This window comes from Eulemur rufifrons, chromosome 7 (genome assembly GCF_041146395.1).
Source record: "Eulemur rufifrons isolate Redbay chromosome 7, OSU_ERuf_1, whole genome shotgun sequence".
In the NCBI taxonomy this organism is placed as follows: Eukaryota; Metazoa; Chordata; class Mammalia; order Primates; family Lemuridae; genus Eulemur; species Eulemur rufifrons.
The window spans coordinates 198,347,002-198,491,180 of NC_090989.1; the positions used below are offsets into that span (position 1 = coordinate 198,347,002).

Genomic DNA, 144,179 nt, shown 5'->3' on the forward strand with positions numbered 1-144,179 from the left:
TGCGCTTCTTATGAAAATCTAATCCCTGATGATCTGAGGTGGAGCTGAGGCAATGATGCTAGTGCTGGGGAGTGACTGCAAATACAGATTATCATTAGCAGAGAGGTTTGCACAATAAATGTAATGTGCTTAAATCATCCCAAAACCAACCACCCCCCACCCCCGATCCATGGAAAAATTGTCTTCCATGAAACTAGTTCCTGGTGCCAACAAGGTTGAGGACTGCTGTAGTACAATATCACAACTAGGAAATTGACATTGATACAATCCTCCCTTATTTAGATTTCACAAGTTTTACATGCCCTCATTTGTGTGTGTGTGTGTATGTAGTTCTATGTGATTTTGTCATGTGTAGATTCATGTGACCAGCACCACAGTCAAGATATAAAACAGTTTCATCACGAGGACCATTTATACTAGCCTTTTATAGTCACAACTACCTTCCTTCCTCCCCCGTCCCTAATCCCTGGTAATTACTAATCTGATCTCCATCTCTGCAATGTTAGCATTTCAAGAATGTTATAGAAATGGAATCATAGGCCGGGCGCGGTGGCTCACGCCTGTAATCCTAGCACTCTGGGAGGCCGAGGCGGGTGGATTGCTCAAGGTCAGGAGTTCGATACCAGCCTGAGCGAGACCCCATCTCTACTAAAAAAAAATAGAAAGACATTATATGGACAACTAAAAATCTATATAGAAAAAATTAGCCGGGCATGGTGGCGCATGCCTGTAGTCCCAGCTACTCAGGAGGCTGAGGCAGTTGGATCGCTTAAGCCGAGGAGTCTGAGGTTGCTGTGAGCTAAGCTGACGCCACGGCACTCACTCTAGCCTGGGCAACAAAGTGAGACTCTGTCTCAACAAAAAAAAAAAAAAAAAAAAAAGAAATGGAATCATATAGTATTCTAACCTTTTCAGACTGGCTTTTTTCTACTGGCATAATTTCTCCCATCATCAAACCTCTCTTTTTGCTTAAGCTGGATAGAATCTGGTTTACCTCATTGCAACCCCAAGTGTCCTGACTGATACAGCAATAGGAAAAGCACTGGTAAACATTAATTATGCAGGAAATGGTACTGTCCTCTACCAGAAATGCCTTAGTTTCTTCACTTGCAAAATGGAGGCAAAATTCCCTGCCCTGTCTGCCTCATAGGTCTCTTGCGAGATTCTTCTGAAATAGATGTGAATGAGCTCTGTAAAATGCACATTGGCATGTACATGTTATTGCTAAGGATAAAGTCCTATTCTTTCTACTGCCTTAATACCTATGGAACCTAAGTCTTCTCTCCTTTGATACTTCTACTTTCTGGTTTTGACCCATCTTTTCTTACCCGGAACTTACTATGTACTAGATACCCTGACTGGGCACTTTAGGCATCTGTGTTATCCCTATCACAAATATGGTCTGTGGATTCCTGACTTCAGCTCTTTACTAGCTATGCAATGTTGGAAATATAATATTATATTCCCAAGCCTCAGTTTCTTTATTTGTAAATTGGAGATAAAAATAGCATATAAACCCCATATGCTGTTGTGAGAATTCAATGCCATGTTTGTGATGTGCTTGGCATACTGGAAGTGACTTGCCCAAGGCTACGTGGTCAGTATATGTCAGAGCTCAGATAGAGTCCAAATCTGTGATGCTAAAGGCTTCATTCAGAATTACTGAATTCTCTGGTCTCTGAATAGCTTACTTGGGCTTTATTCCTCCCCTTGGTTACATACTCCAAAAAGAAAGTTGTCTTTCTCTTGCCCCAAATTCTTTGCTTCTCAATGCCAGGGAATTTGTCCACTACTCCAGATTCCGTATCCTAACATTCAGGGTCCTAACAGTGCTGGACAAAACCTACCTGTCTGTCAAACATGCCTGCTTGTTATGTTTGGTCCAGCCGTGCTCTGGCTGTGCCTGGAATGACGGTAAAATAGACACATGCAAAGACAGGCTATTGATAGGTTGTGTGCAAGAGGGCATTCCCAGGGGGAAATAATGGGAGTAAAGACCAGGGGACAGGTAAGCATGATGGTGTGTATGAGAAATGGTGAGCAGTCGGTCTGGCAGGGTGTTGGGTATATGAAAGGTAGGAGTTGAAGATGAAACTGGAACTTCTTCTCCAACTGGACTGTGTGGCCCATGAGTGCAAGTCTAAGATGCCTACTTCCTGTTTAAGAGGCAATTGGGAATCCTCAGACAGGGCTTGAGAGGTGGGGATGTGGCCACCCGTGCCTCTGCAGAGCATCTTGCCTCAGTTTTCACACAGACTGTCTCAGAGGTCAGAGAGTCTGCGGTAGACTCTCAGCACTCCCATCCTACGTAGTCTCCCTCATGGCCTCTGGGAGACCCAGCCTCATTCACCATCAGAAAAGTACTGTCTGCAGCCTCAGACCACTGAGATGCTGCAGCCTGAAAACCTGAGAAAGGCACGTACAGGAAGCCCCTGGCATACAACATGACCGTAGTATCTCAGCCTTTCCTGCTTATCCACAAAGAAATCTAAGTATCAGTTTTCTCAATTGTAAAATGGGAGTAATAGCATCTGCTTTTGAGGAGTGCTATGTGGAATAAATGAAATAATGTAAGAAGAGTGTACAGCACAGGGCCTGGCATGAAACAAGCTCCCAACAAAGCCTTTGCCTTGGCCTTTGCTCCAGCACATTCCATACACAGGGTAGTCCGAGGATACAAACCATCTCCTTTCCACTTATCCAGTGTGTGGGCATTGCCTGAGAAGTAGCCACTCAGTTTATGCCTTCAAGAAAACAAACAATCTGTGGTCACAGAACAGAGATGATTGGTGATTCAAATTTCTAACACATTAGGAGACACACAGGAAGGTATTTCCTTTCCCCTTCCAGGAGCCCTCAGGGAACTCTCCAGGAGGGCAGTATGACGCAGAGGAAGAAACAAAGGAGATGCAGATAGTCATGTGATTCTAGTTACAGCTCTACTCTTCCCTCAGTGGGTGAACTTGGGCAGTCCTGCCCCCTCTCTGATCCTCAGTTTCTTCATTGAAACTGGGTTGATGTGAAGGGCCATTGAGAGAACACAGGTAGAGGCTGCATGATGGCAGGCACTACCAGCTCCCGGTGGGGGCTGCTTCTCTCACATGAATTCCTATAAGACCCAACCAAGAGGAAGAGGAGTCAGAGGCTCCCTTGTTGCTTTTAGGGTCTTGCTGTGACCTGTCCCCTTGAGACTGGCTCTGCTATGATGGTGGAGTTGTTCTGTGACATTCACATGCCATATGCCTCTCCATCTGGAAGCAGAGGCAGGAACATCAGCTTCTTGGCTCTGTGATGATTCTGCTGGGAGGTTTTACAGAGGGTCTAGTGCAGCACTGTCCAGTAGAAATATAATGTGAGCCACATGTATAAATTTAAATTTTCTGGTAGTCACATTAAAAAGAGTAAAAAGAAAGAAGGTGAAAATAATTTTAATATATATTATTTAATTCAGTACAGATTAAGCATCCCTAATCCGAAAATCCAACATCCAAAATGCTCCAAAATCCAAAATTTTTTGAGTGCCAATACGATGCTCAAAGGTCAGTCACACTCAAAGAAAATGTTCATTGGAGCGTTTTGAATTTCAGATTTTTGTATTAGGGATATTCAACTGGTAAGTATAATTTAAATATTCCACAATAAAAAAAGAATCCAAAATCTGAAACGCTTCTGGTCCCAAGCATTTTGGATAAGGGTTTCTCAACTTATATATCCAAAATATTATTGTTTCGATCTGTAACTAATATTAAAACATTATTAGTGAGGTATTTTGTGTTTTTTTTTCATGGAATTTCTTCAAAATTCCATGTGTATTTTGTGTGGAAAATAGTCTTAATTAGGACTAGCCACATTTCAAAATTCCATGGGTGTTTTGTGTGGAAAACAGTCTTAATTAGGACTAGCCACATTTCAAGTACTCAATAGCTAATAGCGTCCATATTAGACAGAGCTAGTGTCTCAGACTTGGCCTCCTGGAAAGAGTCATGCTGCCATCTGGTGGCTACTTAGTCAAATAGCACTCAGGCAAACACAGGTCACAGCCTTCCTGCCCTTGGGTGCCCTCAGCCTGGAGTTCAGAGCAAAGGGTACAAAGTCCCAAAAAGAAGGCTATCTAGAGTGCCCTGGAATTTTGAAGTCAGAAGGCTGTAGGAATGAGGAAGCATTTCACAGACGTGGAGATGAGAGGGGAAATGACTTCCTTGAGGCCATGTGATAAATAAGCAGCTGCCCTGAGGTGAGGATACCCTCGGCCAGGCCACCAGCATTTCCCACCTAGACTGTGGCAACCATCTAGAAAATACTTGGTGTTTTGGTTTTTTTTACTTAGTAATAATACATTCATATGATTCAAAATCCAAAAGTACAAAAGCAAAGAGTTTCCCATCCCTGCTCCCTAACTACCCAGTTCCCCTTTAGTGAGGCATCAGAAGCAATGCCAGGATACACCTGGACACATATTTTTACATGTGCAGGTATATCTGTAGAACAGTTTCTACAGATATAGAGAGAACAGTTTCTTGAAATGGAATTGTTGGACCCAAGGATATGTGCATCTGTAATTTTGATAGATGAGGAATATCTTTTTTTAAAAATCAGCCTTTAAAGATTTAATCTACATACAATAAATTCACTATTTTAAGTGTACAATTTGATGAATTTTGACAAATGTATACAGTTGTGTAACCACCACCACACTTATGATATAGAGCATTTGTCACTCCAGAAAGTTCTCTTGTGGCCCTTAGCAATTAATTTCCCCACTCCTACCCCAGCCTCTGACAACTACTGATCTGTCTTCTGCCCTTATAATGTGGCCTTTTCCAGAATATCATATACATGGAATAGTATGGAATGTTATCTTTGTTCTCTGGATATGTTCACTTAGCATGTAGATCATGCAATTCATCCACATTGCTGCATGCATCATACATCAAAGTGCAGCAGGTCCTAGAATGTTTTGTTCAATGTCATTTTGTTATGTTGATGAGGAAAAAAAATCAATTCCCGGTTGAGGCCACTGTCTGTATGGAGTTTGCATGTTCTCCCCATGTCTGCATAGGTTTTCTCCGGTATGTGCCCACATCCCAAAAGTATGCATGTGAAGTTAACTGGCATGTCTAAATGGTTCCAATGTGAGTGAGAGTGTGGGCGTCCTGTCTGGGGTGGCCTGCCTTGTTCCCTGAGCTGCTAGGACAGTGTCCTGCCACCCTCGACCCTGAAATGGAATAAGCAAGTTGGAAAATGAATAAAATACAAATTATTTTCAAATAAAAAATTTTAAAGTATGATAATCATACAAATACATGAAAATAAATGACATAGTACAAAAGCATTCAGTGAGCCCACCATATTTATGATTGTTTGTTTTAAATCCTGCTTCCTCCCCTTTCCTTTCCTACATTACTCTTTAATAATCCCTTTCACTCCTAACTCTTAGCATCTGCTTCCTGGAGGACTCAACTGACACACAACTTAAAAGAAAATTAGGAAAATTTATAAACAGGAAATTCACAGGAGGATAAGCATTAAAAAATGCTCAACACCATCATTGGTGAAATAATTAGGGAAATGAAAATTTAGAGAATAGTAAGATAGAATTTTTATCTATCACACTGGCAAAGTTTTAAAAAGTTGAATAATGTCTGTGTTGGCTAGCATGTGTTCAGAATGTATTAATAAATTGTGAAGTATATGGTAATGTAAATTGGTATAGTAATTTTGGAAAGCTGTTTTGCAAAATCTTTTAAAATTATGTGTAAATACCACATGATTCAGAAATCTAGCTTTTTGAAATGTACTTTAAGAATAGCCCTATTAAGCATCTACCCAAAGGAACAAAAGTCATTCTATAATAAAGACATCTGCACTTGAATGTTTATGGCAGCACAATTCACTATAGCAAGGATGTGGAAACAACCCAAGTGCCCGTCAATCCATGAGTGGATTAATAAAATATGGTATATGTATGCAATGGAATACTACTCAATTATAAAAAACGACAGTAATCTAGCACCTGTTATATTTTCCTAGATAGAGTTTGAGCCCATCCTCCAAAGTGAGGTATCACAAGAATGGAAGAATAGGCATCACATGTACTCGCCATCAAATTGGCACTGACTGATCAACACTAAGGTGCTCACACAATAGTAATATTCTTTGGGGGTTGGGAGATTGGGGGGGGCGTAAACTCACAATTAATGGATGCGGTGAGCGTTGTAGGGGGGAAGGGCACGCCTCAAATCATGGTTTGGGTGTGGCAAAGTCATAACATGTAACCAAAATGTTTGTACCCCAATAATATCCTGAAATAAAAAAAGAAAAAAGAAAAAAGAAAAAGGCAGGTTTGAGGAAGAGGATGATAAAATTGAACCTACTTCATGGCAGAAAGGATGCATGAACCAGTGACAAGAATCAACCTGGAAAGACCTAGAAAGAGATTCCTAAGAAGCTTTTATGCAAATGTTCACTTTTTCTTGACTTTCATTATCAGAAAATATTAGAGTGGGAGGATTAAGAGAGAATGAATTTTGTGTAGAAAATGTAAGTACCAAGTAAACAGTATAAGTGAAAAAAAAAGAGTACATGCTAATATGTATAAAATGAGGTATATTCAGAAAATACATTGTAACATGGTTTGTAATTGTTAAACAGTTCTGGAAAGAAAGACATTGAAACTGATAACAATTTATGCTCCTAAGGTAGTTTTGTAGAGCCAATTGAAATTAGGGATCCCTTTGCTCTTAGCCAAGCATATACTATTGTTTTTTTGTTTGTTTTTTAAGAGATAGGGTCTTGCTCTGTCACCTAGGCTAGAGTGTGGTGGCACAATCATAGCTCACTGTAACCTTGAATTCCTGAGCTCAAGTGATTCTCTTGCCTCAGCCTCCCAATTGTAGGCATGTGCTGCCATGCCCAGCTAATTTTTTTTTATATTTTTGTAGAGATGAGGTCTCGCTATATTGCCCAGGGTGGTCTCAAACTCCTGACCTCCCACCTCAGCTTTCCAAAGTGCTGGGATTACAGGTGTTAGCCACCACACCCAGCCAATTTTTTAAAACATCCTTTTATTGTGATAAAATATACATAACTTAATATTGATCATTTTAACTATTTGTAAATATACAATTCAATGACATAAAATATATTCACAATGTTGTATAACCATTACCACTACACATACCCCAAATTTTATCATCCCTAACATAAACTCTGTACCCATTAAACAATATTCTTCCTTTTCTCTTTCCCCCAGCCTCTGGTAATTGCTATCTCACTTTCTTCCTCTGTGAATTTGCCTATTCTAGGTACCTGATATGAGTGGACTTATACGATATTTGTCCTATTGTGTCTGGCTTATTTCCTTAAGCATAATGTTTTCAAGTGTCATCCATGTTGTAACATATATCAAAATGTCATTTGTTTTTATGAATGAATAATATTCCATTGTATGCATATAGCTAGCACATTTTGTTTATCCATTCAACAGCTGATGGACACTTGGGTTGTTTCCACCTTTTGGCTGTCATGAATAATGCTGCTATGACTATTAGTATACAAATATCTGTTTGAATTCTTGCTTTCAGTTCTTTTGAATATATACCTAAGAGTGGGATTGCTGGATCATATGGTAATTCTATATTTAGTATTTTGAGGAATCATCAAACTGTATTCCTTAGCAGCTACACTATTTAACATTCTCACCAGCAATGCTTGAGGATTCTTCACATACTTTTCAACACTTGTTATTTTGTTGTTTTTTTTAAAATTATAGACATCTGCTATAGTTTGGATGTTTGGAAATTAAATTGCAGCATGAGATTTGGAGGGGGCAACATGAGGTGGAGCCTGATGGGAGGTGTTTGAGTCATGGGGACAAATACCTCATGGATGACTTGGTACCATCCTTGCAGTAATGAGGTTGTTAAGAAGACCTGGTACCTACCCTCCCCTTGCTTCCTCTCTTGCCATGTGATCTCTGCACATACCAGCCATGAGTGGAAGCAGCCTGTGGCCCTCACCAGATGCAGATGCTGATTCTTGAACTTTTCCAGAAATCAGAATTGTGAGCCAAATAAATTTATTTTCCTTAAAAATTACCCAGTCACAGGTATTCCTTTATAGTAACACTAAATAAACTAAGACACCAGCCTAGTAGATTTGAAGTGGTATCTGATTGTGGTTTGGTTTCCATTTTTCTAATGGCTAATGATATTAACAGCAAACGATGCTGAGCATCTTTTCATGTGCTCACTGACTATGTAGATACTTTTTAAAGAGAAACGTCTATTCACATCCTTTGCCCATTTTTTTTTTTTGAATCGGGTTGTTTTCTTTTTTGTTTTAATTTATAGGAATAAAAAAGGGATTTAAAAAAATTTTTTTTTAATTTCAACATATTATGAGGGTACAAATGTTTAGGTTACGTATATTGCCCTTGCCCCACCCAAGTCAGAGCTTCAAGCGTGTCCATCCCCCAGATGGTGCACACCGCACCCATTAGGTGTGTATACACCCATCCCATCCTCCCCCCCCCCCAACCTGCCCAACACCCAATGAACATTACTACTATATGTGCACTTAAGTGCTGATCAGTTAAAAACAATTTGGTGGTGAGTACATGTGGTGCTTTTTCCATTCTTAGGATACTTCACTTAGTAGAATGGGTTCCAGCTCTATCCAGGATAATACAAGAGGTGCTATATCACCATTGGTTTTTTGTGGCTGAGTAGAACTCCATGGTATACACATTAAGGTATTGGCCTAAGGCCAGATGTGTAAACTACTGGAATAGAATAAAACCCAGAAATTATCCCTCACATTTATGTATATGATCAACTGATTTTCAACAAGGATGCCAAGACCATTCAAAAGGGAAAGGATAATTTTTTTTCACCAAATGGTGCTGGGAAAACTAAATGTCCACATGTAAAAGAATGAAGTTGAATCCTTATCTTAGACTATATAAAAATTACCTCAAGGCTGGCTGCAGTGGCTCATGCCTGTAATCCTAGCACTCTGGGAGGCCGAGGCAGGAGGATCGTTTGAGCTCGGGAGTTTGAGACCAGCCTGAGCAAGAGCTAGACCCCGTCTCTACTAAAAATAGAAAGACATTAACTGGACAACTGAAAATATATAGAAAAAATTAGCCAGGCATGGTGGTGCATGCCTATAGTCCCAGCTACTTGGGAGGATGAGGCAGAAGGATTGCTTAAGTCCAGGAGTTTGAGGTTGCTATGAGCTAGGCTGATACCATGGCACTCGAGCCCAGGCAACAGAGCGAGACTCTGTCTCAGAAAAAAAAAAAAGAGATTGTATATCTATACTCAGGTACATGAGTAATTATTTTAAATGTAAATGGTGGATAAACAGAAAAATTAAAGAGCAGAAATTGTCAGACTCAATAAAAAGGTAAGATCTAAATATAAGCTGTCTTTAAGAAATCCCCTTTAAATATAAAGATACCTACAGGTTAGAAGTAAAAGGTTGGAAAAAGATATGCTATGCAAACACTAGGCATAAAAAAGCTGAAGTCGCTGTATTAATACTAGACATGGTAGACTTCAGTGCATGAATAATACTAGCACTAAATAATATTTCATAGTAAAAAAAGGTTCAACTCATCAAGAAGACAATTCTAAACATTAAGTACCTGATAACAGAGTGTGAAAATAAATGAAATATAGCAAACAAATAGCAAAATTGCAAATGTAAATCCTATCTTATTAGCAATTACATTTATATTAAAGAGTCTAGTTCAACTTTATAATATTTGATGACAGATTTTAAACTTCATCACTCCCTCTTCTCCTTCCTCATATTTAGTCAAGTTGAGAGCTAAGCCTGGGTGCCCTACTTTGATGGTGGTGGGAAGTTGAAGCCACTCATGGAATCCTCACCCCAGACATACCATAAATACCCCAAGGCAGTCTCCTTTCCCAGCTACCTCAAGCCATTTTTGGATCTGCTTGGAAGTTACCCTGATCTTCATGGAAATTCTAATTATGTAATAAAATTTTTCATGCTCTTGGTGTGTGGATGTGTTGTCACTAATTTTGACATCGGAACCAAATTTGGGGTAAGGGTTCATCTTGCTTCTGCAGGGTGTCCACAGAATAATATTAAATGTAAATTTACTAAATACTCCAATTAAGAGACAGGGATTGACAAAATGGATTTTACAAAGATCCAACTATATGCTGTCTACAAGAGACACACTTTAAATTCAAAGACACAAAGAGGTTGAAAGTAAAAGGATGAAAAAGATAGTGCACGTAAAGAGTAACCTGAAAAGCGTGCCAATACTAATCTCACATAAAATAGACTTAAGAAAAAAAGTGATGATTAAAGGCAAAGAAGAACATTTGATAATGATATAAGAGTCAATCCCATCAGGAATACATAACAACTATAAACACATTAATAAGAGAGATGAAGCAAAAACTGAGAGCTCTAAAAGGAGAAATGGTAAAATTCATAATTATTAATAGGAGATTTCAATAATTGATAAAAAGTAGGCAGAAAATAAATAATAAAGGAGGCTTGTACAACACTATCAACCACATTGACTAACTTGACACTTATAAAACACTCTACCCTACAACAGCAGAATACATATTATAATACACATTATTTTCAAGTGCATTTAAACATTCACCCAGATTGACCCATATGCTTGGCCATAAAACAAGTCTCAATTTAAAAGGCTGGAAATTATATAGATTATATTCCCTGATTACAATGGAAATTAGAAATGAATAACAAAAAATATCTAGAATTGTCCCAAGAATGTAGACTGTAAACAATACTACTCTTCTTCTTCTCCTCCTCCTTCTCTTCCCCCTCCCCTTCCTCCTCCTACTCTTCTTCTCAACAGGGTCTTGCTATGTTGCCCTAGTTGGAGTGTAGTGGCTATTCACAGGTGTGATCATAGAACACTGCAGCCTCAAATTCCTGGCTTCAAGAGATCCTTCTGCCTCAGCTTCCCAAGTAGCTGAGACTATAGGCACACACCACCATGCCCTGCTAAATTATTATACTTCTTAATATTCTATAGGTCAAAGAAGAAATCTCAAGGTATAATAGAAAATATTTTGAACTAAATGATAACTAAAACACAACCCATCAAAATTTTTGGGTGTAGCTAAAGGAGTGCTTAAGAGAGAAGGAAGTGTATAGTTTTGAGTGTTCATATTAGAAAAGAAGAAAAGGTTGAAATCACTGGTTTAAACCTCTACCTTAAGTAGCTAGGAAAATAGAGCAAGTTAAATTCTAAGTCAGCAGAAGTAAAAAAAAAATAAAGATAAGGGCTTAAATCAATGAAATAGAGAAGAGACAAAATAGAATAATTTAATAGCATCAAAATTAAAACAAAAGATTAACACAATTGCTAGCGAGACTAATAAAGAAAAAGAGAAAACAAAAATTACCAGTATCTGGAATAATAGTGAGGCTACCACTACAAACTTTACAGATATTAAAAATGATAATAGAAGAATATTATGAACAACAACATTTTGTGAACAAATGCAACAACTTAGATGAAATGGACAAATTCCTTGAAAGACACAATTTAGCAAAATTGACTCAAGAAAAAATAGAAAATTTGTTAAATATATAATTAAAAATGTTTTTATTTAAATAAAACTCCAGGAATAGATGGCTTCACTGGTGAATTCTATCAAGCATTAGCAAAGAAATAATATGAATCCTACACAAATCCTTTAGAAAATAGAGACAGCACTTCTGAACATATTTTATGTAACCATCATAACTGCAATAGCAAAGCCTGACAAAGATATTACAAGAAAATTACAGACCATAAAATATTTCTGGACATAAATGCAAAAATTCTTAACAAAATAGTATTAATAGTAAATTGAATCCAGCTATATAAAAATGAATAATATGCATGAATAAATGATGTTTATTCCAGGAATCCAAGGTGAGTTTAATATTTTGAAATCAATCAATGTGCTCCTCTCTTTATTTTCCTTTCCTTTCTTTTCTGAAAATTTAGTCCTAAGTCTCAGCAGTGGAAGAGGACATTACCCTGGAAAATGTAGCACTAGATGAGGAGTTGAAATCCAAGTAGAGTTAGGAGAATTTCCATATATGGGGGCATCTGGGCACATGGTGTTAGAAGACAAGTTGAGTGAGGATAGTTTGTGGGTGGCGGCAGTGAACTAGTATGGGATTCAGAGCCTAAAGAGGATAAATAGAGTGCTACCAGGCTATGTGTGGGAGTGGAGAGGGCTGGTTTGGGAATTAGAGCCCAAGCATGGTGGGAGGAATTCTTGCAGAGGAGTAGCCTGGCATAGGGTACCAGAGCCCAAGAAGGGTGAAAAAGACATACACACAGGGAGATGATCCTGTGTGCATCTGAGTCAATTAAGGAGGATGTCCATGCATTACTGGTACAAGGTATCACAGTGCAGGCAGAATGACAAGATAACAATACAGGGGCAGAGGAAGGAAGCCTAGTGAGGGATCTCAGAACCTAAGCATGATGAGGGTGTTCCATGTTAGATAGGATGGTGGGAGACATGGGAGTTATATCCAAGAGGGTTAATATTAAGGATAATGTGGGAACCTGCTTTCTCAATGTTGGGAAAAAGGTTTCAAAACAGAAAGCAAGAAAACTAGAATTAGAAATATAGATAGATAGGTATGTAAATTGCATATGTATGTATATGCATGTATCTATGCACATATATTTTCTGGCTCTGTCCACTGAGAGCATCTGAGAGCAGCAATGCTTTGCCAAAAATGAGAACAACTGGCACCCAGATCTTGGCTTCTGGATACAATTCTTCACTAGAAAGAACCAGGGCTTCTTGAAGAAATAGCTGATTCCAGCCCTGGAACATGGAAAGTACATAAAGAAAACTACAACATCTTTTTTTGGTGCCAAAAGGCAAAGGAGTGCTTCAGGAATGATGAAAACATGTCAAAAGGACACAGAAGCCAGCTTGAAGAGGCTACCACTGACCAAATCAGGGATAATTTGAACATCAAAATAAATAATGGGAGTAATGGATTATTACCCATTTAATTAAAAACAGGCAACCATGCCTCCATATAGTTATTAGTCAACTAATTAATCAATCAAAAGTTTAACGGGGAATGGAATATTTACATAGTTTCAAAGCACCTATTCACAAAATACTTATTAATTACAAGAGCCAAAGAGTAACTTCATAGTAAAGAAGACTGGCAGGCACTACCATACCTAATAATCAATGTGAACAACACCAGTAATCAAAATCACACAGCAAATAATAAATGTAATGAAAACACAGCATTACTTTTATGTTTAAAGGTGTCTAACCTGCATATAATCGTGAAGAAGTTGCAGACCCACCTTGAGGGACAGTCTACAAAACTCTCAGCTTGTCATCCTCACAGGAAACAAAGTCATGAATTAAAAAAAAGACAAAGAAAAATGTTCTATACTGATGTGGACCAAGGGGATATGAAAACTACTTTCAATGCATGATTCTAAACATTATAGGTAAATTTGGTGAAACTTGAATATGACATAAGGATTGATGGTACTGATAATTTCTGATTGAGATGATTGTGATGATTATCGTTATTTGTAGAAAATTCATGGTAAAGTATTCCAATGTGATGGAGAATCAAGTCTTTGTTCTGTACTTGAAATCTCTCTGCAAGTTTGTGATTGTTTCAAAATATAAATGTATTGAAAATTAATAAAATCAGTCAATGTAATTAACCACATTAACAAATAAAGGAGATAAATCATATGATAATCTAAAAAAGTACAGCAAAAGCACTTGACAGAATTCAACATCCATTTTTGATTTAAAAAAATTCTCAGAAAATTAAGAATAGAAAGAAATGTCCTCAATCTGATAATTTGGCATATATATAAAACTCATGGGCAATATTACACTTAATAATTGTGAAATACCAATTCTACTCAAACTGATCTATAGATTCAATGTATTTCCAATCATGATCATAGCAGGTTTCTTAAAAAGGAATTGACAAATAGGTTGTATAATTTGTTTAGAAATAGAAAGAACTTAGATAGCCAAATCAATCTTAAAAAAGAAAAAGGTGGAGGATTTATACTACCTATTTCAAGAACTGCTTGATGCCATAATCAAGCTATGGGAATCAAGGCAGCATGGTTTGATTTTTGCAGAAGGATACAGAAAAAGATCAAATGAACAGAATAGCCTAGCCATTGACCATACACATATATGGTCAATTGATTTTTAACAAAGGTACCAAAGCAATTCAATGGGAGGAAAGAAAAGTCTTCAATAAATGTTGCTAGAGCAATTATTAATAGTTATACAAATGGAAAAAATGAACTCTGACCCCTTACCTCACACCATACACTAAAATTAATTCAAGATAGATCTTAGTTATAAAAGCTAAATATATAAGTTTCTGTGTAGTTAAGAATTAACTTTATCCAGCTGGGCAGGGTGGATCATGCCTGTAATCCCAGCTGAGTTACTCAGGAGGCTGAGATGGGAGGATCACTTGAGGCCAGAAGTTCCAGACTGGCCTGGGCAGCATAGTGAGACCCCAGTCTTTAAAAAATAAATAAATAATAATTAACTTTATCCAAAGAGAGGTTGGCCTTCATCCTGGCTCCTAGGAGATAATCTCTAACCCTTGGTTCCTGAGTGATAGGAGTGTCTTAATTATTAGTCACAGACCCTAGAATCACACCGGATAGTTTGTTAATGAGGTGACTCACAGTAGGCCCCTCAATAGTCTAAACTATTGAGAGATTCAGGATAGGGGCTGGCCAGGCTGGAAATCATGTAATTAGAGGGTTGGGGCTTTGCACTAAGTGGTACCACAGCTCTACCAGTGGGGAGGGAGGGAGGCTGGAGATTGAATTCAGTGATGTGGCCAATGATTTAATCAATCATTTAAAATCTTGGCTGTAGAAGCTTAGGGAAGCTTCCCTGGTTGGCAATACTCTATGAGTATTGATACACATCAGTGTGCCAGGAGGCACATGTAACACATTCTGATATGTAACACACTGCATTTGGAACCCTCCTGGACTCTGCCCTGTAGTCTCTCCCTTTGCCTGTTCTAACTGGTATCCTTTTACTATAGTAAAACTGTACTTATAAGCTTAGCATTTTCCTGAGTTCTTTGAGTCATTCCAGCATATTATAGAGCCTGAGGGAGTAAATTTGTAGCCAGCCGGTCAGAAGTGAAGATGGCCTGGAGACTCTTGAGCTTATGGCTGGCGTCTGAAGTGAGGCCAGTCTTGTGGAGGACAGTGCTCTTAACCTGCGAAGTTTGACTCAACTCTGGGTAGCTGGTATCAAAAGTCATTGCATCTTCTTTGGAGTAGGCAAAGATTTCTTAGATAAAACACAAAAAGCATTGACCATATAAGAAAAAGTACTGATAAATTAGACTTTGTCAAAACAAAAATCTCTGGCCCTTAAGAGAGTACCATCTAAAAAGAAATTGAGGCTGGGTGTGGTGGCTCATGCCTGCAATCTCAGTACTTTGTGAGGCCCTGTCAGGAGGATTGCTTGAGGCCAGGAGTTCAAGACCAGACTGGGCAACAGAGCAAGACCCTATCTCAATCAATAAATCAATTAATCAATAAACAAACAAACTGACAAATCAGAGGCTAGGAGAAAATACTTGCACAACATATATCTGATAATAAACTTAAATCTAGAATATATAAAACTCCTACAACTCAATGATAAAAAGACAAACAACCCAATTAACAGAGACATAAAGACTTGAACAGACAGTTCAAGAAAGAAAATTTATGAACGGACAATAAGAAAATGAGCACACAGTAATATGCCTTACCACTCACTGATGATGTTATGTTGGTCACCTAGCTGAGGTAGTGTTTGTCAGGTTTCTCCACTGTAAAGTCACTCCCCCGCCCCTTTCCACACTGTTCTTATTGGAAGCAAGTCATTGTGTGCACCCTACACTTAAGGTTAAGGAGTTATCCTTTACTTCCTTGAGTATCTACATAAATTATATGGAATTCTTCTGTTCAGGAGATTTGTCTGTTTTCCTGCATTTATTTATTTAGTCAATAATTTATATCACTGTGGACTCATGGATATAAGTACTTCCTAACTTTCTTGTACTATGAGATAATGTAGACACATCTTGTATATTCCCTGCATCAACCCTAGAACCAGCCATACCTCCAAAAGCTCTGGTTCCTACATTAAAGAAAAGTATTACAAACCAAGATCTGGGTGTTGGGTGTTCTCATTGCTAGGGGGGTATCATTGTTTCTAGGTCCTCTCAGATGACAGAGCTAGTAAATATATGTGCGTATACTAACCTATGTGTACACTAACCCTATATCTATAATTACATATGCATATATGTATGTGTATCCATGTGTGTATTAAGATAAACATGAACTCATACTGATGTGTCTAACTCTAATCCAGTACCACATTGTTGTCTGCAGCCTTCTCCCCTTGCTTATCTATAACCTCTCTATAACCTTCCAATAGTGAGAAATCTAGCCCCACCATTTGCCATCTATTTGCTTATTTTTCAATCCCAATATGCACATATAGGGGTTTCAAAATTGTGAACCCATACCTCTGCAAGGAACAACTTTGCCAACTAGAGGACATGTTCCTTTTGTCTTTATTCTTACAGTCTCCACTCATTTTCAAACATACTAAACTCAGTACCTCCCTCCCTCACTTCAGTGAGGTCCAGTTGTTCCAGCATCATTTGTTGAAAAAACTACTTTCTCCACAAATTGTCTTTGTGCCTTTGTAAAAACTGATTACTTTAGTGTGGGTATGATTCTGGGCTCTTTATTCTACTCCCCTGATTAATATGTGTATTTATTCACCAAAACCATGTTGTCTTGATTATAATAGCTTCATATTAAGCCTTCAAATAGGGAAATGTGAATCCTCCAACCTTGTTCTTTTCTAGAATTGTGTTGGTTGTTCTATTACCTTTGCCTTTCCATATAAATTTTAGAATCAGGTTGTTGAAATCTACAAAATGGCTTGTTGGGATTTTGATAGAGATTTCATGGAATCTATAGATCACTTTAGGTAATATTGCCATCTTTATATCTAGGTATTTTATTCTTTTGGATGCTTTTGTAAATTGAATCATTTTCTTAATTCCTCTAGAATTGCTCATTGCTAGTGTATATAAATACAATGGACTTTTGTGTGTGACCTTATGTCTTGCAAATTTATTGAATTCATTTATAAGCCTATTTGCCTTGTGATAAACTTATATAGAACTACTTAGCCTAGAAGTTAGCTGATGGTTAGCTAAATCAAGTTCTTCCTCAGGGTGGTCATTCTCCATTGGTATTACATCCAGAAGAGGCTTTAACTCAATCTCCCAATATATTTCCTAATCAGTATCTATGACATTTATGTAAGGTAGTTGAATTCTATCAACAATGATAGTGTTACGTTATATCATAGCATAGACATAGTACAATTTGGTTTCATTACAGAACAAAGAGAATTACAGACATAGTGCTATGCCTTCATAACATAATCAGATCTTGTCCACATACTAGATATTATTATGGACAGGCATTGTTACAACTGGCCATGATCTGGTTATTTCTGGGTTCCATGTCAGTTATGGACAAAGCTACTCTCGCTGCCTCTGTTCACAGGCTTGTGCTGAGACTTGCATGCTATTATGTAGCAGGGCTCATTTACCTCCTATGGGGAGAACACTGATGGTATTCAGAATAGGCCTATCTCTGCTAACTGTACTACAGGATATGTTTTATTCTGCTCTATTCTTGGCATGAGGACACTAATGGTGCAATGATGTAAATTACAAGCATGCTCAGTGAACCTCTATATTTTTGGAAGTTCAAAAGATTCGCATAGGTATGCCCCTTAAGCTTCAGCAGCTAGAATTGAGGACCATTGCCCTGGACTACTTTGGCCTCCTTTGTATTAAAGCATTATCCAGCATTATTTGTTGAGTTGCCTGACCCACTTCACTAACGTCTCACCATCTTTTCATGCTGACTCCCATCTCTTGCCTTCCTCCTGGAGGAAAATTTCCTCATCTCTGCTTATTCTAGTTAATGAATCATTTCCTGAATGCATTCCTCATTAAAATCAAATTCACCTTGTCTCCTGATACCTGGACTACCACTTATTTCTCATGAAGTCCTTTCTGTTTTGTGGGCCAAACAAGAGTCAGAGACACCATTCCATGAACTAAAGCCTGCTACAGAAGGCTAAGCAGGCATCATGCTTATCACATGCATCTCTGTCATAAGGAGGGTTATTTGACTAGGGGCTTTACCTGTGGGAGTGCAAGGGGGAGGGGAACTTGCAGTTAGGCCTTTTGAGAGCCTCCTGATTTTCCCTAGATGCCAGGGAATACATAATACTGGGCCTTAATTTTAGGCCTTATACCACAAGAACATTAGAATAAAATAAATACATTTCAAAATATTAAAATCTTATAGAATAAGAAAAATAAATTAGAAATCAATAACACTTGGATATTAAACAACACAATCACAAGATAAATTAGAAAATATCTTTGAAAGGGGCCGCCTTGCAAAATAACAGGAAATTACCTAATCCCACAATTTCCCCAGTAACAGTTAAAGATCAATCCTATGAGTTCCCTCACTCACAGGCACGCTGCAGGAGTTCTGTTTTGCACAACTTCTGAAAAGAGCTGAATGATGGAAAAGAGATGTAAATCTCTCTCTTTCAAAATTGTTTTTTTGAGAATATGCTTTTACAGAGTTCCTGAGTAAACAGCAGGAGAACGAGCTACAGCCTTAACCATAGCTTGAGGACAGAGTCACATCTCCTGTGATAGTCCCATCTCCAAGAAAACGTGGGGAAGCCAACTCTTGGACTTTGACATCCTTGCAGTTTTTGTTATCTACCTGCTGCCAAGAAGAAAGGAAGGAGCGAATGCAGGGTCCTTTTCCTCTTCCCCAGGGAAAAGTAAATAAAACTCTTCTTTTTATCCTAATCTCTGCATGAGAAATCTTTCTCTACCCATGCCATGAGCACCTTAGTAAGCTTTCCACCCTAATACCTTGAACAGATTTATAATGTTAATATTACAAAAGAAGAATGATTTGAAATCAGTGATAGGGGAAGCTAGATCTTGAAGAAGTGATCCAGGCTGTCTGTGCAACCACATAATGATGGTTTCAGGGGCTCCTGATGCCAAGACAAGAGCTGATAATTACACTCTGCTTAGGGACTCATTTGATGCAGATTTTGTCTGTCCCACCCAGGCAGTCCCAAGAGTCTGTGGTGTGATGCTGACCAGGCCAGCTACTACCTCAGCCTGCCAGTGCTGAGAAGGTTTACAGCTTTTTTTTTTTTTTTTTTTTTTTGAGACAAAGTCTCACTCTGGTGCCCAGGCTAGCATGCTGTGGCATCAGCCTAGCTCACAGCAACCTCAAACTCCTGGGCTCAAGTGATCCTCCTGCCTCAGCCTCCTGAGTAGCTGGGACTACAGGCATGCACCACCATGCCTGGCTAATTTTTCTATATGTATTTTAGTTGTCCATATACTTTCTTTCTATTTTTAGTAGAGACGGGATCTCACTCTTGCTCAGGCTGGTCTTGAACTCCTGAGCTCAAACAATCTGCCCACCTCGGCCTCCCAGAGTGCTAGGATTACAGGCGTGAGCCACCGCACCTGGCCGGTTTACAGCTTTAATGAGTCTTCTCTCTATTTTAAAAAATAAATTCTGGAAAAAGTAGGAGTGGGAGAAGTAACAGAAGTTATAAGCATTTTGGTACAGTTTGAGGCAATGATTAAAGAATAAAAATGTATTTAAAAAACCATTACTGGCCATGCATGGTGGCTCATGCCTGTAATCCTAGCACTCTGGGAGGCTGATGTGGGAGGATCATTTGAGCTCAAGAGTTCAAGACCAGCCTGAGCAAGAGCAAGACCCCGTCTCTATTAAAAATAGAAAAAATTAGCTGGGTGTGGTGGTGAGCACCTGTAGTCTCAGCTACTGGGGAGGCTGAGGCAGGAGGATTGCTTGAGCCCAGGAGTTTGAGGTTGCAGTGAGCTACGATGATGCCACTACACTCTAGCCAGGGTGACAGAGCGAGACTCTGTCCCCCCGCCCCCCCCAAAAAAAAAAAGAAAAAGAAAAAAAAATCATGGCCGGGTGCGGTGGCTCACACCTGTAATCCTAGCACTCTGGGAGGCCGAGGCAGGTGGATTGCTCGAGGTCAGGAGTTCGAGACCAGCCTGAGCAAGAGCGAGACCCCCATCTCTACTAAAAATAGAAAGAAATTATCTGGACAACTAAAAATATATATAGAAAAACTTAGCCGGGCATGGTAGTACATGCCTGTAGTCCCAGCTACTCAGGAGGCTGAGGCAGGAGGATGGCTTAAGCCGAGGAGTTTGAGGTTGCTGTGAGCTAGGCTGATGCCACGGCACTCACTCTAGCCTGGGCAACAAAGCGAGACTCTGTCTCAAAAAAAAAAAAAAAAAAAAAAAAAAAGAAAAAGAAAAAAAATCATTACTGATATTAATTCTTTAATATATGATTAAACTTGAATATTTTTAGTAGCTTTGTATGAAAATTTTATTTCACCTAGCCCTGATATTTTCTACTAGAGTGTTTCAGATTCACCTACTATTTTTGAACAAGTTTTATACATTCAAAAAGTCAACTAGTAGCCAGATATGTTACATAAGTTTTTCCTAGTTTGTAGTTTGTTTTCAAATTTGTGCATAGTATCCTTTGATGAAGAGGTACTTTTCTTTCTTAAAAGACTGTTATAATACATGTGTTTATTTTAAAGTTTTGTGATACTTGTAGATGCACATGCAGTTGTAAAAAATAATACAGAGATCCCGTGTACCCTTCACCCAGTTTTTCCCAATAGCAACATCTTGCAAAACTATAGTACATTATCACGACCAGGAAATTGACATTGATGTAATCCACCCACCCACCTAATTCAGATTTCACTAGTTTTACATGTACTCATTTGTGTATGTGTGTTTTTAGTTCCATGCAGTTTTATCATATGTATGCTTGAGTACCAACCACCACAGTCAAGATACAGAACAGTTCCATTATTACAAGGGTCCCTTGTGCTACTCTCTTAGAACCACATCCACCTATCTCCTGTACCCTGCACCCCCACATCCCTAGCCCCTGGCAACCACTAGTCTGTTTTTCATCTCTATAATTTTTAAAAATATTTAATTGTGGTAAAATACACATAACATAAAATTACCATCTTAATCATTTTTAACTACATAGTTCAGTAGTGTTAAGTATATTCACTTCATTGTGCAACCAATTTCCAGAATTCTTTTCATCTCCCAAAACTGAAACTCTATACATTTTGAACAACAGCTCCCCATTGCCTTCCCAGGCCCTGGCAACCACCATTCTACATTCTGTCTATAAATTTTACTACTCTGGGTGCCTTATATATGTGGAATCATAAAGTATTTGTCTTTTTTGTGATTGTCTTATTTCACTTAGCATAACATCCTCAAGGTTCATCCATGTTGTAGCATATGCCAGGATTTTCTTACTTTTTAAGGCTAAATAATATTACATTGTATAGATATGCCACATTTTGTTTATACATTCATCTGCTGATGGACACTTGGATTGCTTAGGCTTTTGGCTATTGTGAATAATGCTTCTATGAACATTGGAATACAAATCTCTCTCTGAGACCTTGCTTTCAATTCTTTTGGGTATATACCCAGAGTTTGAATTGTTGGATCATATGTTAATTCTACTTTTAATTTTTTTTAGGAACTGCCATACTGTTTTCCATAGCAGTTGCACCATTTTACAATTCTACCAACAGTATACTAGGTTTCCATTTTCTCCACTTCCTTGACAACACTTGTTATTTTCTGGGTTTTTTAAATAGTAGCCATTCTAATGGGTGTGAAGTGATCACTAATTGTGGTTTTGGTTTGAATTTCCCTGATGATTAGTGCTGTTGAACATCTTTTCATTTGCTTTTTGGCCATTTGTATATCATCTTTGGAAAAATATCTACTCAAGTAGTTTGCCCATTTTCTTCCATCTCTCCCTTTATTGGCTTAGTAACTATATACTTTTTTACAATTTGTTTAGTGGCAGAAATTACAAAATGTATCCATGACAACAAAAATCTAAGTTACTTATAACTTTTCCCTTTTTCCTGGACAATGTAAAAATCTTAGAATATTTTAAATCCATTTACTTCTCTCCTGGTTTACAGGCTATTGTTTCCATGTATTTTAATTCCCCCAGTATATTAAAACTCAGCAAGACATCATTTTAAAAAATTACCTCAAGCTATGTGTATATAGACATAATTTCTGATGCTTGGTAAAGTCAACATTTGCTTAGTTTTATCTATATTTTACCTTTTTTGCTGCACCCCTCTACTTCCTGCATCTTTCACCTTTTACTTGGGATAATTTACCTTCTCCCGAAGGAAAACTAGGGTGGATCTTCTCGTGGTGAATTCTTTCAATTTTTATTTGTCTGCAAATGCAAACAGATTTATTCTATCCCTGTCTTGATGAACTTTTTTTTTAAGAGACAGGATGTCGCTCTGTTGCCTAGCTGGAATGCAGTAATATGATCATAGCTCATTGTAGCCTAGAACTTCTGCTTTGCCCATTTTTTAATGTGGTTCTTTGATTTTTTGTTTTTGTATTGTAGGAGTTCTTTATATATTCTGAATATTAACACCTTATCATATATATGATTTGTAAATATTTTCTCCCATTCTGTAGGTTACCTTTTTGGTCTGTTAAGTCCTTTGATGCATGAAAGTTTTTAAATTTGATGTAGGCCCATTTATCTATTATATTTTTGCATTTGTTGCCTGTGTTTTTAGTGTCATAACCAAGAAATCACTGCCCATTCCAATTTCATTAAGCTTTTCCCTCATGATTTTTTTCTAGGAGTTTTATAGTTTTAGGTCTTACGTTTAGGTCTTCAATCCATTTTGAGTTAGTTTTTGTATATGGAATAAGATAAGGCTGTGGTCCCTAATACTTGAGCTGGAGCCCGGTACTGGTCTGTGGCCTGTTAGGAAAACAGAGCCCCGCATCACCACCTGAGCTCTGCCTCTCTGCCACTGCCACCATCCGTGGAAAGAATTGTCTTCCATGAAACCGGTGCCTGGTGACAAAAAGGTTGGGGACCACTGACTGATAAGGGGTGACTTCATTCTTTTGCATGTGGATATCCAGTTTTCCAAACACCATTTGTTGAAGAGACTGTCCTTTCTCCATTAAGTGGTCTTGGCACCTTTGTCAAAGATCATTTGTGCATATACTGGAGGATCTATTTCTGAGTTATATGTTCTATTCTGTTGTTCTATTTATCTGTCTTTATGCCAGTATTTTGTTTTGATTACTGTAGCCTTGTAATTAGGAAATGTGTGCCCTCCAAATTTGTTCTTTTTCAGAATTGTTTTGTCTATTTAGGGTCCCCTGAGGTTCTATATGAATTTTAGGATGAATTTTTCTATTTATGCAAAAAATGCCACTGGGATTTTGATAAGAATTTCATTGAATCTGTAGGTTGCTTTTAGTATGGACATATTAACAATAATAAGTATTCTAATCCATGAACACGGGATATCTTTTCATTTGTCTCTTCTTTAGTTTCTTTCAGTAAGGCTTTATAGTTTTCAGTGTACAAGTCTTTCACCTCCTTGATTAGATTTATTCCTAAGTATTTTATTCTTTTTGATGCTATTGTAAATGGGATTGTTTTCTTAATTTCCTTTCCACATAGCTCATTGTTAGTGCATAAGGAACACAGCCAATTTTTTTGTGTGTTGAATTTGTATCCTGCAACTTTGCTGAATTCATTTATTAGTTCTAACAGTATTTTGTGTGGAATTATTAGGGTTTGTATATATAATATCATGTCATGTGAAAAGATACAATTTTACTTCTTCCTTTCCAATTTGGGTGGCTTTTATTTCTTTTCCTTGCCAGTTTTGCTCTGGCTAGGACTTCCAATACTATGTTGAATAGAAATGGTGAGAGTGGGCATCCTTCCCTATCCTCCAGAGAATGTCTGGATTTTATGTGAGCATGTGTAGTGTGTGTGTGTGGTATCCAACACTGCATTTCTAGCACTCTTCTTCTAGGCTAGGCCCTTCCTCTAAAGTTATCTTGCTTCAAATGGGGGAATATTTTTATTTACTGATGCACAGGGTAGAATCAGTGTACTGTCTTTAGAGCCAGGGGTTCCTCCCTTATTCATCCTTCCTCAGCATTCAGACATCCTTTACCTCACCTCTGTGCTCCCCTACCACCTTCTGGGTTGACTGCATTCCCTGGGTTGGCCCTGAGTTCTGTGACAGCCTCTGAAACCACTAACCCAAGGTCACCTTGGTTTTTTTTCCTGTGAGTAGGAATTGCATTTTCCAAACCAAAACTCATCATACAACTGGAGCAAGGGGACGAGCCCTGGTGAGAGGAGAATGAATGTCTTCTGGACCTTTGTCCAGGTGAGTGGGAAGTCCTGGGCAGAGGAGGGTGCAGGGCATTGAGAAGCTCAGCAGTTAAGGAAGGAAGGGTGGACTCTGAGGTGCTTGGAGGAAGCTCTTTTCCAGGCCTTCCAAGCCACTAGTAAAGGCTGTGTGGTGCTGCCTTCTTTCCGTGCCACACACGTCCCTATGAGGGCACGTGTCTGGCCTCCCCCCTGTCTCCTCCCTCAGGGAGCCTCACTCCTCTCACTGGGGTTCCCTTCTCGAGTATGTCTAGTGTTTCCCTGTTCTTTGGCTCTGTAGTCAGCCTGATCTTCAAAATGGCACCTACCCTTTAGGACTAAGTCTCCTGCCCTTGCCAGGTACTTTCCAGTTTCTGTTCTTCACCTGATAACTTTTCTTGTGCATCAGTTTAATCCCATAAATTCCAGTAACATTGTTTCTTTTATGATGGATTATTTAAGATTACAGCAAAGTATGAAGAATTGTACAATGAGTAGTGTTGTAGCAGCCCTACAGCCTAAGAGCACTTTAGAAAATCAGGTGACAATGAGACTCCTGGAATTGATTAACGAATATAGCAAAGTCTCAGGCTACAAAATTAATATACACAAATCAGAGGCATTTATATATGCCAATAACAGTCAATTGGAAAACCAAATTAAAGACTCAATACCCTTCAAAATAGCAACAAAGAAAATAAAATATCTAGGTATATACCTAACTAAAGAGGTAAAGGACCTCTATAAGGAAAACTATGAAACACTGAGAAAAGAAATAGCAGAACTTGCAAATAGATGGAAAAATATACCATGCTCGTGGATTGGAAGAATCAACATTGTTAAAATGTCTATACTACCCAAAGTGATCTACAGATTCAATGCAATCCCTATTAAATTACCAACATCATTCTTCACAGACATAGAGAAAATAATTATACACTTTGTATGGAATCAGAGAAGACCCCGTATAGCAAAAGCAATTTTAAGCAACAAAAACAAAATGGGAGGTATTAATTTGCCAGACCTCAAACTATACTACAAGGCCGTGGTTCTTAAAACAGCCTGGTACTGGCACAAGTACAGGGACACAGACCAGTGGAACACAACAGAAAATCCAAATATAGAACCATCCTCATATAGTCACCTAATTTTTGACAAAGCAGGAAAGAATATACTCTGGGGACAAGAATCCCTATTCAATAAATGGTGCTGGGAGAATTGGTTAGCCACTTCGAGAAGACTGAAACGGGACCCACAGCTTTCACCTCTTACAAAAATCAAATCACGGTGGATAACAGACTTATACCTTAGGCGTGATGCAATCAGAATTCTAGAAGAAAATGTAGGAAAGACTGTTACAGACATTGGCCTAGGCAAAGAATTTATGAAGAAGACCCCCAAGGCAATCACAGCAGCAACAAAAATAAATGAATGGGACATGATTAAATTAAAAAGCTTCTGCACAGCCAAAGAAACAGTCCAGAGAATAAACAGACCACCTACAGAATGGGAAAAAATTTTTGCATACTACACATCAGATAAAGGACTGATAACAAGAATCTATTTAGAACTCAGGAAAATCAGCAAGAAAAAATCAAACAACCCTATCAAAAAGTGGGCAAATGACATGAATAGAAACTTCTCAAAAGAAGATATAAGAATGGCTAAGAAACATACGAAAAAATGCTCAACATCCCTAATCATCAGAGAAATGCAAATCAAAGCCACAATGAGATATCACTTAACCCCAATAAGAATGGCCTTTATAAAAAAAAACCCAAAACAACACATGTTGGCGTGGATGTGGAGAGACAGGAACACTCATACACTACTGGTGGGACTGCAAACTAGTGCAACCCCTGTGGAAAGCATTATGGAGGTATCTTAAACAGATTCAAGTAGACCTGCCATTCGATCCAGCAATCCCATTATTGGGCATATACCCAAAGCAAAAAAGGTCATTCTGTAACAAAGACACATGTACCCGAATGTTTATAGCAGCACAATTCACAATAGCAAAGATGTGGAAACAACCCAAATGCCCATCAATACATGATTGGATTAGTAAGCTGTGGTATATGTATACCATGGAATATTACTCAGCTATAAGGAATAATGAAGATACGACATCTCTATGGTTCTCCTGGAGAGAGTTGGAACCCATTATATTAAGTGAAGTATCCCAAGAATGGAAAAACAAGCATCACATGTACTCACCAGAAAATTGGTTTCCCTGATCATCACCTAAATACACACCTGGGAACGACACCAATCGGATATCAGACTGAGGTGGGGGGTGGGGGAGGGGATGGGGGTATGCCTACATGATGAGTGCATTGCGCACCGTTTGGGGAATGGTAACGCTTGAAGGTACTGGCTCGGGAAGGGGTTGGTGAGGAAGGGAGGGATATATACCTACATGATGGGTGCAACGCGCACTATCTGGGGAACAGACACGCCTGGAGCTCTGACTTGGGGGGAAAGGCGGTACATGGGCAACATATGTAACCTGCAATTCTGTATCCCCCATAACAATAAGATGAAATAAAAAAAAAAAAAAAGAAAATCAGGTGGCAGCCCTATACTTTACCTGTTTATGTCCTGCTCCTTCACTTCTGGTCTCTGAGCTAGCATTCCATGACAGCCTTTATCCTTCTGTTCCATCCCGTGGGTTCTTCCATCATATAAATCATTGTGTTGCATGTTCATAAACTCTGCACATAGTATTTTTGTTTCTGATTTTTGGCTATTAAACAATGTCGCTGTATATTTTTGTATACCTCTTTGGGAATATGTGCAAGAGTTTCTCATAAAATACATACCTGGGAGTGTGGTGGCTGGTTCCCAGGCAGGCAGAGCCTCAACTTGTTTAAATTATGCCAAATTGTGTTTTGAAGCAGTTACGCCGGTGTATGCTCCCAGCAGCAGTACATGAAACTTCTTGTTCATATCCTCACCAACATTTGGTTTTGTCAGACCTCATTTTTTGCTCTATTTGGTATGAGGTAAAAGAAATGTCCAGGGGGGTTTAAGTTGCTTACCAGTGAGCATGAGCATCATTTCATGTTGTTCGGCCCTTGATATTTCCGCTCCTGTGATTTGACTGTTCAGGGTGTTTGCCTACTTTTCAGGGGGGCTGTTTCTTTTTATTATTGGTTTGTAGAAATTCCATGTAAGTTCTGGAAACATTTAGGTCTTTAATCCAACTGGAATTAATTTTACATGAACTTGTAAGATAAGGATAAATTCTTACCTGATTTATCTTTTTAAATTTATTTTCAGCGTTCTGGCATTTTTATTTTTGTTTTATTATTTTTTGCTTCCAAATGTAACTATACAGTTGTTATAGTTTATAGCAAACTGAGTGCTTTTGTGCTTTTTAGAAATAATTTTATTATATAAGTTATAATGTAAAAATGTTATTAAAGTATAAGGTATTAAGGTATAATAAGGGATATTAATAGGTATCTTTTTAAGGTATAATAAACTACACATATTTAATGTGTGAAATTTGGTAAGTTTTGACATGCATGAAACCATTGCCACAACCAAAATAACGACCACATCTCTCATCCCCAAAAGTTCCTTGTGCCTCACTATAATCTCTACCTTCCACCCCTCCCTGCCCTCCTCTCCTCCCCTGTACCTAGGCAACCACTGAGCAGCTTTCTGTGATTAGATTTGTCTTTGTTTTCTAGAATTTATATAAATGGACTTAATACAGAATACAACTGGATCTTTCACTCAGCATAATTATTTTGAATTTTATCCATAATGTGTATATCAATAGTTCATTTATTTTTAATGCTGAGTAGTATTCCTTTATATGGCTGTATCACAATTTATTTAATCATTGACCTACTGAAAGACATTTAGGTTGTTTTCAGTTTTTGACAACTACAAATAAGCTGTTTTGAACATACAAGTTTTTGTGTGGGCATAATGATTTTTTTCTTTTGGATAAATACCTGGGAATGGAATGGCTGTATTGTATGATACAATGTATACTAAAGTTTTTAAGAAATTCACAACTTTTCTAAAAGTGTCTGCACCACATTCTCAACCAGCCAGTGTGTGAGAGTTCCAGGTGCTCCATGTCTTTGTCAGCACTTGGCTTGGTTATTATTTTAATTTTAGATGTTCTGATAGCTGTGTAGTGAGTGGCATCTTACTGTGGTTTTAAATGACATTTTCTTAATGACTGCTGATGGTGAGTATCTTCTTTAGATGTGTATCTTTTCACACATTTTGCCCATTTTAAAAACTAGTTTCTTATATTTTTATCATCGAGTTTTGAAAATTCTTCATAGATTCTATATAGAAGTCCATTATCAGATATATGATTTACAGATATTTTCTCTGTGGCTTGCTTTTTATTCTCTTGATGGTGTCTTTCAAAGAGAAATTTTTAATTTTGGTGAAGTCCAGTTTTCAATATTTTCTCCTATGAATTGTATTTTTGGTGGTATATTAAGAAATTTTAGTCTGAGCTAAGGTAAAAAAGATTTTCATTGTTTTTTCTTTTAGAAATTTTATAATTTTTAATTTACATTTAGATCTATGAACCTATTTTGAGTAAATTTTTATATTTGATGAAAGGTTTTGAATTTAAGTATTTGTTTGTTTGTTTGTTTGTTTTTGGCAAACAAATACCCAATTTTTTCAACACTATTTATTGAAAAGAATACCCTGTCTTTACTGAATTGCATATGTACCTTTGTGGAAAATCAGATGAACATATGTGTAAGGGTCTATATCTAGACTCTTTTTCCACTCTTCTTTTTGTGTCTCTCTTAATGCCAATAGTACATAGTTTTGATTACTGTAGCTTTATAACGGGTCTTAAACTCAATGTAATTCCTCCAACTTGCCCTTTTTTCCAGTTGTTTTAGTTATTTGTATTTTCATATAGATTTTAGAATCAGCTTGGCAATTTTTACAAAGAAAGCTTGCTGGGATCTTGATTTGGATGGAGTTTAATCAGTATTAATTTGTGGAGAATTTAAGTGTAAATAATACCATATCTTCCAATATAAGAATATAGTACATCTCTCCATTTGCGTGAGACTTCTTTAATTTTTGTCACCATTGTTTTGTAGTTTTTAGTGTACAGGTCTTAAACATCTCTTGTCAGATTTATCTCTAAGTATTTCATATTTTGATGCTATTTAAATGCTGTTTTTTAAATTTCAATTTTTAATTGTTTGTTGATGGTACATAGAAATACAATTGATTTATGTATAGTGATTTTGTATCCTATAATCTTACAAAACTCACTTCTTAGTGCTAGTAGCTTTAGTTTTACTTCTTTCTTTCCATTTAGTATGTCTTTAATTTCTTTTTCTTGCCTTATTACACAGCTGAAAGCAGCTAGTGCAATGTTTAATTTAAATGGTGAAAGTGGACATCCTTTCCTTGTTCTTGATCTTATGACAAATATGGTCCTCTTAAGTATGATTTAAGTTTTTTTTATAGCTGTCCTTTACCAGCTTGGCAGAGTTTTCTTCTATTCATTATTTCATGAGAGTTTTTATTGGGAATGGATGTTGGATTTTGTCAAATTCTTTTTTGGCACCTTTTGAGATCAGAGATTTTTTTTTCTATTTTAATCTTTTAATATGGTGAATTACATTTTGTTTTGTTTTGTTTTGTTTTTTATTGTTAAACCAGCATTGTATTTCTGGTAATATTGAACTTTTTCAGATTGCACCAGTGGTACATTCCCTCTTTGTTGTGTGTTTACATCTGTGCAGTTTTATCACATGTACATTCATGTAACCACCACCATACTCAAAGATACAGAACAGTGCCGTTACAAGGATGCCTTCTGCTACCTTTTTATAGCTACAGCCAACTGCCTCCCTCTTTTCCTCTGTTAACCTCTGACAATCACTAATCTGTTCTTTGTCCCTATAATTTTGTCATTTCAAGAATATTGTGTAAAAGATATCATGAGATTGCCGTTTTTTCAGTCAGCATAATTCCCTTGAGGCCCATCCAAGTTGTACGCATTAATACTACTTTTATTGATGCACGGTATTCCACGGTATGCATGTACCACAGTTTGTTAAACCGTTCACCCACTGGAGGACATTCGGGTTCTTTTCACTTTTTGGCTATTACAAATAAAGCTTCTAGGAGTATTTGTATACAGGTTTTTGTATGAACATAAACTTTTCATTTCTCTGGGATATGTGTGTAAGAGTGCAATTGCTGGGTCATATGGTAAACACATGTTTAGTTTTATAAACAAGTGTCAGACTCATTTCCAGAATGGCTATACTATTTTATATTCTCATTAGGAATGTTTGAGTAATCCAGGTTCTCCAGATCCTTGCCAGCATTTAGTATTACCACTATTTTTTATTTTGGCCATTGTAACAGGTTTCTAGTGATATTGCCTTTGTTGGTAAGAGTGAGTTTAGTGCAAGCAGTTCTTCTCTGGGAGATACGGATTTCTGGGCATATCTGAGTAAGTGTACTATATCGAGGCCATGTTCTTAGAAAAGACTAGAAGAAACTCATGTTCTGCCTGTAGGTAAGTAAAGAGCTTATGAGGCCCTACTCATGGGTAGCTATAGCTGTCATTTTGTGGGGGCTTCATGGTATATACACCCTTAGCTTCTGCTTAGTCTCATCCAGAGGATCTGGATCTATCAGTGTAGTTGGCAGGTGTGAATGTATGTCAAGGTCTGATGTGACCACTGAGTTGTCCTGGCAAAGATGACCTGACAGGTGGTAAAAGGAAAGGGATAGGTTCATGGGATGGTCTGGCAGGTAAGGACTCATGGACTCAGAGGTCCAGGTGTCCACTTGAGAATCTCCAGACACTGCAATTTAAGAGGGTCATTCCCTGGAAGTTCATGTCAGCAGGGTGGGCCCCAAGAGGAATGGGTAACATGCAATATCATTTATGCTTAGAGTTTATTTAATTTTTTTTAGGTAGAACTTATAGGAAATGCAAAATCTTAAATGTACTGATCTACAAGTTAAACAAATGCATATTACCTCTACCACCCAAATCTTACCAAGCTCATTACTCCCACCCAGATAGTTCCCTCATCCCCACTCAGTAAACTCTGCCCCCATTAATCAGAGGTAACCACTGTTCTGATTTTATTTTATCATAGATTAATTTTGCCTATTCTAGAATTATGCATAAATTGAATCACTCAGTATGTACTCTTTTTCATAAGGCTGCTTTCACTTGGCATAAAGTTTTTAAGCTTCATCCATGTTGTTGCACACATCAGCCTGTTCTTTTTAATGCTGAGTAGCATATTGTCGGATGAATGTATGACTGTTTGTACATTCTCCTTGATAAACACCTTGATGGTTTTAAGTTCTTAGCTATTTAAGGCTGCTATTAACATTCTTATACGAGTTCTTTTTTTTTTTTTTTAAACGTAAACTTACTTTTACTTTCTTTTGGATCCTAGGGCATATGCTGCTAGGTGTGTCATTTTCATAGGGCTGCTATGTAAAACAACAAATTGATTCTCTCACAGTTTTGGAGGCCAGAAGTCCAAGATCAAAGTGTCAGCAGGGTTGGTTTTTCCTGGAGGCTCTGAGGAGAATCTGTTCTGTGCCTCTTCTCTAGCTCCTGGTGGTTTCTGGCATTTCTCAAATTGTAGCTGTATAACTCCAGTCTCTGCCTCCATTGTTACATATTTTTTTTCTCTCTTTGTGTCTCTGTATCTAAATTTCTCCTTAATAGGACACCAGTCATTGGATTAAGGCTCACCCTAATCCAGCACGACCTCATGTTAACTTGATTATATCTGCATACATATTTTTAATAAGGCCACATTCACATTCATAGGTAGTCATGAATTTTGGGGGGAGACTAACCAAGTACACTGAGTCATAGGGTAATGGTATATGTAGTTTTATAAGACATGACCAGACCTTTTCCAAAATTGTTGTATTTAATAATATTTTTCACTTCCATGAACAATATATAAGAATTCCTCTTGCTTCACATCTTCCCTAACAATGTGTTCATTTTATCTGTTGTGATGGATATATAGTTGACCCTCCGTATCTGTGGGTTCTGCGTCCATGGATTGAACCAACTGTGGATCAAAAATATGTGGGGAAAAAAAAGCACCTGTACCAAGCATGTACAGACTTTTTTCCCCTTCTCTTTATTCACTAAACAATACAGAGTAACAACTATTTACATAGGATTTTACTTTGTATTAGGTATTATAAGTAATCCAGAGATGACTTAAAATATACTGGAGGATGTGCGTAGGTTACCTGCAAATACTGTGCCATATAAGGGACTTGAGCATCCATGGACCTAGGTATCTGAGGGGAGTCCTGGAACCAGTCCCCCATGGATACGAAGGAACAATTGTATAATGGTATCTCGTGGTTTTAATTTGCATTTCCTTGATGATAATGATGTGGATTACTTTTCAATGTGCTTTTTGATCATTCATACATAATATCTTCTTGTGTAAAGTTGGCATTCAAATCTTTTTCCAATTTTTTATTGCATTGTTTTTCTTTTTATTAATGTTCTATGAATTCTTTATTAGTCCTTGATACCAGTCTTTTGTCACATATATGTTTAGCACATATTTTCTTTTAATCTGAAACTTTTCTATTCATTTTTAAAATATCTTCTGATAAGCAGATGTTTGTAATTCTGAGAATGTCTAATTTTTCCCTTTTTAAAAACAACTTGTTGTCATGAAGATTTTCTTCTATGTTTTCTTCTAAATGCTGTATAGTTTTACCTTTTACATTTAGGTCTATGACCCACCTTGAAGTACAGTAAATCCTGACTTAATTTTGTCTATAGGTTCTTAGGAACTGCAACCTAAAGTGAAATGACATACAGCAGGCCCTCAAATAATGTCATTTCCTTCAACATTGTCTTGTTACGATGTTGATGAGAAAAAAATTGTTTTTGTTATACATGGTTTTGTTTAAAGTCACAGTTTTCAAGAACCTATCAACAAAGTTAAGTGAGGACCTACTGACTGTAATTTTGTATATGGTGTGAAGCAAAGATAAAAGTTATTTTTCTTTTCCATATGAATAGCCAGTGGCTCTAGCACCATTTTCTGAAAAGACTTGTCTTTCCCTTACTGGATTGCTTTGCACTTTTGTTGAAAACCCAATGACTGGCTAAGTATGGGTCTATTTGGGGCTCTCTATTCTAAGTTCCTTCAATTAATGTGCCATCAAACCATACTGTGTTACTGTAGGCTTATAGGAATTCTTGATATTAGGTAGTATCAGTCCTCAAACTTTGTTCTTCTTTTTCAGGATTGCTTGGGATAGTCTAAGACCTCTGCATTTCCACTTAAATTTTAGAATCAGCTTGTCAAAAAAAAAACAAACAAAAAAACCCCACAAAAAAAAACAAAACCAACAAACCCTTGGGTGGTATTTCTTATTGAGATTTTCATTGCAGTTATAGATAATTTTGGGGAGAAATTATATCTGACCAATATTCAGTCTTCTAAACCACTAATACCTATGTATTTAGTTCTTTTAAGATTCCTCTCAGCAAAATAAAAATTTGTGAGACACATTACAGCTAAAGCACTGCTTGGAGGAAAATTTATAGCCTTAAAATACTTATTTTAGAAAAGAAGAAAGGTCTAAGATCAGTAACTTAAGGTTTTACCTTAAGAAGCTAGTAAAAAGGGCAGGTAAAGTGGCTCATACCTGTAATCCTAGCACTTTGGAAGGCTGTGGCAGGAGGATCACTTAGGCCAGGAGTTCAAGACCAGCCTGGGCAACATAGCAAGACTCCATCTCTACAAAAAATAAAAAAAACTTAAATTAGCCAAACATGGTGGCACATGCCTATAGTCCCCGATACTCAGGAGGCTGAGGCAGGAAGATTGCTTGGGCCCAGATGTTCAAGGTTGCAATAAGCTATGATTGCACCACTGCACTCTAGCCCAGGCAACAGAGAGACTCTGTCTCTTTAAAAAAAAAAAAAAAAGGCTAGAAAAAGAAGATCAAAGGAAATACAAAGTAAAAGGAAGGAAATAATGAAACTAAGGGCAGAAATCAATGAAATATAACATAGGTAGGCAGTAGAAAAGTTAGCAAAGCCAAATGTTGATTATCTGAATAGATCAACAAAATTATATATTGCTAGGTAGACTAATCAAGGAAAAAGAAAGAAGATATGAATAATCAATACAGGAATGAAAGGGACATTCACACTGTATATCCTTTAGACCATAAGAGGATGATAAGGAGATATTATGAGCAAGTTTATACTAACAAGTTTAACAATTGTATGAAATGTACAAATTCTTTGAAAAATGCAATTGACACAGGATGGAACAAAATCTGAGTAATGAGTAGTGCCACATTTATTAAAGGAATTACATTTGTTATCAAAAAATAAATAACTTCACACAAAGAAAACTCCAGGCCCAGATGTTTTTACTTGTGGATTCTTTTAAACATTCAAGGAAAAAATATTATCAGTGTTTATCTTCCTGTCTTATTTAATGAGGCCAGTATAATCCCAGTACAATAGCCTGAAAAAGACATTACAAAATAATAAAATTATATAGCAATAATCCTATAAGCAAAAATCTTTAAAAAAATAGCAAATTAGCTGTATATTAAAAATATATATATCTTGATGAAGTACAGGTTACCCTGAAATGTAAAGTTGCTTTACCATTTGAAAATAATTCAGATTGATTTCTCTTTCTAGTATAATACTACATAGGAACAACAACAAAAAAAGAAGTAACTACTGCTACGTGGAGAAACGTGTAAATCTGAGAAACATAATGCTGAGTGACAGCAGACACAAATGACAAAATTATCTGATACTGTTCATATGAAATCTGTAGTGACAGAAGATAGATGAGTGATTGCCAATGGTCTGGGCCAGTGGGAAGTGATCTCAAAGGGACACACGGTAACTTTCTGAGGTGCTAGAAATGCTCTATATCTTGTGAGGTGGTGGTTACATGAGTCAAAATGCATGAAGTTGTATAGCTGTACATTTTAAGTGAGCGTTTTACTTTATATAAACATATAAATTATACTTCAAAGTTGCTTTAATTATAACCTAGAAATTTTATGTTTAGTATGCTAAGAAAAGGTCATGTTGAAATATAAATACAATTCCATTGCAGAAATGAATTCTATATTTTAATGGCACTGAAAATTTGTTATTTAGTAATGTGTGCCTTGATGTGCCAATAATGTGGCAAAAAAAAATATCTGATGTCCTCTCACCAGTAGCTTAAAAAACTTCTACTAGAGTAGAAATAGAAATAATATCCACCATAGCATAGTATATATTAAACTTTTACTTCAAAGTGCTTTTTCATAAATAGAAGTTTCCAGAGTTGTTCACTTGAAATGGACCTAATAAATGATACATGAGTTAAAACAGCAAAGAAAATAAAAAATGATCTTGTGTTTTTATAAATGCTATACCAGATAAATTTGAAACCTCTAATTTACATGAAAACAGTAATAAAAAAGAGAAAGAGAACCCTTTTGATTGGTTTAATAGAAAACCATACAGGCAATTAACATTAGTGTTTTATGGAAATAGGAAATCTATACCAAACTACCTGCTACACATTTAGCTATAGGTCCTTGGAAAAGAAAGAACAAACAAACCACCAGAGTACACCTTCTTTAGTGTTACTGTTTGAACTCTGGAAATACAATAGGTTTGACTGTTAAGAACTAAAAATAGCACAAAATGACAATTTTCACAAGGTAATACCATTATTGCCTTTTTCCTGTGGAATGAACTTAGTGACTCTACGTTTAATAACATTGGATTAAGATAAAATTTTTAGGAATAACATTAATTTAAAATGTTCCAAACCAATAAACACACTATAAAATTACTGAAAGACACAAAGTAGACTTTTACAAGTGGAAAGGCATCTTCTGTTCTTGGTTAGAACATCTCAACATAATGAAGATGTCACTTCTCACTAAGTTTATTTATAAATTGTGTAATGCCATTAAAAATTCCAATGAGTTTTCTTATGGAGCCAAAAACATTAATCTTAAAATTCATGTGGAAAAATTAACATAATAATTTCTACAAAAACCCCAAACAGGAAGAGCTCTGAGGGGACCAGCCCTTACAGATACAAAACCTCTATAATTTAAACAATGTGCTATTAACACATCAGTAGATTAATGGTAATATAATAGAAAGTGTAAAACTAGACCCAACTACATTTGAAAATGTAGTATTTTAGAATGGTAGACATTCAAATCAGTGGTACAAATATTATTTTAATAAATGGGGTATTGGTTACCCATTTAGAAAATAATAAAATTAATTCCATTCCTCACATCGTACTTGAGAATTAATTCCAAATGAGTCAGAGATCTAAGTGTAAAAATTAATATTAAAAATGCTAGAAGGAAACATGGATGAAATAATCTTCAACCTGGTGGAGGTAGAGTCTTTCTAACCCTGTCATAAAATCCAGAGGCAATAAAAGATTAATATATTTTTTACAGTATAAATATCAAAAACTTTTCCATGGAAAAGGCAATGTCAGAAAACAAATGACTTCAAGAAAATCAACATATGAATTGAAACCTTGCAGATAAAAAGTTAGTAACTCTAATTTATGGATTTTTTTAAGTGAGGGGCAAAGACTAGAAATCCTATAGAAAAGAAGGCAAGAGACATCAACAGACATTTTACCAAAACATGAAGTATTTTCAGCTGCACTCATGATAAGAGACATATAAATTACAGCTACAGTGAGATACCATTTTCTACACATCAGATTACAAAAAAATTCAAAAGCTTAACAGTACTCTACTGGAGAGGCTATGGAAAATGGACATTTTCATACATTGTTGGTGGGAATGCAAAATAGTATATGCCCTATATCGGGAAATAACAATACTTAATAAAATTACATATACACAGACCTACTGACACAGCAAGTGCACCTCTAAGCATTTGTCCTAAAGGTTCACCTCCAATTATATCAGTGTGCGCATGCACACAGTTATTGATGAGAGCATTATTTACAGCTGCAAAATATTGGAAACTGCTTGGACAGTCAAGCATAGGAAATTGATTGAATAACCCATGATGGAGTAAAACCCAGCTGTGAAAAGAATGAGGAAGGAGATAGCAACAAACTGTTATGGAATGATTTTTAGGAAATGTTAAGTGAAAAGTGCAAAAGGCATACATAGGGAAAATAATGAACATACCTCAGCGTCTGGCAGGGCTTGTTTTATTATGTGTGTGTATTAGAATTACAAACAATCCAAAACTCTCTAGTAGGTTTGTATATTGTAGCAGCCTGGGAGAAGCAATCCTGAAACTATTTTATGTGCGTTACATAGGATTGGGCACGTGAGTACGTGCGTCTGTGTTAGTAGGAGCCAGGGTTCTCACTGAGGAAGGAAAGTCCTACGAAGGAGGAATGGGGCAAAGCAAGAAAGCAGCTCGTGAGGATGGACTGTAATTGGAAGTACTGGTGTGAGCTTTTGATTCCTAAGATGTGTAGTTGTGTGTCCATGCATGTTTATGTGCACGTGCATGTTTGTGTGCATGTGCATGTGTATGTGTGTATATCTGTGTGTATGTGTATGTACACATACGTATTTTCTAGGTCTGTCCACTGAAAAAACAAAGAAGCAAGGATACTGCAGTAGCAGGTAGCACATACAGTGGCCAGATCTTAGAGTCTGACACCATTTTCCATGGATGGAAACCAGGATTTCTTGGAGAAGTGGCTGCTTCCAGGCCTAGAGTTTGATCCCGGAATATCTTGTCATGCCAGAAAGTAAGGAAGTGCTTAAGGAAAAAACCAAAAAACAAAACAATGGAACATGCCACTAGGATAGAGGAGCCAGTTTGAAGGACTCCCACCCATTGGCCAAATCTGGGATAGTGAGCAGCAAACTCACAGAGTAGACTAATGATTTATAAACCACTGAAAAAAAATAGATCATACACCAATAGTCTATGCCAATAGTAAATACATAAATACATGAAGTCTATTCTTACAGAAGGATGCCAGGGCCAACTGGTAACTTCACATTTCCCTCCTAATATTAACATCTTACACAACCATGGTACATTTCTCAAAGCTAAGAAATTAACACTGGGACACTATTAATTGAACTAAAGACCTCAGCTGAATTTTCTAGCAGTTTTTCCAATATTTTTACACTATTCCGCTTCTCCTGATCTAAGATCCAATCTAGGATCCCATGTTGAATTTAGTGGTCACATGTCTTTAGTCTCCTCCATTCTGTGACAGTTTCTCAGTCCTTCTTTGTCTTTTACGATCTGGACACTTGAAGAGAACTGGCCAGGAATTTTACAGAATGTCTCTCGATTTGGAATTGTCTGATGTTTTCTTAGATTGGTGTTACTGACCTTTTGGACAAGTACCACAGAGGTGAAGTATCCTCATTTTATCTTACTGGGGGTACCTGATGCCAACATGACTTTTCCTGGAGATGTTAACCTTGATCACTCGGTGAAGGTATTGTCTGCAAGTTTTCTCTACTACTTTTCTTTTTCTATACTCTATTCTTGAGAAGTAATCCTTCAATCCAGCCGCTAGGCCAAGAGAGAGAAATTAAGCTCTGTCTCTTGGAGATGGATTATCAAAAAGTTTGTGAATACAAACTTTAATCACCTTAGTGAATTAATAAATATTTATTTGGGGGAAGATACTTTGAGGATATATAAATGTCCTCTTTCTCTTTAATGTTTTGCCCACTAATTTCAGCATTCATTGGTGGCTCTTGCCTGCTGCAATTATTACTGTACTGTTCTAGTGGTGATTTATATTTCTTGTATTCTTTCTCTCTTTGTTATTTGGAATTCTATAATGAAGATATGTCCCCTTTCTGCTATTTCTGTATTTAGGCATTTATTTATATCAGTATGGACTCATGGCTACTTATTTTAGTCATTGGATTATAACCTAATACTGTCATTATTTTGTTACTCAGATGTTTCCAGTTTTAGTCATTGGGAGCTCTCCTTAATTTCTATACTTATAAGGTGCTCCAGGCTCATCTTGTATTTTCCTCATTTCAGCCCTTTAATCAGCCTTCCCTGGCTCCTTTTACTCAAGAATGGTATTTAAAATTTTAAGTTGTGGACTCTAGGTATGCTTGTTGTTACTGGGGTATCCATTCTCCTGGACCCTCTCAGGGACAGAGCTAGAAAGTAGGTGTATATTTACTGACCCATGTATGTACACACACACACATTATTTCTGTAAACATTTATCTTCATATGTATTAAAATAAATATGAATCCATACTAATATTTTCAGCTGCAGTATGAATTCATTCTGAAGGTGCATTCTAATTTCTCTCCTTTTCTATTTGTGGCTTCTTTCTCTGACAGTTCCCTTTTTCTTTCTTGCCTTGGCCATTCACTTTTTAAAAACATTTCCTGTGTAACAGCTTTATTGAAATGTAATATCCATACCATACATTCACCCATTTAAAATGTACTGTTCTATCATTTTTAGCATTTTCATAGAATTGGGTAACCATCATGAAATCAATCTCCCATTGCTTCTCGCCTTGCCAGTCTTCGGCAAGCACCTTTAATTTTCTCTCTCTATAGATTTACCTATTCTGGACATTTCATATAAATGGAATCTTATGATATATTTGACCATTCATTTTTGTTATTCACCACAAAAGTGCTGCTGTAAGTTGAAATGTCCCTTTTACAGTCCTTCCTGTTGTTTCTTCCTGAACCCAGAACAATAGGATATCTACATGAAAAATAGATATATGATCAGGTTTTCAGATATACACTACCAGCTTAGTTTCAGATATTTATCATGATTGAACACATCAAGTTACTTCAGGCTCATCTATGTAGAATCATGAACTTGTGGGGTCATGGCTTCATAGTAACATTTAAGACCCTATTAATAATGCATTTGACAACAATTTATAGTTATTGCAAAAGTGATATAATTTTGTTTGTAAGTGCTTATTCAGACAGCCTTCTTTTTTTTCAAGCCAAATCTTGAAAAAAATTTTTATATTACTCAGTTGGTTTGACCTTGGGCAATCAGTTGTCCAATTGTCTTTTTCTTGATTTCATAAGGTACCTCTCCAACTTATCCTAAAACACTTATCCAAATGCAAGAGGAGATATCAAACTGTACAAACTCTGATTTGTTCTATCGGTAAGTAATGTGAATCAATCTTGTCTGGCCTCACTGTAGTAAATAAGTTAATGCTTTTGTTCTTCATTGACTAAGAATCCTGTTGACAGGGCCAGCAATGAGAAAAACCTGCACACAAAGTAATGGAGCCCAGCATCTCTGATTGCTCTGGGGGGCTCTGCACATCAGCAGGCACATGGTTGAGAGAAGATGAGGTCATTTGAGATACTACTAGTGAGTATTGACTTTTAGAACAGAATATTTGCATAAGAATCATTTCTAGATGTCAGACTCTTTTCTGTAAGGCTCATGTGTGATAGTATTACCTTGGCACAAACACTGGAACCCAGGAGAGGCAGTACCAGAGTAAACTTGGTGAAACTAAATATATTTCTCAGTTGTGTTGGAATTGCTATAGAAAAATATGTTTAAGGTTACAACAGAAAAGTCCAACCCCCCCAAAACCCAAAACTTTTTCCTTCATCAATTACTTGATTATTATTAATTATATATTGAGGTCTAATATCACTAAGATGATTGTTTATATGTCTTTATGGAAGAGATACCATCTTTTATAGCTAAGCTGTTGTCATATTTCCAAAGATTGTGGTGATATTTGTGTAAATCTTAGTAAAAACTATTTGAACCAATTTTATTTTTCCCCAAAACCATTCCCCAAATATTATCATCCTTGAAGTTACTAGTGTGGGCCAATCAGGAAGAAATTAATTTATAGATGAATCTTGTCACAATTTCATCTGGTAATTTTTCTACTAGAATATTTTATTAGATTCCAGAAAAAATGTGGGTGACAATCCCTAAAGCTGCTTAAGTTCCCTGTTGCACATATGATTTTTTTTTTTTGCATTTCAGAATATTATGGGGGTACAAATGTTTTGGTTACATGGATTGCTTTTGTTCTGTTTGAGTCAAAGTGATAAGTATGCCCATCACCCATATAGTGTACATTATATCCATTAGGTATAATTTCATTCATCCCCTCCTCCTCGATCCCACCTGCATGATTTCTGTTGAGTTTTACTTCCATCTGTGCACCTGAATGCTGATTGGTTAATTCCAATTTAATAGTGAGTGGTGTTTGTTTTTCCATTCTTTAGATATTTCACTTAAGACATTGGTCTCTAGTTCCATCCATATTGTTGCAAAAGTTATTAATTCATTTTTTTTTTATGGCTGAGTAGTATGTTATGGTATACATATACCACATTTAATTAATCCACTCATGATTGATGGGCACTTGGGTTGATTTCACATCTCTGCAGTTGTGAATTGTGCTGCTATAAACATTCGAGTGCAGGTGTCTTTTTGAAAAAATGCCTTTTTTTCCTTTGGACAAATACCCAGTAGTGGGATTACTGGGTCAAATGGTAGGTCTACTTTTAGTTCTTTGAGGAATCTCCATACTATTTGCCATAGAGGTTGCACTAGTTTGCAGTCCTACCAACAGTGTAAAGGGTTCCTTTCTGCATTTACTCCAGCATCTGTTGTTTGGGGACTTTTTGATAAAAGCCATTCTCACTGGGGTTAGTTGATATCTCATTGTGGTTTTGATTTGCGTTTCACCATTAGTCTATCTTCTTTTGAAAAGCTTCTATTCATGTCTTTTGCCCACTTTTTAATGAGGTGGTTTGATTTTTTTCTTGCTGATTTGCTTGAGTTCTTTGTAGATTATGACTATTAGCCGTTTATCAGACGTATAGCATGCAAATATTTTCCCCCATTCTGTTGATTGTTTTCTTGGCTGTGCAGAAGGCTTTTAATTTAATCAAGTCCCATTTATTTAATTTTGTTGTTCCATGATTGCCCTTGGAGGAGTCTTCATAAATTCTTTGCCTAGGCTGATATCTAAAAGAGTTATCCAACATCTTCTTCTGGAATTCTTATGGTTTCATGTCTTAGATTTAAGTCTGTGATCCATCTTGAATTAATTTTTGTGAGTGGTGAGAGATATTCATCCTGTTTTAATCTTTTACATGTGGCTATCCAATTTTCCCAGCACCATTTGTTAAATAGGTATTCTTTTCCCTGGTATATATTGCTGTCTACTTTGTCAAAGATCAGATGGCAATATGTGGATGGTTTTATATCTGAGCTCTCTGTTCTGTTTGATTGGTCTATGTTCTTTTCTGGTTCCAAACGAAGTATAGATTTATTTTTTCTATGTCTGCAAAAAATGACGTGGGTATTTTGATGGGGATTGCACTGAATATGTAAATCACTTATAGTAGTATGGATATTTTAACAGTGCTGATTCTGCTAATCCATGAGCATGATATGTTTTTCTATTTGTTTACATCATGTTCAATTTCCTTCCTCAATGATTCATACTTTGTAGAGATCTTCAGCACTTGTCTTTTGAGACCACATCAGAAGAATGAGGACAAGTGGCTTAAGGAGAAGGAAAGAGGAGTTTATTAATTTTCCAGCAGATGAGGAGAATGGATACTACTGTCTAAAAATGCCATTGTCCTGATAATAAGCAGGAATACAGAGCTTTTAAAGGGAGGCCATTGAGCTCCAGGCAATTGCTGTTTGACTACAGTTGATGACTCTGATTGTCCCATCTCTACCAAAGACAATCTCATGACCTCTGCCCACCTGAGAAGTCCACTGGGACCTCCAGGACCTCTGTGGGCCAGGTCCGGGCAGCCCAGCAGTTACGCTGAGCCACCTCCTATAGACAAAGAACAAAAGACGTTCCCCTGCCCCTCCCGACCTCTGGCATGAGACAGGGATTGCAGGTACTAGTTCTCCAAAAGGAATGGGGGGTGGAAGATGTTTTAAAGAGACATAAAATACTTTTGCTGTTTTTTCAGGCCATTTCCTTTGTAACACTTTTACCTCATTGGTTAAATATATTCCTAGGTATTTTATTTTCTTTGTAGCTATTGTGAAAGGTATTGAGTCTTTGATTTGATTCACAGCTTGACAGTTGTTGGTACATAGGAATGCTACTGATTTGTGTACATTGATTTTGTAACCTCAGACTTTGCTGAATTTATTTATCAATTTTAGGAGTCTCTTGGCAGAATCTTTGGGTTTTCTAGATATAAGATCATATCATCAGCAAAGAGCAATAGTTTGATTGCTTTTTCCCCATTTGGATACTCCTGATTTCCTTCCCTTGCCTGATTGCTCTGGCTAGGACTTCCAGCACTATGTTGAATAGAAGTGGTAACAGTGGCCACCCTTGTCTTGTTCCAGTTCTGAGTGGGAATGCTTTCAGCTTTTCCCCATTCTGTATAATGTTGGCAGTGGGTTAGTCATATATGGCGTTTACAAATTTGAGGTATGTTCCATCTATGCCTATTTTGTTAGGAGTTTTTATCCTAAAAGGGTGCTGAATTTTGTCAAATGCTTTTTCTGCATCTATTGAGATGATCATATGATCTTTGTTTTTGTTTCTGTTTATGTGGTGAAAACACATTTGTGGATTTACATATGTTGAACCAATCTTGCATCCCTGGGATGAAGCCCACCTGGTCATGGTGGATTATTTTTTTGATATCCTGCTGAATTTGGTTTGCTAGAATTTTATTGAAGATTTTTGCATCCGTATTAATGAGGGATATTGGTTTATAGTTTTATTTTGTTGTTGTATCCTTTCCTGGCTTTGGTATTAAGATGATACTGGCTTCCTAGAATGAGTTGGGGAAGATTCCTTCATTCTCGATGTTATAAGGTAATTTCTGTAGTATGGGTACGAGTTTTTCTTTGTAGGTTTGATAAAATTTGGCTGTGAAACCATCTGGTCCAGAAATTTTTTTTTTTTGGAAGATTTTTTTATTGCCGCTTCAATTTCATTGCTTGCAATTGGTCTGTTCAGGAGTTGTATTTCTTCCTGATTAAGCCTTGGGATATTGTGTCTTTCCAGGAATTTGTCCATTTCCTCAATGTTTTCAAGTTTATGTGCATAGAGATTTTTATAGTATTCAGTGATGTTATTTTGTGTTTCTGTGGTATCAATTGTAGTATCTCCTTTTTCATTTCTCATTGAGCTTATTTGGGTCCTTTGTTTTCTATGTTTGTTTTCTATGTCTAGCAAGAAGTCTATCAATTTTGTTTATCTTTTCAAAGAACGAACTTTTTGTTTCAGTAATCTTCTGTATTATTTTTTTGTTTTACATTTCATTTAGTTCTGCTCTTACCTTAGTTATTTCTTTTCTTCTGCCGGGTTTGGGTTTCCTTTTCTGGTTCCTTGAGACAATTCATTAGATTGTTGATTTGTGATCTTTCTGTCTTTTTGATGTAGACATTTAAGGCTATGAATTTTTCCCTTAGGACTGCTTTTACTGGATCCCACAGATTTTGATAACTTGTGTCCCCTTTGTCATTTACTTCAAGTAATCTTTTGATTTCCATCTTAATTTCCTCCTTGATCCAATATTCATTCAGCAGCAGGTTGTTTAATTTCTATGACTTTGTGTCTAATTGAGTGTTTCTGTTAGAGTTGAATTCTAATTTTATTCCACTGTGGTCCAAGAAGATATGTGGTATAATTTCTACTTTTTTAAAAATTTGTTAAGATATATTTTGTAGCCTAAGAGGTGATCTATCTTTGAGAATGTTCCATGTGCTGATGAGAAGAATGTATATTCAGTAGTTTTGGGGTAGAATGTTCTGTAAATGTTTGTTAGGCCCATTCACTCTAAATTCTCATTAAAGTCCTGTGTTTCTTTATTTTCTGCTTGGAGGATCTGTCCAGTTCTGTCAGTAGAGTGTTGAAGTCCCTGGCAATTATGATGTTGCTGTTTATTTCTTTGTTTAGATCTAGTAGGGTTTGTTTTATGGATCTGGGAGCATCTGTGATAGGTACATAGATATTTAGGATTGTTATGTCTTCTTGATAAATTCCTCCCTTTACCATTATATAATGACCCTGTTTATCTTTCTTCACTATTGTTGATTTGAAGTGTATGTCATCTGATATGAGAATGCCTATACCTGCTTTCTTTTGATTTCCATCTGTATGGAATATTGTTTTTTCATCCCTTCACCTTGAGTCTGAATGAGCCCTTGTGCATTAGATGTGTTTCCTTGAGACAAAAAATACTTGGCTTGTATTTTTTTATCCAATTGGCCAGCCTATGTCTTTTGATTGGTGAATTCAAGCCGTTCACATTTATTGAAAGGATTGATAAGTGGGATGCATTTTTGTTCATCTTGTTGAGTAGAACCTTTTTTTTTATTTTTACTTCTTGAGCCATTATTTTATATGGGCTCTGAGCTTTAGCTTTTGGGTATTTTTACACTGGTGGGTTTCTATTGTGCTGACCAATATATAATATAGATCTGAGTACTTCCTGCAGGGCAGGTCTAGCCTTGACAAATTCCCTCAGTGTTTGCTTGTCTGAAAAAGCCTTTATTTCTCCCTCATATAAGAAACTTAGTTTTGCAGGATACAAAATTCTAGGCTGGCCATTATTCTGTTTAAGAAGACTGAAGATGGGTCCCCAATCCCTTCTGGCTTATGGGGTCTCAGTTGAGAAGTCTGCAGTTAGCCTGATGGGTTTTTCTTTGTATGTTACCTGATGTTTTTGCCTTACAGCTTGCAGGAGTTCCTCCTTTGTGTTATCTTTGGCCAGTCTGATGACTATGTGCTGTGGTGATTGCCTCTTTGCGAATATCCCAGGTGTTCATTGAGTTTCTTGTACCTAGATATCTAAATTTCTAGCAAGACCAGGGAAGTTTTCCTCAATTATTCCCTCAAATATTCCATACAAACGGACATCAAAAGAAAGCAGGTGTAGCCATTCTCATATAAGATAACATAGACTTCAAATCAACAATAGTAAAGAAAAATAAACAGGGTCATTAAATAATGGTAAAGGGAGGAATTTATCAAGAAGACATAACAATCCTAAATAGGTTTTCCAACTCTGTGTGTTTTCTGCTCCACCCTCAGGGATGCCCATAATTCTTATGTTTGGTCTCTTTACATAACCCCATATTGCTTGTAGGCTTTGTTCCTTTCTCTTAATTCTCTGTTTTGTCTTTGACTGACTTAATTCAAAGGTATTGTCTTCAAGCTCTGAGATTCTTTCCTCTGCCTGGTCTAGTCTATTCTTTGGACTTTCTACTGTGTTTTGCATTTCCTTAAATGAATTTTTTTTTTAATTTCCAGAAGTTCTATTTGATTTTTTTTCATAATTTGGTTTCTTTAGTGAAGTTTTCATTGATTTCCTGAATTTCTTTGTGGTTTCTTTGTGTAGGTTCTCCATTTTCTTTTGTATTTTTTTTGAGCTTATTAATATAATCCATCTGTAGAATTCTTTATTTGTCATTTCAATATTCTGATTTTGTTTGATATACATTGCTAGAGAGCTTGTGTTTCCTTTTGTGGGTGACCTGTCACTCTGATTCTTCATATTTCCAGAGTTTTTTCACTGATTCCTTCTCATCTGGAGCAGCCATTGCATCTTATTTTTGAATTTTCTTTTGTTTAGATAATGTCACACTCAGTTTAATCTCTGAGATAGTAGGTGGTGCTTGTGGGTAAGAATCAACCGCACTCTGTATGACTGAGTCATAAAATGAAAGAACAGGCTGCATTGTTGTTTTTGGGTCCTGTGACCGTGACCGGCTCTAGTCCCTCAGGGGAAACAGTTGAATGCCCCAGGTGGTGGGTGGGGTCCTGAAACTTCAGGTGAGTCCTAATTCTCTGCTATAGCACAGGTGGGTGGGGAATGGGCTCTGTAGTCTGGATTGGGTGAGCTTGCCCTCAGGTTCCACAAAAGCTGGCAAGGTATCTGTTTCAGTGGGGGTGAAAGGTCTGCTCCCAGTTTCTGGGCAAAGCTGCCAGGGAGGGGCTGAAGTGGCCCCACCCAACCATAAAGTCTGCTTGTGGAGGCAGGGCCATCTGAGATTCATGATCTGGCAGTTTGGAGTGGGTCTTACTCTTCTCCACCTTCCCCTACTCTGGATTTCCCCAGCTCCCCCACCCTGGGCATCTGCTGGCAGGCAGGAGCTCAAGCCTCCTGGGTGCTCCCATGACTGTGATGTGGGCCAGGAAGTTCCCTGCCCAGGATCCCGGCTTGAGCTGAGTGCAGCCCTTGGGAGAGGGGTGCCCTGTGAGCACACTGCAGCTAGACTCTACACTGCACTCACCCCCCTGATCTTCCCATGCAGGCTTCCTCGCCTCCCGAGACTAATTCACAAATATTCCCTCCCTACCCCTGAGCAACTTGATCAAGAACTAGGAGTACGTGATCTGGCCTGTGGGTCTGTCCTTGGGTCTCCGAAGGTCAGTCCCTGACCATGCCAGGGAGAATCGTGCTGGTCCTGAGTTGCCGGGTGCCCAAGCAGATTCAATGTCCCTCTGCCTTGGGGCAAGCAGCACCAGGAAGAGCTGGTGGGCAGGGAGCTCACAGTTTGAGCATCCCTCAGACCACTGCAGGACCGAAGAGAAAAGGTCTGAGCCCCACTCTCTGTGGAAGCCACTGTGTGGTTGGTCAGTTTGCTCTGTAGACAGCCATGTGTAGGGGAGAGTAGAGGGGAAAAGAGTCTGGATGGAGGAAAGCTAGCACTCTGGTCATGTCCATCCGTCCCTCCGGGAAGCTGCCCGCCTAGAATATCCAGACACCGGAGTCACACAGGTCACCTGAGATCCACTGAACCCCTGTGGCTCCTACAGTTTGAGCTGGAGTTGGAAAATATCTGTGTGGGAATGAGCAAGAGGAAACCTGAGGAATTGAAGCCCCCTGGGGAGGACAAAGGTGCACAGTGGGTAGAGAAGTAATACAGCACCTGCAGCCCCAGCTTGGGTCTGTGGGCTGGGAAGAGCCCCAGGGGGGCTGGGAGCCTGGTGCCCTGTCCACAAGAAGCTCCCAGCTCACTGGCGGCAGCAGCCCCGGGGCTTGTGTGGGCAGAAGGTCTCTCCAGCAGCTTGATAACTGCTGGAGACGCGAGGAAGGGAGAAACAAGCAGCTCCACCTACCTTTCTTGCTGGACTCCAAGGCTCTTGGGGGATGATCTCTGCTTACAACCATGCTCCTTCCTGTTCTGCTCCACAACTTCTTCCCATGGAGTCTCTGGTAGGTTCTGGCACGGTCCTCTCAGAATTATACCTGACCTTTGTTTGTTTTTTCTTTTTCATCTAAAACTTTTCCTTCTTTCTGAGACAATCTGGCAGCTGGTATCTCTGGTCCGCCATCTTGACTCCACTCCCTTGTCTCCGCATGTATGATCTTACTGACTCTAATTAATGAGATGTCTGTGTAAAGAGGTTTTTAAGAAGTAGAATGGTCAAAAATAAGACGTACATATTTTGTGATTAAAAATAGTTCAGTGAAATAAGATATAAATTGGTATTCTTATTTATAATTGTCTGTCTTGAACCTAGGATCTTATGTTAAATAGTCTAATTCCATAAAATTGTCTGTTTGTGTTCTGATAGGGCCCTTCAAGTCCTGATTTAGTTTCTTGCTATGGCCTGCTACTTATCTGGTACATTTCTCATCAATGCTTTTTAAAATTTGTTCCAGCAAACTCAATTCCTAATCTGTAGCTTATAACAGGGATCTATAGGCAAAAGTAAGATAAAAAAGAGAAACTAACTATGGTGAAGACTAAATGCCTTGTTTTGTTTATTACAGGAATCAACAATTTCAGAGTTGACAAAAGTAAATTTCTCCATTGAGGGATGTCCCATAAGATTTACAAGTACTATAAGTATAGTATTATAAGTACTATAAGATTTATAACTACCATAAGTATTAGTCTATAATTACCTAGGAGTTACGATATGAACTTTTGGACACTGAAAGCATTGCCCGTCTCCAGAGCTTTTAGTTTATACCATAGTGGGAATTATGATTATCTCCAGTTGGCAGCCTATTTAAACCTAGGAACAGAATCTTTTTTAAAAAGTCAATTTGTATAGTTTATACCAGTTTTTGTGCATGGATAAGAATATGCATCTTAAACCAAAATGTACATAATCTCTGAAATATCTTTATACTGATAACAAGTTATCTAGTATTAACCATCAAATGCTGAGCTTCTCTTTTTGATTGGCAAGATTTTTGAAAATCCCAGGTTGGGGAGCAAAACAGTGGCCACAATATTGTGTATAGCTGTTGGGGAACATACTTGGCAGCAGTTTGCCCAGAGGCTAGAGGACAGGATTTTTGATCTCCAGGAGGGCAGTGTCAAGGCTTCTTCTTCACGAGGACTTAAGCATCCACACAGCAGTTCAGATTGGGTATGAGAAGAAAAGCCACATCAGGGTGATGGGGAAGCCACCCTGGCCTAAAGCCACATTCCACAAAGGAACCAGTATCTCTTGCTATAGATTACAGGCTACCTCTTGGGTGCCCCTCACATGAGTTGCCACAATCACAGAAGCCCAAAGTGTGGTTCCTCTTCAGATGCTGATAGCTTACTTTTATAGTACCTTTAACATCAGTCAGTCTACCAACCAGGTGTCATTTTTGCCATTAGTAAGGTTGCCTAGTAACATAGTTGAGACATACCATCCTTATCTGCCTTGGGGAAAATAGGTAGGAGGTTAACTGAGTTAACATGGATTCAAGTCATGGAAAAAGGGAAAAATTATTGTTAAACTATTGCTCGCTAATGTTGATTTTATTAAAATCTGGGGAATGTCACATGAACCTAATTATTATCTATATTCCCTCTTTTATAAGGTGAAAAAGGAAATTTCTGTGGTTACTTAGCAGCCATGTCAGAAATCCCAAAGATAATTTGAGGTAGAAAAGATTATCATAAGGGTTAGATTATTCTCAATTTGAGCCTGAATTTGGGCAACAGTATTGAAAAGAGTCACCAAAATAGATGGGTTGGAAGAAGAAGGAATAGTTGTTTTAGCTATTTCATATATCAGAGCGTAAACACAATAGTGAAACATAACAGGAGTTAAGGTAATAATTAAAAAGCATTTTAGTTCTTCTAGAATTCAAGAATTCTTGTTGCTTTTTGAGAAGTAACTGGGATTCCTGATAGACAAGCTGTCCTCCTGTTTAGTACAACTATAAACCCTGGAAATAATGCACAAGACAGCCAAAGGAGAACTCTGAAAGGTAGATGAGTAATATGGGCTGTTTTGGCACTTTATGACTGGAGGAATAACATAGTGACAGGGCATCTTATGTCCCTGCCCAACAGAAGGAAGGGCACTGGCCTGTTGTTTCCCAGCATCCATACTGGCAACAGATGGCAGTCCCAGTAGGCTCATTCCTCCCCTGGATGGAATGGAATTTCTGACAATGCCGGGTGAACAGGCAGTAGGAGCACATGGGATCAATTAAAGCCTGCTGTCAGTAAGTGGTAAAGGGTGATATTCCAGTGTTTTGCTGGCCTGACAGTTCCTTCCCCTCACCTAGAGACCCCAGAAGGCTGAGGAGCACCATCCACAGGCATTCAACCACAGAAATATCTTCCTAGAAGTGCTGGTTTGTCTCCGTAGGCCTGAGACTCCCTTCCAAACTGCAAGACACCTGGAAGCCAGATGGCCACAGAAGGGGGATCCCCTCTAAACAACTGCCTAGCCTAAGAAACTCAGGAAGAGACTCTCCTCTTCCACCAGCACATACCTGGTGACCAGGAGGCACCAGGAAGGGGAATCCTAATACAACAGTGACTCAGCCTATGATGCCTCTTCCTGCCTTGGTGTTAGAGAATGCCTTCCTCATACAGGGACACTAGACAGTCTTTCCCAGGGAAGCTCCTTTAGGACCCTGAAGCAGCACCAGCAGCTTAATGTGGGAACAAAAGTGGTACCAGATGAACCAGACAGACTAACAGCATTACAGGTGCTTTGAAAAATAAATTTTCATTGGAACAAATAGCCATAAAACTAGGCTAGGATTTGGGTGCTACACCTAAATAGGTTGTGAACCTGCTAAAATGAGATTTAAATAGGACCAAAAGTCTCTTAGCATGGCACTCATATGTTCAGGATATAATAGAAAATCACCCATCATGCTAAGTACCAGCAAATTAAATGAGAAAAGACATTCAACTGACACAAACACTGAGAATCGGACATTAGAATTACCTGACAAGGATTTTAAAGAAGTTAATTGCTTCAAGTAATTACAGATTCTCTTGAAACAAATGAAAAAAAGTACAAAATCTCAGCAAAGAAATATGTTATACAAAAAATCAGTTTGAAATTATGCAACCGAAATGTTCAACAGAAATCTAAAAACTCATTATATAAGCTCTGGAATAGAGTTGATGTGACAGAGAGTGGCATCAGTGAACTTGAGGACAGAGCAATAAAACTGAACAAATCTGAACAACAGAAAGAAAACAGACTTAAAAAAAGTCTCAGAAACCTTTGACACAAAACCAAGAAGCTAACATTCATGTCATCAAATTCTCAGAAAGATATAAGAGGGTAGTATTGAAAAAATAGTGGTTGAAGACTTACCTAATTTTGGAAAAGACATAAACATGCAGATTCAAGAAGCCACGGGAACACTAAATAAAGTAAACCCCCAAAAATACATGCCAAGACACATTATAAGTAAATTCTGAAAACTAAAGACCAAAGAAAATATTGAAAACAGAGAGAAAAAGATGCATTACCCATAGAGGAATACCAATTCAAATGACAATAGATTTCTCATATGAAACCATGGGGCCCATGAAGAGATGGTGAAATATTTTTCTTCAAGTATTGAAAGAAAAGACTGTCAGCTGCAAATTCTATTTCTGGCACTACTATCCTTCAGGAATGAAGGGGCAATGAACACATTGTCAGACTAAAGAAAACAAAAAATTTGTCGCCAGCAGCCTACCCTTAAAGGACAGGTAAAGGACGTCCTTCAAACAGAAGAAAGTGGTAAAAAAAGGAATCCTGGAATATCACAAAGGAAGAAAAACTTAATGAGCACAAATGTGGGTACATACAATAGACTATCATTTTCCCCATGAATTTTTATAATCACATGTGATGATTAAAGCACAAATTTTTTTGGATAATCTTACAATCTGGACAATAATATTTAAAAGTGCAGAAGGTAAAGAGACCTATATGAAGATAAGGTCTCCATATTTCACTCAAAGTAGTAAAGTGTTGATATATACACTGTGATAAAAAGCACATATGATTATTGTAATACCTAGAGAAATTACTAAGAAAACTATAGAAAGAGATACACTCAAAAATGCCATGAATTAATAAAAATGGAACCCTAACAATAGTCAGAAAACCCAAAGTAACATAAGAAAAGAGAAATAGAAAAATGAGACCTAGAGGAAACAAATGGAAAACAAATAATAAAATGTCAGACCTTAACATAGCAATAATTACCTTAAAAGTAAATGTTCTAATTACATCAGTTGAAAGTGATTGTGATAGTGGATTAAAACAACGTGACCCAATTATATGCTGTTTATAAGAAAGTCATTTCAAATTCAGTGGCATAGATTCAAAGTTAAAAGTTTGGGAAAAGATATATAATGCAATCAGTAATTTAAGAAATTGATAAGTTGCTATGTTAATAGTAGATAAAGCAGACTTCAGAGCAAAGAAAGTTCCTAGACACAAAGAGGAACATTACATAATAATGCAGAAATCCATCCACCAGAAATACATAACAATGCTAAATATGTGTGCCCCAAATACTAAAATACATGAAGCAAAATCTCAGAGCTGAATGGAGACATTGAGAAAGTCAGTTATTCTTGGGGACTTCAACATTGCTCCCCAAGCAATGTTGCTCCCTAAGTTCTCCGTAAGGTAGAACTTCTAGAACAAAACTCAAGAATATAGGAGACCTGAACACCATAATCAACCAAGAGAATCTAATTGACATATATAGAACACTTCACCCAACAACAGCAGAATACATGTTTGTGTTTCAAGCATTCTTGAAACATTGATCAAGTTAGTCCATGTCCTTAGTCCATACAACAAACCTCAACAGATTTAAAGGAATTGAAATCATAAAGAGTATCTTTTCTATCCATAGTGGCATCAAACCAGAAATCAGTAATAGGGAGACAACAGGAAAATCTCTGAAGACTTCAACATTTAACAGTGTACTTCTAAATAAACTATGGATCAAATAGGAAGTCTCAAAGAATATAAAACAAATATGTATAGAACAGAATGAAAATGAAAATACAAAACATGAAAGTTGTGGGATGCAGCTTAAGCTATGTTGAGAGGGCAATTTATAGCACTAAATGCTCACGTTATAAATGAAGAAATCTCTCAAATCAATAATTTAAATTCCTAACTAAAGAAATGTCAAAAGGCAGAGTAAAAAATAAGCCCCAAAGAAGAGGGTGGATGGAAATAAAGATAAGAGTATTAGTAAATGTAATTCAAAATAGGAAAAAATACAGAAATCAAGGAACCAAAATTTGGTTCTTCAAAAAACAAAAAGGATTATAAGTGTGACAGAAGTAAAAAGAGAATGCAAATCATCAATGTCAGGGAATAAATGTTGTTACTACAGATGCTGCATCCATAAAAAAGGTAATAAGATAATAATACAAACAATTTTACTGTGTTCATGGATTCTGTATCTTCAAAGAAATGGACTAATTCCTCAAAAAGCACATAACTCAAGATAAAATGGATAATCTGAATAGTCATATCACCATTAAGGAAATTGTATTCATAATTTAAAATTTCTGTAAAGGACATCCCTAGGCTCAGATGATTTCACAGAGAATGCAACAAACATTTGAAAAAGGCATTTTTTTTTTTTTGAGACAGAGTCTCGCTCTGCCACCCTCGCTACAGTGCAATGTCATCATCATAGCTCACTGCAACTTCAAAGTCCAGGCTCGAGCGATCCTCCTGCCTCTCCCTCCCTAGTAGCTGTGACTATTGGTGCATGCCACCACACCCAGTTAATGTTTTTTATTTTTATTTTTGTAAAGATGGCAGGGTGGGAACTGTCTCAATATGTTGCTCAGGCTGGTCTAGAACTCCTCCTGGTCTCAAATGATCCTCCCACTTTGACCTCCCAAAGTGCTAGGATTATAAACATGAGCCACCGTGCCCAGCCTGAAAAATAATTAATACCAGTTTTACAGAATCTCTTCCTGAAAATAGAAGTGTACATTCCTACCTCATTTTGTGAGGCCAGAATTACTAATTACAAAACCAGAGAAATAAGATGCAAAAACATAAAACTACAGACCAATCTCTGATGAACCTAGATATAAAAGTCCTCCAAAACTATTTCAAATCGAATCCAACCATGTATAAAAAGAATTATACTCATGACCAAGTAGAATTTATGCCATGTATGCAAGGCTTAGTATTAGAAAATAAATACCATGGGATACAGCTCAGCAATAAAAAGGTATGGACTATTGATAGAAGCAACAACCCGGATGAATTTTCAGAGAATTATGCTGAGTGAAATAAGCCAATCTGAAGAGATTACATACTGTATGATCCCATTGATGTAATATGGAAATGAAAAAATTGTGGAGAACAGAATAGTGGTTTCCATGGATTAGGGAAGGGGGTAAGGGGTCATGAGGGAGATGAGTGTGAGTATAAAAGAGTAACATGAGGGATCCTCTTAGCAATGAAACTGTGTCTTCACTGGTGGTGGATCAATGAAATTACATATGTGATAACTGCGTGGATGTAAATACGCACAAAAGAGTGCAAGTAAAAGTGGGAAATCTGAGTAAGATTGGTGAATTGTATCAATATGACTATCCTGGGTATGATATTGTTCTTCAGTTTTGCAAGAGGTTGCCATTGGGAAAAATTGATAAGGATATATTGATCTCTCTGTATTATTTCTTCTAATAGTATGTGAATGTGCAATTATTTCAAAAGATTTAAAAAAATAAAAAGAGGTAACATGAGCAGGAGGAGAAGGGAAATTTTAAACCATGAAAGGTAATGCAGAGATTCCTGGTCTAATTCAGATGTCCCCAGTCCCATCAGGGTTGGAGTGGAATTTTTACCATACATGTTAGGGCCTTCTTAGTTTTGTAAGATATATGGCATTTGGATTGGTAGGAACTTGTTCTGGCTACTTGGAAGGGGTACATGATGGAACAGTGTAACCATAGATAAAATATTTTTCATGATGTCTCCCAGTGCATAGGCCTTTCTACCCCACTCCAATTCCCTTTGTATTTCTCTTCCTTTCCCTCTCCCTCTCCCTCTCCCTCTCCCTCTCCCTCTCCCTCTCCCTCTCTCTCCCCTTCCCCTTTCCCCTCCCTTCCTCCCCCCTCCCTCCCCTTCACTCACCCCTTTGCTCTTTTTTCCCCTCTGTCATCTGGAAGGCTGTATTGCTTATCTCTCTGCATGTGGATGCAGTGTGGCCTGCTTTTTCTCCCGGGTGATATTCTAGGGTCTTATGGATTTGTTTTTTCTCTCTTCACTGTGTTTCTATCCTCCCATGCTTGTCCCTTTATGAGAAAGTTCAGAAAAAGAAATGGAGGGGGGATTTTTGCTAAGTTTAAGAGTTTACCCATCCTTGAGGGCAAGAAAGAGCAAGGCTGTAGAGAGATGATAGGAGATAGAATTTGCTTTCCACGAATGAGCTGTCTCCAGAATACATGGGGTCCAGACTGGAATCTTAACTGGCATGACTGTGGAAATCTACAGAGAAGAATGTGGAGCTGGGACGGGAGCTTACAGACTTCTGGGAACAGGAAGCAGGGTGACCATCACCCAGAAGGATTGCAGAGGCGCATAGGGCCCCTTTGTAACTAAACAGTTGTGTGCCACAATGTTCTGACCCTTATCTTTTCATGACAGCATGCCTCAGTTGCGTCTCTTACACATGTGTATGATGGAAGGACCTCCAGTAGACTTCAGTTGATGCGACATTTTCTATCATTTTCTCATTGTTTCACTCCTGCTGTTCATCCTGCAAAACTAGCCAGTAGAGGAGTCCATCTCTGAAATTGTCTCTAACTTTATAGTTTGGGAACATAACTGTTCCAAGCAGAGTATAATAAAGACATGTTTTTCCCCAACGAAACAAAACAAAAAAAAACTTGATGAGTATGGTTTTAGGCAGCATCAAAGCATGAAAAGACTGCTGAAATTTGAAAGTGTTCCTATCAATGAGGCAAAATAAAGCTTATTTTCCCGAGTATACAAAAGACAGTATTTATTCACGTGGAGGATTGATAGTATAGATAAGGTTATAGTTTTTATGTCCTTTTTTCATATTTAAGAATTATTAATAACTTGTTATTTCAGTAGATGTATGGATGCATACATTCTTCTGTGATCATATTGTAAAATATTAGATATTATTTCAAGCTTTAATTTTCAATCATGAATAAACCTAAACAGTAACATACTAAAATAATGTAAATTGCACTTTGATAATATAAATTCACAATTTAAGCTTTTAAAGACCAAATGTGTTTATTACAACAGGGGTTGGCAAGGGACAGCCTGTGGGCCAGATCCGGCCTGCCACAGTTGATAAATAAAGTTTTGCTGGGAGAGAGAAGATGGTAGAGTGGTGGTGACTGCCTGGATCTGCGCTCCGGTGAGGAAGTCGTCGATCTGGACCTGCCACAACGCTAGAGGACCGCTCCCACACAGGAACAGTGGTGTGAATCCACGGAAAATCAATGTGGGACAAACAGAGCGAGTGAGGTCTGAGGTGAACGAAAATTAGGATTGCGGAACTCTGCGGAACGCGGAACAGACAGGAGCCAGTGGAGCGCGGGTCGGCTGCGCCCGCCCCCAGGTGGGGTGGGGGCAGCCTTTTGGGAAAGCGGCTTGCTCTCCTCACTGTCCTCCAATCCCAATTGTTTGGAGACCTCCCGCAAGCCAGCGCAGAATCACCGAGGGAGACGTGGGGCATTGCAGACAGGAGGCTTTTTCGGGAGAATAGCTTGGAACCTGGGGAGTCTCGGCTGAGACAGTGCTTGGCGAGGAGGGACGGACCTGCGCCAGGGCGGAGGGGCACAAAGGATCCTCGAACAGCGAATTGCGTTGTGCCTCCGTGCTGCTTTTTTCGGCAGTTCTCCAGCCGGTGGCCCCCGGCGGCTTTGCTCGCCAGCCCCCCCTCCGGCAGTGGCGGTCTCTGCCTGCCAGGGAGCAGGTCCCCCTCCCACCCCGGAGCGCTGCGGGCGCCATCTTGAAAGCAAAGGCGGAACCGCTCGGGAGCCATAAGGTGCCAAGTGGCTCTCTCCTCCCGGCGCCCTCCGCTGGTCTCTGGGCCCACGCCGGGAGCACGGGATATGCATGGGCACACTGGGCAGGAGACAATAAAGGGTGAACAACTTGGACCCTGGGGGAATCTCCACCAGGGCTGTGCTCGGCATGAAGGGGCGGAGCTGCGTTAAGACGAAAAAAAAAAAAAAAATTGAGTCGCCGCTGGGGACCCAACCAAGCGGGCATGAAGGGGCAGAGCTGCTCTAAGACGGGAAAAAAACAAAAAAACAAAAAAACAAAAAAAGCCAACAACATTGAGTCCCGCTCGGGACCCAACCGAGCGGGCGTGTAGTGGCGGAGCTGCGCTAAGGCGTAAAAACACAATCATTGAGTCGCCGAACTATATACTTTAGATTTGTGTATCTTTTCGTTTAGCGATGTGGTGTGGTGCTGTGTAGTTTTGTTTTTGTTCTTTTGTGTTTGTGTTTTTGGTGTTTTTGGTTAGGTTTTTTTTGTGGTTTTTTTGTTTTGTTTTGTTTTGTTTTTTCTCTTTTTTCTTTTTTTCTCTTCTCTTCTCTTTTTCTTTTCTCTTTCTTTTTCTTCTCTTTCTTTTCTTTTTTTTTCTTTCTTCTCTCTTTTTGCCTTCTAACTGGGGAGCCACGGTGAGCTTCCGAACGGGCCAGGCCCCTGGCTCTGGTACATACCAGAACCTGAGTAGTCACCCCCAGTGCCGGCGATCTGCAGGCACGCAATCGCCATCTTGGGACCCACAGCCAAGTCACTGCAGAGCAATAGTGTGCCAAGAGGCTCCCTGGACGGCCCCCTCCCCTGGTCCATGGTCCTTATATAGGGGCCCCGCCCATGTGTAAATACTGAATACTTCTCCAGAAGCGAGAGTGTGGAGCCTGGTCCCTGGGGACATTGGGCCAAGGCAGACTTTTGCCCGTGGGAGCTGCAGCAACTGGGGCGCTGAGCGAGCAAGGGCACTGTCCACTCCCCATAGCTAGTATCTTTCCTGCGGATAGAGACAGAAACCACCCCTATAGAGGAAGAACCAAAGGGAAACAAACAAACAAACAAAGAGAATTTCGGTCTACTACTAGTGTGGACCCTGCCTGCCTTCTGAAAGACCACAACACAGTGTCCTAACTCGCCAAAGCGGTCTTGGATCACTCCAATCCTCTAGGATTGGACCCATCAGAAGCAGTCCCCCAACTGAAATAGAAAAATCTCTAAACAATTCACAACAGTCTCCCCCTCTTGCCAAAGGAAGCAATATACCTAGACTGCTTCACAGCCTAAGAATAGAGCACAAAGAGTGCTGTTAACCAGACTAAATCTATAAGAAAAGATCCAATGATAAATCTAGATGGGAAGGGCCCAGCGAAAAAACACAGGGAGCACAAAGAATCAAACGGAAATCTCACCCCCAAAGAGAAATACCAGCTCTCAACCATTTGACACAAACCAGACTCAAAACACCAACATGTCACAGGAAGAATTCCAATTATGGATTATAAACAAGCTGAATAATATACAAGAATCAATGGATAACCAACACAAAGAAACCACAAAAAAAAAATACAGGATTTAGAGGAAAAATTCACTAAAGAAATTGAAATATTGAAGAAAAACCAAACTGAACTCCTAGAAATGAAAAATTCACTCAGAGAGCTACAAAACACTGTGGAAAGTCTCAAGAGCAGGGTAGACCAAATAGAGGAAAGAATCACAGAGATTGAAGATAACTCTTTCCAACTAAATAAGTCATCACAGAGATAGATCAAAGAAGTAAGAGAAATGATCAGAGTCTTCAAGAAATGTGGGATTATGTGAAGAAACCTAACTTGAGAGTTATTGGCATTCCTGAGGGCGAAGAAGACAATAAGCAAGGGTTGGACAAGCTATTTGAAGACATAATCGAGGAAAATTTTCCAGGCCTTGCTAATACTCTAGAGATACAGATTCAAGAAGCTCAAAGGACCCCTGGGAGATTCATAGCAAATAGGAAAACACCACGCCACGTAGGCATCAGGCTGACCAAAATATCCACTAAAGAGTCCCTTCTCCGAGCTGTAAGGAGAAAGAAACAAGTAACTTACAAAGGAAAACCCATCATAATTACGCCAGATTTCTCAGCTGAAACCTTATAAGCAAGAAGAGGTTGGGGCCCCATTTTCATGCTTCTGAAACAGAATAATGCCCAGCCTAGAATCTTGTACCCAGCCAAGCTAAGTTTTCTATATGAAGGAGAAATTAAGACATTCTCAGATAAACAAAGGTTGAGGGAATTCACCAAGACAAGACCAGCCCTGCAAGAAGTACTCAAAAGAGAGTTACACACGGATCAGCACAAGAAAGATCCACGAATGTAAAACTACTCAAGAGCTAAAGATCAAATTCCAGATACCACAATGGCTCAAGAGAGAAAACATCGCAATGAAGTTCTACCCAACAAGCTGAACAAAAAACCGTCTCACTTATCAGTTTTCTCAATAAATGTGAATGGCTTGAATTCCCCGCTCAAGAGACATAGACTGGCCCAATGGATAAAAAAACATAATCCAAGTATCTGCTGTCTTCAAGAAACTCACCTAACCTGCAAAGATGCATTTAGACTGAAAATAAAAGGATGGAAATCGATATTTCAAGCAAACGGTAACCAAAAGAAAGCTGGTGTGGCAATCTTAATTTCCAATAACTTAGCTTTCAAACCAACAAAAATAATAAAAGACAAAGATGGCTACTACATACTGGTCAAGGGCACAATTCAACAAGAAGCCATGACTATACTCAATATATATGCACCCAACCTAGGTGCACCTAGATTCATAAAGCAAACCCTACTAGATCTCAACCAAATGATAGATAACAATACTGTAATAGCTGGAGACTTTAACACCCCACTGACAGTACAGGACAGATCCTCTAAACAGAAAATAAACAAAGACATAATGGACCTAAATAGAATGCTAGAACAAATGGGCATGGCTGACATCTATAGGACATTCTACCCAAAGTCCACAGAATATACATTCTTCTCATCAGCTCACGGGACATTCTCTAAGATTGACCATGTCCTAGGACATAAAGCATGTCTTAAAAAATTCAAAAAAAATAGAAATTATGCCATGCATATTCTCAGATCACAGCAGAATACAAGTAACAATGAACACAAACAGAAACCCTCACTCTTACTCAAAGTCATGGAAGCTAAATAACTTTCTCCTGAATAATTATTCTATAAAGGAAGAAATCAAGATGGAAATCAAAAGTTTCTTTGAATTAAATGACAATGGAGATATAACTTATCAAAATCTATGGGATGCAGCTAAAGCAGTCCCGAGAGGAAAATTCATATCCATAAATGCCTATATCAAAAAGACAGAAAACCTGCAAATAGACAACCTAACGAATAGACTCAAAGAGCCAGAGAAATAAGAACAGAACGACCCCAAACCCAGCAGAAGGCAAGAAATTACTAAGATCAAATCAGAATTAAATGAAAAGGACAACAAAGAAACTATAAGGGAAATTAATAAAACAAAAAGTTGGTTCTTTGAAAAGATAAACAAAATAGACACACCTCTGGCTAGACTAACCAAGAGCACAAAAGTAAAATCTCTAATAACCTCCATTAGGAACATGAAAGGAGAAATCACAACCGACGCTACATAGATACAAGATATCATCTATGAATTCTACAAAAATCTTTATGCACACAAACTGGAGAATGCGGAGGAAATGGACAAATTTTTAGAAACACATAGTCTTCCCAGGCTCAACCAGGAAGAAATAGAGTACCTGAACAGACCAATATCAAGAACTGAAATCAAAACAGCAATAAAAAACCTTCCCAAAAAGAAAAGCCCTGGTCCAGATGGGTTCACACCTGAATTTTACCATACATACAAAGAAGAACTGGTGCCCATCCTACATAAACTATTCTCCAATATCGAGAAGGATGGAATTCTCCCCAACACGTTCTACCAAGCCAATATAACATTGATACCAAAACCAGGAAAGGACGCAACAAAAATAGAGAACTACAGACCAATTTCTCTTATGAATATAGATGCAAAAATTTTCAATAAAATACTAGCAAATCGAATCCAAGTACTTATCAAAAAAATAATCCACCACGACCAAGTGGGCTTCATCCCAGAGATGCAGGAGTGGTTCAACATACGTAAATCTATAAATGTAATTCACCACATAAATAGAAGGAAAAACAAAAACCATATGATACCCTCATTAGATGCAGAAAAAGCATTTGACAAAATTCAACACCCTTTTACGATAAAAACGCTTAACAAAATAGGCATAGATGGAACCTACCTAAAAATGATACAAGCCATATATGACAAACCCACAGCCAACATCATTCTGAACGGGGAAAAATTGAAAGCACTCCCACTTAGAACTGGAACCAGACAGGGCTGTCCACTGTCCCCATTACTTTTCAACATAGTATTGGAAGTCCTTGCGAGAGCTATCAGGCAAGAGAGCAGAATCAAGGGAGTCCAAATAGGGAAGGAAGAGATCAAACTCTCACTTTTTGCTGATGATATGATGCTATATCTGGAAAACCCCCAGGATTCAACCATGAGACTCCTGGAATTGATTAACGAATATAGCAAAGTCTCAGGCTACAAAATTAATATACACAAATCAGAGGCATTTATATATGCCAATAACAGTCAATTGGAAAATCAAATTAAAGACTCAATACCCTTCAAAATAGCAACAAAGAAAATAAAATATCTAGGAATATACCTAACTAAAGAGGTAAAGGACCTCTATAAGGAAAACTATGAAACACTGAGAAAAGAAATAGCAGAACTTGCAAATAGATGGAAAAATATACCATGCTCATGGATCAGAAGAATCAACATTGTTAAAATGTCTATACTACCCAAAGTGATCTACAGATTCAATGCAATCCCTATTAAACTACTAACATCATTCTTCACAGACATAGAGAAAATAATTATACACTTTGTATGGAACCAGAGAAGACCCCATATAGCAAAAGCAATTTTAAGCAACAAAAACAAAATGGGAGGTATTAATTTGCCAGACCTCAAACTATACTACAAGGCTGTGGTTCTTAAAACAGCCTGGTACTGGCACAAGTTCAGGGACACAGACCAGTGGAACACAACAGAAAATCCAAATATAGAACCATCCTCATATAGTCACCTAATTTTTGACAAAGCAGGAAAGAATATACTCTGGGGACAAGAATCCCTATTCAATAAATGGTGCTGGGAGAATTGGTTAGCCACTTCGAGAAGACTGAAACAGGACCCACAGCTTTCACCTCTTACAAAAATCAAATCACGGTGGATAACAGACTTATACCTTAGGCGTGATACAATCAGAATTCTAGAAGAAAATGTAGGAAAGACTCTTACAGACATTGGCCTAGGTAAAGAATTTATGAAGAAGACCCCCAAGGCAATCACAGCAGCCACAAAAATTAATGAATGGGACACGATTAAATGGGATACCTACAGAATGGGAAAACATTTTTGCATACTACACATCATTTAAAGGACTGATAACAAAAATCTATTTAGAACTCAGGAAAATCAGCAAGAAAAAATCAAACAACCCTATCAAAAAGTGGGCAAATGACATGAATAGAAACTTCTCAAAAGAAGATATAAGAATGGCTAAGAAACATGAAAAAATGCTCAACATCCCTAATCATCAGAGAAATGCAAATCAAAACCACAATGAGATATCACTTAACCCCAGTGAGAATGGCCTTTATCAAAAAAACCCAAAACAACACATGTTGGCGTGGATGTGGAGAGACAGGAACACTCATACACTGCTGGTGGGACTGCAAACTAGTGCAACCCCTGTGGAAAGCATTATGGAGGTAACTTAAACAGATTCAAGTAGACCTGCCATTCGATCCAGCAATCCCATTATTGGGCATATACCCAAAGGAAAAAAGGTCATTCTGTAACAAAGACACATGTACCCGAATGTTTATAGCAGCACAATTCACAATAGCAAAGATGTGGAAACAACCCAAATGCCCATCAATACATGATTGGATTAGTAAGCTGTGGTATATGTATACCATGGAATATTACTCAGCTATAAGAAATAATGAAGATACGACATCTCTATGGTTCTCCTGGAGAGAGTTGGAGCCCATTATATTAAGTGAAGTATCCCAAGAATGGAAAAACAAGCATCACATGTACTCACCAGAAAATTGGTTTCCCTGATCATCACCTAAATACACATCTGGGAACGACACCAATCGGATATCAGACTGAGGTGGGGGGTGGGGGCAGGGGATGGGGGTATGCCTACACAATGAGTGCATTGCGCACCGTTTGGGGAATGGTAACGCTTGAAGGTGCTGACTCGGGAAGGAGGGGGTGGGGAAGGGAGGGATATATACCTACATGATGGGTGCAGTGCGCACTGTCTGGGGAACAGACACGCCTGGAGCTCTGACTTGGGGGGAAAGGCGGTACATGGGCAACGTATGTAACCTGCAATTCTGTATCCCCCATAACAATAAGATGAAATAAAAAAAAAATTGAAGGAAAAAATAAATAAATAAATAAATAAAGTTTTCCTGAACACAGTCATACTCTTTGTTTATGTATGCATCATCTATGGCCACTTTGGTGCTGAAATACCAGAATTGATGAGGTGAGACAGAGACCATATAGCCTGTACAGCCTGAAATATCTACTGTATAGCCCTTTACAGAAAGTTTCCTGACCCCTGATACGTAGGAAAGAGTATAAGTAAAATTATTGCATGATAACTGAGTTTGTTCTCTCAATTTTAAAATTGATTTCCATAGGAAAACTGTAGCCAAAATATATTCATTAGTCATTTTCTTTCCTTTTTTTTGCAATTCAATTGTAAGTTTATATGATTTCATTTTTTATGGTACATAATAGATGTATATATTTTCAGGGTACATGTGATAATTTGACACATTCATATAACCAAATTAGGTTAATTGGGATATCCATCACTTTAAATATCTTTTCCTTATGGTAGGAGCATTCGAATTCATTAGTGATTTTCAGTGTTTCAGTCAAAGATCTTAGAAATTAAATTGAAGTCATCTTTAAATAACAGTGTGTCAATCTTGATGTTAAAAATATTCAAAGAAATAAGTTTTTAGAATTTACATAGAGTTTGTGTAAAGCAGTTGTATAGATTCATATGATTTTTAGAATTGTCTGCAAATTATTAGACCACTGGTTATTCTGACTTGAATACATCTTTTTATTTTATGTTAAACATTTTTTGAAAACAATTTTATATTATTTGACCAGTAAAACCAGTAGAGGAAACTTAGGATATACTAGACTTTTTGTGTGTCAACTATATTATACTGCAGCAGTCTGCTTGGACCACTGTGACAAAGTGCCACAGATTGCATGGCTGAAACAACAGAAATTGGTTTTCTCACATTTCTAGAGGCTGGAAAATCCAAGATAAAATTTCTGGCAGGGTTCAGTTTCTAGTGAAGCCTCTCTTCCTCCCATGGCCTTTCTTCTGAGTGTGCAGAGAGGGACAGTGCCAGCTCTCTGGCCTCCGTTCTTGCAGCCTGTTGAAACCACTGTGGTAGTCCTTCCCTCTGAAATCCATGTGGAGCCACTCTGGCCCTCTTTGCCTATGTCCCTGGGCCTGTGGTGGGTGTGGCAGCCCTCCCCTGATCTCTCAATCACTGTGGTCATTCTTCCTTTTTTCAAAGAATAGTGCACGTTTGCATGAAAATAGATTGGTTCTCCAGTGCTGTAGAAGGCAAGAAGTCTGACAGCCTTCTTTTATGTCATCTTATTTTCTCTCTCCCTTTTATTTCCATCTAAACAGTATTTCTGCTGGCATAATCCTATCTCTCTACCTGGATCTGCTGTGATGGATGATTAAACTCACAGTGAATACTCATGCTAATCTCCTTATCACATGGTTTAAACCATACCCTAATATCCTCTTCAGAACAAGCGTTCTTATTTTTTGCAATATGCATAAGTTGAGAATTTTCCAAATCTTCAAGTTTGGGTTCTTTTGTGCTTACCAGTTCCTTAATCTCTCTCCTTGCATTTTACTATAAGTGATAAGGACAAGCCAAGCTGCAACTTCAACATTTTGCTTAGAAATCTCGTTAGCTATTAATAAATATCCAGCTTCATTACTCATAAATGCTACCCTTCCACAAAAGATTAGAACACAATTTAGCTGTAGAACAGGACTGAAACAATATTTTAGTTAATTCTGTGATGACTTGTTTTGCTTATAGCTAACAGCCAAATTCCGCTTTTGTATACAAGGCTTGCTTGCTTAATGCTTGGTTGCGACAGAGAGCTAAAAACATGCTTCAATGCAGTTAGAGAAAAACAACCACGAGTTGCTTCCTGATAAGGGGGCCAAGGCCTGATCAACACGTGAACAAGCTTGTGAGGGGCGTATGTCCCCTTATCGGAAGTAACTGGCTGTAACGAATTCCAGCAAAGAGTATAAAAGACATGTACTCCCGCTGCGCGGGGTCCTTGCCCATGGAAAGAGACCACTGCGTTGGTGCTCGGGGCTTGGAGACTAGCTAGCTAGTCGATAAACTCCTTTGCCTTTTGCAGCCTCAGTGACTCTGTCATTCTGTTCCTGGGGCCGAGGGAATCTGGCTCTAACATAGCTAAGTTGTTTGCCACTTTATACCAAAGTTTCTGCCCTCTGTCCAGTTTCCAATAACATATTCCACATTTTCATCTGAGACCTCATGAGAATTGCTTTTAACATCCATATTTCTACCAACATTCCCTTCAGGGCAATCTAGGCCTTTTCTAACCTGCACCTCAAAACTCTTCCAGCCTCTCTCTATCATCCATTTTAAAGCCACTTCCACGTTTTTCTGTATTTGTTGTAGAAGCATCCCACTTCTTGGTACCAAAATTTGTATTATTTTCCCAGAAAAACAGAACAATAGGATGGAGATATATAATTGTGTGAGCCAATTTCTTAAAGTTAATATGTTTACCATAAGGAATGTTGCTCACACAATTATGGAGGCTGACAAGTCCCAAGATTTGCAGTCATTAAGCTGGAGATTCATGAGGGCTGATATTGCCCCAGTTCAAAGCTGAGAGCCCGAGAACCTGTGGTGCAGTTCCAGTCAGAAGGTCAGCAGGCTTGACAAGAGCCAATGTTTTCATTTGAGTCCAAAGATAGGAAAAGCTTTATTTCCCAGCAGGAAGGCACTTGGGCAGGAGGAATTCCCTGGTTTGGGATAGAGTCAGTTTTTTGTTCTTTTTAGGCTTTTAACTGCTTAGATGAGGGCCACCCACATTAAGGGTGACAATCTGCTTTACTAGTCTCCTGATTTAATACTAAACTCATCCCAAACACCCAGAATAATGCTTAGCTGGGCATCAAATACAATTAACCATCACATCACATGTCATGAGTGCTATCTATAAAAAAAAAATTAACTATCACATATGCTAACAATATTGTGGTTAAATCGTGACAATGACATATTATGAAAGTTGTTCATTTTCCAAGAATTTAGTTGATTAATACCAAACACATCCCCTTTTATATTTACAGACCAAATTACAAAATTCTTTAAATTGTTTTAAAGCAGTGAATGCCCACCATTGCTTCTCTTGTAGGCCAATATCTAAGGCCATTCCTTTGACTCACAGCTATATGTCTCTCTCACAACTGTAGCTGCAGCAGGAAAAATTTCCTTAAGGACCATTAGACATTGTTTTTTTTTTTTCTCTCTGAGTTCTTGTACATTAATTGAATTACATATTCATCTGAAAATCAATTGGCACAAGAGCAGTTGTAGATTTTAAAAGACACTATAAACAGATTATGATATGATAAAATATTTTATTAGAAGTTATGCTTCCCATAAGGACAATTTTAACTGTATTTAAGATCAGTCACATTTAATACAGAAGAGACACAAAAGTGACTTCTGTACTGCTGAAAAGCACACCTGAAATGATGTGCAGTAAACTGGCCTTAGTGTCCGTGACCCAGTGGGTGTATAAACCAGCCAAAGCAGCAGCGGTGCTTGCATTTCTCTTCCCATTGAATCACAAACAAGTTGACAATAGTGTAATACTGAAACCTTAGCCTATCAAAACTCTAGAATTACACAGAAGTATTTCTTTGGAAGCTGCTAGCTGGAAATGCACACACCTGCCAAGAGTTATGATAACGTGTTCAGACTAGCTTACCAAAATAAATGATAGTTCAATGAACTGAATTAGAGCACATTTGCTGATGAGAAATCACCCATTGTCAGATCAGCATACCAAGGCTAAAAGAAGTTAACTTTTAACAGTTTGGGAGTTCACTGGGGTTGGCAGTTGTAAGTAATTGTCAAGGCAATTTCAGAGGAGCCTGTAGACCTAGCGGTGCACATATAGACACATCCAGAGAGCTAAACTTATTGAATAGTTTTGTCAGGGGGTAGAGGGAGCTTTAAATGTTAGGAAGGGGGCTTCATGGTGGTTATTTTTATTAGGATCAAAACCTGGCATTTTAGACCAGTTGGAATGAGTCAATGCTGGGGATCAGGGTTCAGCAAACATTTTTTGTAAAGGGTCCAACAGTAAATATTTTGGGCTTTGGGGACTTTATGTTCTTTGTTGCAACTATTCTACTTTGCTGTTGTATTGTGAAAGCAGCCACAGATAATACATAAAGGAACGAATGGCTGTGCCCCAATAGTATTTTAAATATAAAACAGCTGGCAGGCCGGCCATAGCTGGTTCATAAGATATGTCTCATTTTATGCTGATCAGAAAAAATCAGGTAGGTCTAGAAAGGCCTGACATGTTAGGTTTACTCAGAGCTCATGGCATTTTTTAAAATCAGCTCCAAGTAGATAGAACCAATTGTAATGGAACAAGGCATACAAATTTGATATCTCTTAGACAAGTGCTATTATTATAGGTGCCTAATCACCTATAATTTCCTTTTACAGTGACTTGTAGAAAACCCAGAAAAGCAGGTCTTGGATTGATTAAGGTCACCAGGAGTCAAAAATCCTTTTGGGGGATTGTAGAGCTAGACCATGTCCCTCTGCTCCACTCCTAAATTAAATATTTGCTTGTGAATGGAGAAACATTTAATTTAATTTCACACATGGGTCTTTTTAACCACCACTTTATATTGCCGCCCCCATTTGGGGGAACTTCTATTTGAAATGACTCCTAATTAAATTCATCATTTTCTTATAGTAGAAAAGGTCACTAAGGAAAGTTGTAATAACTCATTTAGTAAAAGCTTGTATTTGTATCACTGTTAATGAGTGTGGCTTAGACGATAAACATGTAACTCTACTTGCAGCAGCGTAGCAGTTTGTAGAGCCGAACCTGCTGTGATGCTTTCTTGAACCTTTCAGTTTGGCTGATACTTGGAGCCGGTTTGTGGTGTGGGTGCTTTGTGCTGCAAGGGCGTGTACTAGGCCACTGTGGGAGGGCTGCAGGTCTGGAGAGGAAGGCTTTGTTGTGAACGTCTGAGGAGTGACTGCTGGCAAGTGGTACCACCCACGAGGCCCCTGTGGTGATTTCTGACCAGGGCTTTCTCTCTAGCAGAGCGCAGGACAGAATTCCAGCCCTGTCGCTCCTGCCCGGTGGCCTTTTCCAGTCCTCAGTACCTCAGACAATATACGCTAAGCGGTCATCCCCCTCACAATATACGCTAAGCGGTCATCCCCCTCACGTCTTCCCAAGCTCACCAGCGGGAAGTGACTTTCAACTTGAAGCTCCACGCTGCTCGAGTGAGAAAGGAGAAGGCGGAGAGAGAGGCCTCAACATAACATTCAGGAAGAGAAGGCTGAGCAGAATTTCAAGAACATTTCTCAGCACACATCAGGGTCACCCAGTAGATTGGGTGCAAGGCCACAGAGGAGGAACGGACCTCGGCCTGGCCCAGGCGATGAGCCCTGAGGAGTCAGACACGGTGTTGAAAGGAGCAGATGCCTCAGAATCTGGAGGACTGACATGTGGAAAATACAGACTAGGACTTAGCAAAAAGTCAAGCCTGTGCAGCCACCAGAGGCATCACGTATGCCCTGAATGTGGGAGAGGCTTTTGCCAGAGAGCAGACCTCATCCAGTACCAGAGGACGCACACGGGGGAGAAGCCTCACCTGTGCCCGGAGTGTGGGCTCCCGTTTAGCAAGGCCTTGCTCAATGCACACCACAGGAAGCACTCGGGAGAGAAGCCGTATGTGTGCAGGGAGTGCGGGCGACGCTTCAGGTACACCTCTTCCCTCACTAACCATAAGAGGATCCACTCCGGGGAGAGAGCTTTTAGATGTCAGGAGTGTGGGCGGGGCTTCCGCCAGAAGGTCGCCCTCATTCTGCACCAGAGGACTCACACGGGGGAGAAGCCTTACCTGTGCCCCCAGTGTGGGCGTGCCTTTGGCTTTAAGGCACTCCTCATCAGACACCAGAGGACACACTCAGAGGGGGAGCCGTATGTACAGAGGATGTGTGGGCAAGGACTTGGCCAGAAGTCACACCCTATCTCTGACCAGAGGACACACTCAGGAGAGAAGCCATGTTTGTGATGAGTTGGTCGTGGCTTTGGCTTTAAGTCTGCCCTCATCCAACATCAGCGGACCCACTGTGGGGAAAAGCCATATGTGTGCGGGGAGTGTGGGCATGGCGTTAGCCAGAAGTCTCAGCTCCACAGACACAGGAAGACCAAGTCTGGCCATCAGCTCCTACCACACACAAGAGATGTTCTCCCAATCTCTCCTCTCCTTTCCTTTCCCATGAATGTAAAGCTGACAGAAATCACTAGTAAATGTTCCACTTTCCTGAATGGAATGGGGAAAAGTGGCTTTCTTTCTTTGATCATGAGATAGTTGATTTATGATTTACTTTCTGTGTTAGCAGCGTGTTCACGAGGGCTGCCATAACAAAGTACCCCAAGGTGGGTGGCTTTAACAACATAAATTTATTTTCTCATATTTGAGCCTGGAAGTCCCAGATCAAGGTGTTGGCAGGTTTGGTTGCTACTGAAACCTCTTTCCTTGGCTTGTAGATGGCCGCCTTCTTGCTGTGTCCTCACGTGGCCTTTTCTCTGTGTACATGCTTTCCTGGTGTCTCCTCTTCTTACGAGTCATTTTGGATGGGGTCATACCCTTATGACCTCATTTAACCTTAATAACCTTAAAGGCCCTATTTCCAAATACAGTCACACTGGGGGTTGGGACTTCAGCAGTTTAATCCATAACACTGTCCTCTGGACTGCCAAAATTCACGTCCTTCTCACATACAAATACATTCACACCATTCCAACGGTAACAAAATTCTGAACCCATTTCAGCATCAACTCTAAATCTAAAATCTCATCTAAATCTCATCTAAATCAAGTGTGGATTGAGATTCCAGGTATAATTCATCCTTAGACAAAATTCTTCAGCTGTGATTCTGTGAAACCAGACAGGTTATCTGCTTCCAGAATACAATGGTGGGACCAGCAGAGGCTAGACTTTCCCATTCCAAAAAAGAAATATCAGAAAGAAATAAGGAGTGCTGGGTTCCAAGCAAGTCTCAAACCTAGCAAGGCAAATTCCTTGAGGTTTTAAGTCTTGAGAACAATCCTCTTTGGCTCAATACCCAATGCCTTCTGGGCCCACTGGGTTGGCAGCCCTTCTTGCTGGGCTCACCCGGGCTGCCTTGGCCCTGGGCAGTAGCTGCTGGCCCGCTGAAATTGACGAGAAGACACACTTGGCGCCCCTCCCCCCCAAACCTGTGCTCTGGTCCCATGGTCAGAGTGGTGGCCTTGCCAATCTCAGATGCACTTTTGAGAATCACACTCTTCCCTTTTCTTGAAGATTAATGCATGTTTGCAGCAGGATAGCTCTATTACACCATCCTTTACAATCCCAGAAGTCCGATTGCCTTCATTTCATTCTCTTTCCCTGTTCAGGCCAAGCTGGCAGAATTCTGGTGAGGTGGTTACTGGTTTCCACACCCACACTCACACCCACACTAATCTCTTTTATCAAATGGTTGTCCAGCCACTCTTGGTGTTCTCCCTAGAACATGCTTTCTCATTTTTTGCTATATAGATAGGCTGAGTATATTGCAAGTCTTTAAAGTTTTGGTTCCTTTTTGCTTAATAGTTCCTTCAGTTTCTCTCTCTCGTATTTTACCATAAGCAACAAGGGGAAATCAGGCCACACTTTAATCACTTTGTTTAGAAATCTCATCTGAATATTTCTGCACTTAAATCACTTACAATTTCTACATTCCTCAATACACTAGGACACAATTTGGGCAAGTTCTTTGCCACTGCATAGAAAGATTCCAGTTTCCAGTTACACATTCCTTATTTCCCTCCGAATCCTTACCAGAATCACCTTTAACATCTGCATTCTTACCAACAGCCTTTTAGAGGCAATCCAGGCTTTTGTTAAACAAGTTCCTCAAAACTCTTTTAGCCTCCACCAATTACCCAGTTCCAGGCACCACTTCTACATTTTTAAGCTTGTTATAAAGCACCCCACTCCTGGGCCCCAAATTTGTATTAGTTCACTAGAACTGACACAAGGAAACATCAGACTGGGTGCCTGAAGCATAGAACATTTATTTTCTCACAGTTCTGGGAACCAAAGTCCCAGAACAAGGTATCAGCAGGTTTGGTTTCTGTTAAAGCCTCTCTCCGTGGCTGCCTCTCACCATGTCCTCAGACGGCACATTCTTTGTGCATGTACTTTCCTAGTGTCTCTCCTTAGAAGGACACTAGTCATACTGGATTAAGGCCATACCCTTAGGACCTCATTTTAACTCTATCACTTTAAATGTCCTATGTCCAAATACAGTCATATTGGAGAGCAGGGCTTCTACACATGAATTGGGATGGGGAAGGACACAATTTGGTCTGTAACCCTGCCTTCTGGACCTCCCAAATTCATGTCCAGTCATCAACTCCTGTCATAAGAAGTGTTCTCCTGACCATTACTTGCCTTTCCCCGTAAGTGTGAAGATGGCAGAAATCACTAGTAAATGTTGTTCCACTTTCCTGATATGGAATGAAGAAAAAACAGTTGCTTTCTTTCACTGATCATGAGATATTTGATTTTTGCTTTATCTTCTGCCCAACAGTCCTCTGTGTTATGTGGCCTTTTGTTTTAATAAACTGCTTCTCTACAAAGCTGCATACCTGGCTATGTACCTCATTCACAGATCTGCTGAGGAGAACCCCAAGGATTCAACCTCTTGGGAGACATGGAGGAATTACTCTATTCATTTATTCTGGACTGTTGTCCAGTGTGAGTGGTATTAGTATGGTCTTCAACCTTACCCCTTCCTGAGTCTTCCAGTGTCTGTGTCTGTGATGAGTGTCACTAGCCACACACTCAGCCTCCCTAATACCAGACTGAAGGGCACTTATTCTCACCCCTGTCCCCAAGCTCTATCATCTTAGCTATGCCCCCATTCCAGCGATCCAGCCCAAAGTGTCAGGCCTTAGTCCTCCAGTCAGGGGGTGAGGTTCTGAGGCCATCCACTCTTACATCCAGCCCAAGGCACTGCCCCTTTAGCCATGACCCCTCCTTTTCCATAATCCTCAGAGCCCAAATGTCCCAGATCCTGACAGATGGCTACATCAGGACTCTCCTTTGCCCAGTGCCCTTGGCCTCAAGTCTTCATGGCAGGGTTAATCTCCCCAGGCCCTAGAACCATTACTGACTCAGAGAAGTTTTTCAGCAGAATGAAAGGAAAGAGGTTTTAGTTTTGGGAAATCAGAAAGTTTTGGGAGGATTGATGAAAGTAGAATGACAAATGAGGGTCACTGGCCCCAGCACCTTAGCTGGAGATGTCCAGACTTCAGTGATCTCCTTGTCAGCTTTGGCAGGGACAGCCTGAGATTACCTGAGGACAGCCCTCATTGACACATTTCGACTAAAGCCCTTTTGCTTCAGCTACTTCTCGCATGGCCAGAGCTGAAAGTCACAGGGAAGTGTGTGTGTGCATGTACACATATGTGTGGTGGGGGGTCATCTCACACCAGCAGTTTAAGAAATTTCTACTGAGGATATAAATAGAAATAATAACCATTCCTGCATATGAATTGACGTTTTACTTCAAAGTGTTTTTCCACAAATGGAAGTTTCTATGGCCATTCACCCAAAATAGATCAAATAAATGATATATAAATCAAAAACAATATAAAAACTGAACTTATGTTTTTTATGATGTCTCTGCTAGATAAATCTGAAACCTCTATTTTACATAAAAACCATGATGAAAGAAGGGGAAATGAACCCTTTTGATTGGGTTAATAGAAAAACCACAACAGAAATGAACATTAGTGCTTTATGGAAAGAGGAAATCTATACCTAACACTACTACACAACATTTAGCTATAGGCCTTTGTAAAAGAAAAACCAAATAAACCATCAAAACATACATTCTTCATGGTCACTCTGTCTGAACTCTGGAAATATAACAGGCCTGGCTGTGAATACCTGAAAGGAACACAAAATGACTGTTCTTAAATGGAGCCCAGTAATAACTTTCACAAGGTATTGTCCTTTTGTTTGGAATAAAATTAGTGGCTCCAGTTTTGGCAACATTAGACTATGAAAAAATATTTAGGAATAATGTTAATAAAGAATGTTCTAAGCCAATAGGAAGAAAACTATGAAACACTGCTGAAGCACACAAAAGTGACCTGAATAAATAATCATCTATTCCTGGTTAGAACGTCTCAATATAGAACAGATGTCAGTCTCACTAACTTTATAATTTACCAAGTTATGTAATCTCATTAAAAATTCCAATGAGTTTTCTTCATTGAGCTAGATCAACTAAAAGTTAATCCTAATTCATGTGGAAAAATTAACCATAAGAATTGCTATAGAAATACTGCACAGGAAGTGCTCTAGGGGGACTAGCCTGTCCGGATATGAAAACACCTTACAAAGCCTCTATAATATTTGAACAGTGTGGTTTTGGCACATGAATAGGTCAATGGAACATAATAGAGTAGAATTAGACCAAAAACATTTTTTATAAAGTAGTACTTCAGAAAGGTAGAAAATCAAATAACCGGCAAATATTCTTCTCATAAATGGGACATTAGGGAGCCATTTGGAAAATGATAAAATTCTATTCCTCGCATAATACATAATTCCTAATGAGTCAGAGATTTAAAAAAGAAAAATAAAATAAAAAGGGCAGAAGACAACAGATGAAATCATCTTTAGCCTGGTGTAGCTACAGGCTTTCTAATTCTGACTTAAAATCCAGAGATCAAGATTTATGTGCACATACGGAAGTAAAACTCAACGGAAACCAAGCAGGTGGGAGGGGGGAGCAAGGGATGGGTAAATTCACATCTAACAGATACAATGCACACTATCTGGGTGATGGGCACACCTACAACTTTGACTAAAACTGTACAAAAGCAATTTATGTAACCAGAATGTTTGTGCCCCTGTAATATTCTGAAATTTATAAAGGGAAGAAAGAAAAAAAATCCAGAGCCAATAAAAAAATTAATAAATGTTATTTACAAATAGCAAAAAAACTTTTGCATGGCTAAAGAATACCATCAGCAATATCTAGAGGCAAATGACTATAAGAAAATACATATCAACATATAAATCAACATATTTCACTGATAAAGGGTTAATCCTCATTTTATTGATATTTTAAAATTTGAGGGAAAAAGACCAGAAAACCTATAGGAAAATGGGCAAAAGACACGAATACATTCTTTACCAAAAGAGGTATTAACATATGAAAAGATGTTCAACTTTACTCATGGTAAGAGAAACAAATTACAACTACACTGAGATACCAGTTCTCACCCATTAGATTGCCAAAAATTCAAAAGCTTGACAGTACTATGTATTGATGAAACTGTGGGAAAACAGGCATTTTCATACATTGTTGGTGGGAATGCAAAATGGTATATGCCCTATATCGGGAAATAACAATACTTAATAAAATTACATATACACAGACCTACTGACACAGCAAGTGCACCTCTAAGCATTTGTCCTGAAGGTTCACCTCCAATTATATGAGTGTGCACATGCACACGGTTATTGATGAGAGCACTACTTACAGCTGCAAAATATTGGAAACTGCTTGGACAGTCAAACATAGGAAATTGATTGAATAACCCATGATGGAGTAAAACCCAGCTGTGAAAAGAATGAGGAAGGAGATAGCAACAAACTGTTATGGAATGATTTTTAGGAAATGTTAAGTGAAAAGTGCAAAAGGCATACATAGGGAAAATAATGAACATACCTCAGTGTCTGGCAGGGCTTGTTATATGTGTGTGTATTAGAATTACAAACAATCCAAAACTCTCTAGTAGGTTTGTATATTGTAGCAGCCTGGGAGAAGCAATCCTGAAACTATTTTATGTGCGTTACATAGGATTGGGCACGTGAGTACGTGCGTCTGTGTTAGTAGGAGCCAGGGTTCTCACTGAGGAAGGAAAGTCCTACGAAGGAGGAATGGGGCAAAGCAAGAAAGCAGCTCGTGAGGATGGACTGTAATTGGAAGTACTGGTGTGAGCTTTTGATTCCTAAGATGTGTAGTTGTGTGTCCATGCATGTTTATGTGCACGTGCATGTTTGTGTGCATGTGCATGTGTATGTGTGTATATCTGTGTGTATGTGTATGTACACATACGTATTTTCTAGGTCTGTCCACTGAAAAAACAAAGAAGCAAGGATACTGCAGTAGCAGGTAGCACATACAGTGGCCAGATCTTAGAGTCTGACACCATTTTCCATGGATGGAAACCAGGACTTCTTGGAGAAGTGGCTGCTTCCAGGCCTAGAGTTTGATCCCGGAATATCTTGTCATGCCAGAAAGTAAGGAAGTGCTTAAGAAAAAAACCAAAAAACAAAACAATGGAACATGCCACTAGAATAGAGGAGCCAGCTTGAAGGGATTCCCACCCATTGGCCAAACCTGGGACAGTGAGCAGCAAACTGAATAGACTAATGATTTATAAACCACTGAAAAAAAATAGATCATACACCAATAGTCTATACCAATAGTAAATACATAAATACATGAAGTCTATTCTTACAGAAGGATGCCAAGGCCAACTGGTAACTTCACATTTCCCTCCTAATATTAACATCTTACACAATCATGGTACATTTCTCAAAGCTAAGAAATTAACACTGGAACACTATTAATTGAACTACAGATCTCAGCTGAATTTTCTAGCAGTTTTTCCAATATTTTTACACTATTCCACTTCTCCTGATCTAAGATCCAATCTAGGATCCCATGTTGAATTTAGTGGTCACATGTCTTTAGTCTCTTCCATTCTGTGACAGTTTCTCAGTCCTTCTTTGTCTTTTACGATCTGGACACTTGAAGAGAACTGGCCAGGAATTTTACAGAATGTCTCTCGATTTGGAATTGTCTGATGTTTTCTTATTAGACTGGCGTTACTGACCTTTTGGACAAGTACCACAGAGGTGAAGTATCCTCACTGTATCTTATCAGGAGGTACCTGATGCCAACATGACTTTTCCTGGCAATGTTAACCTTGATCACTTGTTGAAAGTGGTGTCTGTCTGTAAAGTTATCATTTTTCTCTTTCCAGTCTTTATTTTTAGAAGTAATCGCTTCTCACAGTCCTGGAGGGCGAGTGGGGTGGCGGAGAAGAAGTAATCGCCAAGTCCAGCCTGTATGCCAAGGGAGGGAAATTAAGTTCTAGCTTCTGGAAAAAGGATTATCAAAGCATTTGTGAACAGAATATTAAGACCACCTTAATAATTAATAAATATTTGGGGGAAGATGCTTTGAGGATATATAAATATCCTCTTTCTCTTTAATATTTTGCCCACTAATTTTGGCATTCATTGGTGACCCTTGCCTGCAGCAATTATTACTGTACTGTTCTAATGGTGATTTATATTTCTTGTATTCTTTCTCTATTATTTGGAATTCTTCTGAAGATATGTTTCTTCTCTCCTGTTTATTTCTATATTCATTCATTTACATCAGTATAGACTCATGGATACTTACTCATTGGGTTACAATCTAACACTATCATTATTTATTTTGTTATTCATTTTTTTCCAGCTTTAGCCATTTGGAACTATCCTTAATTTCCACACTGGAAAATGCTCCAAGCACATCTTGTATTTTCCCTGCCCCAGCCCTTGAATCAGGCTTCCCTGGCTCCTTTTATTGAAGAATGGTATTTAAAGTCTAAGGTGTGAACATTAGATATGCTTCTAACACCCCTCCGGGACACAGCTAGAAAATAGGTGTACATTTAGTGACCCATGTACACACACATATCTATTTATTTCTGTAAACATCTACCTTCACATATATTAAAATAAACCTATCTTCGTACTATCTTCAACTCTAATCTACACCACAGGATTCATTCTAGCCTCATCCCTCCCTTTTATTTTTAGCTGATTTCTCTGACAGTGCCTTTTATTTTTTTCTTTTCTTAGCCATTCACTCTTTTAGTGGTTTTCTTTTGTAACAGCTTTATGAAAACATAATTCATATACCATGCAATTCACCCATTTAAAGTGTACAGTTCAGTAGCTTTTAGAATATCCGCAGAATTATGTAACCATTACAAAATCAATTTAGAATATTTTCATCACCTGCAAAGAAACTGTCACCTCCCATTTCCCTCATTCCCCAGCCTTTGGCAACCACTCTCTATCTATGATTTGCTTATTCTGGACATTTTATGTAAGTAGAATTGTACAGTATTTTTGACCATTGGCTTTGGATATCTTCTACAGAGGTGCTGCTATAAGTGGAAGTGTTCCTTTTACGATCTTTCCTGCTGAGTCTCCCTGAACCCAGAACAATAGGATATCCACACAAAAGATAGGAAGATGGTCAGGTTTTCAGAAATATACCAACAACTTAGTTTAAGGTAGTCATCAGGATTGAACACCAAGTTGTTTCAGGCTCATTTATGTAGAATCATGAACTCATGAAATAGTGGCTTCACAATAACATTTAAGACCCTATTAACAGTATATTTGACAACAATAATTTATAGTAATTGCAAACTGATACAGTTAATGATAGAGGCCAAACAGCCTCCTTTTTGTCCAAGCCAATTATTGAAAAAATAATTTATGTTAGTTTGTTTGATGTTAGACAATCAACTGCCTTTTTCTTGATTTTATGAGGAACCCCTCTAACTTATCCTAAAGCACTTATCCAAATGCAAGAGGATACCAGACTGTACAAACCCTGATTTGTTCTGTCAGTGAGTAATGTAAATCAATCATGTCTGGCACCATTGTAGTAAGCAAGTTAAGGCTTACTACAAAGTTGAGAGTCGAATTGTGGTTACTAGGGGCTGGGTGTGGGGTATGGGGAGATGTTGGTAAAAGGATACAAAATTTCAGTTAGGTAGGAAGAAAAAGTTTAAGAGACCTATTGTATAACATGGTGACTATAGTTAATACAGTTCATGTGTTGCTTAACCATGGGGATACATTCTATGTCATTACATTATTTTGTCATTGTGCAAACATCATAGCGTACTTACGCACACCTAGGTGGTACAGCCTACTACAAACTTAGTCTATATGGTATAGCCTGTTGCTTCTAGGCTGTGAACCTGTATAGAAGGTGACTGTACCGAATACTGTACGCAATTGTAACACAATAGTAATGTGCATCTAAACATAGAAAAAGCACATAAAAATACGGGATTATCCCATTCTGAGATATACTAGAAAAAAATAAGGGATTATAATCTTATGGGAACACCATCATATATGCAGTCCACAGTTCACTGAAACACTGTTTTGAGGTGCATGACTACACAATGCATTGTATCCTTGAAAATTACTAACAGAGTAGATTTGAATTGTTCTTGCCACAAAAAATAAGTATGTGAGGTAATGCATATGTTAAATAGCTTGATTTAGCCCTTCCACAGTATGTACATATTTCAAAATAACATGTTAGACAAGATAAATATATACAATTTTTAATCTGTCAATTAAAAAAACCCTAATACACAAAAAGTTTATTCCATAACACTAGTCTCTGAATATTTTTTTTTTTTTTTTTTTTTTGAGACAGAGTCTCACTCTGTTGCCCGGGCTAGAGTGAGTGCCGTGGCATCAGCCTAGCTCACAGCAACCTCAAACTCCTGGGCTTAAGCGATCCTACTGCCTCAGCCTCCCGAGTAGCTGGGACTACAGGCATGCGCCACCATGCCCGGCTAATTTTTTGTATATATATATATTTTAGTTGTCCATATAATTTCTTTCTATTTTTAGTAGAGACGGGGTCTCGCTCTTGCTCAGGCTGGTCTCGAACTCCTGACCTCCAGCGATCCACCCGCCTCGGCCTCCCAGAGTGCTAGGATTACAGGCGTGAGCCACCGCGCCCGGCCATCTGAATATTTTTTGAATGAAAGATGAGCTAAATCAGAAAGAAATTAATTTATGGATGAATCTATCACAATTTCATCTGGTAACATTTCTAGTAAAGTGTTTTAATAGAAGGGACCTCTGTGTTCCAGAAGTGAGGGTGAAAAATCCCTGAAGATACTTAAGTCCCCTGTTGATATGATCTTCCTAATTATTGAGGGATATTCCATAATGATTTATAAGGACTTAGTTCATTATTACCTACAAGTTATGGTATGAACTTATGGATCTTGAAAGCACTGTCAGCCTCCAGAGCTGTTAATTTATACTACAGGGGGAATTATGATTATCTCCAATTGCTATTTAAACCTAAAAATGGAATCTTTTTATCTTTTTGATGTAAAAGTTATTTTAGTAAATTTTGGCCTTCTAACTGGGTCAAACTGTGAACCTTTCTTTCTATTTAATTTTTGTTTATTTCCTCCCTCCATGTTTGTTTGCCACTTGATATACTTTAGGGGGTACTCTTCACTGTGCTTATATTTTTACATGTCTTCCTCCACAGAGCTTCACACCAGAATTGTCAGAGTTAGGAGCTTCCTCCATGGCAGTTGCTGCTTTATCCATTTTAAGGATTCTGGGTTTAGGTTGGGTTTGAATTAGTCCCTTTGCTGTGCTACAGGGGCACCATGAGTGTTTTTCCCTATAACTCTAAGGATCAGGGCTTTCCAACTAACAGAGGCACCGGTAGCAGAGTGGCACAGCAGACGAGTGCTGGGACTACAACCCAGAGGTCTATGGATTGAAACCATCCTCTACCATGGCTCTGCCTTTTCTTGCCACATGCGTTTTTTTAAATTCCTCCCCCCCCCCTTTTCTCTTTGGAGGTTTTCTCAGAATATTTTGGATTTCTAGATGTGTAAAGTTGTACCTTTCAGTTTCTGTCTTCATCCGATCAGTGTGGTACAGATCTTCTAGGTGGTTACAGGGAAAATTGGGGACCTGGGGGCTCCTCTCATAGGCAGCAGCCTCCTATGGCACTTCTTGGGAATGCCAGACAATCTCCCTGGGATAGAGATCCACATCCAGGAAGGTTATTATGTCAGTGGCCCAGGTAGGATCCATCAAGCCCTGTGATTAAAAGATTAGCCATTTGTCATGCTAGTAAGCAGCAGTGCTGAGCAAAGCCCAGGTGCACTGACCAGAGGTTTTGCATTAGGAGAGCAGTTAAGTACTAAATCCTCTTAAAAGTGGTTTGTTTGTTTTTTTTTTAAATCATCAGTGTCTGAGCCAACGGCTTACCTGGATGTGTTCCTCAGTCCCTTCAGAGATCAGGAGATTGTGCAACAGCAGGAAGGAAAGCAGAAGCAAAGGAATCAAGCAATGACAGTACCCTTGCATGAGCAACTATGAGGCCTCACACCACAGCTACCCACTTGCTTATTACTGTCCTCCTCTGCTGAGGTCACTTATTGGTGGAGATTCAAAAAGAACACAGATACCTTCATGGTTTTTGCCCATTTGGAGAGGTTTATCCACATATTTCTCCCTCAGATCTGCTTGTCACCAATTTTCCAAACAAGTACCTTCCAAGTCCCTGACCATCCAGCCAAATTGTGGGCTAAGCCATGTATCAGTATAGAAGTGCATGTCTGGCCATTTCTCCCCCCAGGCAAAACATACAACCAGGTACAATGCCCAAAGTTCTACCCACTATAAAGCTATCCCTTCACCACTGTCCTTCAGAGATGTCCCAGAAGGGGGCACTACTGCTACAGCTGTCTACTTTTGGGTGGTGCCTGCAGGACCCTGGGCATTAGGACTATTTCCTCGTGTAACTTACTTACATCTTCAGGGCCTTCTCAAGCCCAATCTCATACATACCACTCATATTTGAGGATGGAGTGCTGCTGTGCACACCCAGCGTTGTGGTTTGGTGGATGAGACAACATGTAGTTCATGATGGGAAGCTCAGATTGCATGGTAACTTGGTGGCCCATGGTTAAGTGCTTACTCTCTACTGAAGCTCCACAGCAAGCCAAAAGCTGTTTTCCCAACAGTTATTCACAAAGGATGGCAAGGATTTGCTCCAAATCCTGAGGGTCTGTTCTGTGATTCACGTATAGGGGCTTGCCAAAGACTCCATCTCTGTCACTGGCACTCCAAGCACCATTAGATCTGCTGGATCAAATGGTCCAAGTGGCAGCAGATTGCACAGCAGCCCGAATCTGTCACAGAGCCTTCTCTTATTTGGGGTCCCATTCCAAACTAGCAGCTTTTTGGGTCACTTGGTATCTTAGTCCATTTGGTCTGTTCTAACAAAATACCTTAGCCTGGGTAATTTGTAAACAACAGAAATTTATTGCTCACAGTTCTGGAGGCTGGGAGTTCCAAGAACAAGATGCCAGCAGACTCAGTGTCTGGTGAGGGCTTGCTTTCTGCTTCCAAGATAGCACCTTGCTGCATCCTCACATAATGGAAGGGGAAAAGACTAGCAAGTTCCCTTAGGCTTCTTTATAAAGGCATTTATCTCATTCATGAGGGCAGAGCCCTAATGACCTAATCACCTCCCAAAGGCCCCACCCCTTAATACTATCACATGGACAATTAGCTTTCAACATTTGAAGTTTAGAAGGACACAAACATTTATACCATAACATTTGGTAAATGGGCTTGAGTGGTAAACCCAAATGAGTAATACGTTGCCTCCAAAACCCAAAGAGGCCAATTAGACAATTGTGCCTCCTTTTTTATTCCAAGAAGGGCTGGCTGGAACAATTAGAAGGGTATCTTGGCATGGCCCACACTACTGGACCCTGAAAAATTTCACTGAGCTGGAAGGCCCTCAATTTTTGTCAGATTTACTCCTGCCCCCCCCCCCACCCTTCACACAGAAAAGTCTAACCAGGAAGTCTAGAGTAGTTGCTACTTGTTGCTAAGTCCAATCAGCATGATATCAACGATGTATGGATCAGTGTGATGTCTTGTGGAAGGGAAAGACAGAGTCCCTGTGGACTAAATTATGACATATGACTGGAGAGTTGATATACCCGTGAGGTAGGACAGGGAAGGAGTACTGTGGGCTTTTCCAGGTGAAAGCAAACTGCTTCTGGTGGTCTTTACTAAGAAGTATTGAGCATTTTCCAGATCAATAATTACTTACCACATACAAGGGGATGTGATGATTTTCTCAAGCAATGAAACCGCACTGGAAACAGCAGCTGCAACTGGAGTCACCACCTGGTTAAGTTTATATAATCTACTGTTGTTCTCCAGGATGCATCTATTTTTGGCACAGGCCAAATAGGTAAGTTGAGTGGGGATGTGATGGGAATCACCATGCCTGAATCCCTCAAGTCCTTTATGGTGGCACTAATCTCTGCAGTCCCTTCAGGAATATGGTGTTGCTTTTGGTTTACTATTTTCCTAGGTAGAAGCAGTTCTAGTGGCTTCCACTTGGCCTTTGCTACCATAATAGCCCACTTCACCGGTTAGGGTACCAATGTGGAATTCTGCCAGTTGCTGAATGTCTATTCCAGTTATGTCTTCTGGAACTGGGGAAATAGCCACAGGGTATGCTTTGGGACCCACTGGACTCACTGTGATAGTGAGTAATAGGCCCATACATCCTTGAGATCCAAGCAGGGCTAATTTGATTAGTCTGACTTTGTGAAGTAGGATTTACATCTCCAACTGCAGTTTCCTAAATATCACTTAAAATCCCATGGTTGTGTATATTTGATACACATTTTTTGTTTGGGTTCTAGATATGTGATAATATAAATTTTTAAGGGGATAAAAAAATTAATTCTCTTATGTTATGCTCCATAGCATAATTATAAATGTTCTCAGAAAAGTATACAAATTTAAAACTTTTAAATAATCTTGGGCAATGAAAATATTCAGTTTTAACTTTTCCATTTATCTGTCAATTAAGTAGTTTTAGAAAATAGAGAATTTTAACCTTCTCTGAATAGCCTCAGCACAAACAGAATGCCATCGGAAGGTGAAAATCCTCTGTCACAATCGATGAACTGGAGAACCTTTCAAATCAGACAAAACTCAGGACTCCAAGTAGAAGTATGACTTGGGCACCTTTATTATCTGAGAGCAAGCAGGAATTGTCACTTCTGAGATTAAAAACACAGCAATGCCCTAACGCATGTATTTACGTATTCAAATCTAAATCGCAGAGGAGCCAGACTGAGCACAGGCATGGCAGCTTTTCCAAGATTAGATTTACCTTTGTCCAGTCTTTGCTTTACGTGGTTGGTAATAGAACAAACCACTTGCTTGTTTCCCCAGCAGTGATTATGTCCCTTCTGTCTGCAGCTACATCTCCAAAGCCAGACATGCTGAGTGTACAGTGTGTGGTGTCAAACAACTGGACACAGTTTTCCGGTAATGTGCTCTTTGATGTGGTATGGCAACAAATGGAATAAATCTTGCCTCATCATTCTAGGTGTACTAGATTCCGGTTGGCAAGCCCAGAATAAGTACATTAGCCCTATTAGGAAAAGACTAACTTTACTGTCTCCTATGGTTCAGAAACCAACACACATTTCACCTGGGATTGTGGAGTAAGAGTAGTGACAAGCCCATCCATCTTCCCTAATCTTTGGCAGAGCATAAGTTATTTTGGAGGTAAAGATAGAAAATACATACACCAGTACAAAATTTTAAACTAAACAATGCAAGAGTATGCTGGGGAAAATCATGAATTCAGACTGTGGCTAGTTTGAGATGAAAACCTGAATATTTCAGGGTTAATTCCTGCAAGCAATTAAAATCATCTGTGGATAACTTATACAGAAATGGAATTTATTGCAAATAGACACAGAACTAAAAGTAGTAGGAAGATAGAAGAATGGGTTTATAAAAAAGGTAAGAACCAAAAGAGCTCCAGAAACAAGGTAATATAGGAAATCCACGTATAGCTAAGCCACACAGTTTGCATATCACTACACTGCTGCAGTGAGGAAAGCTTCCAAGTTGAAGAGTTGGTAGATGTGGATGGGATGAGAGGAGAGGAGACCATGTCAAACATTATAAAAGGAAAGCCCTTAGTCAGCAAGGAGTTTGATATGTTTCAGGAACTTTCAGAAAGCCAGAGTAGCTCCAGTAAATGATGGACAAAGTGTATGTCAAGATAAGGACGAAAGTCAGAATGTGTCAAGTCACGCAGAAGATTGTAGGATAAAAATTCACATTTTTATCCTTAAGATAAACAGCAAAGAAAATATATTGAGTATTTCTTACAAGGGAGAGAAAAAATTAGTCTGTGCATGTGTGTTTTAAGTTCATCCTTAATGATATTTGGAGAATGGATTTAAAAGCACAACAGTGAAAAAAAAAAAAAAAAAAAAACCCAAGTAAAGCATTTTTAGACAGTATATTCAATAATAGTAGATGTGGCCTAGAAAGAAATTAGTGGAATTATTCCCAAACTGCAGTTTTCACAGAACAGGAGAAGCAAAAAGAAGAGCTTGTGGTCTGTGAATCTGTAAAAATTCTTAGGTTAACAAAGGAACTACAAAATTTTTCAAAAGCTATTACAATTTGTTTTCCTCACAATCTAATGGCTTAAGACTACAGTGAAAACGTTCTACTAAAAAGCATTTAAAATTTTTGGTTAAAAAATAATAAAAAAACTTTTACAAACCCATGGTTCAGCTGCTAGGAATGGAAAGAAAATTCTTAAAGGCCACAAATATGAAAATGCGAATCCATGAAAGTAAGCAAAAACTGAAGAATGCCTTTTATTGTAGTGCCTACAGCAGAACTTTAAAAAACAACAGTACAAACACACACAGTACAAACATTAGAGGCCTATGTGAGACTGGAATTGAAATCAGAGATCTGCACGGATTCAGGTGGCCCAGAAAGTTGTCACCTTTTATAGATGAATGAGAAACATTCCCTCCTGAGACTTGCCAACAACTGGCACATGTCCCAGCAAGGCCCCAGTAGGGTACAAATGGTACACTCCAGGCAATTGAGGAGGGTTTAATACAGGAAATATTAACTGTGTGAGTGGGGGAAGGAAAAGCACAAGCAAGGGATAGTGACATACCTAGGACTCATAACTATAGAGCTGTTGCTCACCCAAGACCAAAGTGACAAGTGACAGAAAGGGCTGTGACAATGTAGAAGGTAAACAACATTGTGGAGAAGATCACCTTTGAGAGGAACCAAGACCTCCACTAAGAGACAGAGTCAGCCTAAGGCAACCGTACTGGTCAGTTCAACCCAAATGTAAATTATTAGGGCATGCCAGTTTCTTGCCATCCTGTTCCTCAGGTACAGTCAGGGTTGATGATGCTGCAGGATACTGTTGGACCTCTGTGATGTTACTGCAAGATGTCAAGATAATCAAGGTCCCTGTGAACTCTACGGTGACAGCAGAAAAGTTAACATAGACTCTGGCAAGGCAACCAATGTCCACTTCTATTTTTCCATGAAAAAGCCAATGGCTCACAAGCCACCTTCTTAGTGGGAGTGAAAAAGAATGCAATCACAAGCTCAAGACCACATACCAAGTGCCAGAGTTTGGTAGATACCGTCTGGCAAAGACACAACATTCAGCACAGCAGCTACAAATTTAGGCTACCAGTGTTTAAGGATACAGCAGTCCACTGTCATCCAGTATCATCCTTCTGGTTTTGCAAGGGTCACACAGGCGACTGAAAAAAGGATATGATGGAGACTACCACTACTGCATCTTTTATGACTCGTCTGGCATTAATCTCTAAAATTCCTCCTGAAATGCATTATTCCTCGTGAATTATTATTTTGGCTAAGATAGTTTCCAGGGTTTCCACTTGGTTCCTCCTGTCACAATAGCTCCTACTCCCCAAGTCAAAGGATCCGTGTGAGAATTCTGCCACATCTATCCCCACATCTATTCCTGCTATATGTGATGGAGTTGGGGCTACAGTCACAGATTAGGTTTGTGGATTCTTTCAAATTACTGTGAAATGGGTTTGAGCCAAAACTTCCTTTCTCTTCTGTCTCCATAAGACCCCAACCCCACTTTAACTGGATAACCATGATTTTCTGTTCCCTTGAGTGTCACCTCAGACTTCAGATCTAAGAGTCCTCAAAGACTCTTCATACTCCCCTTTCTCCAGTGCACAGTAACCCTGCCAAACAGCTAAGGGAACCTTTGGGAAATAGGAGAATACTTGTTTTATACATATATAAACATATATACATACACTTGTGCTGGTGTTAGAATGTTTCACTTCAAACAGATTCAACAGGCCCCTCAACGACTGGTTTATTGCCTGTAAACGGACGTGAATTTCTGTACTGTGGGAGGAGCCAGGATCATGTAATTTCAGAAACCCTAGTGTGCTTTACATTTGCCCTGCCCCTAGGGACACCACGGCATAGCAGCCACTATTATAGAACCTACAGGTCAAGAAACTATAGGCACAGGGTAACCACTCTTGCATAGTTGCATATTTTGTAATTAAATCCGTCTTCTCTAGTAACTAAGTGCTGCCACCTGTTCTCTGCCATTCTGGAATTTCTACATCTCCATTGCTATTGCCATGGCAGTGTCCCTCACTGTCGATTCTGCAAAGAGCCACCATCAAATATCTCAAAGATGTTAGGACTCCTTAACAGAGTGTTCCTTACTGCTTCTAAGAAAGGAGACACCTGGTTGCTTTGGCCAGTAGAATGCAGATGTGATGGCGCATCAGTTTGGAATCCAGACTTACGGAGTCCCATGTGCTTCCTTCTCTGTCTTGGAACCCGCCCAGCTGCCACATGAATAGGATCAGGCCTCTTGGAGGATGAGAGACCACCTGGAGGAGGCAGGAGATGAGTTCTCTCGGCTACAACCAACCTAAACCAGCCAGCCTCAGCCAACCACATGACTGACTACAGTAGCACCAGCAGCCCTCTTCAGAGCCAGCCTGACCTGGCCCAGCTCATCAGAGCCACTCAGGAGCCATCAAGTGTTTGAGGTAGTTGATTACACAGTGATAGCTAATTCATTTTAATAGTACAAAGCCCTAGTAAATATATGCTACCGCAGGCCAAGAGTTATTGCCCACTCTCCTTATCAGCAGTGATGGAGTCCTAAGTTCTCATAACGATGATGGGTATTTCAGGGACCTTCCTCCAGCAAATCCCATCTCCTCCTCAGAATAGGACCATAGGTAAACTGACTGGGTCCAGGGAACTAGTCGATGATGTCCAAAACTGCATGGGCCCTGATGCTTATAGAGTTTTAGGCGGAACCTCTTTAAGTAAATAATACAAAAGTATAAATACAAAATTATCTCTCTGAGTGAACATTATAAGTAGAAAATAAATCACAATGAATTACATACTTAAGAAGGCCGAACACAGAAACATCAAAAAATACAAAAACCACTATATTTATATTAATTAACAAAGTGATACACTCTTTAATATATTTTCTATGTATCAGTGGCTGCTTAGTCTTTGATTAGCTCTCACTATTTATTTATTTCCTATTAGAGACAGGGTCTTACTCTGTTGCCCAGGCTGGAGTGCAGTGGCATAATCGTAGCTCACTGTAACCTTGGTGATTGGTTTTCATGTGAAAGTAAACTCAAAATTTTCTTTTCTCTAGAGAAAATAGATTCTTTCCATATCATGCTCGACTGCAGTTCACTTCCAGTTATTATGGGTGGCACGGAAAAATTTCATTACCTTCACAGCTCATTACTGGTAAAGTCATGTAAAATTTTAGAAGTGTCATCAATTTAAGAAAAGCCCTATCAAATTCATTTCATATACAAGCTACAAGATACCAGGGAATTTCTCATAAATGGCACATTTTTCTCTCTTTTAACATGAAACTGTTAGACTTCATTATGATGGCAAATGTCAGATACCCTAAGATAAGGTCCATTATGCTGGGTTTATGAAACATGTGACTTCACAGGCAAATGGACTCACCGTGGTATTTCTACAGGTATTAACCCTACAGACATAGGCATTCTGAGGTGTGTGCATGTGTGTCTGTTCTGCATTTACAAATATATTCCTAGGGGTGCAGGCACGATGGCTGACTAGAGACATTGGTCGCCAAATCGTCTCAGAAAGAAGGAAAAGTTGTAGTTGAAAAAAGCAGAGCTCAGGCGTAATCCTGAGGGACGAGTGCCAGAACCTACCTGAGATTCCATGGGAAGAAGCTGCAGAGCAGAACAAGAAGGAGCACTCTCAAGGAAAGCAGGATAAACTGCAGGCAGATGCCTACGTACCGATAGCTCTTCTCAAAAGGAACACTCTGAAATCACAGAGAAGTGATGTGGGAGATTCAAGGTGAAGGAGACTGTGACCGGGCGATACATTCGAGGAGGCTGAAGGTAACTGTAGGGAGGCGTCGACGCGCTGGGAAGATTAGGAGGATAGAGCACTGGGGTGCTTCTAATTATAAGCAGCAGAGTTCCCAGCAATGAACAGGTACCCTGCAGACCTATTATCCCTGAGTCGAGAAAAGAGGTTCCAGATGAGAAGAAACCAGCAAAAGGACCTGGGCAACATGAAAAAACAAAACAGTTCAACACCCCAAGGGATGCACAATGGAGCTATAGTAGTAAACTCCAACCACAAGGAATATGCATGAATGACAGAAATGGAATTAAGAATATGGATGGGAAATAAGATGAATGGACTTGAAGAGAAAGTTGAAAACCAACAAAGAGACACCAAAGAAATATTTCAGGAAATTAATGAAAAAGTCACTAAAGAGCTACACAACATAAAAAAGGATATAATAGAATTTAAAGAAATGAAAGGGTCATTTAGGGAATTTCAAAACAGCAGAAAGCTTCAGCAACAGACTAAACCAAGTCTCTTAAGCTAACGCAGACATTTAAAGAGGCAGAGAAGAGAACTAAAAAGGCAGAACAATCACTTAGAGACATATGGGGCCATGCAAAGCAAACTAACATGTAAAGTATAGGTACTCCTGAGGGAGAAGAAAAAGGACATAAAAGCATGGAAAATCTATTTGAGGGAATTATTCAGGAAAACTGCCCTGGTATTGTCAGAGATCCAGACATGGAGAGACAAGATGGCCACTGAACACCAGGAACATTCATAGCAACTAGGACATCTCGAAGACACATAGTAATCACCCGGGCCAAAGTAAAAAGGAAGGAGAAAATTCTGCAAGCAGCACGGTATAAGCAACTGACCTACAAATGTAAAATCATTAGGCTAACAGCAAACTTCTCAGCAGAAACCTTAAAAGCCAGAAGGGGGTGGGGCCCAATCTTCAATCTTCTTAAGCAGAACAACTGCCAACTTAGAATTTTGTATCCTGCAAAACTAACTTTCACAATTGATGGAGAAATTAAGTCTTTTCCACAAAGCAAACACTGAGGGAATCTGTCATGACCAGATCTGCCCTGCAGGAAATACTCAGAACCGCATTATACACAAATCAGCACAATAGATACCCGCCAGTGTAAAATGACCCCACAAAGCTAAAACTCACAACTCGTAGAAAACAATATCACAAAAGGGAAAACAAAGTAATAAGGCACTATGCAACAGATAAACAGAACAGCATCCCACCTATCAATTCTATCTCTCAACGTTAATGGTTTAAATGCACCAGTCAAAAGACACGGGCTGGCTGAATGGATGAAAACACACAACCCAAATATCTGCTGTCTCCAGGAGACACATCTAAACCACAAGGACACACAGGGGCTCAATGTGAAAGGATGGGAAAAAATATTCCACACAAATGGAAACCAAAAGAGAGCAGGTATAGCCATTCTCACATCAGACAGAATTGACTTTAAATCAACAATAGTAAAGAAAGACAAAGATGGTCATTATATAAAGGGGGCAATCCAACAAGAAGACATAACAATACTGCATATATATGCACCTAACACAGGAGCTCCGAGATACATAAAACAAACTGTACTAGAGCTAAGCAAAGAAACAAATATTAAATGGTAGCATTGTAATCCAAGGGACTTCAACACCTCACTGTCAGAGCTGACAAATCATCAAAGCAGAAAATAAAGAAAGAAATATTGGACTTAAATAGAACCCCAAAACAAATAGACCTAACAGACATTTATAAAACATTCTACCTTAAAACTACTGAATGTGCATTCTTCTCATCAGCACATGGGGAATTCTCCAAGGTGGATCATATTTTAGGCCAGAAAACATGTCTCAACAAATTTAAAAAAATCAAAATCATACCATGTATCTTTTCAGATCACAATGGAATAAAACTAGAAATCAATTCCAAGAATAACACTCAATTCTACACAAAGTCATGGAAATTAGGCAACCTGCTGCTGAACGATTATTGGGTCAATGAAATTAAATGAAAATCAACAGATTCCTTCAATGGAATGACAAAGGGTACACAAGCTATCAAAATCCATGGGATTCAGCAAAAGCATACCTAAGGGGAAAATTTATAGCCTTAAGTGCACACATTGAAAAGTCAGATCACAAACTGACAACCTAATATCACATCTCAAGGAATTAGAAAAGGAAGAGCAAATCAAACCCAAATCCAGCAGAAGAAAACAAATAACAAAGGTCAGAGCAGAACTAAATTAAATGGAAAACAAAACAACAAAAAATACAAAAGGTCAGTGAAACAAAGATATACAAAATGGTTCCTTGAAAAGATATACAAAATTCATAGGCCTCTTGCTAGATTAATCAGGAATAGAAGAGAAAGGACCCAAATAAGCTCAAGCAGAAATGAAAAAGGAGATATTACAACTGATAGCACAGAAATACAAAACATCATCTGTGAATACTATGAAAATCTCCACACACATAAACCAGAAAATGTAGAGGAAATGGACAAATTCCTCCAAAGACTCAACACTCCAAGACTCAAGCAGGAAGAAATAGAACTCCTCAACAGACCAATAATGAGGAGTGAGACTAAAGCAGTAATAACAAGTCTTCCAACAACAAGAAAGCCCTAGATCAGGTGGATTCACAGATGAATTCTGCCAGACCTACAAAGAAAACTGGTGTCCATACTGCAGAAATTATTCCATAATGTTGAGAAGGAGGGAATCCTCCCCAACTTATTCTATGAAGCCTAGTATCACCTTGATGCCAAAGCTAGGAAAGGACAGAAGAAAAAAAGAAAAGTATAGACCAATATCCCTTATGAATATAGACTAAAAAATCCTTAATAAAATACTAGCAAACTGAATTCAACAGCACTTTAAAAAAAAAATAATCATCCACCATGACCAAGTGGGCTTCATCCCAGGGATTAAGGAAGCTTCAATATACAAAAATCAATAAATGTGATTCACCACATAAATAGGAGCAGAAACAAAGACCATATGATCATTTCAATAGATGCTGACAAAATAAGGCTGTGAATACAGATGAAGCTTTGCGCACTTGCCCGCAACTCACCTCCTGCCGTGTGGCCCGGTTCCTCACAGGCCACACACCAGTACTGGTACACGGCCCGGGGGTTGGGGACAACAGCTGTAGAGTACTACTCAGCCATAAAATAGGATGAACTAATACCTTTTGCAGCAATTTGGAAGGAAGTGGTGACGATTATCCTAAGCAAAGTATCTCAACAATGGACAAACACCACATGTACTCTGTAATAAATTGGAACTAGCCAATGGGCACACAAGTGCACTAAGGGAAATAGAAGCCATTGGAAATCAAGCAGGGGGGAGAGGAAGGATGGGAGGGGCAAAAAGCCACCTAACAGCACAATGAACGCTATTTGGGTGATGGGCACATTTATAGTCTCAAGCTACGTAAAATAAACATTTGTACCCCCTTAATATTTTGAAATTTAAAAATAATAAATAAATATATTCCTGATAGGAAAAAATTTCCATTTGAATGGAAGAACCAAATATGTAGCTTATAGATTGACATATCTGATGATTTGATGCTTAGGAGAATTTTCCATAGATGAGCTTTTGGCTCCTTAGATTTCAAACCTTTTTTTTCCCCTTTATACCAGCATACTACAAGTGTCTGAAACTATAAGGCACAGTGATGGCACAATCTTATTGTAATATCACGTGAGTCAGCACAGTGCTCTCCACTCCATTTCCCAGAAAACATTCTAACTCGGGGACAGCTAGCAATTACTTATCTATACACAGAAGTGACTGGGAAGCATACACTTCCCAACAAGCCCAAACTAAATGTACCTCCAATTCAAAAGTGCTGTGGGTAACTTCCAAAAATGCTTAAAGCCACACCAAAGCACCCAACATAAAGGGGAGCCACAGAGAAATGAGACAATTATCTGAACCGTGATTAAAATACTAACATGTTACTTTCTATATGCAAAACATGACCATGTGAGTAAATTCTATGTCTCCCCGAGGGGACTGGAAGGGAACATGTAAATAAGGGACCCTGATGTTTCAGCTTCACTAACTTCAAAATAAATCACTGTGTCATTCTACGGGAGACAGAAAACAAGAACATAAAATAGGAGACTACATTATGCTAAATTTATCAATATCAAGATACTTTCTCAGGACTTGATACTTAATGAGTTGGTTCAAGTAGTTAAGATGGGCATTAACAGTCTAGCAAATTGGTTAATTGGAAAAAAGCACACACACAGACTCTGGGAAGACAAATGCCGAGAAAAGACCTGAGAATACCTTAAGCCTTTATGATGATCTGATTAGTTAAGGTCTGCCCATGCACAGGGTCAGTCTGTAAAGACTGAGAGAATTGGCTATTTTTTTTTCAAATGCCAAGTTTCAACAAAAGATCACAAGGCATACAAAGAAACAAGAAAACATGGCTCATTCACAGGAAGAAAATAAATCTCTAAAAGTTGTCCCTGAAAACACAAAGGTATCAGACTTACCAGGAAGACATTGCAACAACTGTCTTAAGTATGCTCAAAGAGCAAAGAAAAACACAGATCAAGAATGAAAGGAAACCAGGAAAATAATATATGAACAACATGAAAATATCAACAATGAGACAGGACCAAAAAGAAATTCTGGAGCTGAAAAATTCAGTATCTGAATTGAAAAATTCAATAGAATTTAAAATTCACTTGAACAGGCAGGAGAAGGAAAAAAACAGTGAACCTAAAGTCAGGTCATTTGAAATTTTGAATCTGAGGAGGAAAAAAAAGAATAAAAAAACTGGAACAGAACTTAGGGAATTTATGGAGTGTCATCAAGTAGACTAATGTATGTATTATTGCAGTGCTCAGAAGGAGAAGAGACGGAAAAGGGGAAGACAGATTATTTGAAAAAAATGATAGCCCCAAACTTCCCAAATCTGAGGAAAAACAGAGATACACAAATCCAGGAAGCTTAATAAAATCTAAAGAGATCCACGATAAAACACATAATCAAATTGTTGAAAGACAAAATGAGAATTTTGAAAGCAACAAGAGAAAAGCAACTTATCACGTACATGGTGCTCTAGTTTAAATATTTGTTCCCTCAAAACTTATGTTAAAATTTCATTGCCATTGTAACAGTATGAAGATGTGGAACATTTAAGAGATGACTAGGCCATGAGGGCTCTGCCCTCATGGGTGAGATTAAGGCTCTAAAAGTGCAAATTCAGCGCGCACACACACACACACACACACACACACACACACTGTCTGTCTTTCTCTCTCTCTGTGTCTCTCTCTCTCACCCTCTCTTTGCTCTTCCGCCATGTAATGCGTCCCACCAGGGGATGACACAGTAAGAAGACCCTTCCAAGATGCCAGCACCTTGATATTGGACTTCTCAGTCTCCAGAACTATTAGATAAAAAATTTCTGTTCATTATAAATTATCCAGTCTCAGATATTCTGTTCTAGCAGCACAAAGCAGACTAAAACACAAAGGATCCTCAATGACATTATCAGCATATTTCTCAGCAGAAGCCTTACAGTGCAGAATGTAGTAGAATAATATAATTAAAATGCTGGGGCAAATAATCAACCAACAATTCTCTACCTAATAAACCTGTTCTTCAACAGTGAGGGAGAAACTAAGCTATTCCACATAAAAGCTGAAGGAGTTCATTACTATTGGAACTGGCCTCCAAGAGCTGCTAACGGGAGTCCCTCAAATGGAAATGAAAGGATACTAAACAGTAACTAGAAGCCATGTAAAAATCTCCCATAAAGGTAAATATATGGACATACATAAAAATCAGTATTTTGTCACTTTGGCTTATAACTTCACCTTTTATTCTCCTCCAGGCATTTGAAAGACAAAAGCATAAAATAATTATAAATACATAACAGTGGGTACAAAATATATAAAAATGTGAACCGTTACATCGATAACAAAGTGGTGGGTAGAGCTGTAAAGGAGTAGAATTTTTTCGTGATTGGAATTAGGCTACTATCAATTTAAAACAGATTTTTATAAATTTAGGATGTTATATGTAATCCCCATGGTAACCACCAAGATAATATCTATAGAGTGTACACAAAAGGAAATGAGCAGTGAATCAAAATATTTCATTATAGGCCGGGTGCAGTGGCTCACGCCTATAATCCTAGCACTCTGGGAGGCCGAGGCGAGAGGATTGCTTGAGGTCAGGAGTTCGAGACCAGCCTGAGCAAGAGCGAGACCCCATCTCTACTAAAAAAATAGAAAGAAATTAGCTGGACAACGAAAAATATATAGAAAAATTTAGCTGGGCATGGTGGCGCATGCCGGTAGTCCCAGCTACTTGGGACTACCTCTGGATCCAAGGTGAAGAGGACCAGTAACTGATCAAAGCCAACCAATGGAGAATATGTAATGTGAGTCAGAAATAAACTTGTGTTTTTGGAAGTCACTGAGATGGAGAATTATTTGTTACATAGATAATCTGGCATGGCCCGATGGATGCATGCCTCACACATCAACACATAGAAGAAGATCACCACACTGCACATGTGTGCACACATGTGCACATATACACACATTCTCCCCAAACTTTCCAAATATGCATCCTCAACCCTCTACAGTTAGAAATACACACATCTACAACCTTCCACGACCCAAATACACATACAGAGACACCAAACCCCACTCCCCAAGTGCATATAATATAAGACACACCAGCCTTCTCAAACAGCTACATAAAACCATGGACTCACATGTGCTCTATCTCACCAGAATTCAACATGTACTTCACAGGACATCACCCTTCTCAAATAGACATACACACTCCCTACAGATACTCTGAATATCCACATAAACTACCCAAACACACGCATATATCCCAAAAGAACCTTCACGTTATACACAAAACTCCAACCTCACCACAAACACACACGGTGGCTTTCAAACCTCCCTAATACACACTCAGCCTCCTACACCTCTGAAATTCACACACACAAACTCCACGTTTATACACACAAAGACATGCTAGCCTAAACATACACACACATTTTTCTTCCACCCTCTAAATGTAAATGAAGAAATGCTTCAAGCTGAGCAGGGGTAGACTGTGGTGGATATGGGCATCTGCCACCTAGATCCCTCCTTGATGAAGCACTTGTTTTGCCAGTTGCTGGGAAAGCGTCTGGAAGACAGCCTTGGCTGTCAGGTCCTATAGCAGTGCTTAAGCTATGGACAGAACCCTCACTGGGTTCTCACCTCTTCCTGGGGAGGCTCCATATTCACTGGCTAAGAGAAGCAGGTGATAAAGCAGCTGACTGAGGACAACTGAGGACAGTCCTATTGAGACACTTTAGCCCCACAGTGCCACGTGGGGTCAGGTGAGATTGTTTTGAGGCATGGGTCATAATTTCACTTCTCCCTCAGACGAATTTTATTCCCCTTTTCCCCGCTATTTTTAAACAAAACACCATACTCATGAATTATCTCAGACTGAACCAATCTGAGACAATATTATTTGATTCCTTCATTCAACAGTTATTTATCAACCACCAACAAACAAGGTGAAGATTGCCCCGTTCATGGATATCATATCCTACTGGAGGAAACAGACAATAAACAAATAAATGTACCATGGATACACACACATGTAGTTTCTTGGAGATGTTCCTTCAGCAATTAGATGAAGACACTGGGGCTCTGTAGAGAGAACTGAGGGGCTATAAATGCAGATTTGAAGGAAAGTACAAAGGAAAGAGTACATTCCCTCATATAAAATGGTTTCTACTACTGGGTTTTCTCCTCACAGGATACCTGCAGTTTTGGTACATGTTCATTTTTAGGTCTCTCAGTTTTCTATTGTGGCAATAACGTAGAAAAACAGATGAATGGAAAATACAACAGATTCAAACCACAAGCATTTACTCATGTCAGGCGTCTACAGGCCAGTGATTTGGGCTTGTCTCTGCTGGATGGTCCTTCTGTTCCAGTCTGGGCTCACTCACATGACTGGGACACTCAGCTCTCCCGGGCCACATCCTCCAGAAGGCTGGCCGGATCATGTCCTCCATCGACGGCAGAAGAGCAAGAGGAAGAGCCCCAGGCAGGTCCCACGGCCGAGCCCAGAGTCAGAGTGGGATGGAGGCTGTGCTGAGTCCCATGGTGCAGGGCACAGGTGCAGTGAGGTGAGGAATTGGGGTCATTTCTGCCTGAATTAGGTGAAGACTCTGAGGCACAACTTTTATCCCACAGCAGGTTATTGCTCTTGAACTGTGCAAAAAACACTTTCTCCCTATATCTGTTCCTTCATTCTTTGCTGCCTCCTTGGTGCAGACACTGTGATAAGGCTCTGGAGGACTCTAAGGTGAATAGGTCGGCTCCCTGTGCCTAAGGTTTAAACCCTGTAGGAGACAGAGGTTTAAGCATTAACTTTGCTATGACACAGACGCTGAGGCTGGGGTTTTAGGAAGAACAGCAAGGAGCCCATGCTCCCCCAGGGCTATCAGAAGGAATGGCTCCAAGTGTGGATGGGAAGAGGGCCTGAACTAGGAAAATGGCAGTTATGTTCTGTATAAACTACTAATCATACCAGCTAACAGGCTGAATACTTATTAATACAATATGCCATTTCACTGCTCCAAGCACTTTACACACATTAACTCTAATCTTCATAACCCTGTAGAGGTAGCATTACTATCCCCGTTTTACAGATAAGTAAGCTGAGGCTCAGAAAGATGCTTGCCCAAGGTCACGAAGCTCACAGAGTACACACTGGGGCCTGCAGAATTTGAGCTGGCAGTCTGGCTTCACAGCTTGTACCCTTGCCCTGACCTAGGTTGTCCTTTTGGGAACTTCCCAGCCCCCGTGGGAGTGCTGAGTGCAGAGAAGACACTCCATACAGGAAGTGAAGCCTCCATTATCTCTTCTGGGGGTAAAGCTCCCCCAACAAGGAGGGTCCCCATGGGGGTGGATAACCTCAGTCAGGCCTCTTCTAGTGTTCGCTGTCAGTGTGGCAGCAGTCTCCTCGTTGGGAGAATGCTCCATCTCCCGTTGCCTGCTTCCCGTGCTGGGCCTTGGCATATGTTTCTGGGCTACCTCCAGCCACACGTGCGTCCCCCTCTGACTAGGTTCCCATAGAAGAGACCCTGGGCTTTCTTAAATACCCCAGTTCTAATCTGGGGGCACCACGGACATATTTGGTGCTCATAAGATGAGCACCTATGAAGTGAAGTCTTGCCCTATGGGAAGGACTTAGACCACTGAGCCCCAAGCTGACACTCGTCAATGTTCCCTGCTACTTGCGGCCATAGGAGATGAGCCTGGCCAAGGTGGGACGGGCTGGGGCTCCTGTGTTGTGGATGGGAGGACTTCATATCCCCCGACTTGCTCACTCCACCTCTTCCTGCAGAGTCAAAGCCTGCCTTGGGCTCCATTCCTGATCCTAGCTATCTCTGCTCTGTTCCTTCTGTCTCTGTTGAGCCCATTCTGCCTTTCTGGGTCTCTGTGGGCCAAGTCTCCTTCTTTTGGCCCTCTGACTATAGCCTCCTCCCACTGACCCCAGGCTCCTACAGCAGACATCATGATGTCCTCCTTTGATGGGTTAGTTACTAAATGACCACACTGCCACCTTCTGGGTGTCCTCAGGCCCAACAGTGTGTCACTGTATGGTCCTGGGGCCCCATATATCCATGTGGATTGAGATGGGTATAGACTCTTCTTCCCATCAACTCCTGAGAATCAGAGGAGTAGGGGCCGTCAAAGGCCTGGATGGAGGGCCACTCAGTACACAGCTGAGTATTTCTTCTGTCCACGGACAGAAGCGGGTAGTGCATGGTGTATGCCATGACATGCACCCTGAGAAAGGAATGGCCCCACAACAACTAGACCAGTCCATCCCCAGCCATCCTGGCAACTTCCATTCATGTAAGCTCAGTGGAAGATTTTCAGTGCTGATTCAAGATCCTGAGATACACCTGTTCTTCTCCCCCAAAGCTCAGGACCATGACTTCCCCTTTAAAAATAAACAACGAAAAATCCCAAGATGACCTACCTAGTATACATTATAGTGCGTTCTTCTTTAAAATATATAATGTTTTAAAACACAAAAGCATGACCGTGGCTCACGCCTCTAATCCTAGCACTTTGCCAGGCTGACACGGGAGGATTGCTTCAGGCCAGGAGTTCGAGACCAGCCTGAGCAAGATCGAGACCCCCATCTATACAAAAAGTAGAAAAATTAGCCAGGTGTGGTGGCACATTCCTGTAGTCCCAGCTACTCGGGGGACTGAGGCAGGAGGATCACTTGAGCCCAGGAGTTTAAGGCTGAAGTGAGCTACGATGACGTCACTGCACTCTAGCTCAGATGACACAGACGGGGCCTGTCTCCAAAAAAAAAAAAAAAAAAATGCATAAAAGCAGACAAAACTCTATTCTGCCAATAAAACACAAAGCAATTAGCACAACGCACTGTCATTACGTTACGGTAGGACATGAAAGAGGCAATGGGAGCTCCTAGGAATCCATTTGCATGACAGGGAAGCAGTTATTGGAACAGTCAAGAAAATGATGTCGACACCTTTTATAGGCAGAAGGATTCGCCATGAGGAAGAAAAGGCCAAAAGGGAGCTCACCATAAGGAGCAAGGCTCAGAAATGCTTGGGTGGGTCCGAGGGAGGAGGCGGGGACTGTGGGGTCAGCTGGTGGCCACCTTGATCACGTGGCTCCCTCTGGTGGGCTTGTAGTTCCATATGGAATAGAGAAAATACAGGAGGTAGGGTCACCCAGTCAGAGAAACACGAAGCTGAGATGTGCTTCCCAGAGCCAGAAGCAGCCTGACCCTACAGAAAAGAAAGGAGAACATGTCTGAAGGGTTCAGAGCCCTGTTTCCTCAGAGAGGCCTTCCCCATAGCTCCAGGTCTCAGCGCCCAGTCCCCCTCGGAACAGAGCCTGCCCACCTCTGTCACTGTCGCTTCACTGACCCCAGCCCTGCCAGGCTTCTCCCACTTCCGCAGAGCTGGCACCCACCCTGCCAGAGATGGTGGGGGCCCAGAACCAAAAGATGAGACACATCAGGGACACCAAATCCATTCTCTTTTTGGGGTCCTGCACCTCCATGGGACAGAAGATCCAGGGGGTGTGACTGGGGCACCCACCCTAGCAGGGCCTCCATCGCCCTTCTGATTGCCAAAGGTCCACAGACCAGTTCCTCCTCTCCTTAGCACTCACACTCCTCACCCACCAGACCAGGAACACATCCCTGTTCCGCTGTGCCTGAGACCTTCGCCAGCAGCTCAGGGCTGCCCCAGACAGGAGCACATCAGGAGGCTCAACCTCACCTGCCCCGAGGACAGAGCGAGTCTGCCTGCCCGGGTTCTGGGTCTGGCTTTTGTCCCAGGACTCAAGCCCATGCAAGCTCAGGCTTCCTTGGACCTGCTCTCCCCAGGCCCAGGGACTCAAGGCAGGCTGTCCCCTACTTCCTCTTTATTCCTCACTTTGCCCCTAGAATTACAGCCCAGCTCTGGCTGGGCTGTATCACTGCCAAGCTCTGCCCAACACCTCCCACCAAAAAGCTGATCAGGCTCTGGCGTCCAGAAGACCCCAAATGACATCTTCTCAAAGAACAGACCAGGAACCACCTTGAGCTACTCAATCTGAGGGTACATTTGCTGTATAGATTTTCAGAAGGAAATGCTACATTCCTGGCTTCATCAGGGTAAAGGAGAAGAGCACACGTGCCTTTGACTCCTTCTTTTTAACCATGACCGCCTTGGACATGGCTCCTAATACAGAAACCAAAAAGTCCTCTCAACACCGAGGACTTGCTGGAGGTGCTGCCTAGCCCAGGTTGCCCTGGAGATAGGTTGGCCGAGAACTGGTGGCATAGCTGACCTGCCTGACACCCACCCATCAGTCCAGGGGGCAGATGGTAGCAGGGGCCCAGGCAGGTTTTCAACACCTGGACCTCATGGTGGAGGGTGTCCTTACCCACCAGCTGTGTCCAACAGGAGCCAGCAGTGCCATCAGCTGCCCAGCTGATTCTCAGGGGGTTCTGCCTGGAAGAGGACTTGGCACATCTGACCTCCCATCTGGGAACCCCCACAACTTTGTGAGTGCTGCCCATCACATGAACGATGCCTACGGAAGTTTGGCTCTGTAAAGCATTCTGTTCACCAGGCCCAGCCCAGTCCAGGACCCAGATGACAGGAACACACAACTGCTGAAGCAGCAACCACCTCCTTAAGATACAAGAATGTCTGAATCCTTCTGCTTCAGGAGGAGTCGAGAATTATCAATGTTAGTGGGGATTCTTTGGCCCCAAATAATGAACCAACTGGGTAGGAGCAACACAGTGACTCAGAATGACAAGGTTCAAGGCACACAAATAGGTTCCACAGGCACCAGGTCTCACTCACAACTCACACACAGTCCCCAGTACATTTACCCACTGATGCCTGAATATTCTTGATTCACACAAACCTCTGCTCACACATCCTGAACACACACACACACACACACACACATCAGTGTGTGCCGGTTAAATGCTTAACAAAATGCTCCCCAGGGGGAGATGGAAAAGCCTTGATTTGTCATATTTAACTGTAAATATAATTTGGTGTAAAATGGTGTGAATATCCCAGCGTCCATAATTGCAAGCTACCAACCTGCATCCTGAGAACCTTCAACTCTAAACAAAACCACACTACATGTGTCAGGAACACAAACCCCTCAAATATACTGAACACACATGTACAACTGCTACCCGCCCCCTGAACACACAGACAGGCCCCCTACTACCTAAATTTGGACAGACAAAACTACTCAGCCTGAATGCTTACATGCCACTCCTACAACCATATATACACAAACAAGTGCACAAACACAAACACGTACAATGAACACACCGCCCCTATGTAAGCAATGCACACCCTAAAGCAAGCCACAGGCTCTCAAAAGCCACAAACTATACAAATACTTATCTCATGCACTCCCCCTAAAAAAGAACCACATGCAATCCCACAGCTCTAAAATACACATACATGCTCCATGATTGCTGAATGCACACACAACCCACAAAGCCTCTCTGTTTCCAAACGTACACACCAAACCTCCCACATCTCCCAGAATTTAAAACACAGAAGCTCCATAAACTCAAATACCCACATAGCCACCATCTATTTATGAAATACATATAAGTCTATCTCACAGACACTGAGAACACATACAATCAGAACCACCAAATTCTGCAAGTGGTCTGTTCCAGGACAGACAAGGGGGACCCCTAACTCTGATATACTCACAAACCCTTTATATACATAGTCACGAACTGCCCACCAATACACATCCCCCATACTCAGAGAGATACACACAAAACACAAAAACACCAACGATCCCAGCACTCTAATATACATATGCAATTCTCCCACACTTACAGACACACATGCAAGTGTTCCCAATTCCTGAATATGTACATCCCTCAAAACACCATACAATATCACACATCCCCGGAAAACAACCTCCCCACCTTGTTCCCCAAACATTCCCAAACACACATAGAAACACCCTATCATTCTACAAAGAAATATACTTTCAATATTCTTCTAACAATCCTAAGCTTAATAAAATGAACAGATAATTCATCCACCTGCTGACAGATATACACAGAAGCCAGTATACCCACCCAAGACACACAGAAATATCTCCAGCATTCCATTTTAAATACACATAAAACCACTTCCAAATCCTACATTATCTCAATCTAGTATGAACCAGGTGCCACATCCTCAAATCCTAACAAAAACCACATCACATAGCTCAGATACATATAAATACATTTCTCTCACTCCCCTGTTTAAATACAGAACCCCACCTTTCTGTCAGAGAAACACGGACTCAATTCCCAGAATATATTAACCCTAATACCACTCACTGAAACATCCAACCACATGGCCCCAAACAATGTTCAGCCAAGTTACCAAGTCCCTTGAACGCACAAACGCACAATACACATGTGCCTCTCCACATGCCCCAAATATACCCATGATTACCTAGCACACTACAAATAGGCAAATACACCACCCCATATCCACAAATATGCATATGGCCCCCCACTACCTGCACATCCGTAATCACACACTCCCAAATACTCACAACACAAATAAGTCCTCCATCTTCCAGAATACAGAATCATACAAAACCCACCTCACAACTGCACATATTCATCCTACTAGTGCCCCAAATAGGCATAGATCACCCTCACACACTGATATACCCATACACAACTCCAGAAAATCTCAAAAAGAAACACACAGAACCATACGACATGCCCTGAATACACAAATAGTCCTCCTACATCCCCCAAACAGATAAACCAAACAGACTGCACACTCAAAAATATATACACAAGCACTTTCCCTGACACTGCCCATATGCACAAGCAGAAAATCCCTCCAAAGCTGCCATCAGACACACACAAATCCCCAACACTCCTGGGAAAAAAAAAATATGGAAAATCCAATCTCCAAATTACAAACACCTAATGCCAGCTCTTTGAGTACACATTACATCTCACACCCTTCTTGTACAAACGTTCCCCCTACACACTCTCACAAAAAGTCAGGACCTTCTTTTAATCCATGATATCCACATAGACAGCACCGACCCACACGTGTGAATGCACGTATCAGACTCTCACCAGGTAAAGGCATAACAAACTCCCAACTATGACAGCATATAACCATATTCCCAAGAGACCTCCAGATAAAGACGTCCGAAAACCCACTCACAACCCCTGAATTCCTACAATCCCCAAGAGGACCGCTCTTAAGTGTGCCACCACGTTTTCAGATACACACAGCCATCCCAGAAATCTCACACCCTCTCAAATCAAAAGGAAATCTTCCTCACATTCTCAAACATACACCCTGAGGGCCCCCAACAACCCATGAATACACACACGTGTAATCAATTTTACAGATATAATACATGTGTAGCCTACAATTACAAGTAATACCAAAATAGTCACTACTCTTTATTTTAAATTCCATGTAGGTAAATGATTCTCATAGAACGCTTTGGTTCACTTTTCCCAAACTCTTGCATCCATAACAAACCTATGTTCGCAATCAACAGATTGTGAATCAAAGCTTTACTGAATTTTGAAAACTCACGTCACTGACTGAGTTAAAACATGAATGTTGGTGGATAATTTTGTTTACATTAATAAGTTTCAGAAGTGAAACAATAAGGATGCACATTAGGCCTTATTCATTTTCCAATGACATGAGCTACTTCTTTGCTGACTTGGATAATGGTTTTCAAATATTCCTCAAGCTTTGACATTATTCAGCATGGAAGAGCTGGAGGCTGGGCACGGTGGCCCATGCCTGTAAATCCCAGCACTTTGGGAAGCCCAGGCAGGAGGCTCTCTTGCGGCCAGGAGTTTGAGGACAGCCTAGGCAAGAGCATGACCCGGTTGCTACAAAAAAAAAAAAAAAAAAAGGGGGGGGGGGAGACGACGGAGACGGGGAGAGGGAGACGAGGAAAAAAAAAAAAGAAAAATTAGCCGGGCATGGTGCCAAGCGCCTTTCCTCAGGCTACTCGTGAGGCTGAGGCAGGAGGATCGCTGGAGCCCGGGAGTTGGAGGCTGCGGTGGGCTGTGATGACGCCACTGCACTCTAGGCCTGGTGCCAGAGACATCCTGACTCAAAAAAAAAAAAGAAAAAAAGAAAAAAAACAAAACAGAAAAAAGAAAAAGAAAAAGTAGAGACGCGGCGCACTCTCAAGTTCACAACACATTGTTAAACGTCCCCTCTCACTTCAGGTCCAGGCAACTAACACAACAGGCAAAGGAGCCCGGCCCAGGCGCTGACCCGTTTCCCTGGGATACACGCGCCCCCAGCCCCGTGACTGAGCCGCCACAGAGGGGCGCTGAGGGACCCAGGGCGGTGTCGACCGGCACAGACTCAGGGGCGCCAACTGGCCACAGGCAGCAGCCTAAGGAGGCGGCGATGGCTCTGCGCATCCATTACCTCCACTTTTTATGTAATTCCTTATGGAAACCGCTTGGAAAAAGCGCCCGTTGGCGGGGTTTGATCGTTCCCGCTCGCGCCAGCGCGTCTTCCCCAGCGGACGCTCACAACCGGCGCCGCTGGGAGCCGTTGCAGAGCGACCTGACGCGCCACAGCCGCGCACGCCACGCAACCCGCACGCCGCGCCAACACCCCAGCGGGAGCGCGTGCGCATGCGCGGGGCAGGGCGGCGCTGTCCCGCGAGGGCTGCAGGAGCGGAGGGTGGTCGGGTCTGGGCTGGCTCCGCATTTGAGGCTTCCTGTGCGCCTCGCACACGCAGGGGACCTCCGCGGCCCTCCCTTGCTATAAGGAGCGCCTCCGAGACGACCGCTCGTGATTCTCCAAAATTACACACCTGCCGACGGTGCACTTAGATACCATCCTTGCCGAAAGACTTTTTGGAGCAAAGTATCCTCAAATCACAGCGAATCATGCATACCTTTTGGACTGCAGTCTTTAATTCCTGTTCATGCCCTCCAAAAACACTATGTCTGTTTTTCCTAGTCAGTCTGAAGATTCCGGTGAAGAACAGTTCGAGCAAAGAATTTTACACCTGGGGAACACTCGGGGACATGCTTTCTGATGACTCCATTCCTAGAGTTTTTCCTACCAAATTCACTGTACTGGATATTTATTTAATACATAAAGATATTTCAATAAATGTTGATTCATAAAAGTTTTCTATAAAAATTGCTCTTATAACCTTCATCAAGATTTGAAATTGGGCCACTTTGAGATGACACAGCAGCAATTAGAAAAGGAACAATTCCACCCCCCTCCCACCCCCCACTTTGTAATAGAGTGCAGAGTTCCAGTTGGCAAGAACATACTACAGCCTCAACTCGCTGACATGAGTTTGTAATACTTTCAGAAGCAACTTGAATCATCACAGCCTCCTCCTGGTTGTTTGCAGGATTGTATTTCTCAATCCACAGGAGGACTATGAAGAGCCAAGACATCTACCACTGGCAAGGGCCTCCACGTGCAGAGACTGGAAGCAGTCCAGGCACAGACAGGGCATCTTACCATTCCTCCAACTTCCATGGCTGGAACAGCATCTGTCTTCTGAAGCCAGTGATCCACGTCCAGACATGGGTTTTCTTTCTTTCTTTTTGGTTAGGTAAGAGTTTCACAGGGGGACAGAGATTTTTTTTTTTTTTTTTTTTTTTTTTTCTCAGCAGTCAGTGCCAGGCCAGGACTTTTCTGTGGCAATGGTCAGAGAGCAGGGTCCAAAGGACTTTCAGCTACTGCCTTCCTTGGCCAGTCTTCACAAATTATATTTGGGCTAATTGGATTATATCTGCTCCTGGCGTCTAGGATTTTAATCAAGTACAACAGCAATTGCAGAATTCAGACAAGACACTATTTCCACAGTGCAAATTTTATAATCAGTGGCCCAGAAAAAAACACATTCAAATCCTGTATCAAAACCATGAATGAGAACTCGGGCAATATTGGATGACTTCACAAGGGGAGAAGCAACAAAGAAGCCTGCCTTCCTTCAGTGCCCGAGGACGATGTTTTCTCTCACCGTCCCTCTCGATTCAAAATCGTGTAAGGTTGCCCCGTGGAGCTTAAGTCCTAAGAAAAATCTCCAGATGGTTTGCTTTTTTCATGCTAGCCTCTAGTTGTTTTTCTTTTTGCTTAAGTTCACCCTGATTTTGCATGAATTGCTCTCACTTCATCTTCTCAATGATGCCGGAATGGATGCCTGTGAATGGAGCTCCGGACATTGGTAGGTAGAATCCTGGCTGGTCTCAAAATGGACATCCAGTCCATGGGTAGTGCATTGCTAACACCTGGAGAAACCTGAGCTCTAGGAATTTTAAGCCCCTTTACCTTAGGGAAGGAGAAGAAGGTGCTCTGCCCTCCTTTCCCTTCCAGCTGTGCCTAACCTGCTAAACTGAGAGGCTTAAAGAAGGGTATGATGGCTACTCCAAACTCCATGTCATCAAAGAAGCCTGTGTATGTTTTTTCTGCAACTTTTGTGCTTTGTGGTGGAGCCGCAACTCAAACCTGAGTCTCCTTACTGCAAATGCTTGTTCTTGCAGAGATTGCGGCCATGGGCGGGTCTCCAGCGCACAGGGTTGCTTCCTACAGAATGCTGTGCAAAGATACCCTGGGTCTGCTGAGACCGTGCTGTTTGCAGACACTCAGTCTGCTGGCCTCCCTAAGAACCCATCTTTCGCAGACAGAAAATGTGTCCTGGATTTTGTTCAAAAATTGCAGCCACTGTTGCTGTTCGTCAAGAGCTCAGCTCCACAGGTGAAAAGCAGGGTGTGTTGAGGCGTACAGAAGTAGGCTTATTGATGAAGAATCAGAGTAAAGAGGACATCAAGTAACCCGTGAACTCTGAATCTGCAGAGCTGTTCACAAATTGCCTAAGGAGGCACACACAGATGGCGTTGCCACTGTCTAACTGGAAGGGAGCTCCAGGTTCTTGCCCACCTGCCAGAGCACTTCCTGGAATGTTGGTCCCCCCAACCCCCTGAGGCCTGCTGCCCACCACCCCTCCCCCACTGCGGAATGGCTGGGCCCCTGCCGTTCTATCCTGTTTACGCTCAAACTTTGCCTGGCTCTACTTGGACCTCTGAGCGTCTGCTGAGGCAGGTCACGCTCTGGGTCCTGCCCGTGACTTTTCTTATCGAGGAGGCCGCCAGACGGCTGCTGTCAGTGCCTGTCCTGCAGGGATGGCTTCAGAAGGAGGTAAGGCCGTAGAGGGAAGCTGTGTTACCAGACTCCCTGCCACCCCTCAGACTCTAGTTGAAGCTCACCCTGGGGACAGCTGATGGGGATGGGGACGAGGGAGGGAACACTGCACGTCCCCCGGTTGGGTTGTCCCAGCTGGGAAGCCCATGGCGACCTGAGGCTGTGGTTGGGGAGGACGGCTCCCGGGAGGTGGACCAACGCAGTCGGGGAAGTACACCGGGCAAGGGAGAAGCATGGGAGGAGACGTGGTCAGGAGAGACTGAGTCTTTCCAGACGGGAGACTGGCCACCTCGACATGTATTCGTAGGGAGTCGTGGGATTGTGTTGTGGCGGTAGCACAGGGAGGGTTACAGGGCACAACCTGAGCCCTCTGCCATTTCTTCAGGCACCGGGAGCTTGTCCTGTGATGTTATTCTGAGGGATTTGGACAGCAGTTTCCTGGATCTTTGGAGGGAGAGGGGAGAAATGGCCTCAGCCAGAAAACCATTGAGTGGCTTAGCTGTGACAGGGTCTGCAGAGACATATCCCCTCTGTGAGTGGGGCCCGGGGTTACTGTGACTGCTACAGCCCTGAGCCTCTCAGCCCCTTCCCCCTGGAGATAGCTGCTCTTTCAGTCCCAGGTAGCTGCTGTCTTGGAATCAACAAGGGTGGGGCAGCTGGGGATCCTCCACCAGCACAGGGCTTGGGCTTCCCTGAGTGGTTCTGAATTGTTCCCCTTTTGTGGAAACTCAGGTCTTCAGACCCGCTTCATCCTGTCCACTAGCTCACAGCCGACCTCCCGCCCCCTGTTTTACTGTCGAGATGAAGATTCTTCCCAGATCCCACGTCCAGTACTTCGTGAATGGGGAACAGTGTGAAGGGTTGTTGCTTTTGAGTGGAAGGTTGTGAAAAGGCTGGTTTCCTTTTCAGTAGGGGAATGAGAGTAGCACACAATTGGGAATATGATCTTCTCTAATTATTATTAAAAGTTAGGACCCATGTCCTGATGAATTAGGTGCATGAGCTGTGGACCTTGTTCTCCTGGGCTAGAGTCTGCTTGAGGTCCTAGTGAACAGGGATGAGTTCCAGGCAACATTGTCCCACCTGGCACCTGGCTCCCGCCTGGGTCTTTAGGTTCCTTTATTGGGAGCTCAAAGAGGAAGGACCACAGATGGCCTCCTTCCCCCCTTCCGCTGCCCCCGACCCCTTCTAAGATGACCAACGGCCAAGCAGATCTCTGGAAACCCACCCTCACTGCCCCAATGTCCCCATGTCTTGGCCCCTGTCCAATCCTGTGCAGCCATTGCTGGCTGTGCAATGACGGTATTCCAGGGCACGCAACACCTACTTCACAGACCAGTCCCCTGGGAACAGAGCTTCTAGCGTGGGGGGGCAGGGAACACCAAACACGGGGACAGGGTGGCCCGAATCTGACCCCTGCTCAGCATTTGCTGTGGGTGGTGCTAGGAGAAGCACCTGCACCCTGAGGTGATGCGTTCTGGGGTTATCTTCAGGATTCCTGGGGCACTGGCTTGGAGAGAGACTTCTTGCAGTTGTTTTTGTTTTATTGTGTCAGGTTAGGATAGAGAGGGCAGGTTCTAAGGAGCATGAGGAACAGGAAGACTGAGGATGAGATGGGGCCCTCTGAACCTGCCAGCGTTGGGGTGCCTAGAACTGCCACTGAGGAAGGTCCGTCACGTGCTTCTGGGCACACTAAGAGGTGCTGTTCCCGCCGGAAAAGTCCAGCCTGATCCATGGCTCAAGAGAAGCCTTGGAGGCTGCCAGTTGTCTGCCAGGTGTCCCTGTGGGTGGGGGGCTCTCGCAGGCAGTGAAGGCTCAGGTGTTGCTTCTTGGCAGACAGGGTCATGGTCAAGTTCTCCAGTGGAATAATTCTCCAATGGAGGAACAGAGCATCAGATTCACTCCCGGGACCTTTGCAACCCGCACCATGTCCCCCTGGCCGTGTGGCACCCACACCTGTTGAGATTCTTCGCTGTGATCCCCACTCACTAATGGGGAGCGTGAGAGCCTCCCTCCTGGTTGCCGCTTCTCCTCCTCCATCCACCCTTTCCTTTGTCTCCACAGCATCCTCAGTGCTGAGACCGGACATGACCCTGAACCCTGGTGCCTCCATGCCTCCGTTCACAGCTCTGCCCTTTCCCCGACCTGTCCCCGGCCCAGCACACCGGCCACCCTGGGGACAGCAGCCACCACCCCTCATGACTGCAGCGTTCCCTCCTGGAACCCCCCTGGTGCTGTCTGCTCTGCCCACAACTCCTCTGCTGGGAGGAGATGGTGCCCGTGGCCCGAGTGGGGCTGGTGCTTTCAACGTCCTTGTCCAAGTCAGACCAGAAGCGGGGCCGGTGCAGCCCCCTCACACCCAGACCTTGGTCCTGACTCAGGCCCCGCTCAACTGGAGCACTCCAGGAGCCCTCTGCGGGGGTGCTGAGGGTCCAGCTCCCCTACTCTTGGCAGCTCCTCCTGTGGAGACCGTGATGCCTGCTCCAGTCATCAGCAGTGGCCCGGTTGTTCGTGGTGCTCCAGTTGTTGGCGGTGCCCCAGTCCTTGGCGGTGCCCCGGTCCTTGGTGGTGCCCCAGTCCTTGGCAGTGCCTCGGTTGTTGGCGGTGCCCCAGCCAGTGAAGGAGGCTGGTTCATGGGCCTTCCTCACCCGGAGCCCCCACCGGCGACCCAGCTGGCCGCCATTGTGTCGCCAATGAAAGCTCGGCCACAGCCCCTCGGGGAGTGCAGGGAGGGCAGCCTGCCCCCCTCCCAGGCCAAGGCCTCACGGGATGACTCCTGTAACACCAAGAGCGTCTACGAGAACTACCGACGCTGGCAGCGTTTCAAGTCGCTGGCCCGGAGGCACCTGCCCCAGAGTCCTGATACCGAAGCACTTTCCTGCTTCCTCATGTGAGTGTCCTCAGGGGATGGCGGCTCATGCAGAGGTCACACATACAGGGGAAAGTGGGTGGACAGGAGGGGCAATTTAGGGGTTCTGGAAGGATGGCCCTGAGGGCCATGGGTCACCCTCTGGGAAGGGGACTTCTCAGCTGCACTCATGTCACTCCAGTCACGACATGCTTCAGGTCCTTGTCTCAGTCGATCCTCACCACACAACGAGTCCAGCCAGTCCTCGTCTTCCAATAATTACCACGCCATGGTTTACAGAAATCCAAAGGTCTGACGGGCTTCCCGGTGTAACTCCAGCTAGGATTTGGGCTTAGGTCCCTGGGGCCACACGCTGATTCCTCCCCTTGGACTTTCACCCTCCAGCATAGCACCTGACTGTTGATGGCCACGGGGACATCACCTGGGGGTGCGTGAGAGGTGCGAGCGCCCTACATTGGTGGCAATAGCATCACATTGGTGGCTAGGGCTTCAGCATGGGAACTTGGGGGGAAGCAAACACTCAACCCCGAACATTGAATGTGACATTGAACACGATAACATGAGGACTCAAGGGGAAGTCGGAGAGGCCACACGATCCCCTCGGTGTTGCTGTTTGGTGGTGGGAGGGTCCTGAAGACTGAGAAGCCAACATTGGGGTGAGACGTGACAGGGACAGATGGCAGGACAGCTGGGGGGAGGGCAGGGGATGTGTATTGGGCCGGGCCAGCTCGGGATGGAGGGTGGGCTTGTAGGCTGTGACTGACCCCACTGTCTTACAGCCCAGTGCTTCGAACTCTGGCCCGGCTGAAGCCCAGCATGACCCTGGAGGAGGGCCTGTGGCGGGCCATGCAGGAATGGCAACACAAAAGCAACTTTGATCGGATGGTCTTCTACGAGATGGCAGGAAAGTGAGTCAAGGGTCCTGGGCTCAGAGGCTGCGTGGTGGGGTGAGGGTGGGTGACAGAGGCAGGGCTGCTGTGGTGGCTGGTCAGTGCAGACCATGAGGAGGGGTGCCCTCCAGCACAGGCCCCCACTCCGGGCCCCGAGCTCCCTCCACCTGGGTGCTAGGGTGTCTCAGTCCTCGCGTCCCAGAAGCTCTGCCCTGCCGGGTCTTGGGTCGTCTCTGCCCAACGGTGAAGGTCATGGTGGCGACAGTCACCAGCACAGCCCAGTGGGTCTCCTCCAGCGGTGGGGGCTGTGCAGAAGGTGGCCTGGCAACTATCGACAGAACTGGGGTCCACCCCTCCTCAGGAAAAGTGGCCAGAAGTTGGTCACCTGCCATCCCAGCAGGGACCAGGGGAGGCTGGTGAGGGGAAGCCAGCACCTCACACACCCGAGGACACGGCTCTGGCCTTACTGCCTTTGCTCCTCGGCAGGGCCCTGTGTTCAAACATGCAGACAACCAGGCAACAAGAGCCCTCAGAGGACACGAACCCTGTCCTCTCAGCTCAGCCTCCATCCCTCCCGCCATCTCCTGGGCCCTTGTGCCCCAGGTTACCCTCAGGGCTTACAGCCCCAGCCTCAGGATTCCCGGATCTGGGCAGCAAACCTGGTGTTTTCTGCGATAATCACGTCCCTGGCCCGGAATCTGGCTGGGGGCTGTGCTCTGGGGGCTCTGGGCAGACACAGGGAAGGCCTGGAGGAAAGGCCACGGTCGGGCCCTGCCTGGGTCACAGAGGACTGACTTGCGTCAGCCAGCCTGTGTCGATGGCCTGGGCCCTGCGCGTGCAAGGGGAGGAAGGGCGACCCCGAATCTGTGGTTCTGCCCCTGGGAGCAGTTCCCTCCTGGGACTGGACCCAGCCAGGGCCTGGACAGCCCACACAGGGTACTTCCTTCCCATGCCTGCGGTCGGCCCCTCCCTGGTGCTGGGCCCGGGGGCCTGGCCTCCCTCTCAGCACGGCCTGTGCCTCCCACACCCCCAGGTTTATGGAGTTTGAGGCAGAGGAGATGCAGCACCAGCAGTTGCAGTGGATAAAGGGGTCCCAGTTCCTGCCTCCACCGGCCCCTTCGAGGCCTGCTCCTCGAGGGCCCCCAGCCCCTGAGGCTGTCCAGCAGCCAGGTGAGCCTTCCCACCTTCCCTCAGGAGCCACAGGGAGCAAAAGCCAAAGGGACCAGGGAGGCCACCGGCCCCACCTCCCGAACTTGTCTTCAAGAGGGGTCATTTGCTCTTTCAAACCAAACCACCCACCAAGACCTGGGGGCTCGGCTGTCCTTGGTCGTGAACTGAGTACTGACCTGCTCAGGCTTCAGAGCTACTCTCTCCCCGGCCTGTCCAAACCCAACACACAGTCCGCCCATGGAGCAGGGGCTGGCTGGGGAGGGGACCCGAGCACCAGTGGTCCCAAACTTCCTCCCACGTGAGACTGTCTCTCTCAGATGTGCCCCCTCCTGCGGCGTCTCCTCTCAGGGTTCCGTAGCTCAGGTTGTCCTGCTCCAGCCTGGACAGGATGCATGTCCCCTGGCCCGAGCCCTCCTCAGTGGGGCTTTGAGGAGTGCTGCAGCCTCTGCCACACCATCCTCCTTCCTCCCTGCCTCAGTGATCCTTCCCAGGAAAGCTGGCCCCAAGGCCCGGCCCGCCCACCTGCCACCACCCGCACCCCAGCGGCAGCCGCCGGAGACCAAGGTGCCCAAGGAGATCCCCCCTGAGGCCGAGAAGGAATACATGGACATCATGGACGAGCTGCTGGGGCCTCCCCACAGGGCTCCAGAGGAGCCCGATGCGCAGTGGGAAGAGGTGGCCACCGAGCAGTCTCAGGACGAGGCCGAGACGTACCCGGACCCAGGACTCCTCAGCTACATTGACAAGCTGTGCTCCCAAGACGGCTTCATCACCAAGGTGGGCAGGCCTGGAGCACTGGGTTCTGCCTCCCCCTTGAAATTCAGCTCTGTTCCTTAGCTACTGAGCAGCGTGTGAGAGTGTATGAGTGTGTGTGTGTGTGTGTATGTGTACATAGGTGTGAGTGTATATGTTACACGTGTTTGTGTCTGTGTTTTTGTCACCAAGCGTGTGTGTGAATGTGGCTGTGAGTGCGTGCATTTGTGTTCCTGTGTGTCCGGGTGGCTGTGGGTTGGTCTGTGTGTGTTCTGTCTGTGTGTCTGTGTGTCTGTGTGTCTGTGTGTAGCTGGTGGTCAGGATGGTATAACACAACCCAGCGGTGTGCATCAGGATGGGGTGGTCTTTGCTTTCTGCGTCTCCTCGAGGTCCCCTTGGCTTGAGGTCACGCCTGCCAAGGACACTCACACTCTCTTCCTTCTGTCCCAGGTGGAGGCCGTGATTCACCCCCGATTCCTGGAAGAACTGCTTTCCCCAGAAGCAAATATGGACTCCTTGGCCCTAACCCAGGAGCTGGAGCAGGAGGAGGGTCTCACCCTTGACCAGGTGAACCAGGAGAGGGAGGGACACCCAGGGCAAGCATGGGGGGAGGCACACTCAGGTACTCCAGGCAGAGAGGGCCCCTCAGGGAAAGCAGGGGAGGGAGGAGCAGCCAGGTAGACCAGGGCAGGGAGCCACTCCAGCCAGACCCCAGCACGGGAGGGCCACCCCAGCTGTTGTCTTCCCCTGCCCTGCCGGGGTGCACGGCTTCCCGAGGGGAGCCGCTGGGGAGCAGGGGGAGATGCAGGTGCAGACCAGTAGGAAGGAGACCAGAGGACCCGAGAGGAAGGGTAGGAGGCCAGCTGCAGTGAGGCCCAGGAGGGCGGCCGGCAGAGCCACAGGCTCTGTCTCTGACACAAGCCAAGTGACCAGTCGCCTTCCCTGCCTTCCGCCCAAATGCCGTTGTCGTCTCCACCGTCCTCACAGCTGGTGCAGAGCCAGGAAATAAATGCCCGTTTTTCTTCCCTCAGCTGGTGGAGAAGCGACTCCTGGACTTGAAGGAGGAACGGGGTGTGGGGGCAGCCCCGAGTCGTGGTGCACCCAGGTTGGACTCGAGTCCTTCTAAGTCTGCAGCTGGCCGAGGTGCAGACAGCGACGGCTGTGGCCCCCGGCTGGGGGTCGGTGCAGAAACCTGCCCACCACAGATGGCTTCCCGTGCCCCTCAAGGACTCGGCAGAGTGCAAGCCGACCTGCCCAGGCCTAAGGCCCCTGCTCACCTCTCTGGGCGTCCAGAGTCCCCCAGGCTGAGGGCCGCCCGGCCAGCCTCTCCTCCCCAGGGCCAAAGACCCTCCTCCCCTGGCCTGGGGACCAGGGATGCCTTAGGTCTCCCAGGAGCCTCTCCTGTCGGGGAGACGCTCGGGCCAGGCGATGGCTCCAGGGAGGATGAGGAGGAGCTCCCCAGCCTGGCCTTCCTCCTGTGCTCCCAGTACAGGCTGCTGCCCTGGAGGCTGTCCCAGAGCCCTGTCCCTGCCCAGCCCCCATCTGCTCAGAGAAGAGGCCTCAGCCCCGCTGCCCCTACAGTGGCCAAGTCTAAGAAGCAAACCCTCTCTGGGGGCCCGTCCTCTGCTGAAGAGACCGCCCACCCAGGGCCTCAGCTCGGGGTCTCGGAGGGGCAACCCCTGGCCCTGGGGCCAGGTCGATCCTCACAGCCTCAAAAGAGAAGGGGCTACCCGTTTGTCTCGGGGACAAGGAAGAAGCGGCACCGTAGCCTGTAGGGATGGCGGGGTGGCTGCTCGGGGGCCAGCCCCCAAGGTGGGGCCCTGTCGGAGAGTAGCCCCTTGCTACAGCTTGCAGCCCCAAGTGCCAAGGGCTCCGCCTCAGGCAGTGCTGGTCGGGCCGAGGACCGTGGGGGGAGGGCTGGGGGGATGCACTTCCAGGGGGAGTGGGCGGGTGGGTTAGGGGACAGTGCCCTGGGATATTGTGTGTTAATGTAAATAAAGGAAGTTTTATTGAAAATGCTCTCAGGGCTGCTGTCCCTGTACTGGCATCTGTGCTGCTAGTGGAGTGAGGACCTCGAGGAAGGAAGAAAGGAAGGGCCCACTGAGACCCCCGGGTGCTCCCCTCCAGATGTAGGCTGGCCCTGCAGATGCCGCCTCACCAGCAGACTCCCACAGATCCCTGAGATCCCTTTGTCCCCACTCACAGAGCCTCGCCTACCTCAGGGGGGCTTCTCTGCACATCCCGTCATCATCTGTGTCCCTTAACCCTCTTGTCATGGAAAGTTGCTTTGGAGCCTCTCCAGTCTCTAGGTCATCTGCCCATTTTCTAGAACGGAGCCTGGCTGGGGTTCTTTTCTCTGGGGAGCTTCTTTCCGCCTCCCTGAAGGAGGCAGATGACGAGGCCAGAGCGACCCTCAGCACAGCCAGGGCCCTTCCTGGGGAGGGGTTTGACAGGAGGAAAGGCGTGGGTCTAGGGGACACGGCTCTCTGCCGGGGCACAGGAGCTGACGTCTGCGCGGCCCAGTGGAGCGTTGACGTGTGGCGAGGTGGTAGCTCCCTGGAATCCTAATCGGGACACGGCAAGGGGCAGCGGGCAGAGAGGAGATCGCTGCGGCAGCTGCTCACGGGCCTGTGTCTGTGACGTGACCGTGGGGGGGGGGGGGAGCATACGACGTTCCTGTGCAGGGTCTCTGGGCACAAAAGGGCCTTGTCCAGCTGAACGAGGAGACCCATCTTGCTGTGGCCTCAGGGGCCCTCGGGATTTTGCCTGGAATCCCCCACAATTCCCGTCCCAAATGATGACTGAACTCTTGTGTGGAACTGTCACACGTATAGATTTGTGTTCGTATCAAGCAGTCCCTTCCTGACACAAACATATATACCGGCGGTCACAAGCCCGACCACCCCCCCAGGGGCAGAATGGCTGTAGACACATGGTGGCCGGAGGGCTGGTATGAGCCGGAGATGGAGGCTGAGGGGGCTGAGGGTCAGCTGCCCTCCTGCTGGGCTTGGGCACAGACCCCACGGGCAGAGGGCCAAGCAGGGGCTGCCTGGGACGTGGCATTTGTTGTCTGGGAGGAGCCTCAGGGGTGGGGTCCAGGTGGTTGCTGGAGGGAGACATCTGGGCAGGTAACAGTGAGATGAGGAATGCATTAGGGGGGACGCTGAGCCGAGGGGAGGATGCCCCCTCTTTCACGGGACTGTCCTGTCCTCCCATCTCTGCCAAACTCCCCTCATCCCGTGTTTGTGGCCAACCTCTCCACCCCTTCCTCCCAGCCCACGTCTCAGAATCTCTGATCCTAGCACGGGCAAGACCCAGCACCTGCCCTCATTCCCTCCCGGCCAACCCCTTCTCCAGGTTCTAAATTCTGATTCCTCCTTGAGGGCCCGAGAGGGGTGGGGCGGCTGTGACTCCCAGAGTGTCAGCCCTGGTGCTGCCTGCTGAGCAGAGCTGTGATCACGGCGATGGGGGAGGTGGCCCAGCAGCAATGGCAGGTGGGGCACAGCTGTCTACTGAGGCCTGGCCCTTCTGCTGGGTGACAAAGGGTGCCAGGTCTGGGTCCTCGCCCGCCCCATCTGCCCAAGGAAACTACCGGTCAGCCGGACAGATGCTGCTCCATCACCTTCCCTTTTCCAGTTCCCCGTGGGCAGCGCCCAAGTCCTGCCTGCCCTCTGTGGCTTTGTGAAGGACAGTTCATTCTTGGAGGAGCTTTTCCTGGCTGTCGCCCCTTTTCTGTTCCCAGGTTGCTCTCCACATCGAGAAGGGGGCCCAGGGTTTGTGCTAGGCTTGGACAGTGAGGTGTGGGCCCGCACACCATGGCCCTGAGGTCCAGAAGCTTCCAGAACACTGCACCGCGCAGACCCTGCTTCGCAGGGCGGGGCATCTCCACCTGCCACCCGACCCACTGTGTCCCTGGCATCCAGCTGCGCACACGTCAGGCCATCAGGGCAAATGTGGGGAGTGGAGATCAGCGGCGTGCGTGGGCCGCCAGTCAGGGATGGGCAGCATCCTGTGTCAGGGCTCATGCTACTGCTCCTCCCTCACCTGCCTCTTGTCTGCCCCCGGCCCAGTAGTGGCCCAACAGTCTCCAGAAGGAGGCAGCACCTGTGCTTCCTCCACCTCTGTGCCCCTTGAACCCCATAATCCACCCGGGACCTGCACAGTGGGGCCGACTGGTGGCTCTTAGAGACTGAATGTGTTCCCCCCAAATTCCTATGATTGAAGTCCCAACCCTCGATGTGATGGTATTTGGAGGTGGGACCGTTGGGAGGTAACTAGGCTTAAACAAGGTCATGAGGTTGGGGCCTAATGGTGACGTTAGTGTCCAGGGAAGAAGAGGAAGAGACACCAGAGCTGTCTCTCTCTCCCCGATGTGAGGACGCGGTGCAAGCCAGGAAGAAGGCCCTGGCCAGAACCCGGCCACGCTGGTGCTCTCACCTCAGATTCCCGTCCTCCAGACTGTGACAAGTGCTTGTCTGTTTGTTAAGCCTTCAGGCCACGGCACTGTGTCATGGTGGCCCGTTCTGACTAGGACGAGGCCCCTCAACTCGGGAACTTCCTTCCTGACAGGTACCTGGAAACCATGCTTCAGAGCCACCAGAAAGAATGAAGAAATGTCGCAAGTACGGCCTATAAGCTGTGAGTCAGGAGAGCAGAGGAACGAAACGTAGGAGAATCTCCAAAACCGACAGCATCATCGTGCCCGAAGCCAAGGGAAACCGTGGCGCTCACGCAGCAGGCGCTCCGTGTGTGCCCGACGCTGTCCTGGGGGCTTCGCCTCCCTGTGCACTCCTCGAGTCTCACGGAAAGCCCTGAGGAGGTGAGGCTGAGCCAGGTCCCACTCCAGCGCCTCCTGCCTCTGGGCGGCAGCGGGTGGTTGGGCTCCAGAGCCCTCCGCCTTCACGGCTGGGCAGTAGGTCCCTGCAGGAAGCCGTAGTTTCCCGGGCAATTTGCAACGGGCAACAGGAGCAAGACTGGCCCCACTGGTGACAGTGCTGTGCTTTCTGACTGTGGCCAGGATGGACCAGCACCAGGTGGCTGCCCTTTTGTAGCTACACTTTCATTGCAACGTCAGAGTTGCATGGTGTCCTTCAGGTGTTGCTGCACTGGTGGTAGTGGGGAGAGTCACCTGGTTTGGGGGCTCTTGGCCAAGCAGCTGCTAAACGGCCAGGCCTGCCCACATCTGCCGGTCAGGCAGTCACTGGCCATCACCAGGGACAGACTCTCAAGAGTCGCCACCAGTCCAGCACACACCTGTGAGGGACTTTTAGCCCTGTCACTGAATTCTCAGATACGATGTCACAGAGGATGCCTTGTGTGCAGACCTGTGTCCTTTGATCACACTTTAGGCAAGTGCATCGTGATTCATGCTGCACTAACCAACGGTTTATTTCCCTTTCTCATTCCAGTCCTCCGAAGGAGCAAGTCCACTCCTTATGCCACAGTGTGCCCTAGGAATTTTCTCTGTGTTAGTTACACTCAACCCAAAGATAGTGTCCCAGGGCCTCGTATCAGGTGTATGGTATTTGTATGAAGAGTATGAGGGATTAAAAGACATCCTCTGGGATTAAACACAAACAACATTGAAATCTCACATGTGACGACAGGGTCACAAGGCTCCTAATAAATGTAAGTAGAGGGGCTCATTGCGATAAAATGCTGCACCCCCTTGCAATGTGTTAGCACAGATTGAAACAGACTCAATGCAAGCTATTCTCTTTTGTAACGTGCCAAAGGAGTGCCTCAAAAGCATAAATCATACAAACCAAGTTTTGCCACTGGGGCCATCGTGTGTCACCCAAACCACCTGGACAGACCAGAGCCTACCCCATCTAATGCTTTTCCCTGCATTCCCCAGGAATTGGAGCTTCTAAGCCCACATCAAGTGACCATAGATCCCAAGATGTCCTGCCTTCACATCCACTGCTTTGTTTTCCTTTTCACTTTGTTTGTTTGTTTGTTTGTTTGAGACAGAGTCTCACTCTGTTGCCCAGGCTAGAGTGCCGTGGCGTTAGCCTAGCTCACAGCAACCTCAAACACCTGGGCTCAAGCGATCCTCCTGCGTCTGCCTCCCAAGTAGCTGGGACTACAGGCATGTGCCACCATGCCCGGCTAATTTTTTGTATACATTTTTTTAGTTGTCCAGCTAATTTCTTTCTCTTTTTAGTAGAGACGGGGTCTGGCTCTTACTCAGGCTGGTCTCGAACTCCCGAGCTCAAACCATCTGCCCGCCTCAGCCTCCCAGAGTTCACTTTGGTTTTTTTTGTTTGTTTGTTTGTTTGTTTTCTTTTAGAGACAGGGTCTTGCTCTGTTGCCCAAGCGGGAGAGCAGGGTTGCCATCATAGCTCACTGCAACCTTGAACTCTTGGGCTCGAATGATCCTCTGGTCTCATCCTCCTGAGTGGCTGGGACTACAGGTGCGTGCCACCTTGCCTAGCTAATTTTTAAAAAAATTTTTCTAGAGGCAGGGTCTCTGTATGTTGCCAAGGTTGGTCTTGAACTCCTGGGCTCAAGGAATCCTCCTGGCTGGCCTCCCAAAGTACTAGGATTACAGGCATGAGCCACGGTGCCCTGCCGACAGTGAACCTTTAGGTATGATTGCCTAGAATCGTGCCTTGTGTAAGGGATGATACATCAAAGAAATAATTGATAAGCTGGACTTCATTAAAATTAAAAACTTTTGTTCTGCAAAAGGTAATGTCAAGAAATGTGGAAACAAGCCACACGCTGGAAGGAAATATTTGCAAAGGACACATCTAATAGAGCACTGTTATCTAAAATATACAAAGAACTCTTAAAACTCAACAATGAGAAAATGAACAATTTGCTGAAAAAATGAACAAAATACCTGAACAGACATGTCACTAGAGAAGATATACAGATGACAAGTAAGCATACGAAAACATGCTCAATCTCATATGTCATTAGGGAATTACAAATTAAAACAAGACACCACTACGCACCCATGAGAATGGCCAAAGCCCAACATATTATTTAATAACACCACCAAATTACAGCAAGGATGCCAAGCAATAGGAACTCCCATTCACTGCTGGTGGAATTACAAAGTGGTATGGCCACTTTGGAAGACACTTTCTTACAAACTAAACATATTCTTACCATATGATACAGCAATTGTGTTCCTTAGTATTTACCCAGGTCAAGTCGAAATGCATTGAAGACTAAAAACATAAGACCTGACACTATAAAAGTGGAAGAAAACATAGGGGAAACACTTCAGGACACTGGTGGTATAGGCAAAGGTTTTATGGCTAAGACCTCAACAGCAAAGGCAACAGGAACAAAAATAGACAAATGGGACCGTATTAAACTGAAAAGCTTCTGCACGGCAAAGGGAACAATCAACAGAGTGCAGAGACAATCTGTTGAGTGGAAGAAAGTATGAACTATTCATCTGACAAAGGACTAATATCCAGAATACGCGAGCAGGAATATACAAGCAAATCAAACAACTCAGCAGTTTGTAGGTGTGGAAACAAACTCAGAGGAGTTCAGTCAGCTGGCCAAAGCCACAGCACAATGGCTTCGCCCGCAGAGAGACCGAGAGTATACGTGTGATTGAAGGAGATGGAAACTCAGGAGTGTTAAGTAACTACTGTGTGTGTGGAGGGGAGGGGGGAAATTTTATATAGATACATATATTTTTTCTTCTATATGTACACCTATAGTCTCTCTTTAACAGCGTGCTTTGGCCAAGCCTGGATGCGCAGGTGCGCAGAGGTGCTCACGGGCTGCAGAGAACTGAGTGCTCCACATAAGGGAATGGAAAGCATTTGATATATGTGGTTTTTTAAAAGGAAGATATTATATATTCAATGCATTGACATTGTCTGGCAGATTTTATGTAGCTCCAAACAGGGAAACCGAGGCTCCACAGCACAGTGACTATGAGCCTGAGTTTGAATCCTGATACTGCCCCTCACAGCACTGGCTGGATGGCCACAGGAAGGGTACTTAGTCCCTGTGTGCCTCCATCTCCTCACGTGAAGGAGTAAAATAATAATGCCTAAGTCACAGAACTTGTTGCGAAGACTAAAATAATGATCTTTACAAAGTGCATAGAACAATGCCCGGCTGGGCAGCTCCCGCAGGCATGGAGGGAGGATCAGAAAGTGAGCATCAGAAAGCACCAGCACCTGGGGAAATGAGATACTAAGCAGATGAGGTTTGTAACACTCTTAGATGCTGCAGGGCAGATATTTTAATGCCGCCTTTTATGGGGTAGGGAAAGTTCCTTGATTTGACCACAGTTTTTCATGAGAGTGGATCTCAGTCTACTTTTTCATGGCTCTTGGTTCTACCCTCTGGGAAATTCTTTTCCATTATCATCCTCGGCCATTTCTTAAATAGGCCTAAGGTAATAAATATATACTTACCCTCCTTGGGGTAGTCAACTTCCTGCCCACAGAAGGTTGGGGGCACAAGGGTTGCTGTACATTTCAAACTCATCTCTTTTTGGTTCAGGCTGGTGACTCTTTTGATAGTATAAACTCTTACAAGAATCTTACTAACTTTAGTTTTGTTTTCAACTTAATTACAATGTTCACAGACATAAGTATGATAACTAGAAATAAATTTCCCTGCATACACCTACCTTTCTCTCTCATCCACTTCATTCAGATTATAATCATTCAGGAGACAAACGTCATACCACTAATCTGAACAGGAAAAAATACAGAGTTTCTTAAGTACAAGAAAGTTAACTACCGAAGGAGTAAAAGAGAACTCCAAGCTGCAATAGCGGTAGCAACTTCAGAATTGAACTGCCATTCCTCGGGCTGAGGGAAAGGCGAAAAGGGTGAATCTTAGAGACATAGACGAGGGCCCTGCAGGCTCAGATTCAGACCTGAGCCAAAAGTGCAGGTCTGCAGGAAAACGTGGCCCCAGCCAGGTAGACGCAGGCCTCCGAGAGGGGGATATTGACAGAGGGACCACTATTCGCAAGAACTGAAGAACTCTCAGACTAGTGAACCACGGTGAACACTTTTTTGTCTCACAGAGGAAGTTGTTCTCTTAGCACCCAGCCCTTTTTGTTGCTCACCCCAAAACAAGGACTAAAACTCCACATGCCCTGGTGTATTGCGGGGGCAGGGATAAAATGCAGAGCTACAGTCAGGAGAGAGGAGGTATACTCAGAATGTATTCATGGAACTTACACATTTTAATCATAAAAATGGAAGGATACTTGTGCGCATGAAATTGGGAGCACTAGAGCAGAGTGGTGCATAAAACTGGATCATGCTATATTTATCAGTTGGTGTCCTCCCCAGGGACTCTTGTTTTTAGTGAACTCATTCAGGCAAATACCTGCTTACGGTCTCACTGATCTGCTGTGTTGCCTAAGGCAAACTGTGACCAGATGATGCTCATGTGAATGATATCTAAAGGATGGAAATTAACTGGCATTGTGTACAGGAAGATTTCCAGGAGCAAGGAAGCAGTATATTTGATATTTAAACATATTCACTCTTGACAGTTCTTTTCTTTTGTTTTGCTTGAAATTGGGAAGATATTTAGGTGGGATTTCTGGAACGAGGGAGTGAGGAGATCGTCAAATCCTCTTCCTACAAAGCAGTGATAAAACCGGAGGAAATTATTAATATCTAAAGCAACCATTTCAGGACTCTGAAAACTGACCAAGGCATCAACAAATTGAGAAGTGTTTATTAGGGTAAAAACAAAAACAAACCTATTGAACCTCAAGCAGTAAGAGTGGCTGTCTGTATGATTATTCCCTACGGCAGCTCCTACCAACCCCTGCCCCTACACCTTCCCTAGCTCCATCAGCAACAGTAGTTCTACCAGAATGAGGCAAGCTGCGAAAACCAGAAGTTTCTCTGCTGCAGAGAACTGATCTGATTTGGAGCAGAACTTTGAAATACCCAATACCTTCGGCCATTATGAGAAACAGTAGGGATTTTGGTAAAAACCAATAAGGAACGGCAACGTTGCAAGATGTGGAAACAACCCAAATGCCCATCAATACATGATTGGATTAGTAAGCTGTGGTATATGTATACCATGGAATATTACTCAGCTGTAAGAAATAATGAAGATACGACATCTCTATGGTTCTCCTGGAGAGAGTTGGAACCCATTATATTAAGTGAAGTATCCCAAGAATGGAAAAACAAGCATCACATGTACTCACCAGAAAATTGGTTTCCCTGATCATCACCTAAATACACATCTGGGAACGACACCAATCGGATATCAGACTGAGGTGGGGGGTGGGGGCAGGGGATGGGGGTATGCCTACACAATGAGTGCATTGCGCACCGTTTGGGGAATGGTAACGCTTGAAGGTGCTGACTCGGGAAGGGGGGGTGGGGAAGGGAGGGATATATACCTACATGATGGGTGCAACGCGCACTATCTGGGGAACAGACACGCCTGGAGCTCTGACTTGGGGGGAAAGGCGGTACATGGGCAACGTATGTAACCTGCAATTCTGTATCCCCCATAACAATAAGATGAAATAAAAAAAAAAAAAAAAAAAAGCATTGCAGATAGTTTGAGGTCACCATCCCAGTTGAGGTTAACAGCAGATTTGCAGACTAATAAAAAATTTCACAGGAAAAATCTGGAAAATGAGATAGCCAGAGTGGTCTGTAATAAACTGCCACGTATCCTGACTGGTCTGGACAGCGAACATCTGTGCATGCATGCTGAGGAGAAACGATAGGCAACCCTAGCTGTGCACACACTCCTGATTGAATGCAAGGCCCTGTGAAGTCGTGGAGACGACAGGATGAGGTCCAGAAGGAAGTAAAATCTAGAAAGACCATGAACTGCCTGAACTATCTGCACACAAATCCATTAGAAAAGTGTGAAAATCTTACTTACTCAAGCGTTTGAATGCAACCTCTATATGATACCACAGAGGTGAGTCCTGGAAAGCCAGGCTTAAATACAGAAGGAAGAATTAAAAAACAAAAAACCCAAAGAGACATCAACGTCTGTATACCACAAGGGAGACAGACCCCATAATTAGTCCAGGTAAATTCCTGAAAGCAGGAGGAGACAAATCAGAATCTGGAGTTTGTACAATACTTTTTCCTAAAGTGTCCAATTTCCAACAAAAAAAATTAAGAGACAGGAAAGTGAAACCCGTGAAACAGAAGCTGTATGGGGTCCTGATCATGGAATTTCCAGAGAGACTTCAAACTATTTCTAATAGATATGTTCAAAAAACAAAAGGGAACCATGGTTCAAGAATTAAAGGAAACTGTAATGGTAATGACTCATCCAAAAGAAAATATGAATAAAGAGATACAAATTATAAAAAAGAATCAAGTATAAATTCCATACATGAAAACTATAATAATGAAAATGAAAAATTCACTGGACAGTTTCAACAGAAGATTCAAGATGGCAAACGAAAGAATAAATGGGAATTATCCAGTCTGAAGAACAGGGGAAAAAAATGAAGAAAAACAAACAGAGCCTCAGAGATCTGTGAGACAATCAAATATACCAACAGATGAATAACGGTTGGGAAAGGAGGAAAGGAGAGAGAGAAAGGGTAAAAAATTTTAAAAGAAATAATAGCCACAACATTTCCAAATTTGATGAAAAATAGTGATATAATAATCTAAAAATTCAAAAAGCTCAACAAACTCCGAGTAGAATAAAACAAAGAAACCTGCATCTGGACATATCAAAAAGCAACCTATTAGAAAACAAAGACCAAGGGAGACTATTGAAAGCAGCAGGAGAAAAAATAAGAGACTCATCACATACAGAAGAATGACATGCTTATTAGTAGCTGACTTCTCGTCGGAAAAACATGGAGGTGAGAAGACAGTGAGATGAAATATTCAAAGTGCTGAAAGGAAAAAGTTGTCAAATAAGAATTCTATATCCAGCCAAACTATCCTTCAAATTGAAGTTGACAGAAGAGCATTGTAAAAGAGCCATTGCAAAAGTTGTCACATTCAAAGTGGATTCACTTGTGTCAAACCCGGGCAAAATGGAGCCAGGGAAGGCCATAAACGGAGGGCTCTCACGCATGATATACCTGATAAGAGGAATTATCACGAGAAATTTTTGCACACTGCAGTTTACCACAAGTCACACGAGGACAGTTAGCAGCACAAAGACAGACAGCCGCTTATACAAAAACACTTGCCTGACACGGTTTCACAAGCCCAATCCAATGAAACAGTGTGCTGTGGCTTTAACATTACAAATTTTACCTAGCCACTGCCGCCACTCACCAATCAGAGCTGGCCAGCTCCTGAAGGATACTGCCAGTGCCAATGAACTTTCTTTCAAAACAACTTGCCTAACCTCCTTTTTCACCAATAAAACTCTAACGTTTTCCTGTGTTCTCCAGACACGCTGGAGGCCCCCCTGGTCTGTAGTGTGTCCAAGACCGCAATCCTTCTTCTTGTACATTATTCCCAAATAAAAGCTTTTTATTAATACTTAGAGATTTATCACTATATTTTTTTAAATTGACAACAGATAAACAAAAACTGAAAGAATTTATGGCTAGCAATCTTGCCTTATACAAAATACTTAGGAAAGTCTTTCAGTTTGAAAGAAAATGATACCAACTGGTAAATCAAATTCACACAAGGAAATAAAGAACAAAGAAACGACAAATACAAAGGTAAATACAAAATATTGCATAAATATATCTTTCTCTCTTCTTTGAGCAGCTGAGAATTAAAAAGACTTAAGAATGTATTAAAGCATTAAAACGTTGTATTCATGGGTTCATGTCATAGAGATGTAATAAAAATGACAATAACAGCACAAAGGAGGGAAAGGAAATCAGGCTATATTGGGGCACTTTCTCTATTTTACCAGACTTAATATTAATCTGAAGTAGATTTAGATAAATTAAGACACATATTGTAATCATTACAGCAACCACTAAGAAAGTAACTAAAACTATAGTTACAAAATTAGCAAAGGAATTAACATGGCACAATGAAATAATTACATAGCAGAAAAGAAAGCAGTAAAGAAGTAAAAGTAGAGGAAAAGAAAAGAGCCACATGGAAAACAAACAGCAAAATGGAAAATGTAATTGCAACCATATCAATAATCATATTATGTGTGAATATTCTAAGATTATCCAGACAGAAAATCAACAAAGACACATCAGAGTACCAAATGGACATAACAGACATTTATAGACTATTCCATCCCACAGCTGCAGAATATACATTCTTCTCAACAGCACGTGGAACATTCTCCAGGACAGATTATATGTTAGGGCACAAAACAAATCTCATCCAATTTTAAAAAACCAAAATCATATCAAGTATTCTTTCTGACCACAATGAAACAAAACTAGAAGTCAATAACAGGAGGAACACTGGAAACTGTACAAATACATGGAAACTAAACAACACGCTCCTCAACAATCAATAGGTCAATGAAGAAACTAAACAGGAAATTAAAAAATGTCTTGAGACAAATTAAAATGAAAACACAACATACCAAAACCTATGGGATATGGCCAAAGCAGTTCCAAGAGGGAAGTTTATAACAATAAATGGCTAGTGGAAAGATCTCAAATAAACAACCTAATGTTGTGCCTCAAAAAACTAGAAAAAAATGAGCAAACTATACCCAAAATTGGTAGAAGGAAAGACAAAGTAAAGATCAGAGCAGAAATAAATAAAATAGAGACTAAAAAGCAATACAAAGGATCAATGAAATGAAGAGTCATTTTCTGAAAAGATAAACAAAGCCAACAAACTTTTAGCTAGACTAAGGAAACAAGAGAAATGACTCAAATAAATAATATCAGAGATGAAAGGAGACATGGCAACTGATAACACAGAAATACTGAGGGATCATTAGAGACTTATGAACAACGGTATGCTAACAAATTGGAAAACTTACAAGCAATTGATAAACTGCTGGACAAATACAACCTACCAAGATAGAATCATGAAGAAAGAGAAAACCTGAACAGACCAATAACGAGTAATAAGATTGAATCAGCCATACGAAGTCACCCTCCAAGCAAAGCCCAGGACCTGATGGATTCACTGCTGAATTCTACCAAACATTCAAAAAACAAATTACGCCAATTCTTTTGAAACTATTCAAAAAAATAAAGTTGAGAGAATTCTTCCAAACTCATTCTGCCCAGCATTACTGTGATACCAAAACCAGACAAAGACACAACAAAAAGAAAAAAACAAAACTACAAGCCAATATCCCTGATGGACATAGATGCAAAAATCTTCAACAAAATAGTAACAAACTGAATTCAACAGCACATCAAAAAGGTCATTCACCATGATCACATGGGAATCATCCCAGGGATCCAAGGATGCTTCAGAATATGCAAATCAATAAATATGATACACTATGTTAACAGAATAGAGGACAAAACCCCTGTGATTATCTCGATAGAGGCAGAAAAAGCATTCAATATTCAACACCCCTTCATCATAAAAATCCAAAACAAGTCCCAAAACTTAAATTAGGCATAGAAGGAATGTACCTCAACACAATAAAAGCCAAATATGACAAGCCCCCAGCTAACATCATACTGAATGGGGAAAAATTCAAAGCTTTTCCTCTATAATCTGGAACAAGACAAGCATGCCCACTGACACCATGTCTATTCAACATGGTACTGGAAGTCCCAGCCAGAACAACTAGCCAAGAGAAAGAAGTAAAGGGCATACAAATTGGAAAGGGGGAAAACAAATTATCTTTGTTTACAGATGACATGAACCTGTGTATAGAAAATCCAATAGACCACCAAAAACCTACTGGAAGCAAAAAATGAATCCAGTAAATTTTCAGGATACAAAATCAACATCTAAAAATCAGTAGCATTTCTATATACCAACAGTGAACTATCTGAAAAAGAAATCAAGAAATCAATCCCACTTACAACAGCTAAATAAAAAATACCTACAAATAAATTTAACCAAAGTGGTGAAAGCTATCTACAATGAAAGCTGTAAAACACTGATGAAAGTAGTTGAAGAAGACATCAATAAATGGAAATATAGCTCATGTTCATGTATTGGGAGAATTAATATTGTTAAAATGTCCATGCAACACAAAGCGATCTACACATTAAATGCAATCCCCATGAAAACATGAATGACATTTTTCACAGAAATAGACAAAACAATCCTAAAATTCATATGGAACCACAGAATTCCGTGAGTAGCCAAAGTAATTCTGAACAACAACAACAAAAAGAAGACAAAGCTGGAGGTATCAATATACTACAAAGCTATGGTAACCAAAATAGCATGGTGGTGGCATAAAAACAGACTCATAGATTAATGGAACGTAATAATAGAGAACCCATTAATAAGTATACATATTTACAGCCAAATGATTTTTGACAAAGGTGCTGAAAGTACACAATGAGGAAAGAAAAGTCTCTTCAATAAATAGTGCTGGAAAATTGGATATCCACATGTGGAAGAATGAAACTAGATCCCATATCTCTTGCCATTTGTAAAAATCAACTCAAAATGGACTGAACACATAATGTGAGACCCCAAACTATGAAACTACTAGGAAAACACAGAGGAAATGCTTCACGTCATTGTCTGGGCAAGGATGTTTTTGAATAAGATCTCAAAAGCCCAGGCAACAAAAGGAAAAATAAACAAATGGGATTACACCAAACTAAGAAGCTTCTGCACAGTAAGGGAAACAATCAACAAAGTGAATAGCCCAACCTACAGAAAGGAAGAAAATACTCACAAACTACGCATCTGCCGAGGGGTTAATACCCAGACTATAATGGGAACTTAGACAACTCAATAGCAAAAAAATCTAAATAATCCCATTTAAAAATAGGCAAGGGACATGAATAGACAGTTCTCAAAAGAAAACACACAAATGGCCAACAGGTATATGAAGAAAATGCTCAATATCACTAATCATCAGAGAAATACAAATCGAAACCACTATGAGGTATCATCTCACTCCAGTTACAATGGCTATAACCAAAAGGACAAAAAATAACACATGTTGGCAAGGATGTGAATAAAAGGGGAACTTTCATACACTATTGCGAATGTAAATTAGCACAGCCATTATGGACAACAGTATAAACATTCCTCCCAAAATTAAAAATAGAACTACCATATGCTCCAACAATCTGACTGCGGGGTATATATCCAAAGGAAATGAAATCAGTATGTTGAAGAGACATCTGTACTCCTATGTTTCTTGCAGCACACACACACACACACACACACACACACTGTAGCCAAGGTATGGAATAGACCTAAATGTCCATCAATAGACAAACAGATAAAGAAAGCGTGGTATGAACACAAAATGGAATACTATTTGGCCATAAAAAGAAATGAAATCCTGTCATTTGTCACCACATGGGTAAACACAGAGGACATTATGTTAAGTGAAATAAACCAAGCACAGAAGGACAAATAGTGCAGGATATGTGGAATATAAAAATGTTCATCTCACACAAGTGGAGAGTATAATAGTGGTAGCCAGAGACTGGGGAGAGTAAGAGGTATGGCCAGAAGGGGAGAGGTTGGTCAACTGGTACAAAGTTATAGTTAGACAGGAGAAATAAGTTCTGGTGTTCTATTGCACAATATGGTGACTATAGACAACAGCAATGTGTTGTATACTTCAAAATAGAAGGGAGGATTTTGAATGCTCTCATCACAAAGAAATGACAAGTGTTTGAGGTAATGGATATGCCAATTACTCTGATTTGACCATTACTCAACGTATATAATGCGTTAAAACATCACAATGTACCCCATAAATATGTATAATTCTCACGTGAGAATTAAAAACAAAATAAACATAAAACATGCAAATAGTCTAAACATACCAATTTAAAGACAGAGATTGAAAGACTGGATAAAAATGCAAGATCTTGCCAGATGTGGTGGTGCACACCTGTCGTCCCACCTACTCCAGAGGCTGAAGCTGGAGGATCCCTTGAGTCCAGGAGTTCAAGGCTGCAGTGCCCTATGGTCACGCATATGAATAGCCACTGCACTCCATCCTGGGCAACACAGCAAGACCCGTCTCTAAAATAAAGGAATAAATGAATAAATAAAAGAAAGATATTTATAAATGTGGTCTCTAAAGGCACACAGAAAGAAAGAAACAAAGGAGAGAAAGAAGCAAAGGAAACAAAGAAGGAGAGAGGGGGAGGGAGGGAGGGGAAGGTGAAGGAAGGATGGAAGATAGGAAGGAAAGAAAGAAGGAAAGAAAAGAAGTGAAGGTCATTTAACTTGGACTGGAAGAAGTAGAACTTTTACTCACAAATATCATGATCATGTATGTAGAATATTCCAGTGAACCCACCAAACTAACGCAAACACAGCAAAAAGACTAGAAGTAACAAACAAGTTTAGCAAGGTCACTGGAGATAATACTTCTATATAAAACTCTATTGTATTTCTATATAGTAGGAAAAAAACTACAAAAGGTAAATTAACAAAATAATTTCATTCAAAATTGGATGTAAAGAATAAAATACTTAGAAATAAATAAATAAAACAAATAAATTTAATAAAGAAGTGCGGGATTTGTATGCTGAAAACTACAAAACATTGCTGAGAGAAATTAAAGATCTAAATAAATGGAGGAACATTCCTTGTTCATGGATTGGGCGATTTGATATTATTAAGATGGCAGTTCTCCTCAAAGGAATCTATAAATTCAATGCAGACCCTACCAAAATCCAAGCAGACAGTTTTTGTGTTGAAATTGAAAGGCAATCCTAAAACTCATATGGAAACGTACAGGACCTAGAATAGCCTAAAGTTTTGAAAAAGAGCATAACTGGAGGACTTTCACCAGTCTGCTTTAAGATTTACTGTGTTACTAGATTATATGTTAATCTAGACAGTGGGATTCTGGCAAAATGATAGGCATATAGATCAATGGAACAGAATTGAGAGTCCAGAAATAAATCCTTAATATTTTATTGTCCACTGGTTTTTAACAATGATCCTAAGACAATTCAATTGGGAAAAGGCAATTCTTTTTTTTTTTTTTTTTTTTTTCTTTTTTTCCCTTTTTCCTTTGGGGACAAATGGATACCCATAAGCAAAAACAGAAACAAGCAAAAAAATTCACATCACATTACACAATCTCAAAATTGATCATAGACCTTAATGTAAGAACCAACCCTTGAAACTTCACAGTGAAAACATAGATGAAAATCTTCATCACCTCTTAGATGTGACATTGAAAGCATAATTCATAGAGGAAAAAAATTGATAACTTCGACTTTATCAAATTCAAAACTCTTGATTTTCAAAATCCACTGTTAAAAGAATGAATAGACGAGCCACAAACTTGGAAAAAATATTTGCAAATCCTGTATCCGGTAAATAACTTGTATCCAGAATACATAAAGAACTTTTACAACTCAATAAAAAGAAAAGAACACATTTTTGAAATGGGCAAAAGATTTGAACAGACATTTCACTAAAAAAGATACAGAACAGCAATTAAGCACACGATTATATGTTCATCACCGTTAGTCATTAGGGAAGTGCAAATTAAATCTACATCTTTACTCCCACTAGAATGACTGAAATAAAAAAGACACACAACACCAAGTGTTGTCAAGGATGTGAAAAAAAGTGGAACCTTCACGCATTGCAGTGTGAATGTAAAGTGACAGATTCTTTGGAAAACAGTTTGGTAGTTTATAATATGTTAAACATAAACTTACCATATGACCCAGCAGTTTCACTCCTAGGAATCTGCCCAGGAGACACAAAAACATATTTTTACACAGAGTCTTGCCAGAAAATATTCATAGCAGCGTTGTTCCTAATAGCCCCAAACTACAAACTAATGTCCATCAGTAAATGGTAAATCAAAATGTGGTACAACCACACAACGGAATAAACACGAACAAAATAGTGACACGTGCAACAATTCGGATGAACTTCAAAAACATTATGGCAAGTGACAGAAACCAGACACGAAAGACTACATGTTGTGTGGTTGTGTTTATATGAAATGTCCAGAAAACAAAGTCACAGAGACAAAAAGGAGATCAGTGGTTGTCTGGGGGTAGGAACGGGAGTGAAGACTAACTGGTAATTTGGTGATTGTTGCACAATTCTATAAACTTACTAAACTTACTCAAAATCATTTCCTGTTTGGCTACTTCGCATGTTCTGGTATCTAATTTTGCTCTACATGCTTTCTTTTGATGATTTTATCAACTCCTGTGGCTTCAGCTGTCTTGTAAATCCTTATGCTACTCTGTATCTCCAACCCAAATCCATTTCCCAAAGTCCCATTGGCATTTCTAAATCCCTATTGGAAACATCTAACCCGGCAATCCATAGATATCTCAATCTTAATTAATTTAATATGGTTCTCATTATCTTTACCCCACTTTCACCGTCAGTCTTATCTTCCCTTTATAACATTTATGAATTCTTCTTCTAGTCTCTATATTGAAGTATAAATTCTTCCTAAAGCTAAGATATGTTTGCCAAACCCTAATTTTTAAAAACTGTGCTAAAGTGTAAATTCTTAACCAGTACGTAAGGGTGTGTGACCCTTGGTGTCTGTTTTCATTAATAATGACATTGATTATTAAACTGATATTTTAGCATATACTGTGTGAAGTGCTATTCCGCTTACTCTCTTATGTCAAGACCCAGTGGTGAATAAAATAATTTCCCTGTAATATGGATTTACAGTTTAGTGATAAAGACAAAGACAAGGAAATAAATGTAAAATGACAGGATCTCACCTCTAATACAAACAAATTCAGGACATTACATCCTGGAGTGGAAAATAGGAAACCTGTCTTTGAAATGTCGGGATCCTTCCCCCTTCCCACCAGGCTATGGAGAAATCATTAATTAACAAAAGATAGGTGTCTTTACCAATGTCATAAAATGTTTGCATTTCATAGTTGAAAATGACACGTTTTAGTTTTCATTTTCCAGATAATTAATCAGATTGAAAATTTGTTGCTGTGTATGTGTCTTTTAATTCCTCCTTCGGTGAATTACCTTTTCATATCCTTTCCCATTTTTCTATGCGTAGTCTTTTTGTTTCTCCTTAATTTGTAGGAGCACTTGATTGCATTGTGGAATCAAAGATGGCCTCGTGGTCAGGGCCAAGTCCGACCGACCGGTCTGGGGCGGGGGCGGGGCGGGGTCAGAGGCTGGACACGGGAAGGTTCAGGGTCAAGGGTCAGGGTCTGTCTTGAGAGGGGGTCAGGGCGGGGTCAGGACTGGCTCTTCCGCCCCTCCCTCCTGTCTGGCGTCAAGCCATGGTTGCCCGGGTGGCGAGGATCCGAGGCCGGCGGCCGGCCCCGTTCCTCTGGCCGCTGCCGCTGCTGCTTCTGCCCCTGAGCCTGGGGGTCGTGCCCACTCCGCAGTCCCGGGGCCCCAGCCCCTCCCAGACGCCACGCGAGGCCGGAGGGAGCCCGGCGGCGCAGGAGGGCCGGCAGCAGGCAGCCGGCAGGCCCCTGGGCTCTGCAGGCCCAGCCCAAGCAGAGGGTGTGTGGCCCAGCCGAGCGTGGGGGCTTAGAGGGACGGGGCGGGGAGCAGGCAGCGGGGCTGCAGGCTATACGGGGCGGGGGCATGGAGTTCAGCTGAACAGGGGGTGGGAGGATGGAGGGCGGACCAGCAGAAGGGCCGACTGGGGGGAGGCAAGAAGAGGTGGGGGTGTATAGGCCAGGGGAGGGTGCGACTGGGGGAGGCTGAAGGCCTAGCTCAGGCCCAGTGTCTGGTGCTCCAGAGTCACCGGCGTCTTTTCTCTGCCCTCGGCTTCCAATCAGGTAGCCCCAGAGACGACATCAGCAGAGGTGGGTCAAGGCTCTCTTCCCAGGACCCGTGGTGGGAGCCGTGGAACTAGATAGATGGCCAGCGCCTGACCCTGGGGCTGGGTGGAGGGATGGAACAGCAGAACTACTGCTGGGAGCCCAGAGTTGGGTGGGCCCAGGGGTCTCACGTCCCTTTCCTAAGGCCTGGGAGCACAAGCCAGGGACCAGGGCACTGCCTTTCAGGGGTCTGGGCCCACTGTGCCCCTCCTAGGGGGGAGTCTTAGAACCAAGGTTGTCTTTGTTAGCCCTACCCGCTCTCCTTCTAGAAATAGAGGATCATGAATCAGAGAGGGGGAGTGAGTTTGTCTAGGCCACACAGCACCACAGACTCCTGCCTGGGAATCTCTGTCCCCAGGGTACTGGGGAGAGGTAACGGGGCACAGACACACAGAAGCCACAATCTTGAGCAAGTAACATTAATAATGTCTCAGCCCTTCAGTTCTCTGATCTGCAAAGTAGGCATAGAGGTGTGCTGGTGAAAGGAAATAAAGTCACGGCCTGGCTGCCAGTCCCCCAGCCCTTGGCAGGCCCAGTTAAGGATAAGCTGCTGTGGTCACCCTCAGTCACCTTCAGTGGCCCCACCCCCAGGCCCGTGGGCCCCCATTCCTAGAGAGCTTGCTCAATTTTTCTCGGTCATCTGGTCTTTGGTGAGGGCCACTGAAGGGGTAGCCCTCAGTCATTTTGGCCAGGTCACCCGTCTGTCCTGTAGCCTTGGTTTTCCCATCTGTGAAGTAGAGGAGGGGCCTCACTGGGGTGACATTTACGGGCACCACCAGTGTCTCTAACAGGTGGGTGGGGCTGTCTCCACAGTGTGCGGGAAGCCCAGGGCGATGGGGAAGATCTATGGTGGCCAGGACGCTGAGGCTGGCCAGTGGCCGTGGCAGGCCAGCCTGCTGTACAAGGGCTCGCACCTCTGTGGAGCTGCCCTCATCGACTCCCACTGGCTCGTTTCGGCTGCCCACTGCTTTTTCAAGTGAGTCCTTCCCTGGGGTCCTCAGCAGAGGGGCTGGCGAGGGAGGGAGATGCAAGGGGAAGTGGAGACAAGGGACGTAAGGGGTCCCACCTGTTTCTCCCCTGGGCTTTGGTCTGGGTAATCTGCTGCCACACAGTGGATGTGGTGCCTGCCTTTGACCTGCATTCCCTTTCGCCTGGACTGTCCTCCGCACTTGCCACCCAGCCCTCCCTTCATCTGCCCAGGTCCTCTTCGACCTTCATCCTCAGCTCCAGCAGAGAACCGCCCCCAGCCCCGTCCTCTGTGTCTGTGCCCCCAACACAGACGTGCCTGAGAGCATCAGCAGTGTGTGTCTTGGCCAGGCCTTCTCCTCGCTGTCCCCCACACTCCTGTGAGTCAGACTCAGGCAGGGACGTGGGACTCTGCACCTGTGACCAGCAACCAGGTCATTCTTTTCTATGTAAAACTGCCTGCCTGAGAGAAGCCGTGCCTGGCTGCCTGGGTGGGAAGGATGGGGCCTTCTGACCCTGGAGAATGACATAGACAGTCAGGAGTCTAACTCCTCTGGCCCTCCTGGGCCTGACCCAGTGCCCAGCTTCTGAGCAGACGTGGAGGGACGCACAGGGAGTGGAGGGTATCACAGCCCAGGTCAGGGAGTTGCAGCTTGGGCATTTACTGGCTTTGAGACCCCAGCTGGGTCCTGTCAGCATCTACTCTGTGCCACACTTACCTAAGACCCTCTGTGGCACAGGACGGTGGCAAGACCCGACGTCCGGGTGTCTCCATCCTCTCAAGAAGGCGAGGCACAGGCTCCAGTCAGCATGATGCAGGAGAGCAATCCTAACGTGGGTGAGGGGCAGGCCCAAAGGAGAGGAGTCGAGAGAGATGCTGCAGTCTGACGGGAGGGCTGAGGAGCTGCAAGGGTTTGCCAGAGGGGAGACTCGGGCATGGGGAGTGTGGCGAGGGCCTTCGAGGTGGGCGTCCTGTGTGAACAAAACCACAAGAGTAGGACGTTTCATCAGTCATGTTCAGGAACAAGGAGAGCTTCAGTTTTATGCACTCATCTGGGCATTTGTTAACAAATCCTTTGTGAGTGCTTACAGCCCGGTGGAGAAGCAATCACCGGGGAAGAGGCAGGAAAGGTGGTTGGGGCATGGGGAGCATTCAGAAGGGTCAGGCTGGAGCTAGGAGTGAGCCAGAGCTCCTTATGTTGTAAGATAAAAGTGCTCGATTCGATGACCCCATCAAGGACTCTTCCAGGACTAGAATTCTCTGCCCCTCTGATTCTAGGGTGTGATGGGAAGCCATGTGTCCTGACATCGTGCGTAGAATACCCATTAGCCTTAGGAGAAGAGAGCTCCTGCCTGTTGGAAACGGGAAGACAAAGCTGCCTGGCATCATGGCAGGGTGGAGGGGCCGAGAGAAGTGTGGGCACTTAGACAAGGACTCAGGAAGAGAGCGCTGCCCACACTCAGAGAGGATGGTGATAATGGGCCCTTTCTTCCTCCAGAAAATCCCGGGCCCTGGAGAACTATCAGGTTCTGTTGGGATACACTCAACTGTATCAGCAAACCCAGCACACCCAGAAGATGTCTGTGAACCAGATTATCACCCACCCAGACTTTGAGAAGTTGCACCCCTTTGGGAGTGACATTGCCATGTTACAGCTGGACCTGCCTGTCAACTTCACTTTCTACATTGCCCCAGTCTGCCTCCCATCCTCAGACATGCAGCTGCCCAGTAACGCATCCTGTTGGATAACTGGCTGGGGAATGCTCACCGAGGACAGTGAGGCGGGTGTGGGAGAAGCTGGAGGATGAGGGAGGGGAGGTTGAGGAAGGGGTAGGGGAGGAGAAGAGGGATGGAAGGGAAGAAGGGAGAGTGGCTTAGCCAGGCAAAGAGGCCCAGGCTGGTTTCTGGAGCCACTGGACCTTGGTCCTCTGTACCTCATTTCCATGACCTATGAGATGAGAACCAACCATGCTGGCCCTTCTAGGTCTAAAGGTGTGTGGGTTCCACAGCTTCTGAGTCCCCTAAGTCCCAGGCTCGGAAAGTCTGGGAATCTTTGACCTTTGGAATCAAGAGTCTGGGTTTTTTGATTCTTCTTGGTTCTTGACTCTAAGGTTTTAATCAGCCACGGATCTGAAATGACTTGTTCCACTCAAAAGTTATGCTCGGGGGCTGGCCTATTCCAGTTCACCATCCAACATCTTAATCTTCCCTTGCCATAGAGGGTGCCTGGGAAAAGTAGAAGGAAAACACATTGTGGCTTCAGACCTCTGAGCCCGCATGATCAAGTTAGAATGATTACGGCTTAGGAGTGTTTAAACTCTCTGAACCTCACTTTGCTCTTACCGTAACCTGGGTCAACCATCTCCTTCATAGTCCTGTTAGGTGAACTGAATAACAGAAAAGAAAGTTGTTTTTGTTTTTTTTAGATTGAAAGAAGAGAAATATAGGCAAAGACTTATAAACCCAAGAGTGTGTATTGAAGAAAGGAGTGTTTACGGGCTTTGGGGAAATGCTTATGGTATAATGTTAAGGGGAAAAAAGAAGAACATATATGTATAATTATTTGTAGGGTCACAATTTAGTACAGTGTTTCTGAACAGAGGTGCTGCAGCTATTTTGGACCAAACATGTTTTTACTGAGTGGGGCTCTGCTAGCGTCCCTGGCCTTTGCCTACTAAACATCAGGATCACTCCCTAATCACATGACGGCCAAATCCCAGCATTCACACACACCCATACAGACTGGTTATTCCTTGAGGTCAGGGGCCATATATTACCTGTTTTAGTATCCCAACCTGTGCCCTGGGGCCTGGTCCCACTGTACTGCTGCCACCTGGCCCGACAGGCCATCACTTCTTGCCTATAGCTTCTGAACTGGTCTGCCAGCTTCCGCCATTGTGTTTCTCCACTGTAGTCTCCACATAGCATCCGAGTGTCACTTTAAAACATAAGTCATGTCACTTCGCTGTTCAGTACCCTCCAGTGCCTCATTTGTGCTTAGAATGAAATCCCAACTCCCTACCTTGGCTGTAAGGCCTTGTGTGACATTGATGCCCTTCTCCTTGTCTGCCTCATTTCCTACTGCTCCCTTCACGTGCCCCATCCCAGCCACTCAGGCCTCCTCGCTGCTCCTTGAATATGCCAAGGCCATTCCCGTCTCAGGCCTTTAGCTTTGCTGCCTTCCCTGCCTTGCTCGCTCTCCCCTCTAATCCTTGCATGACTGTTTCTTCCTTACATTTGCAACTCAGCTCCTCCTCTGAGGAGTTTTACTTAATCACATGAGCTAAAGTAGGAACCCCTACCATCACATCTCCCTGTTTTATTTTCTTCATACCACTTAATCTAAAATAATTGTACTTACTTCATCTACTCTGTATCTTCCAACTAAAAAATGTACTTACTTCATCTACTCTGTATCTTCCTTGTATCATTAGTATCTAAAAGATGCCTTGTGTGAGGGTAGATGAACAGATGAGAGAATAGATAAGTGACTGGGTGAGTGGATGGATAGGTGGATAGTTGGGAGGATGAGTGGGTAGATGGAAGGGAAGATGGATGGACGTGTGCATAGAAGGATGGGTGACTGCATGGATGGACAGATGGATGGATGGATGGATGGATGGATGCGTGGATGGGTGGATGATGTTTGGGTGGGTAAATGGATGTATGGGATAGATGTGTGGATAGAGGAGTGGGTGGATAGATGGGGTGGATGGATATGTTGATAGATGGAAGGATGGGTGGGTGAATGATGGAGGGACGGGTGGAGGGATAGATAAAAGCGTGGATGGATGGAAGGATGAATGGATGAATAGGGATGTGTGGGAAGAGAGGTAAGTGGATGGAGGAATGGGTAAATGAGTGAACGGGTGGGCAGATGGGTGGATGAAGAGTTGGGAGAAAGATCAGTGATAGATGGATGGAGGATGGATGGGACAGTTCATGAAAGGGTAGATGGGTCAGTGAACGATTGCTAAGCCCTGATGAGTGTGTCACGTGTTGGTGGGATTTGTCTCTTTTTGGAATGGAGTGGTGTGATCTATTGCTATGAGAGAGGTGAAAGGAATAGGATGAGTATGTGGAGGGGTTTGAGAAAAAGAGTAGCTTATCAAGGATGGGTAGAAGACTTAAGCAGTGTTTAAAGCTCAGCTGTTCTGAGAAAACGCCATGTTTCACGGGGGGAGTGAGGAGCAGTCAGGAACAGTGGAGGTTCAGAGTAGCCTGGGCTTGTTTGGCTACCCTACAGGGCATGCCAATGACCTCCGCTTATCTTTGCAGTGCGTCTATTACCGCCCTTCAGTCTCCAGGAGGGTAAAGTGATCCTCATTGAGAACATGTTCTGCAATTTCTTGTATGGTCAAATTACTAGCAAAGGCAATACTTACTATGTGCATGAGGATATGGTGTGTGCGGGAGACTTCTCGACGGGAAAGTCCATCTGCCAGGTGAGTAAGGCCGTTTCTACTCTTTCCTTGCTTGTTCTCTTGGCCTCAGTTTCCCCAGTGGGGATTGTGTTGCCTCTACTCTCTTTGTGCAGACCCCTGGACTTATCAGGAAGGGAACCCCTGTTTCCTTCCCCTGTGTGTCTTCCCTGAGCTCCATCCCTCAGAAATCTCCCCCAGACTACCCCCTTCCCCATCCCAGCATGATGAGCGTTTTCTGGAAAGACCCTCAGACAACATCCATTTTTGTTACCTATTTTAAACATTTTTATTGCAGCATAATGTACACACGTAAGAGTGCATGATTCATAAGTGTATAGTTTGATGAACCTTCCCATGCTGATACCACAGCATCCCAGGGAGCCCTCTGCATGCTCCCTTCTCATCGCTAATGCCCAAAGGTAACCACCATCTTAACTTTTAACACTTTAGATTCAATTCTGAATTTTCCATACATGGAATTTAGAGTTGGCACTCTTCTGTGTCTTAACATTATATTGGTGAGATTCATCCATACGATTACACATCATTGTAGCTTGTTCATTCTCATTGCTCTATAGCATGCCATTGTGTGAATCAAATTCTATCATCAGTTTTACACTGGGGGGATATCTGAGTAGTTTCCAAGTTGGAAGTATTATGAATAGCAGTGCTATATACATTTTTGTATTTGTCTTTGGGGCAGAGATGAACACCGTGTATTTCACGTTCTATTTTCATAGAAGCCCACCAGTAGACTTGCTGGAGGAAAAGGTGCGTGTGTTCAGCTTTGGCAAAAAGGTTAGCTTTGGCTTCAGGTCAGCCAAAAAGCCCTCCCTCCTGCAGTGGATGAGTTTCTATCCTCACCAACACTTGGCCTTTCCCATCTTTTTTCATTTTGGCCATTTTGGTGAGTGAGTAGTGGTTTATAGTTTTAATTTGTATTTTCTGATGGCTAATTAAATTAAGTATTTTTTCATATGTTTATCGTTATTGGATATCTTCTGTGAAGTTTCCCTTCAAGTTTTTTTTCCCCTCTTATTTTTCTGTTGGGCTGCCTGTCTTTTTCTTCTAGGAGTTCTTTATATATTCTAGATATAAGTTCACTGTTAGACATATGGGTTGTGAAGATCTTTTCCAACCCTCTGTAATGTCCCCTTTTCTAGGTGGGGAAACTGAGGCCCAGAGAGGGAAAGTGGGCGGCCTAAAGTGAGGCGGCACAACCCGGGCCCAGGTGATCTGACTCCAAGGCCAACCTTGCCTCTACGACATCTCCCATAGCGTCCAGCCCCTTAGCTGGCATCTGTGGGCCGAGCTTTTGTGTAGATGCCACTGTGGAGCAGAGAGGAAAGTGGTAGGAACCTGGAGTCAGAGACATTGCTCTGCCACGTGTGCCTGCCCTGTGACCTTGAATGGTCTCTCTACCTTCTGAGCCTGGGTCCTCATTCACAGTGTGGGGGGGTTCTGAGGATTCCTTCATGAATTTGTTGAAAGGATAGTGTAGTGGGTTGAATAGTGTTCCCCCAAATTTATGTGCACTCGGAACCTCAGAATGTGACCTATTTTGGAAATAGGATCTTTAAGGATGTAATTAGTTAAGAATCTCAAGATGAGAGCATCCTGGATTTAGGCCCTAAATTCAATGACTGGTGTCCTCATAAGAAGAGTAGAGGCCACAGAGACACAAAGAGACAAGATGGCCACGTGAAGACAGGCGGAGAGTGGGGTGATGCTCCGCAGGCCAAGGAATGCCAGGGCCACCAGAAGCTGGAAGAGGTAGGAGGGGTTCTCCCCTAGAGCCTTTGGAGGTCGAGTGACCCTAACAACATCTTGATTTTGGACTTCTGGCCTCAAGAACTGAGAGAGAATCAGTTTCTGTTATTTCTAAGCCACCAAGTGTGTGGCAATGTGTTATGGCAAGCACTTGGAGTGAATACACTTAGCTAAGGTCACAGCACTTGGGAAACGACAGATTGAAAACTAGAACCAGGTCTGTCCTGCCCTGCAGCCTGAGCCTGAATCCCCCTAGCCTGTGGGAGGGCTCACCAACAGCACTGTTTTCATTACTGCCCCGTGAGCTGGCTGAGCCAGAGGGAGGGAGCTTGGCCCACCCGCCCTCCTGGTGGGAGGTAGCCCCAGATTGCTTGGTTTCCCATCCACATACCCCTCCTTTCCGGCAGCCTGGCCTGGCCCATCCTCCTCACAGAGTCTGTGGAGTAAGGAGTCTGCTGAGTGCCAGGGCCTGGTGGGGCTCAGCCACCGGCTCCCCAGTCCAGCTCCCTTCCAGCCTTCTTCTCCAGCTGCCTTCTCTTGCAAAGGCCATGCCCGTGGAGCCTCAGGACCAGCACCCTTTTACTGCCTGCTGGACATCCGTAGTGCCCCCTCGACCCTGCCCCTCCTGCAGGCCAAGGACACCACTGAGCTGGTGCCTCCTTAGCCTTTCAGTCACCACTGTATGTCTATTAGATGCCATCTGGATTCATCTCCTGCCACTCACCTGCTCTTGTCCCCACGTCCACCCAAGGCTCTCTTCTCTCCCCCAGACTACCCCTATCCTTGCGTGGAGCACCTAGAAACAACTCTGAGGAGAGATGGGGCCCCGGGCTGACTCAGTGCTCAGACTGTGGAGCAGGACAGGCCTGGTTCCAGTCTTCCTCTGTCATTTGTATGTGCTGTGACCTTAGCTATGTTCTCACCTGTGAAATGGGCTTGCTAACAGCCCCTACTTCATAAGGTTCCTGTAGAAAACTTAGCATCATGCCTGGCTTTTAGCAGGTGCTTAACAAGTGTTGGTTTTCATGTTCCTGGCCTTGTCTGTCTCCGTCTATCTGAGTTATACTCATTCTTCTGAGCCTGTCTTAGACCTGTCCTACCCGCCACAGCCCCGGCCCCACTGACGTGTGTGTGTGTGCATGTGCGTGCATACACACACAGTTGCCTCTGTCTCCACAGTAGTGCAAACCACAGCTCACTCTGCATGGAGTAATTAGTGTTGGGGCATCCTCTGCCAACTCTGAGTTCTCCAAGGGTCTGAGTCTGCTGGAGTACTTCCCCTCTCCCCCAGACTGGCCCAGAATCCAGCATGATGTTGGCAACCACATGATTCATTTGCATGAACTGAGGAGGCCTGGAGTGGGTGGGGACCACTGCCCAGAGGACCAGGCCTCCCACTGGCCTTGGACTGGCTCAGTGGGGGGGTGCACTGCAGGGAGCGGCGAGGGCATTCGGAGTAGGGGGCACCAAGGGGAAGACCTGAGGCAGCAAAGGCACATTCCCACTCTCAGGAAGACCGTGTGTGTGAATCACCAAAAATTGGGAGGCTGAGACCACAGACATCTATTATCTTACAGTTCTGGAAGTCAAAAGTCTAAAACTGAGGTGTCAGCGGGACTGGTTCCTTCTGGAGGCTCTAGGGGAGAGTCTGTTTCCTGCCTTTTGCAGCTTCTAGAGGCCGCCTGCATTCCATGTCTTGTGGCCTCTTCATCCATCTTCAAAGCACACCAGCGTGACCCCTGCATCTATTGTCACATCTCCTCTGACTCTGATCCTCCTGCCTCCCTCTTTCCCCTATAAGGAACTTTGTAATGACATTGGGCCTCCTAGATACTCCAGGATAATCCCCCACTTTAGGATTCTCCACTCAACTGCATCTGCAAAGTCCCTTTTGCCACAGGAGATAACATATTCACAGCTTCCCGGGATGAGGATGTGGACGTTTTAGGGGCCACTTTTTGGCCACCACACCATGTCCCCCCGTGCCTCCCCTCAGGCCTCCACACCCTGCCCCCAGCCCTGCTGTCCCTCTCAGCACGCCATCTTGCTTCTTCCCTCACTGAGGGGACCCAGGCGGTCAGACTAGAGCTCGCTCCTCCCGGGCCTGCATCTACCCACCTCAGATCTGCCTGGTCCTGGGCCCGCCTTGAGCACCCAGCACCCAGGGCCTTTCCCCTGCTCTCCCCTTCACACCTCCCACGGAGACACACAGCAGTAATCTCCTCTAGCTGCTGCCCAATTTCTCTGCCTCCCTTCCCCAAAGACTCCTCCTCTCCTTACCCCACG

At 42.1% G+C, this 144,179-nt stretch overlaps 3 protein-coding genes across 3 annotated transcripts in view; all 3 read left to right on the forward strand.

Annotated features, from left to right (window-relative positions):
• Positions 1–11,916: 11,916 nt before the first annotated feature.
• ZNF169 (zinc finger protein 169) lies at positions 11,917–70,615 on the forward strand. Its single transcript, XM_069472080.1, is given in 4 exon segments — positions 11,917–11,941; positions 24,405–24,500; positions 69,337–69,412; positions 69,448–70,615. Coding segments are annotated over 4 exon segments (1,365 nt in total).
• Positions 70,616–107,215: 36,600 nt separating this feature from the next.
• LOC138385893 (NUT family member 2G-like) lies at positions 107,216–115,686 on the forward strand. The gene is made up of 10 exons (XM_069472081.1): positions 107,216–107,255; positions 108,131–108,226; positions 108,962–109,066; positions 110,294–110,725; positions 110,807–111,119; positions 111,878–112,006; positions 113,022–113,158; positions 113,637–113,935; positions 114,362–114,478; positions 114,943–115,686. The coding sequence occupies exons 1-10, from the start codon at positions 107,216–107,218 to the stop codon at positions 115,684–115,686; spliced, it is 2,412 nt and encodes an 803-aa protein (XP_069328182.1).
• Positions 115,687–134,180: 18,494 nt separating this feature from the next.
• Positions 134,181–144,179, forward strand: part of LOC138385894 (putative serine protease 47) — an 11,588-nt gene continuing 1,589 nt past the window's right edge. The window contains 4 exon segments of the mRNA XM_069472083.1: positions 134,181–134,515; positions 134,651–134,717; positions 135,524–135,708; positions 137,198–137,486. Coding sequence (XP_069328184.1) covers positions 134,181–134,515; positions 134,651–134,717; positions 135,524–135,708; positions 137,198–137,486 — 876 coding nt within the window.

Bases quoted from the DNA above. Each gene is read 5' to 3' on its own strand.
- LOC138385893 (XM_069472081.1), top strand. From the start codon at position 107,216: ATGCCGGAATGGATGCCTGTGAATGGAGCTCCGGACATTG. The intron at 110,726-110,806 runs GTGGCCCGGTTG...GTGGTGCCCCAG, and splicing joins GCCTGCTCCAGTCATCAGCA to TCCTTGGCAGTGCCTCGGTT. The intron at 112,007-113,021 runs GTGAGTCAAGGG...CCACACCCCCAG, and splicing joins TTCTACGAGATGGCAGGAAA to GTTTATGGAGTTTGAGGCAG.